The sequence below is a fragment of the Odocoileus virginianus genome, chromosome 4 (genome assembly GCF_023699985.2).
Source record: "Odocoileus virginianus isolate 20LAN1187 ecotype Illinois chromosome 4, Ovbor_1.2, whole genome shotgun sequence".
In the NCBI taxonomy this organism is placed as follows: domain Eukaryota; kingdom Metazoa; phylum Chordata; class Mammalia; order Artiodactyla; family Cervidae; genus Odocoileus; species Odocoileus virginianus.
Genome location: NC_069677.1, coordinates 52,944,106 through 53,088,284, shown reverse-complemented (window position 1 = coordinate 53,088,284; position 144,179 = coordinate 52,944,106). Strand labels below are relative to the sequence as shown.

The 144,179-nt window shown below is 38.6% G+C and overlaps 1 pseudogene; it reads left to right on the top strand.

Moving 5' to 3' along the window:
- The first annotated feature begins 61,016 nt into the window (after positions 1-61,016).
- On the top strand, positions 61,017-143,265 carry LOC110128606 (gamma-secretase subunit APH-1B pseudogene; annotated as a pseudogene).
- Positions 143,266-144,179: the final 914 nt, after the last annotated feature.

Sequence of the window (144,179 nt, the reverse complement as noted above, 5' to 3'; positions counted from 1 at the left end):
GATTACTGTGACTTTGTACTAAAGTCTGGGAGAGTTATACCTCTACCTGTGTTCTTTTTTTCTCAGAACTTCTTTGGCAACTTGGCATATTTTGTGCTTTCATATGAATTTTAGCATAGTTTGTTCTAGTTCTGTGAAAAACATCATGATTAATAGGGATTGCATTAAATCTATATACTAATTTTGGGATTATGGCCATATGAAGTGAAAAGCAAAGGAGGAAAGGAAAGATATACCCATTGGAATGCAGAGTTCCAAAGAATGGCAAGGAAAAATAAGAAAGCCTTTCTTAGTGATCAATGCAAAGAAATAGAGGAAAACAATAGCATGGGAAAGTCTATCATCCCTTCAAGGAAATTAGTGAACCCAAGGGAACATTTCTTGCAAAGATGGGCACAATAAAGGACAGAAATGGTATGGACCTAACAGAAGCAGAAGATATTATGAAGGGGTGGCAAGAATACACAGAAGAACTATACGAAAAAGATTTTCATGACCCAGATAATCATGATGGTGTGATCACTCACCTAGAGCCAGACATCCTAGAATGTGAAGTCAAGTGAATCTTAGGAAGCATCACTACTAACAAAGCTAGTGGAGGTGATGGAATTCTAGTTGAGCTAGTTCAAATCCTGAAAGATGATGCTGTGAAAGTGCTGCATTCAATATGCCAGCAGATTTGGAAAACTCAGCAGTGGCCACAGGACTGGAAAAGGTCAGTTTTCATTCCAATCCCTAAGAAAGGCAATGCTAAAGAATGTTCAAACTACCGCACAATTGCACTCATCTCACACACTAATAAAGTAATGCTCAAAATTCTCCCAGCCATGCTTGAACAGTATGTGAACTGTAAACTGCCGGATGCTCAAGCTGGATTTAGAAAGGGCAGAGGAACCAGAGATCAAATTGCCAATATCTGCTGGATCATCAAAAAAGCAAGAAAGTTCCAGAAATCATCTATTTCTGCTTTATTGACTATGCCAAAGCCTTTGACTGTGTGGATCACAACCAACTGGAAAATTCTTAAAGATGTGGGAATACCAGACCACTTTACCTACCTCCTGAGAAATCTGTATGCAGGTCAAAAAGCAAAAGTTAGAAATGGACATGCAACAACAGACTGGTTCCAAATTAGGAAAGGAGTTTGTCAAGGTTGTATATTGCCACCTTGCTTATTTAACTTCTATGCAGAGTACATCATGAGAAAAACGACTAGAGGAAGCACAAGCTGGAATAAGATTGCTGGGAGAAATATCAATAATCTCAGATATGCAGATGACACCACCTTTATGGCAGAAAGCAAAGAACTAAAGAGCATCTTGATGAAAGTGAAAGAGAAGAGTGAAAAAGTTGGCTTAAAATTCAACATTCAGAAAACCAAGATCGTGGCATCCCTTCATGGCAAATAGATGGGGAAACAATGGAAACAGTGACAGACTTTATTTTTCTGGGCTCCAAAATCACTGCAGATCATGACTGCAGCCATGAAATTAAGATACTTGCCCCTTGTAAGAAAAGCTATGACCAATGTTGACAGCATATTAAAAAGCAGAGACATTACTTTGCCAACAAAGGCCTGTCTAGTCAATGCTATGGTTTTTCCAGTAGTCATGTATGAATGTGAGAGTTGGACCATAAAGAAAGCTGAGCACCAAAGAATTGATGCTTTTGAACTGTGGTGTTGGAGAAGACTCTTGAGAATCCCTTGGACTGCAAAGAAATCCAACCAGTCCATCCTAAAGGAAATCAGTCCTGAATATTCATTTGAAGGACTGATGCTGAAGCTGAAGCTCCCAATACTTTGGCCACCTGATGCGGAGAATTGATTCATTTGAAAAGACCTTGATTCTGGGAAAGATTGAAGGCATGAGGAGAAGGGGATGACAGAAGACAAGATGGTTGGATGGCTTCACTGACTCAATGGACATGAGTTTGAGTAAGCTCTGGGAGTTGGTGATGGACAAGGAAGCCTGGCGTGCTACAGTCTATGCGGTTGCAAAGAATCGGACACGTCTGAGGGACTGAACTGAACTGAATTTTTGGGTTATGGCCATTTTAATAATATTAATTCTTCCAGTTCAAGAGCAGAGCATATCCTTCCATTTTTTGGAATCATCTTCAATTTTCTTTATCAGTGTTTTATAGTTTTCAGAATATGTGTAAGTCTTTCCCTTCACTGGTTAAGTTTATTTCTAGGTATTTTTTTTTAATGTGACTTCAAACAGGATTGCTTTTTTACTTTCATAAGGATGCCCTCTCTTTCTGCTTCTATTTTACATAGTATTGAAAGTCCTAGCCACAGCAATCAGATAAGAAGATTGAGCCCAAAAGAAAGGGAAGAGATAAAACTGTCTCTATTTGCAGATGAGCTGATGAACACTGTGTAGAAAACACTTGGACTTCCCCAGTGGTTCAGCCGGTAAAGAATCTGCCTGCAACGCAGGAGACACTGGAGATGAGGTTTCGATCCCTGGGTCTGATGAGCAACTAAGCAGACACATAGAGAACCCTAAAGTTTCTACCCAAAAACTATTGGAACTAATAAGTGAATTCAGCAAGGTTGCAAGATATAAGATTAATATACAGAAATCTGTTGCATTCCATCCCAGTTTATTTTTTGTTTTTTGTTTTCATTTATTTTTATTAGTTGGAGGCTAATTACTTTACAATATTGTAGTGGTTTTTGTCATACATTGACATGAATCAGCCATGGATTTACATGTATTCCCCATCCCGATCCCCCCTCCCACCTCCCTCTCCACCCGATCCCTCTGGGTCTTCCCAGTGCACCAGACCTGAGCACTTGTCTCATGCATCTAACCTGGGCTGGTGATCTGTTTCACCCTAGATAATATACGTGTTTCGATGCTGTTCTCTTGAAACATCCCACCCTCGCCTTCTCCCACAGAGTCCAAAATTCTGTTCTGTACATCTGTGTCTCTTTTTCTGTTTTGCATATAGGGTTATCATTAGCATCTTTCTAAATTCCATATATATGTGTTAGTATACTGTATTGGTCTTTATCTTTCTGGCTTACTTCATTCTGTATAATGGGCTCCAGTTTCATCCATCTCATTAGAACTGATTCAAATGAATTCTAACAGCTGAGTAATATTCCATGGTGTATATGTACAACAGCTTCCTTATCCATTCATCTGCTGATGGGCATCTAGGTTGCTTCCATGTCCTGGCTATTATAAACAGTGCTGCAATGAACATTGGGGTGCACGTGTCTCTTTCAGATCTGGTTTCCTCGGTGTGTATGCCCATCCCAGTTTTTATGCATTGTCTTTCTCACATTCCTTTCTAGCATTTCCTTTCCACCTCCAAGAAGGTTTTACTTGAAGAAGTAACTACAATGTTCCACTGACATTGTAGTTACTAGTCTCAGACATTTGTTTAACTCTGTTTCCTGATTTTATTTTAAAGTAAGAAAACTGGAATAAAAGGTTTTACATAAGTTAATTTAGCTTTTATTAGCCTTTCTTAGTCACATTCTGATGAATCCAGTTAAAAGTGTAGCTAAAAGCAAAGTTTTTCACATCATAGTGAACTCTTGAAACTATGTTAAGGAAGAATGTGCGTTATCTCATGTGCACCATTTCTCTAAAAGCTTCTGGAAATGGGTTTTTATTTATGTAAGGAGTTAGCCAAGAAAGACAAAAGTCATGGGATACAAATAACAGGAGGTGCAACTAAAGAAAAATAGCAAAGGAAATCCCCAGAATCATGCTGAAGGAGACACCAGAATGGCATCTGTGATCAGGTGTAGAGAGGAACCTAGGAGTCCCAGTGAGCAACTTTTCTGGAGGGGAAGAAAGAAGATTGATACAAATCTGAAGCCACTAAAATCTTGAAGTCTGGTTTGGACCAGAGGTCAGCAGACTGCAGCGTGGGGGTCAAATCTACAACGACAGTATGGAGTAGTTGTGCTAAGAGACCACAAAGTCCAAAGTGCTAGAAAACTTGGACTACCCCAATTTATGGGTCTCTAAGACCCATAAAGACCCTAAAAGATTTTAAAGACCCTAAAAGACTGATGGACGTTTATAGAGAAACTTTTTGTCAAAAAGGTTTTAGGTTGAATTAGCAATGAATTCATTAGGAAACTAAGAGAAAGAAGATAAAGAATGACAGTTGACTCCAGAGAAAACAGTTGTATAGAAGAAGAAAACAGTTTCCTACATTTGAATTGCATTTTGTACCTTTAATGATATAAATATTGAATATTCATCTAAGCAAAAATTACAGTACTTGAGAAGGGTAGCAAGGGTCTAGGGGAGAAGGGAGAGCTTAATCCTTGTCATGCATAGTGAAAATTCAATAGAAAATGGCTAAATCTGAAAAATCAAGGAGTAACAATTTTAAAAAGCATGTTGTTTAAACACATGACACCAAGAAATTCAACTAAAGAAGGTAAAAGTGGTTGCTTCTGGGGAAGAGGAAAGAAAAAGAGTCGATACTGCTTTGTAAACAAGCTAGTGCCATCCTTGGCTCTTAAATTATGTGCATGTGTCATTTCAAAAAGTTAAAATTGAAAGTAAAATAATTTGAGCCTGGCATAATATAAAAACCTCTCATAAAACAACAGTCATTTCAGAAAGGTTTTAGCCCTGGTCAATGTGCTATCCATGTGCATTCAATTCTCCCACTAATCCTAAGTAAGAACAGTTATCCAAAATGACTAATTCACATGATCTTTGCATCCTAATGACAAACTTATTATTATATAACAATAGTTAAGTCCCGCTGATTCCGTGAGATGTTCAGTATAATAGATATTCTGGGAATCATTTCCCCAAGAAGTCTCAGATAATACTGGAAGTTATTTGTTTGTATTGACATTATAAGCTAGTATTTCTGAACTTCTTTTCCCACAAAATGGAAAAATAAAGAGAGCAAAATAACACTCTAAGGTTATTATCGAGATAAAAGATAAAATTGTTTCATGCTATGTAACAAGAAATTTTAAAATACTGTATAAAAATGATACATACATTATAGACCAAGAAAGTACTTACTGCAGCTATTCTTATTCCCTTCTGACATTTAACAGGTTCATACAGTATTCTACACAACTACACTGAATGCCAAGCTATAACCAAAGCATTCTTGTTTTACTGAAAAAATAGTTTGTAAGTTAGAATACTTTTTCCTGTAATTATTGCAGCTATTTGGCTTATACTTAATACTTTTTGTTTTTACTTTGATAAGTTAATAATATGTTCGCTATTAAGGCTGCCTTCAAGGAAAAGGGAAGACATTCCTATGTATGAGCATGGATATTGCAGAAAATCAAGCTTCTCTTTTGTTTGTGCATGTATAATTCAAACTACCAGTGTGTTTCATGTTCTCCAGTCCTTCTAGCAATAATCTGGCCTTTTCATATTGCATCTAAGACTTGATTCATCAACTATGAGATCATGACTATTTGGGTGCCTGCATTCTAGAATGTTAGAGTGATAGAATACAATGAGTCTTGTGTTGAGAAACTTTTACAAGCACCAGGGAATGCATCTAATATGAAAGAAGAGATGAGCTCATGCATAAAATGTATTAGTGTGAACTGAGGTATTCAAAATTGGTATGCCTTGATGTCAAATAAAGATCTTTATCTCCCTTGACTCTGAATGTAAGGACTACAGGATTGAATGATGTGGTTACAGTCATATGAAATCTAAATTTTTCAACTTTCAATACCTTTTGTTCAAAGTGACTACCGTAATCAAAAGAAAACATAGAAGAATCAGTGAATGCTTTTTAAAGATGTATTTTGTATTGTTTTCAGTGGATTTTTTGAACTGCACCTACATAATATTAGAACATCAGGATGAAAATTGAATTCAGTCAACCAGAAATTTTTGATTACATTACCAAAAATACAGATGAAGGGTAGCGAAATTAAACCCTAAAGCTTCACAGAAAACGTCTATGTTTTATTTTTTGTCGCTACCCTGTCTGCCTCCCTAGGCTCTCATTTAATAGTACTCCGCTGAATCTTTTTAGCTTTGTACCCTCTCTTTCTGTGGGACTTCAAAGGTTTTGAGTGAGAGATTGCATTCCCTTTGTATTCCTTGAGAAAGTTGACAAAATTCTTGGTCTGCTTGTGTTTAGGCTATCTTTCTACTTCCCAAGATCAGTTTCACTTCTGAAATGTCTCCTCATATCTTTCCAGTCATAGGACACACCATTTTCTTCCTCCAACTCTAGATTTAAAAAAGGAAAACTACTTAAAATAATATAATTATTTAAACCAACCAGCACGCTTCTTTCAAACAGGGAGGTTTCATAGCTCAACATATGAGTCCCCTAACCTGCCCCTGATTTTGGAATTTCTACAATTTCAACTACTTCAACTGAATCATCTAATGTTGAACTTTATTCTCAATATCCCCTTTTCCTTGTTCCTTTCTCTTGACACCTTTATTTGTTTTTTTTTGCCCCTTACTTCATTTATTTAATCATTCATTTCTTTAATCTCTGGCTCCTGTGTGATCCTTGTTTCCTCACTAATCAAAGTCTATTTTTTTTAACTTTATTTGAAGTTACAGTGCACTTAGTTTTATATGTGTGTGTGTGTGTGTGTGTGTGTGTATATATATATAATTTTATTTATTTAGTTATTTTTGGCTGTGCTGGGTCTTTGTTGCTGCACCTGGGCCTTCTTTAGTTGCAGCACGCGGGGCCACTCTCTAGTTGCAGTGCGAGGTTTTCTCATTGTGGTTGTTTCTCTTGTTGTGGAGCACAGCTCTAGGGCATGCAGGCTTCAGTAGTTGTGGTTTACAGGCTTAGTTGCCCTGGGCCATGTGGGATCTTCCAGAACCAGCAGTGGAGCAGACATCCTCTGTATCAAAAGGCAAAGTCTTAACCACTGGACCATCAAGGAAGCCCTGATCATCAGAATCCTTTGTTCATTAAATTGAATCATGTATTCAACACATATTGATTGATTTGCTTTGTTGAGTTAGGTGCTGTGCCAAGTACAATGAGGGATTTAAAAAATATAAAATATAGCTCCAAGGATCTCACACTGTAATAAAGACAAGGCTTATATACATGAGACTAAAACACAGAGATAAATATAAGAGAGATACAGAATATGTGAGTTCTGAATTAAGAGGGATTACTGGGATAGGAGGAAGCTTAGGTCATAGATGAGAAAAAATTTTCCAAGGAAAAAATGAAGATGGATAGGACTTGAAAATCCAAGATATGTGCAAGCTGGAGGTGAGCGGGGGAGCACAGGAAAGGAGAGCATTCCAAGGAGGAGACAACATGAATTGTATCGGGCACAGAAATCTAATAGGAAATATTTGTTTGATTAGAGCTTAGTCTGAATGAAAAGAACAGTTTGTTGTTTTTTTTTAAAGAGTAGCTCCCTCCATTTTATTGAAAACCGTTTTGTTAAAGCCATTTTAAAGAGTTAGTAAGAATGTTTATCCGTGTAAGATTCAGGGACTTTTGTCATGTGAAATAAATGAATAGCAAGAACAGCTATATGACTAGCACTTGAGGACTCCTGTTTTTCTCTGCAAGGAAGGTGACAAGGTCATCTACTAAGAGTGAGGGGATAGGTGTACCATTAGGTGTTTGGGGACAAGATCATTATCACTTAATATAATTCTTATAATAATAATGACTCATTAAATGATAGCTATTACTATTGTATATACTCTTGACTGTCCATAATCAGACCATAGTTCTTAAAAAGCATGTAATTCTTGCCACAGGCTTCCCAGGTGGCATAGTGGTGGTGAAGAATCTGCCTGCCGAGCAGGAGATATGGGTTTAATCCCTGGGTCAGGAAGATCCCCTGGAGGAGAAAATGCAACCCACTCCAATATACTTGCCTGAGAAATCCCATGGACACAGGAGCCTGACAGACTACAGTCCGTGGAGTCGCAAGGAATGGGACTCAGCTGAGCACACGCAGAGTTCTTGTTACAAAGTGTGAATTTAGTTTTCTCAATAGATTTTTCAAAAAAATTTTCTTTTGCAAGTCTAGAATTAAAGAACTCTTTCAACTACCATTAAACATAATTTCCTTAACCAGATTGATCTTATGGGATTGATTATTAGATCTAAGGTTTTTGTACTCAAAATTGCACAATATAAGCAACCTTCCTTTGGAATCTTGTCTAGGCTTGTCTTTGCCCAGGTGCTCTGCCAGTTAACTCTTTCTCGTGTTTTATCTCAGTGACTCTGAGAAAAGTGCGCGCGCGTGTGTGTGTGTGTGTGTGTGTATTGTGTGATTCTTTTGTTGCTGCCCCCATCTCTGTCCTTTTAAAATTAACGTTAAGATCCTTGAAATGAAGGTGATCCTTCGCATTGTACAGAGTGGTGAAAAACTAAACAGAAGAGTAAGAAGTTTAAGGATTCTGACTTCCTAACAAGCATATTAGGATGGAAGGGGAGCCTAAGGGCAGACTTAAAAAATAATTCAGCTGAAATTTAACCCCTGCGATTTGGAGGTCATTGGAAAGATCAGAGATGCCACAAGCTGACTGATAAGTTGTCTGAGGGCTCAGCAAGCAGTAGCCAAAGAATGAAGCCTTCCCCCAGCTGTGGTATGCATCACCTACGTCGGCGCCTATTCCAGCTCACCAGCTTTAACATCCACTGGCATCTCTGACTCTCTCTTTGGATTTTAAAGGCTGAAATAATCATCTGACATATATGACTTGTCAGAAAGAGTAAAAATAAAATGAAAATTTGCTAATCTATTATGTCATCTATCATCACTTTAGAAAAGAAATCAGTGTTTAAGTTATATGCTAGAAACATTTGGGTGAAAAATAATTTTTACTTAGGGATAGATACCACTTCTACTAGTTTGAGAGAGAGCAGCAGTGCTTGGGAAAGGAAAATCTTTATATAGTTCTTAATCCGGTAACATTTTACCAGTGCATTCTGTAACCTTGTAAGCTAAGATCTTATTTTTTCACAAAATAATGGCTTAGTATTATGAAATCCCACGGACAGAGGAGCCTGGTGGGATACAGTCCTTGGGGTCGCAAGAGTCAGACACAACTCAGCAACTAAACCACCACTACCTTTATCTTCATAATTATAATTCAGAGTAAAATTTAACATTAAGGAGAAAAAATAAGCCTTGTCCTCATAGAACTGGATTATCTACAAGGTCCCCTCCAGTTACGCCTGTAGGACAAATCTGAGTGCCTAAAGTTATTTTTTCAGAAAGTTATTCTAAGTGGGAGAAAAGCCATGCTTTAATGGTTCTGGTAGCTATCTCTATGGTTTTCTACATAATTAATCTGATTTACAAATAGAACATATTCTGAAAAGTCAGCTTTCATCCCCATGGTATTGCTGCTACATTTTATAATTGTTCACAGTACCAAGTTTACAAACATTTGCTGGTGCAATGATGCAGCAGAAGCTAGGGCGTAGATTTGGTGGGAAGAAATGTCAAGTATGTAAGAGAAATCAAGAGATGAAAGAGAACTCAAAGAAAATAATCCTAACAGGTGAATGATACAAATTTATCTAGACAGCTGATGGGTCAAGCCATTTGTATTACCAAACATTTCATTTTGTTACACCTTACAGTCATTTTTCATGTAGCTACTTCTTAATATAATTCTCTCATTCAGTAAGGGTTTGTTAGGCCCTTTCCTTGTGGCTGCACAAATGGGAGACATAGTCAGATCAACATATAACTAGAAAACAATGTAGAAGCACAGTGTTCCACTTCAATGCCATTTAGCTCTGATCATTGATAGGGCATGAAGTCAAAGAACTAGCCTTGGTGTATCTCATAATCTCCTCTGGAAATGGGGATAATGACTCAAACATGGCCACTATAATTCAGTTCAAATGCATAACTCATAAGTCTTCAAGCACAATAGTAGGAGGTAGTGTATGGCTTAACACTATCTATGATATAGCTAAAACATAAATAGAGAAAAGTGGAATCAACTTGATCTGATGAACCAGTGCAGTCCAGAAGAGCAGAGGAGCTACAGCAGAGAGAATCCTGCTCAGGGTCACATGGACAAAGCTAGGAGCACTGAGATGTGTGTGGCTCGTTTGTGGGAACTTTTGATTTGCTGAACCAACTCCTTTCTCCTTCCTACCCCTTCCTCTCAACGTTTCCTGCACTTCACTCCAGAAACTCTCCTGGTCTTGTTAAGGCATAGGTGGGATAAACTTACATCAGCTGATCTGTGTTTAGGTTACTTTCAGCTGATTGTGTAACCTGTCTGATATAAGTTCTCAGGAAAAGCAGATCAGTTTGCACACAACATACGAATGAATCTATCCAGCCACTAAGGTTTGACCTCATGGAGTCTTGAGATGTACTAATTTTAACTTTACTCAATCAGTTGGTTCACACAGCTCACAACCTGCTGATACTCTAGAAGTTCAAGACAATATTTGTGGGCGTGCTTTATCATTCAGTTGTGTTCGTTTTTTTGTGACCCCATGGACTGTAGCCTGCCAGGCTCCTCTGTGGGATTCTCCAGGCAAGAATACTGGAGTGGTTTGCTATTTCCTTCTCCAGGGAATCTTCCCAACCCAGAGATCAAACCAAGGTCTCCTGCGCTGCAGGCAGACTCTTTACAATCTGAGCCACTAGCGATACTCTAGAAGTTCAAGGCAATATATCTTTCTTTAACCTTGACCGCACTGAACTTAAAATCTCTTGCCTGAAGTTCCACAGACTTTTCCTCCCTCCCTCCCACAACTTTCTTATATGTGCCTCCTCCACCCTCAGCTTCCTGCATTCCTACTGCTGCCTTCTCATCTTGACATGCCATGGGTATTTCTGCATCCCCATGTTTGTTTAAAAATGAAGCATGACTCAGAATACCTTCCAGATCCTTCCAGATCAAGGTGAAGCCCACCTCATCAGGGAAGTCTACTCTGAGGATCCCTAGACCTTGTTCTCTCTTCCATAGCTTACTGGTTAGGGAGAATGGGCTCCCTGTGGTTTCAGACCCTGTCTTGGACTCTATCTGACCTTGGGAAGGTTGCCAACCAATCTGTCTCTATTGCCTCATCTGTAAAATAGAGATGTTTTCACTTACCTTATGAGGTCATTTTAAGTACTAAAAAGATAAATCAAGTGAAGTGCCAGGAGTCATGCCCAGCATACCTAATGCATGATAACTGTTCTCTTTCATTAGCAGAAAAAGCAGTGACAACAGTCACGATTAATTAAGCACTTACTATCTGCCAGATGCTATGCCCTGCATAACCTTGTGAAGCAGATATTATGATCAGTTCACTCGTGAGAAAAATACAGACCTGAATGGTTAGGAAACACACCTAAGGCCACACACTGAGACACAGAACTGAGGCTTGAAGGCAATTCAACCTAATTCCAAAGCCGATGCCTTTTGTTTGCTTGTGTTTGATTTCAGCATATTCCCCTCAGTTGTTAAAGTAAAAGAGGAGGAAAATACATTTTTAGAATGTTTTATTGTAAGCAAGCCCTAAATTGGTCTCAATTTTTCCAATTAATTGTGTACTCCTGCCGAAAATCCAGATGGCAGCTGAGGTTGCTCTACCCTTTGAGAAATGAAAGTTTATTAAAGCCATGTATTTTATACTTGACCAGAAGGCCAGTCTTGCTCCAGGACTGTTTCTCTTCTGGAAAGTTCTGGCTTGGCGCCTCAGTGCCATGACTTGGTTTCAACTTCTGGCTCCTTCTAAAACTTCAGTCTCATTCTCTTTCTATCCTCACCTGTATGTTCTGTTTCATAGTCGCTCACACATGGGGCTCCTTGGAGTCCTCCTAAACAAGTGCAGAAGAAGACTGTACTTCAGATTTGGAGCAGTAAAGGACATTTAAATTATAGAAGCACAGACCACTCAACAATGAATGTTCAATTTCCTCCATCTCAAAACAAGACTCCCTTCCCTGTGAGGGAAGTGAGAAATCACTCACTTTCCCATTTTCTCCCCAAGGTCCATGATCTTGCCATGTGGCTGAACTCCCTTCTTCCCCTCAAAACTCTCAATATCCCCTTTTCTGTGGAATGCTCTTTAAATTTTGTTTCTTTTTTTAATCCCTGAGAGATTTCCCAGGTGGCACTAGTGGTAAAGAACCTGGCTACTAATGCAGGATACATAAGAGATGTGGGTTTGATCTCTGGGTTGGGAAGATCCTCTGCACAAAGGTATGGCAACCCACTCCCGTATTCTTGCCTGGAGAATCTCATGGACAGAGGAACCTGGTGAGCTATAGTCCATGGGGTCACAAAGAGTCAGACATGACTGAAGCAACTTAGCATGCATGCACAATTTAGAGACAGATTTATTGTCCCACTGACAAAAATTAGCCATCACATTCACTGCCACTATTATTATGATCAGTTTACATGTGAGGAAAATAAAGACTTGAATGGTTAGGAAATGTACCAAAGACCACATATTGAGTAACAGAGCGAAGACTTGAACGTAGTTCAGCCAAAGCCAATGCCTTTTGTTTGTTTCTAAATTCGGTATATTTCCCTCAGGTGTTAAAAGTAAAAGGGGAGGAAAGTACATTTACAGATGGGAGATGCTGCTCTAGTGCATTTGGATTTCATGTATTTCAGTATTTTCCCACTATTGATAGATACTTAAATGTACTGCCAGTTTACACTTTTCATATAGCACATGCTCACTTCAATCTTAAACTCTTTGGAAGAGCCTTGTCACACTCCTCTTTCTTTCCCTTACAGTATGTAAAGTTTTGCAGTTTAAGGATGACAATGATAATATTGTATTGGCTAATCTACTGGATATGACAAACATATTGTAGAACCATAGGCAAAGAAATTGCCCTCTCTCTGACACTCTTTTCAGAAATCAGCAACTTCTTCACTGAATGTCACCAGTGATGCACTATTAAGAACAGACTAGAGAAAAAGAAAATTAAAATGAGAAAGCAAGAGAAAAACAATAGAGATGATGGTGGAAAAGAGAAGGGTAAGGATGAAAGAAAAGGAATCATTTGGAGGTGGCAGTTCTAGCTTGTTAGTTTCCTATCGAACAACCAGTACACTCTTCTTCCTTGTTAATAAAGACTAAGTTTGTACAAGGATGCAGCTCGTAAAAACCTGGGGATAATTACTGATTATTTTAAACCCATCATTGTAATCTCATTGCCTTTACCAATTAAATATATTTTTTTTATTTTAGTTGCTAAGTCATGCCTAACTCTTTTGAGACCCCATGGACTGTAGCCCACCAGGCTCCTCTGACAGATTTCCCGAGCAAGGATACTGGAGTGAGTTGCCGTTTCCTTCCCCAGGAGATCTTCCCAACCCAGGGATCGAACCTACAGGTGGATTCTTTACCACTGAGCCACTTGGGAAGCCAATTAAATATTTAGGCAGCCACATTTTATGCCATTCTGACAGCAAAATGTAAGAAAAATTATGCCAGCGATAAAGCTTGGAAAGGTTTCATTCCACTTTAAAAAAAAAATAAAGAAGCACAGTGAAATGTTCAGATGTTGTTATATCTAGAAAACATAGCTGGACTGAGACAGCCATCTGTTTTGTGACCATTGGAGGATCCAACTTGAAGACAGTGAAGTGAAAGAGGAAAAATAAATAGGTTCCCAGATCCATCACAAAACAATCAAACTGATCAGCCTTGGAACTACTCTATCTCCTCTAATTTCTGATTATTTAAGATAAACCTTATTATTTTAAGCAACTATGTCAGGTTTCTATTATTTAAGTAAGAGTAGATTAACTGAAACATAGACATTTTAAGCAAGGTAAAGGTATTAAAACATCTATGTTTTAATGCAGTTACATTGGCTGAACTGTCAGAAGAGGCAAGATCCATTAAGAAATATATCCATTTAGTGAAGTAAAATCAGTGAGGGTGAACATGACAATTCAGTAGAAATGAACTGGATACAAAGTGGATACAAAGAAAGACATGACTATAACTGATACTGAAGAAGGTAAATTCATAGGACTTTGACAACTGGTTAAACATGGGAAAACAAAGAGAGAGGAGATAGAATAAGTTAGAATTTTCGAAAATAGCATGCTCCCAAATAAGGAAGTCAAAATGAGAAATTTTATTTGCAGAGTCAAAAGATTTGTTTCAGACATAGGACAGAGATACTTGCATGGCATTTTGAGTGGAGAAATACATCAGGCGGCTGGCAATACTAAAATGGAGATAGTAGAGCGATCAGAACTAACGTTGATGTGCACACAGAAGTGATAGTTGAAGACAACAGAGAGAAATGTGCTAACCATACAAAAGATAGGGAGTGGAGACCTGGAGCGGTGGATATAAAAGACGAGATAGAGGATTTGGAGGAACACTTAGGTTTAAGAGAAAACACAAGAGAAAAAACATCAGTTAAAAGTGTGGGGAAAGATGGAAACTAGGATGAAAAATGTAACCGAAAGTGAGAGAAGAGAGATATTCATGCAGGAGGGGAAGGATAAAGGGTCAAACACTCCTGGAAAGTAAAGAAGATCAGCACGTGATCTGGCAAAGGATTCTGGGATTAGGAGCTGTTGGTTCTTCAGTGCAGATGGTTAGAGTTCATCAGTGAAGAGGTGAAAAAGAGTTGAGGAACAAGAGGTATAGAAACTGAAAACAAATCCTATTTTGAATTTTAAAAGGAGAAAATTGTAAGAATCAAGGTAGATGAAAAGTTTATTTATGTATAAAGAGAATCTGAACATTTTGAAAGGCAAAGGGTGAGTAGTCAGTGGAGTGGGAGAGATGAAAGATGACACTTGCTTACACAATTCTACTAATTTATAATGCTATTTGTCTCTGACATAATTTATCTAAAAGTTATATGTGTGTGAATGTGTACATATATGTATATATATATGTCCACATATATTTATGTGTGTGAATGTGTATATAATTGCTATATATTAATATATCTTAAAGCCACAAATACTAATATGCTATATATATTAATATGTATAGACATTATAACACACATAAGCAATTTATTACAGAAGAATGGTAAGCAAAGATCATTCCAACTCTGGGAGCTACTGTACTCTCCCAGCCAACAAGTTTTAGTGTATAAAAGTCTAAGTTGTCTCAGCCACCACACCATAAAGAGTTGTGGTTTTTAAAAGTCCACCACAATCTGCATCCCTCACATTTATTTTCTTACAAAGGACACCAAAGGGCTGACCCATAGTTTTCATTAATAATGGCTGACAAAACTGTGCTGAAAAGTATGAAAAGGCAAAAAGATAGGACACTGAAAGATGAACTCCCCAGGTTGGTAGGTGCCCAATATGCTACTGGAGATCAGTGGAGAAATAACTCCAGAAAGAATGAACAGATGGAGCCAAAGCAAAAACAACATTCAGTTGTGGATGTGACTGGTGCTGGAAGTAAAGTCGATGCTAAAAAGAGGAATATCGCATAGGAACCTTGAATGTTAGGTCCATGAATCAAGGCAAATTGAAGTGGTCAAACAGGAGATGGCAAGAGTAAACATCAACATTTTAGGAATCAACCAACTAAAATGGATTGGAATGGGTGAATTTAACTCAGAAGACCATTATACCTACTACTGTGGGCAAGAGTCCCTTAGAAGAAATGGAGTAGCCATCACAGTCAACAAAGGAGTCTGAAACACAGTACTTGGGGGCAATCTCAAAAATGACAGAATGATCTCTGTTCATTTCCAAGGCAAACCATTCAGTATCACAGTAATCCAAGTCTATGGCCTGAGCAATAATGCTGAAGAAGCTGAAATTGAAGAGTTCTATGAAGACCTACAAGATCTTCTAGAACTAATACCCAAAAAAGATGTCCTTTTCATTTTAGGGGACTGGAATGCAAAAGTAGGAAGCCAACAGATACCTGGAGTAACAAGCAAATTTGGCCTTGGAGTACAAAACAAAGCTGGTCAAAGGCTAACAGAGTTCTGCCAAGAGAACGCACTGGTCATAGCAAACACCCTCTTCCAACAACAGAAGAGAAGACTCTACACTTGGACATCACCAGATGGTCAATACCAAAGTCAGACTGATTATATTCTTTGCAGCCAATGATGGAGAAGCTCTGTACAGTCAGCAAAAACAAGTCTAGGAGATGAGTGTGGCTCAGATCATGAACTCCTTATTGCCAAATTCAGACTTAAATTGAAGAAAGTAGGGAAAACCACTAGACCATTCAGGCATGACCTAAATCAAATCCCTTACATTTTCAGTGGAAGTGACAAATAGATTCAAGGGATTAGATATGATAGAGTACTTGAAGAACTATGGACAGAGGTTTGTGACATTGTACAGGAGGCAATGATCAAGACCATCCCCAAGAAAAAGAAATGCACAAAGGCAAAATGTTTGTCTGAGGAGGCCTTACAAATAGCTGAGAAAAAAAGAGATGCTAAAGGCAAAGGAGAAAAGGAAATATATACCCACTGGAATGCAAAGTTCCAAAGAATAGCACAGAGAGGTAAGAAAGCCTTCCTCAGTGATGAATGAAAAGAAATAGAAGAAAACAATAGAATGGGAAAGACTAGAGATCTCTTCAAGAAAATTCGAGATACCAAGGGAACATTTCATGCAAAGATGGGCACAATAATGGACAGAAATGGTATGGACCTAACAGAAGCAGAAGATATTAAGAATAGGTGGCAAGAATACACAGAAGAACTATACAAAAAGTTCTTCCTAACCCAGATAACCACAATGGTGTGATCACTCACCTAGAGACAGATATCCTGAAACACAAAGTCAAATAGGCCTTAGGAAGCATCACTACAAACAAAGCTAGTGGAGGTGATGGAATTCCAGTTGAGCTCTTTCAAATCCCAAACGATGATGCTGAGAAAGTGCTGCACTTGATATGCCAGCAAATTTGGAAAACTCAGCAGTGGCCACAGGACTGGAAAAGGTCAGTTTTCATTCCAATCCCAAAGAAAGGCAATGCCAAAGAATGCTCAAACTATCGCACAATTGCATTCACCTCACACGCTAACAAAGTTGCTCAAAATTCTCCAAGCCAGGCTTCAAGAGTACATGAACTGTGAACTTCCAGATGTTCAAGTGGATTTAGAAAAGGCAGAGGAACCAGAGAACAAATTGCCAACATCCGTTGGATTATCGCAAAAGCAAGAGAGTTCCACAAAAATGTCTACTTCTGCTTTATTGATCACACCGATGCCTTTGACTATGTGGATCACAGCAAACTATGGAAAATTCTGAAAGAGATGGGACTACCAGACCACCTGACCTGTTCCTGAGAAATCTGTATGCAGGTCAGGAAGCAACAGTTAGAACCGGACATGGAACAAACAGACTGGTTCCAAATTGGGAAAGGAGTACATCAAGGCTGTATGTTGTCACCCTGTTTATGAAACTTACATGCAGAGTACATCTTGAGAAATTCTGGACTGGATGAAGCACAAGCTGGAATCAAGATTGCCAGGAGAAATATCAATAACCTCAGATACGCAGATGACACCACCTTTATGGCAGAAAGTAAAGAAGAACTGAAAAGCCTGCTGATGAAAATGAAAGAGGAGAGTGAAAAAGTTGGCTTAAAACTCAACATTCGGAAAATTAAGATCATGGCATCTGGGGCCATCACTTCATTGCAAATAGATGGGGAAACAATGGAAACAGTGACAGACTTTATTATTTTGGTCTCCAAAATCACTGCAGATCGTGACTGCAGCCATGAAATTAAAAGATGCTTACTGCTTGGGAAAAAAGTTATGGCCAACCTTGACAGCATATTAAAAAGCAGAGACATTACTTTGCCAACAAAGGCCTGTCTAGTCAAAACTATGGTTTTTCCTGTAGTCAGTTATGGATGTGAGAGCTGGTCTATAAAGAAAGCTGAGCTCCAAAGAGTTGATGCTTTTGAACTGTGGTGTTGGAGAAGACTCTTGAGAGTCCCTTGTACTGCAAGGCGATCCAAGCAGTCAATCTTAAAGGAAATCAGTCCTGAATATTTATTGGAAGGACTGATGCTGATGTTGAAACTCCAGTACTTTGGCCACTGATGCAAAGAACTCATTGGAAAAGACCCCAATTCTGGGAAAGATTGAGGGCAGGAGGAGAAGGGGATGACAGAGGATGAGATGGTTGGATGGCATCACCAACTCTATGGACATGAGTTTGAGCTAGCTCCGGGAGTTGGTGATGGACAGGGAAGCCTCGTGTGCTGCAGTCCATGGGGTCACAAAGAGTCAGACACGACTGAGCGACTGAACTTAACTGAAAAGTGTGCTGGGAATAGAACCACCACAACAAAACAAAGAAAAGCCTATCAGACATTAAAAGCAACAAAAGCAACAAAAACGTTTTGCAGCAGTTTCAGGTACCATCAAGGAAATGATTCGGTTGGCAGAGGCTAACAGTCACCAGGCACATCTGCTTGGGGGCAGGCCGCTGACAATTTAGAAAAGCTTCTTAAACCTCACTGCCTCCTGAGAGCATTGACCACCAAGATATGAACTATAGCTGGAATAAATGTAGATGAAGGCCAGTTATAACTTCAAGCAATTTGAAGAAAACAAAATGTTCTTCCAAAGGACAATTCTGGAAACAACTTTTAAAGACACAGTGCCACAGATACTTCATATAGCACTGATTCAGCTGTACCTTCATTTCTAGAAATCTTTATTTCAAGCTAATAGAGGCGTGTGTATATGGCACAGAGCCGAGAGGAAGACACATGTACGTGCAAAAGAAAATCTGCAGTGGACAGGACAGATTATTTCTCCTAATCTTCCACATATGTAAAATTGACAACAGTACAGAGAAGCTTTCAGATGAGGAAGAAGTAAACTGAGATGAGACCATCTGTTAGACTTGGGCACAGGGAGAACTAGATAGAGATTTGGAAATAATGGGAAAAGTTTGGAGTATCTTTTTGAAATATACAGTAAGACTTCTGCTTAAAAATCATATATTGTACATAGGAAATCCCTAACCTCAACCCCCACTAAATGACAATAAAAGAATGAAAAAGACAGTAACCTACGCGAGTAAAGCTAAGTAGAGAGGCTAAAGAGGAGACCAAAGATTTTAGCAAAAATTTTAAAGTTAACAAGCAGATAAGTGGATAGTAACTGACTTAAAAATCTTGAGAAAATTGAAGTATAAACTTGTAATGGTAGAAATTAAAAACCATGTTAAGTCTCAGGAATATGAAACATAAGGTACTTCCATGGCTTGGGGCTTCCCCGCTAGCTCAGTTGGCAATGCAGGAGACCTGGTTGGATACCTGGGTCAGGAAGATCCACTGGAGAAGGAATAGGCTACCCACTCCAGTATTCTTGGGTTTCCCTTGTGGCTCAGCTGGTAAAGAATCTGCCTGCAATGCAGGAGACCTGGGTTTGATCCCTGGGTTGGGAAGATCCCCTCGAGAAGGGAAAGGCTACACATTCCAGTATTCTGACCTGGAGAATTCCATGGAAAGTATAATCTATGGGGTCCCAAAGAGTTGGACACAACTGAGTGACTTTCACTTTCCATGGCTTGAGATATGAGATGAAGCTGAAAAATAAATATTTGCTGAAAGATTTTTTTTTAAAGAAGTTGATCACTCAAATCACTCTGCCACAGGGAGCAACAAAGTGACCCTCCTTCCCGACCCAGAGGAGATTCCCAGCATTGGTGGCAATGAAGGAAGCTTCCTATTGCATCAGAGGCAGAGGTGCTAGGTCAGCTGAAGCAGCAATACCCTTCCCAGACTAATACTGCAGTGTCACTCTGGAAGATGTTCCTGAACTGTTTGTCCATCAAGTCTGTGAACTATCTGTTATCTCTCAACGAATTCCTTCCTGGTTAAACTAGATCAAGTCTGTTGCTGTTCAGTTGCTCAGCAGTGTCCAACTCTTTGCGACTGCATGGACTACAGCATGCCAGCCTTGCCTATCCTTTACCGTCTCCTGGAGTTTGCTCAAACTCATGTCCATTGAGTTGCTGATGCCATCAAACCATCTTGTCTTCTGTCGTCCCCTTCTCCTCCTGCCTTCAGTCTTCCCCAGAATCAGAGTCTTTTCCAATGAGTCAGCTCTTCGCATCAGATGGCCAAAATATTGATAGCTTATGGATTCCTGATCTCTGAAGAAGAAGATTTAGCTTTGGGACCATGGGCCAGGCTTGATACTTGATAGATTTTGTGTAGAAGAGTTTTATTAAAGTATAAAAAGGAACAGAGAAAGCTTCTGACACAGACATCAGGAGGGGAGCAGAAAGTGCCCCACTCACTAGTCTTAGCAAGGGAGCTATATACTTTTCCAATTGGTTATTATAGTAAATCAAAAGAATGTCTCAAGGTTGCAAAGGTCTTACCAGACCCACTTCCACAATTTATATTTTAAGATACTGGGATTAGAACTAACAATAGAAAGATCTTACCAGACCCACTCCCTACACAGGAGTGACAGGATGACAGGATGCCAGGATTATAAAGAAGGCTGAGAAGGAGACACCTGTTCTGGAGCAGGCTACATTGTTGTTATATAGTCATAGGTACAGGGTTTAAGGAAAAACATATCCTTCAGCAAGGTGAGTTATTTAGCTCTGGGCTTAAAGAAAAAAAGATGTTTTATGGGATTAAGATGAAGAAATGTAGGAAAAGAAAAAAAAAAAGCTTGTCCTTTTCTCCTTCTCAAGAGCCCCATACCCTTTTCTCCTCCTCAGGGACCCTGGACTTCTTATCAACCTACCTAAGAACAGACTCTCTCAGTATTGGAGCTTCAGCTTCAGCATCAATTCTTCAATGAGTATTCAGGGTTGCTTTCCTTTAGGATTAGCTGTTGACCTCCTTGCTGTCCAAGGGACTCTCGAGAGTCTTCACTGGCACCACAGTTGGAAAGCATAAATTCTTTGGTGCTCAGGCTTCTTTATGGTCCAGCTCTCATGTCCATAGAAGTAGACTACTGGAAAAACCATAGCTTTGATTACACAGACCTTTTTGGGCAAAGTTGATGTCTCTGCTTTTTAATACGCATGGACATCACTAGATGATCAATACCAAAATCAGATTGATCATATTCTTTGCAGTTGAAGATGGAAAAGTTCTATACAGTCAGCAAAAACAAGATTGGGAGCAGACTGTGGCTCAAGTAATCAGCTCCTTATTGTAAAATTCAGACTTCAGTTGTGAAAGTAGTGAAAACCACTAGGCTATTCAGGTATGACCTAAATCAAATCCTTTATGATTATACAGTGGAAGTGACAAATATATTCAAGGGATTAGATGTAATAGAATGCCTGAAGAACTATGGATGGATGGTCATAACATTGTATAGAAGGCAGTGACCAAAACCATCCCCAAGAAAAAGAAATGAGGAGGCCTTATAAATACATAGCTGAGAAAGGAGAAGTGAAAGGCAAAGGAGAAAGGAAAAGATATACTCATCTGAATGCAGAGTTTCAGAGAATAGCAAGGAGAGATAAGAAAGCCTTCCTAAGTGAACAATGCAAAGAAATATAGGAAAACAATAGAAGAGGAAAGACTAGAGATCCCTTCAAGAAAATTAGAGCTACCAAGGGAACATTTCATGGGCACAGTAAAGGACAGAAACATTATGGACCAAACAAGCAGAAGAGATTAAGAAGCAATGGCAAGAATACAGAGAAGGTCAAGTGTGAGTATCTGCTAAAGCTTAAACTGTGCCTATCCTTTGATTTAGCAGTTTCACTCTTAGGTATGTACACAACAGAAGGAGTGCATATATATATCTAGCAAAGGACTCTTAAAAATATTTATAGCAGCTCTATCTGTAGTAAGCCAACAACCATAATGACCATCAAAAATAGAATGAATAAATTTTAAGTATATTGTCACCCTGCTTATTTAACTTATAGGCGGAGTACATCATGTGAAATGCTGGGCTGGATGAAGCACAAGCTGGAATCAAGATTGCCAGGAGAAATATCAATAACCTCAGATATGCAGATGACACCACCCTTATGGCAGAAAGTGAAGAGGAACTAATGAGACTCTTGATGAAAGTAAAAGAGGAGAGTGAAAAAAGTTGGCTTAAAACTCAACTTTCAAAAAACCAAGATCATGGCATCTGGTCCCATCACTTCATAGCAAATAGATGGGAAACAATGGAAACAGTGACAGACTTGATTATTTTGGGCTCCAAAATCACTGCAGATGGTGACTGCAGTCATGAAATTAAAAGACACTTGCTTCTTGGAAGAGAAGCTATGACCAAACTAGACAGTATATATAAAAAGTAGAGGCATTACTTTGCCAACAAAGGTTCATCTAGTCAAAGCTATTATTTTTCCAGTAATCATGTATGGATGTGAGAGTTGGACCATAAAGAAAGCTGAGCACCAAAGAATTGATGCTTTCGAACTGTGGTGTTGGAGAAAACTCGTGTGAGTTTCTTGGACTGCAAGGAGATCCAACCAGTCCATCCTAAAGGACATCAGCCCTGAATATTCATTGGAAGAACTGATGCTGAAGCTCCAATACTTTGACCACCTGATGTGAAGAACTGACTCATTGGGAAAGACCCTGATACTGGGAAAGATTGAAGGCAGGAGGAGAAGGGGACAACAGAAGATGAGATGGTTGGAAGGCATCATTGACTCAATGGACATGAGTTTGAGCAAGATTTGGCAGTTGGTGATGGACAGGGAGGCCTGGTGTGCTGCAGTCCATGGGGTCACAAAGAGTCGGACATGACTGAGTAACTGAACTGATTCATACAGTGAAAACCACATATCAATTTTAAAAAGTAAACTACTGCGACCTGTAACAACTTGGAAGTATTTCACTGACACTTTTAAGGAAAAGAAATCAGGAAGAAAAGAGCATTTACCACATGATTCCATGTGTATGAAGTTTAGGAATAGGTAATTAAAACTAATCTCTGGTGATAAAAGTCAGAATAGTGGTTACCTCATCAGAGGTGTATGTAATGAGAAGGGGCACTGAGTTGGCTTTTGAAAACATTCTAGTCTTGATTGGGGTGCTGAATGTGGAATGTATACATATGTGAAACTTCTTCGGGCTATATGTATGCTATATGTCAGTCCAGCAAGAAAGAAAAGGAGGAAGAGAGGGAGAGGCAGGAAAGGAAGGAGGAAGGAGGGAAGGGAAGGAACACAGGAAGAGGGGAGGGCGGAAGGAAACACAGAAGACTGACGGAGCAGACTCTGTGGCTGGCAGTAAGGAACCCTGACTAAAACATGAGGAAATGAGAAATAAAATGACTTCCCTGGTGCTCCAGTGGTCAAGAATCCACTGCCAGTGTCGGGGACGTGGGTTCGATCCCTGGTCCAGGAAAACTCCCCGTGCCCGTGAGCCACAGCCCTGAGCCCACACACCCCAGAGCCGATGCTCCGCAACAAGAGAAGTCACCACGATGAGCAGCCAGCGCCCCGCAGCGAGTGAGGACCCCCCGCTTGCCGCAACTAGAGAAAGCCTGCACACAGCAGCCAAGACCCGGTGCAGCCAAAAATAAATAAATAAAATAAATAGAATGTCTTCTCATTTAAAACACATAATCATTCTGAGGAAGGTATTGCTATATTTTTTAGGGTAGATAATAGTTTCAGAAAAGCTAAATCATTTGACTGAGAGTAAAGGGCTATGTAGTAGTAGAGTAGAAATTTTATTCAAGTAAATTGAAAAATTCAAGTAAATTCAAAATTTTCAAAAATTCAAGAAAATTCAAGTAAATTACTTGGCTGAAAAGAGTAAGAAGCCTGGGCTTGGAAACTGGAAAAGCAGGTGTAATAGAAGTCAAAGGTCATAATAGTCTAAAGGCAAACTCTCCACTGGATCCAGCTTATACAGAAGTAAAAATATCATCAGGAAATAAATTGGAAAATAAAATCATGTTAAAGGACCAAAGGCAATACTTAGTAGTGTCAAAAGTCAATTTCAAATTAATTTTTTTACACTTTAATTTGCAGACCCACGTACCTATTTTATTTTAGTTCTTCCATAATGAACACCTCCCACAAATGCAGTGTTCAGGAAATGTCTGGTCATTGTCCTAGTTTGGCAAATATTGGCTGCTTCATTCTTTCTAGTTGTATAACTGTAAGTGAACATGAAGCTGAAACTCTAGAAGCTGATAAAAACTTATTCTTTTTTTGAAAAATTAACCTTATTTCTGAACTTTCCTCTCTCAATTCCTTCCTCAGGTTTCTCACTCCTTACTACTTCATTTTTATATAAATGTAAATATGAAGGAGAAAGGAAGAAGGGAGAATTAGTAATTCCTTTGCAATGAAGGTAACATGGTCAGGAAAGAGGCATGTTGACTACTCAGTACCGTTGGTGAGTCTTCATTTTAGGTTTAAGTCTGTCCTCAGAATCAGTGTTTAATACGTTCGTAAGTTGCTTTCATGTTAGGTTAGTCAAAGTGCCAATAAGCTGAGCTTTCATATATTGCCTTGGGTGCTTCCCAGCCTCTTGGAGTTAACTCTCCCTGAAAAGTGTGATGAATGATCTCCATCCTACAGGTCATGAAGAGGCCACTATTTGAGCCTACAGACATCAGGAAAACATGTTGTCTAGTGATGATTCATTACAATTGCTGGAGTAAAACTGATGTATTTGAAATAAATTCCCTTCTCTCTGTGTACTTTAGTATCTTCCATGAACAAAAAAGAGTTGCTCCATAACACACCTCTGTTTCACATACTTATGTTGAGATTTGTTTCTACAGTCATTACAGTAAGATTTTTATTTTTCTTACTCCTGGCTGCTTTTAGGAAAGAAACAGAAAATATATTGCTAAGGAATTAAGCAACTATGCTTTGTTTTTGCTCTTGTGTTCTAAGTAAACACAAGAGCAGAAACAGAGTAACACCCTTGTAAATGGAGCCTGAATACTTAGTCAGTTGGACTCTCCATGACTTCATAAGTGGAGATCTTTGAAAATGACTCACATTTCAGGCAGAGATTTCTTGCTAAAAGTCCAATATTTTGAAGGCATCTCCATCAACTAGGAACATCCCAAGATACAGAAATTACTAGAGTGCCACGTTGTGGTGAATTCAGAAAAAAATACTATAATAACCTCTGCCTCTTCCTACAAATAGCAAATAAAAAGAGACCCTTCCTCCTTTATCAGAACAACTGGTTTCTGACACTTAACATATATTTCTGGATATAAAAGTGATTACGTGTGAGTCTTTTTTGCAAATTCTCAAGAGCTTTTTAAAAACTACATAAGAATTGCATCATCGGATGACACCTAGGACCCTAATCAGTTTTCACAGATGGGCACTGATGGATATGAAGAGGAACATTTAGCTGTTTGATTTTTTGATACAACTTACCACAAAATTTCTCCAGTTAGTCATTTTAGTGATATCAAATTCCATATCAAGTTTCCCCCACCATTGAAAACTGATGAAAAGTTATCAGGTTGGCCAAAAGATTCATTCAGGCTTTTCTGTAACATTGCCCAGAAAAACGCAAATGAACCTTTTGACCAACACAATATTTGCCTTTTCTAATTCGTGTCATAGAAGGTGAAGACAGAAAAAACCCAGGGGAATAATTAAATTGACTATTTTTGAGTTGGCAGTTACATAAACTGCTGGAAGCGACGTAAGGTCATTCCTAGTACCTGGGTTAGTTCCACACTTGAACGTAGGGTTTATTTCCAGGGACTGCAGAAAGAAGAACCAGAAAGAGTGCTGGGAGTCTCCAAGGCCAACAGTACAGAGAGCAGTGTCCAGATTGCATTATCCAAGTCTCAGCTGTTAAGGCTCTATGTTGCGAAGGTGCCCCTCTAACTGCCCAAATTCACTGCTTCATATTAAACCTCAGGTTTTTCAGAAAGATACATTTGACTTGGCTAAAAGGAGATTTTGATATATTTTATTACTGGCACTTATTCAAATTCCTTCAGGGCAGAAAGTTTCTCTCTCATCATTTTGTATCTTTAGTACCCAGCAGAGAATATAGCACAAAAGAAGGTGCTTGATCATGTTTTGTTGATAGAATTGTTGAAAACTACTTAAGGCGTTTTACCAGGTTCCTAAATTTGATAGTTTGCCCAATACCGCTGTCCCATTTTTTTTCTTTTACTGTTATGTATTAACACATATATGGTTTAGCAAAAATATAATAAACTTTATTTTAGAATTGTTGGACCACTGTCACCTGGAAAAATGGCAGTTCCATGTGGTTCAACTGCATAACTTAATTTGGCTTTATAGCATTTCTATTTTTCAAGGCATGTTCTTAGCAGGAAAAAATCTCCACCACCTCTTAGAGTCTCCAGCTGAGTCTAAGAAATAAACTGACAGAAAACAGATTAGCAGGAGAAAAACACACAAATTTTATTAAATTTTTACATGTACATGGGAAACTTCACAAGAGAATAAAGCATAAAGAAGTAACCAGAGCAGGAAGATTTTCTACACCTTAGACAAAGAAATGATAAATTTATGAAGAATTTGCAAGATAGAGGGATTTGGGTTAGGGGTAGCAAATGATGACAGCTTCCCAGGTGCCTCAGCAGTAAAGAATCCACCTGCAATGCAGGAGACATGGGTTCAGTCCCTGGGTCCGGAAGACCCCCTGGAAAGGAAATGGCAACTCCCTCCAGTATCCTTACCTAGGAAATCCCACAGAGGAACCTGGCGGGCTACAGTCCATGGGGTCACAAGAGTCGGACGTGACTTAGTGACTCAACAACAGCAGCAAGTGATGAAGAAGTAGCTAGGAAGAAAAGGATGAATTTAACAAGATTTGTTTATATGGATTTTTCAGCCTCAAATTCCTCATGTCTGGTGATAAGAATGTCTTCTTTCCTCCTGGTACAGGGAGGGTACCTTTCATTTGATAGTTTTTTCTCCTGCTTTCAGGAAGAAAAAGGAAAGTCAAGAATGTCTTTCTGACCCCAGCTGGTTTTTAAGTGCCTTTATATCTAGATAATCAGTACACCGAAGCAGCATATTTTGGGTAATGTATTCTGGTTTCCTTCACCATGTATAGTGCTTAGTTTTTATTTTTACTATGAGGTGGGTTAAAGTAGGAGCATCCCATTTTACAGATGAAGCCCAGAGAGGTTAAGTGCCTTCCCAAGCTTTCCCTACATTGCAGACTGGCCCAAGGTTAAAATCAGCTCTTTTGTCTCAGCTCATTCAAACATCTTTGCAAAAAGTCTGGAAAGTTTTAAAACTTTATTTTTGCCTTCTTTTCATATATGGTGTTCCCCTAAAGAGCATCAGATTTTGGTAGTCCATCAAGTTAGAAATGATATTTTTCACTTTAAGAGCTGATAGACCAAAATGCAGTTTGAACACTGAAAATGCATATTTTAGTACAGAGCAATGGGGAATGAGGCATTATAGCCATATCATTATTCAAACCATTTAACAGGTTAAAAGTCCCAAATCCCAACAAGCCTTAAATCACCCCTACCAAAAGTTAGAGTCATTTTTAAAGAGGTTACCAAGACATGTTTTGTTGTTATCCATCTATATGCTTACTAGGTTTCAAAATATCATTAGAAAGTATTTTCTACCCCTCTCCTCTGGGAAAGTTTCTACTGCCCAATTTTATTCTTTGGCCATAGGCAAGTAGATTTAATTTACATAAAATATTCCTCCAAGCTGTAAACCATTTAAGCATTTTTTCCCAGAAGTAATCTTGCTATTACTGTTTTCTGTTAAATTTATATATATATATATATATATATATATATATATATATATGTATATATATATACATGTATGTATATATATATGCACATATTCATATGAAACAATCTCAGTTATGTCTAGGTTTTTTTTAAGAAGAAATTTAGTTCTTGAATAAGGATAAATATTATTTTCTGATTAAAAATCTGATGAAAGCTTGTCAGAGTCTGACATAGTGAATAATAAGACTTAATTTCTTAGGATCAAAAGTTCAGATAAACTTAGAACTAATGAGCATTTTTCCATATTTTACTTAAATTCTGAGCTATTCTTACCCCCTACCCCAAAGATTTAAATTAATAATTACTCAAACAAAATTTCCCCAAACCTCAATTTCAGATTTAACTTATGTCCAAATACTGTCAAATTCTCAAATGTCTTAGGTTTTGTTAAAAACTTCAGTCAATTGTAAATTGACTTGCCCTATGGATATTCAAAATCAATTTTTATATTGTATTTTTAGAAGCAAATGTGAAATAGTTCCTTAAAAAAAAACCCTAACACTCGTTATAGTTTTCTTCCCATCTTCAGTGAAGGCTGTCTCTGCTTAGTAATGCCATTTCCAGAAGATAATGCTAGAGGTAAATCTTCTGGGTCTGTGAGTGGATGAGGAAGGCAGGGGTGAAGCAAGGACAGGCTGGGCCATCTAGAGGCTTGAATCAATGGACATACATGAATACAAGATTTGGTTCTGAACAAGGGCTTAAAAGAGATGTTAGCCCTGAAGAAAGAGCAGCTGAGGGAAAAAACATGAGAGGTGAGAAAGCCAAGAGGTTGCTGTCTGGGCAAAGGGTTAGGCAGCCAAGCAACGAGGCACTTCTGTGCGTTGTGACAGGACCCGCAGGTTCAGCCGCCCTCCCAGGATCTGCCTTGTCGCTGTAAAAGTGACTGTTTCCCCAGCTGAGAAACAAACAAACCAAAAAAAATCCAGTGTTCCAAATAGCATGTGCTTCACAGTTCACTCTGCCTGTTATGCGATGAAATCTTGCTGTCTATGCACTGCCAGGAGTGGACCCATTTACATACTAATCCACATGGCATCACCAAATTCTCAGAATTACCCTAGTTGGTGCATCACACGATTAACTGTGTGCACGTGGGGAAAAAACCAACAACTTTTAACTGTGACTCAGTCTCCCAACCCCTTTGTGATGCATGGCACTGGGATTAACACCACATCCTGACTGGGAGTGCCAGGGACAACTTTATTTTCTTTTCCATTGTATTCCTATCCTCTCCAGGGTTATCCTGCCCTCAGACAAGCTAATTCACTTACCACCTGCTCTAAGTAGAAATATACTACCTCCTAGGTGTAGGGTTGGAGAAGGCATTGGCACCCCACTCCAGTACTCTTGCCTGGAGAATCCCAGGGATGGAGGAGCCTGGTGGGCTACAGTCCATGGGGTCGCTAAGAATAGGACACGACTGAGCGACTTCACTTTCACTTTTCACTTTCATGCATTGGAGAAGGAAATGGCAACCCACTCCAGTGTTCTTGCCTGGAGAATCCCAGGGACAGAGGAGCGTGGTGGGCTGCCGTCTATGGGGTCGCACAGAGTCGGACACGACTGAAGTGACTTAGCAGCAGCAGCAGCAGGTATAGGGTATCATATAGTGACTAATCTTGTGTATATGTCTTTGTGTGTGTGTGTGTATGTATGTGTTTCATTCATCAACACATACTTACTGAGTATATCATAAATACACTAGACCCGGCCCAGACAATGGAGATACAAAAATTAAAAAGAAAGCCTAGGTCCCTGTTCCTGTAGAGCTGGTATTCTAGTAGAAGATGATAGGTAATAAGCAAGGGAAAAAATAAACAAGATAGTTTCAGAGACAGTCTTCATCATGTTAGTTGTTCAGTCGTGTCTGACTCTTTGTGACCTCATGGACTGTAGCCCACCAGGCTTCCCTGTCCATGGAGTTCTCCAGGCAAGAATACTGGAGAGGGTTGCCATTCCCTTCTCCAGAGGATCTTCCCAATCCAGGGATTGAACCCGGATCTCCTGCATTGCTGGCAAATATTTTATGATATAAGCTACAGGGAAGTCCCTCAGAGACAGTAATTAAGTCTTTTAATTTACAGTAAGCTGTGATTTCTAGGCAGTCATTTTACATACTAAGAAATCTAACATGAATTGTTTTCATATGCAGTGAAAATATGAAATATGAAGGCTGAGACTGTCACTATGTTTAGACACTCACTTAAATGTATTCTTTTTTATTTTTCAGTTTCCTTTTCATATTTTGGGCCCATTAGTTGTTTTTCTAGTTCCAAACATTTTTGTAGGCTCTTAAAAATTTCTGAGAACCTTGGCACTGTGTTCGTAGACCCTGGTGAATAAGCACACTCTCCTAGGCCATGTGAAGGTTTGTATTTCATGCTGATGGTGATGGGAAGATTTGCTACATATTGGGGGAGCTCCACCTTCTTCTGCCCCAACACACAGGATGCACACTCCCATTAGTTACAAGGCTCAACCCAGAAGGTATTTCTAACTCAGGGGCTTATCAGAAACTACAGGACGTTTGAAGTTTAGTAAATCAAAAAGAGGCATACATATGGAAAGCCCCTGGTGGGATGTACTTCCACTTTGAAAATTACTGCAATATACATATATAGTACTTTTATGCTTGCATGTTAATTGGCATTGAAAGGTTAAATAGTAGCTGTTGCTTCAGGAAGGGAAGACAGTTATTACATTGCACAGGATCACCAATGGGGGAATTAATTTCAGTTGTTCCCCTAATCAGAAAGTTATTGTTGTTTGTCACTAAGTCGTATCCAACTCTTTGCAACCCGATGGACTATAGCCTGCCAGGCTCCTTTGTCCATGGGATTCTCCAGGCAAGAATACTAGAGTGGGTTGCCATTTCCTTCTCCAAATCAGAAAGTTATACTTCTCACACATGCCAGAAAAAAAGTAGTTTTAACTTATTGCTTATCAAAACTTCAATCAGAAAGTAAAGAGAGTAAAACCCAGGAAGAAACACAGAAAGCTTAAAAGGCCACAGGTTAGTTCAGGAAAATATTTCAGCTTTTCGGTCCTAGAATCAGACTTGTTAGTCATATCCTAGCCTTGAGACCCTGGACAAGTTAGTCAACATCTCTGAGCCTCAGTTTGCACATCTGTAAAATGGAATAATTATTATCCCCACTTCATGGGGTTGTGATCATTAAGTGAAGTGACCCAGGTTTGCCCCAGCGGTTCAGCAAATACTAGCTGTTAGCAGAGAGAGTGGCTGCACTGAGCAGAAAATGAAGTTTTTGGAAGACTAATCAACAACGTGGTTATCTGGTATTTGACAAAATTTATTATTTAGAAATTCCCATGTCAGAATTTCATATATGGGGAAAATTTTGACTAATAATATTGGCCTGACAATTTTTTTCAAAATTAGTAGTCAGAATTATAGAAAGAGAAAGCAAATTTCCAAGTGTGCTATCTCATTTCAGAATAGTTTTGAATAACACGTTAGAAACTCAAAAGTGGTCTAAGTTTGAGAAAAACAGGAAGAGGTAGAGTCTAGTTTTTTATACATCAAGTTCTTTGTAGAGAAGGAACTGAAATCCAGACACCATGGTGTCAGAAACCCCATGTGTATATGTTAACGCATAGAATTGTAATGTACATGTAGTTCTCATTCATTCTCAACTAATCTTTGTGATGTATTCTTAAACCTTTGATTGAAAGATTCCTTCAAGTTATTGGAACTGATAGAAACTTGGCCCAAATAAAGTCTTCCTGGTGCCCAAATGGCCATGGCATCAACCAGGCAGGTCTTTAATGGATACCCACTCTGGTATTCTTGCTGGAAATATCCCATGGACAGAGAAACTGGGCAGGCTACAGTCCCTGGGGGTCACCAGGAGTTGGACATATACTTCTACATTTATCATCTGTGTGTTCATCTGTTCATTTGACGATGAGGAAACTGACATTTAACAAAAGACCATCATTGAACATCAACTTAGCAGAACCATGGTAGAATCCTGGACTCTTGATGGCTCCCAGGGACTCAACCCACCTTCCGTGACTAACTCTAGGATGGGGAGGCAATCCTGACGGCATAGATGATGGAATTTCCTGTGGACGTTGAATCCAGGACCATGAGTCAGGCTACAGCACAGCTTCCAGCTACATGGGAATATCAGGATTCTTGGGAAACAGACTACAGAGCATTATAAACCAAACCCACCTGAAAATAGGGCTGTGTGCTTTCAGAAAGGCTCTGGGAAGCCAGCCAGACATCCATGTACATTTTTTTATGTGTCAGCTGCTGCACGGGTATTTTGAGAAGCACTTTGGGAAGTCACAGCAGGAACTTGGCTTTTGTGTTTTGAAAGTGCCAGCTTTATTGCAGCTCAAACAGAAATAAAAGGGAAACAGCATCATTACCTGGCAGGTTTTTCAGTGCAATTCCAGCAGAGATTCTCGCTTTTCTAGCTTTAACATGCTTGCCTCCCCAGCTTTATGAAAAAAGAACACTATCTGGGAGGGACCTGAACCAAATATGAAACGTGGTTTCAACAATTTCATACCATTTTTACCAGGAAGTGCTTTCACTGGAACATTTTGGTTTACTGAGAACCTCTTCTTTTGAGAGACAGAACATTCTTTCATTTGATGACCTTAAGAGCCTTTTTACCTTTAGCTGAAAAGAGGGAAGAAAAAAATGGAACTCCAGTGGAAAGGTAATTGTACATCTCTGTCATGCGCTTTCTTGCTGAGCTACATAATGGTTCATAAGCTCTTAACTGAAACTTATAAAAGTGTTCCCAATTGTTAATTCAGGATCTGTAGCCAGCTTAGAAATTGTTGAAATGTACAAAATAAATGGAAGAAGAAAAAAAAAAAAACCAGCAGGGAAAGAAATTCTAGGTCATGCTTTTAAAAGCTGCTTGACCAAGAAAAAGTTTCTTTCAGAGAATGGGAACAATTTCAGTGTTCAGTTTGCTATGTTGTTGGTTTTGTTGGGCACAATATGTGCATCTCTGGTGCAAATGACTCAGTGTTTAAAGAGTTTGATTCTAGCTCCTGTGAAATGCAGATACATTGAATGGTATGGAATCCTGCCTACCACCAGTAATCTTAAATTGTGTTAAACCTCCATTGCACTCTCTTGTTAATGGTCGTTAGAAAGAATTTTAAGTTGAGGTCAGATACAGGAGACAAAATTATTGCACAGCAAGAATATATTAAATTTTCAAGACAGTCCTAAAATTTCTGAAAGAAACCTGAGTAAAAGACTACAATACACATAGGAAATTATATGCATGAGTGAGCTGATGATGCCAAGTCAGGATATTTTCCTGTGTCAGGGCACATAGGCATCATCTGTGGGTAGAATGGGTAGAATGCAGTGTGGTTTTCCCATTCGGCAACACAGAGGCTGAAGTTTCCCAAAATAAAACATTCTTGTCGCTCTGCGTCTCTTCCTTCCCTTCCCTCTGATCACCCAACTTTGGTTAATTTCTAGTCAGCTCTCAGACCTCACTGGAACGTCATTTCCTCAGAGAAGCCTTCCCTGAATAGGTCTGCATGGATTTGAATGTCTCCATAATATGCTATCTTTCTAGCCCCATGTCGTGCATGTCATAGTTGGTTTTGCATTTGCATGAGTATGAGGTTAATGGCTGTCTCCCAAAGTTTCCTTAGAGCTCAGTCAAGGACCAGTTTGGTAGTAGGTCTTCAAGAGATGTTGGCTAATGAATGATTAAGTGTAGGGATAAACACACAAGTCAGTTGAAAGAAGGATAGAATGGAGGCCCTGGAGTAAATGTATCTCCTACTGGAAGGGAAAAGAACTCAACGGTCTTGACTATATTATTAGAACCAAAACAGACCACTCTGTCTTAACTTTCATAACTTATACATAAAATTCATCAAAATTATCTTCTGTTTATATAATGTCTGAGGCTGCCCATCTAAACATTTCATACAATGTCCAGCACCAAAACACACTCACGTTATATTAAAAAATTTAAACCATATCTGATATGGTGGAATGATATGGAATAATTTATTCTGCAGCTGAGACTGGAGGATCCCTGAGAGGGAAACTTCAGAGAAGGGAGACTGCAAAGGCCAACACAAGCCTTCCACGTTTTCTCCTGGTGTCTCTGCCATAAACAACAACTGCACAGTTCCCTGTATGCTGAACACCCTGGTGAAACACCACAGACCCTCTCCTGAACCTGCATTCGCCCAGTTTTACTGTGCACTTTAAAAATAACCTAACTATAGAAAAGTGATTCTGTATCTTTATGGTAATGAATTAAAGTAAAAGGTAAACATCTCCAAGGATTTAAAATTAGATGCTAAAAGTCATCTGTGAAAAGTAGTTCTTTCTATGCTCACTTCCCCTCTATCCCTAGAAGCAGAGGGCTTTCCACCCACTACACAGCTGCCTAGAAGAGGCTGCATTCTAGATTCAACTTCAGTGACAGTTAAGGAGAAAAGTCTAATGTGAAATCCCAGTGACACTAGTGAAAATAAACATGGCTGAGGCCATAAGTCAGGAACGATAGGTCTAGATAACATTCTAGTTCTTGAAATGGAAATACTGGTATATCACTTGTAATGGAGGTCTGATTTAGTGCTCATTTAAATAACTACCTAGTCCTTACTTCTGTTTGCTCTCTTAAAAATTTTTTGTAAAATAAAGGGCATACTATTAAGACTTTCGACATTTTCAGATATATGCAGCTATGTTTCATGAATGATCATACAATTTGTAGTATTCATTTAAATTATTACATATTAGCTTCCCTTCTGCTTCTCCCCCAACACAAACACTGCAACTGTCATATGTGTTCCAAAGCCCTGTCTAAACTGTTCATAATTATGAAAGTATAAAATGCTTTTAGAATCTTACCCATTTGAGAAAACTTGATTGATTCCCTACATTCTATAATTATCATTAGATCTAGAATTATTTTGAGTATTATCTGTAAGTGAAACTGAAAGTTACTCAGTTGTGTCCTACTCTTTGCAACACCATGCCCTATAGTGTCCGTGGAATTCTCCAGGCTAGAGTGGGTAGCCTTCACTTGTCCAGGGGATCTTTCCAACCCAGGGATCAAACCCAGGTCTCCCTCATTGCAGGTGGATTCTTTACCAGCTGAGCCACAAGGGAAGCCCAGGAATACTGGAGTCGGTAGCCTATCCCTTCTCTATCAGATCTTCCCCATCCAGTAATCAAACTGGGGTCTCCTACATTGCAGGCAGATTCTTTACCAACTGAGTTATCAGTTCAGTTCAGTCACTTGGGCAAGTCCAACTCTCTGCGACCTCATGGACTGCAGCACACCAGACTCCTGGTCCATCACCAACTCCCAGAGTTAAGTCAAACTCATGTCCATTGAGTTGGTGATGCCATTCAACCACCTCATCCTCTGTCATCCCCTTCTCCTCCTGCCTTCAATCTTTTCCAGAATCAAGGTGTTTTCAAATGAGTCATTTCTTTGCATCAGGTGGCCAAAGTATTGGAGTTTCAGCTTCAACATCAGTGCTTCCAGTGAATATTCAGGACTGATTTCCTTTAGGATGGACTGGTTAGATCTCCTTGCTGTCCAAGGGACTCTCAAAAGTCTTCTCCAGCACCACAGTTCACAGTTTGGTGCTCAGCTTTCTTTATAATCCGACTCTCACATCTGTACATGACTACTGGAAAAACCATAGCTTTGACAAGATGGACCTTTGTTGGCAAAGTAATGTCTCTGCTTTTTAATATGTTGTCAAGGTTTGTCATAACTTTTCTTTCAAGGAGTAAGCGTCTTTTAATTTCATGGCTACAGTCACCATCTGCAGTGATTTTGGTCCCATAAAAATTAAAGTCTGTCACTGTTTCCCTTGTTTCCCCCATCTGTTTGCCATGAAGTGATGGGACCAGATGCCATGATCTTTTCTGAATGTTGAGTCTTAAACCAACTTTTTCACTCTCCTCTTTCACTTTCATCAAGAGTCTTTTCAGTTCTTCTTTGCTTTCTTCCATAAGGGTGGTATCATGTGCATATCTGAAGTTATTGATATTTCTCCCAGAAGTGTTGATTCCAGCTTGTGCTTCATCCAGCCAGTGTTTTTCATGATGTACTCTGCATAGAAGTTAAATAAGCATGGTGACAATCTACAACCTTGACAAACTCCTTTCCTGATTTGGAACCAGTCTGTTGTTGCATGTCCAGTTCTAACTGTTGCTTCTTGACCTGCATACAGATTTCTCAGGAGGCAAGCCAGGTGGTCTGGTATTCCCATCTCTTAAAGAATTTTCCACAGTTTGCTGTAATCCACAAAGTCAAAGGCTTTGGCTCAGTCAAAAAAGGAGAAGTAGATGTTTTTCTGGAACTCTCTTGCTTTTACTATGATCCAACAGATGTTGGCAATTTGATCTCTGGTTCCTCTGACTTTTCTAAAACCAGCTTGAACATCTAGAAGTTCACAGTTCATATACTGTTGAAGCCTGGCTTGAAGAATTTTGAGCAAATTTGTTAGCGTGTGAGATGAGTGTAATTGTGTGGTAGCTTGAGCATTCTTTGGCATTGCCTTTCTTTGGGATTGGAAGGAAAACTGACTTTTTCTGGTCCTGTGGCCACTGCTGAGCTTTCCAAATTTGCTGGCATATTGAGTGCAGCACTTTCAAAGCATCATCGTTTAGGATTTGAAATAGCTCAGCTGGAATTCCACCACCTCCACTAGCTTTCTTCATAGTGATGCATATTAAGGCCCACTTGACTGCACATTATAGGTCGTCTGACTCTAAGTGAGTGATCACACCAGCGTGATTATCTGGGTCATGAAGATCTTTGTTGTACAGTTCTTCTGTGTATTCTTGCCACCTATTCTTAATATCTTCTTCTTCTGTTAGATCCATACCATTTCTGTCCTTTATTGTGCCAATCTGTACATGAAATATTCCCTTGGTATCTCTAATTTTCTTGAGATCTCTAGTCTTTTGCATTCTATTGTTTTCCTCTATTTGTTTTTATTCATCACTGAAGAAGGCCATCTTATCTCTCCTTGCTATTCTTTGGAACTCTGCATTCCAACAGATATATCTTTCCTTTTCCCCTTTGACTTTTGCTTCTCTTTTTCTTAGCTATTTGTAAGGCCTCCTCAGACAAACATTTTTCCCATGTGCATTTCTTTTTCTTGGGGATGGTCTTGATCCCTGCCTTCTGTACAGTGTCACAAACCTCCATCCATATTTCTTCAGGCACTCTATCAGATATAATCCCTTGAATCTATTTGTTACTTCTACTGTATAATCATAAGGGATTTGATTTAGGTCATACCTGAATGGTCTAGTGATTTTCCCTACTTTCTTCAATTTAAGTCTGAATTTGGCAATAAGGAGTTCATGATCTGAGCCACAGTCAGCTCCTGGTCTTGTTTTTGCTGACTGTATAGAGCTTCTCCATCATTGGCTGCAAAGAATATAATCAATCTGATTTCAATAGTGACCATCTAGTGAGGTCCAAGTGTGGAGCCTTCTCTTGTGTTGTTGGAAGAGGGTGTTTGCTATGACCAGTGTGTTCTCTTGGCAGAACTCTGTTAGCCTTTGACCAGCTTTGTTTTGTACTCCAAGGTCAAATTTGCCTGTTACTCCAGGTATCTCTTGACTTCCTACTTTTGCATTCCAGTCCCCTATAATGAAAAGGACATCTTTTTTGGGTGTTAGTTCTAGAAGATCTTGTAGGTCTTCATAAACCATTCAATTTCAGCTTCTTCAGCATTACTGCTCAGGGCATAGACTTGGATTACTGTGATATTGAATGGCTTGCCTTGGAAATAAACAGAGATGATTCTGTTGTTTTTTAGATTGCATCCAAGTGCTGCATTTCGAACTCTTTTGTTGACTATGAGGGCTACTCCATTTCTTCTAAGGGATTCTTGCCCACAATAGTAGATATAATGGTCTTCTGAGTTAAATTCACCCATTCCAGTCCATTTTAGTTGGCTGATTCCTAAAATGTTCATGTTCACTCTTGCCATCTCCTGTTTGGCCACTTCCAATTTGCCTTGATTCATGGACTTAACAGTCCAGGTTCCTATGCAATATTGCTATTTATAGCATCAGACTTTACTTCCATCACCAGTCACATCCACAACTGGGTGGTATTGTTGCTTTGGCTCCGTCTCTTCATTCTTTCTGGGTTTATTTCCCCACTGATCTCCAGTAGCATATTGGGCACCTGCTGACCTGGGGAGTTCATCATCTGTGTTCTATATTTTTGCCTTTCATACTGTTCATGGGGTTCTCATGGCAAGAATGCTGATGTGATTTGACATTCCCTTCTCCAGTGGACCACGTTTTGTCAGAAATCTCCACCATGACCCGTCCATCTTGGGTGGTCATAGGGCATGGCTCATAGTTTCATTGAGTTAGACAAGGCTGTGGTCCATGTGATCAAATTGTTTAGTTTTCTGTTATTGTGGTTTTCAGTCTCTGCCCTCTAATGGAGAAGTGTAAAAGGCTTATGTAAGCTTCCTGATGGGAGAGACTGGCTGAGGGGAAACTGGGTCTTCTTCTGGTGGATAGGGCCATGCTTAGTAAATCTTTAATCCAATTTTCTGTTGATGGGTAGGACTCTGTTCCCTCCCTGTTATTTCCTGAAGCCAAACTATTATCTGTATTATTGTATAATCTGTATTATCTATTATCTATAAAATTTATTTAAAACATTAACTTTCTTAGTTATTCATTTATATAGCTACTCCATGTTCAAGGTCAGGAGGGGTGGCCATGAGAAGATACCCCTCGTCCAAGGTAAGGAGCAGTGGCTGTGCTTTGCTGGAGCAGCCGTGAAGAGATACCCCAAGTCCAAGGTAAGAGAAACCCAAGTAAGAAGGTAGGTGTTGCGAGAGGGCATCAGAGGGCAGACAGACTGAAACCACAAACACAGAAAATGAGCCAATCTGATCACAGGACCACAGCCCTGTCTAACTCAATAAAACTAAGCCATGCCGTGTGGGGCCACCCAAGACAGACGGGTCATGGTGGAGAGGTCTGACAGAACGTGGTCCACTGGAGAAGGGAATGGCAAACCACTTCAGTATTCTTGCCTTGAGAACTCCATGAAGAGTATGAAAATGCAAAATGATAGGACACTGAAAGAGGAACTCCCCAGGTTGGTAGGTGCCCAATATGCTACTGGAGATCAGTAGAGAAATAACTCCAGAAAGAATGAAGGGATGGAGCCAAAGAAAAAACAATACCCAGTTGTGGATGTGACTGGTGATAGAAGCAAGGTCCGATACTGTAAAGAGCAATATTGCATAGGCACCTGGAATGTTAGGTCCATGAATCAAGGCAAATTGGAAGTGGTCAAATTGGAAGAATAGCAAGGAGAGATAAGAAAGCCTTCCTTAGTGATCAATGCAAAGAAATAGAGGAAAACAACAGAATAGGAAAGACTAGAGATCTCTTCAAGAAAATCTGAGATACCAAGGGAACATTTCATGCAAAGATGGGTTCGATAAAGGATATAAATATTATGGACCTAACAGAAGAAGATATTAAGAAGAGGTGGCAAGAATACACAGAAGAACTGTACAAAAAAGATCTTCATGACCCAGATAATCATGATCACTCACTCACCTAGAGCCAGACGTCCTAGAATGTGAAGTCAAGTGGGCCTTAGAAAGCATCACTACGAACAAAGCTAGTGGAGGTGATGGAATTCCAGTTGAGCTATTTCAAATCCTGAAAGATGATGCTGTGAAAGTGTTGCACTCAATATGCCAGCAAATTTGGAAAACTCAGCAGTGGCCACAGGACTGGAAAAGGTCAGTTTTCACTCCAATCCCAAAAAAAGGCAATGCCAAAGAATGCTCTAACTACTGCACAATTGCACTCATCTGACACGCTAGTAAAGCAATGCTCAAAATTCTCCAAGCCAGGCTTCAGCAATATGTGACCCATGAACTTCCAGATGTTCAAGCTGGTTTTAGAAAAGGCAGGGGAACAAGAGATCAAATTGCCAATATCTGCTGGATCATCAAAAAAGCAAGAGAGTTCCAGAAAAACATCTATGTCTGCTTTTATTTACATCAAAGCCTTCGACTGTGTGGATCACTATAAACTGTGGAAAATTCTGAAAGAGATGGGGATACCAGACCACCTGCCCTACCTCTTGAGAAACCTATATGCAGGTCAGGAAGCAACAGTTAGAACTGGACATGGAACAACAGACTGGATCCAAATAGGAAAAGGAGTACGTCAAGGCTGTATATTGTCACCCTGCTTATTTAACTTATATGCAGAGTACATCATGAGAAATGCTGGGCTGGAAGAAGCACAAGATGGAATCAAGATTGCAACGAGAAATATGAATAACCTCAGATATGCAGATGACACCACCCTTATGTCAGAAAGTGAAGAGGAACTAAAAAGCCTCTTGATGAAAGTGAAAGAGAATTGTGAAAAAGTTGGCTTGAAGCTCAACATTCAGAAAACTATGATCATGGCATCTGGTCCCATCACTTCATGGCAGATAGTTGGGGAAACAGTGGCAACCATGTCAGACTTATTTTGGGGGGCTCCAAAATTATTGCAGATGGTTATTGCAGCCATGAAATTAAAAGACACTTACTCCTTGGAAGGAAAGTTATGACCAACCTAGACAACATATTAAAAAGCAGAGACATTACTTTGCCAACAAAGGTCTATCTAGTCAAGGCTATGGTTTTTCCAGTAGTCATGTATGGATGTGAGAGTTGGACTATAAAGAAAGCTGAGTGCCGAAGAATTGATGCTTTTGAACTGTGGTGTTGGAGAAGACTCTTGAGAGTCCCTTGGACTGCAAGGAGATCCAACCAATCCATCCTAAAAGAGATCAGTCCTGGGTGTTCACTGGAAGGACTGATGCTGAAGCTGAAACTCCAATACTTTGGCCACCTCATGCGAAGAGTTGACTCATTGGAAAAGACCCTGATGCTGGGAGGGATTGGGGGCAGGAATAAAAGGGGACAACAGAAGATGAGATGGCTGGATGGCATCACCGACTCGATGGACATGAGTTTGAATAAACTCAGGGAGTTGGTGAGGGACAGGGAGGCCTGGCGTGCTGCGATTCATAGGGTTGCAAGGAGTCGGACACAACTGAGTGACTGTGTCGTTGTATCAGCGACACAACTGATACTAATTATTGCATATAGAAGATATAGTCACTTCTAGGAGTCAGTTGCCCCAAGTTTGAGTTCTACTCTGAATGGTGTAAAACCTTTGAAATAGAACTTAGTACCTCAGTAACTAAGATTTTTACTCTTTAGATCTAAGAGGTTAGAGCAGTGCATTGTAAAGGTCCCTTTCATTTTTGGTATTTAAAACTAAATTACAGTAATTGTTTACTTGATGAATGACATTCTGTTTAGCATCTAATATATATTCTTCCATTCAATTTTGCCAACCATTCCGTGTGATATGTGCTATTACTATTGATATTTTACGAATGAGAAAAGGAGACACAAAAGGGTAATAAAGCTTTCCTAGAATCATTCAGCAGGAATCAGTGGAGCTGGGATGAAAATCCAGGTCTGACTTAAACTATTCTGCACAATGTCTAAATCAGAGGTCAACAGAGTGGAGATAAATTTACCCAAATGTTATATTCGATCGCTTCAGAAAATGTCAGTGGTACCTCTGGTTATGAATTATTTTGATTAATATGAATTATTCAGTCACATAGAAACAAGAATATTTTATGCCTCCAATTCTCCATGGACCCTAAGCTATACTGTATCCACACATTTCCCCTTGGCATTTCCCCTCACCAGATGCTACCACATAAACATATAGGCTCACGTGTGCACATGAGTGTGTGAACATACACATAGAGTTCTAGATGAAGGATATCTATGTATCATACATCTATATTAAACCACAATGATTTTTTGTAACTCGACCCTTATATAATAAGATTAATGTGTTTGAAGTTGATGTTTCATCAAAATAATGGTACTTTTCATTTCCAAAAAATACCTACAGAGATAGCCACAAATATACAAAGCTAATGCCTGAAACTACTTGACCTACTTTCTTATTTCCAAAAACTTTTTTCTCACATTATTTTTGCTTAAGGCAGCAACAGAGGAGAATCAAAAATATATTCAATTTGATAAAATCAATTAAACAGGATCCTGAGCTAAACTTTGGGTGACCCTTATTTTTAATCTTGGTTCATCAATTTTGAAAGCAGTCTCCATAGTCTGTCGAAGTGTTGCAATACATCACATTCTAATATAAAACTGAGAAAATGTGGAGAAAAAAAGTGTATAAATTTCTAGTCATTATCTTAAGCAACTAACTTATCTATTAGAGAGCATGTTTTCATTATATTCTGGTAGTAATTCCTTGGTTAACCTTACATATTCTCATTTAATTAAGTAATTTCAGATCTAAGTAAAGGAAAATCAGTACTATTTGGGATTTTAATGGAATGATAAATTTAGTTTCCCTCAGGTGTATAATGAGCAATAAACAGAGAATTACATACCCATATATTGATTGAAAATAGAATGAAGAAATAATACATATATAGAGATTGATATAGATACATAAATTAAAACACATAAAAGCAAAATTTTTAAAAAGCTGAATATTTGTCATCGCCAAAGGAAAATGCTTCCTGAATTGAAAATCTCATAAGATAAATAGAAATGCAAAAGTCCCATAAAATAAAAATTGAGAAATTTCACTTTCAAAAGCAGTGTATTGTAATGTAATTAGCCTCCAACTAATAAAAATAAATGGAAAAAAAAAAGCAGTGTATTAGGTATTCTGGATCAGCCTCCTATTGAGAATTAGAAAAGGTGACAACAATTAAAAGCATATACTTCAAAGCATGGAAAAGCTAAAAGTAGTAAAGAATCAGTGGCCCAGGGCCTAGGGGAATAGTGAAATTGAGAGATATGAGCCTGTCATTTGAGATCACTTTTGCCTTTGCTGATGCAGCTGAAAGGCTAAGTGGCACCTTTGAAAGCTTGATGAAGTTAGGGAGCAAGAGTTGAAGTGTGATAGCTGAATATGAAAGTCCAGATAAAACACCTCCCTTTAGGTAGGAATCCAGAAGGGCTATCCTCCAATAATCAGGAAGAGCCAGAGGTGAACAACAGTCGGCAGAGACGACAGACCAGCTTTGCATCATGTTGAATTGAGAAATATCTGAAATCGCTATTGAACAGAGGCTAGAAGAATCAGAAGAAGCATTTCTCTTGTATGAAGAAAATATTACCCTGGAATTTAAATGATTTCTACAAAAAAGTTTTAAATATCATATCAAGTGTACCATCAATGAAGATGCACCAGGAATGAGGAGACACAGGAGATGAGAAAACATCATGAATGACAAATAGTAAAAACAACAGCCGGTACAAATAGACCCACAGGGGCTCCGTAAAGTAGAATTTTCAGGCACAGACTTTACAGTGACTGTATTCAAGAACTAAGAAAAGTTGCGACAAAAGATTTAAAACTATAAAAAATGACACATCCAGTATGAAAAAGAGCCAAATTGGAGTCCACAACCAAAACTTCTAAAAACAGAAATTAAGAACTCAGTGTTTGGTTCCAATAAACGACTGAAGAAACAATTCATGAACTGGAAGATAGCTCAGAGTGAGACATCCAGAATGAAGATAAAAATTGGAAAACACAGAAGAGTGCTGAGAGATAAAAGGGATATAGTGAAAGCGTGTCATATACAAAATTTGGAGTTTCAGAAGGAAAGCAAAAAAGCAAATGGATCAGGAACTGTATTTGAAGATAATGCCTAAGAATTTTTCAAAATTAGAGAAACTTTGTAATTCATAGGTTAAAGACTAAAGATCTATAAGTTGGATAAATAAAAAGAAATTCATATCTAGATATATCATAATGAGACCAGTGAAAATAAAAGACAAGAAATCTTAAAAGTTGCTGTGGTAGGCAGAATTCTGAGATGACTCCTAAGACTCCTCCCCACTGAGATACACATCCTGTATAATCTGTCCACCCCCACACTGAAAGAAATCTGTGAATATGATGGAATAGTCATCACTTGATTAGCTTATATCACATCCCAGTGGTGGTGGGATAGCCATACCAGTGATTATGATGTATTATATGACTCACTAGTAACAGAGTGTGGAGAGTGATTCTTCTGGCCTTCAGTAAGTAAGCTACTGCTGACTTGCTGACTTGCTTACTTACTTGCTTACTTACTTACTTACTTGCTTACTTGCTTACTTGTTTTGAGATGGCCACATGGCTAGAACCTGATGGCCTCTAGCAACTGAGAGCAGTCCCAGTGAAAAGAAAAATCTGGCTAAACTTTGCTTGACCCTAACCCACAAGAACTGTGAGATAAAAATGTTTCTTGTTTTAAGGTCGTAAGTTTGCAGTAATTTATCACACAGCAGTTGCAAACTAACTGATCTCCTTGGACTTCAAGGAGATCAAATGAGTCAATCCTAAAGGAGATCAACCCTGAATAATCATTGGAAGGAGTGATGCTAAAGCTGAAGCTCCAATATTTTGTCTACCTGATGCAAAGAACCAACTCATTGGGAAAGATCCTACTCATTGGAAAAGACCCTGATCTTGGGGAAAATGTTGAAGGCAAAAAAGAGAAGAGGGCAGCAGAGGATGAGGTGTTTGTATAGAATCAGTGACTCAATGGACATGAATCTGAGTAAACTCTGGGAGATAACAGAGGACAGGGAAGCCTGGGGTGCTACAGTCCATGGAGTCGCAAACAGACAAACAAGACTTAGCAACTGAACAGCAACAATTGCAACTAATACGGGAGTGTTTGGAAGATAGTGCAGGTTCAGTTCCAGGTGATCTTAATAAAGCAAAGATTTCAATAAAGGGAGTCACAGAATTTTTGGTTTCCCAGTACATTTAAAAGTTATGATTATACTCTACTATAATCTCTTAAATGTGCAATAGTACTATGTCTTTTAAAATGTACAGACCTGTGGATTCTTTAATGTCTGAGCCACCAGGGGGCCCAAATTATTGTCTGATTAAAATACTAGCTGCTATTAAAAAAAAAAAAAAAAATACCTTATTGCTAAAAAGTGCGAACCATTATCTGGGGCTTCAGCAAGTCATACTAGTAACATCGAAATTCACTGATCAAAGGTCACCAAAAAAGTATAACTATGGTGAAAAACTTTAAAATATTGTAAGAACTCCCAAAATGTGAGACAGAGACACTAAATGAGAAAATGTTATTTCAAAAATCACTTGATGCAGGGTGGCCACAAACCTTTAACTTTTAAAATATGCAATATCTGCAAAGTGCAATAAAGTGAAATACTGATACCACAAAACAAGGTATGGCTGTATAGATTATTTTCAAAGGAACAATAGATTTGATAGCCATCTTATGAGACATGATAGGAGCCAGAAGACAATAAATATACAAAAAGAAACTACAAAACTAGAACTCTTTACTCAGTAAAAATATCTTTAAAGAATGAATTTGAAATAAAAATATTTCCAGACACACAAAAATAGAAAATTTGTTACCAAAAGACACACATTAAATAAAATTCTGAAAAATGTTAGTTAAGCAGTAAACAGTTGACCCTAGATGAAAATTGAAAGCTACAAGAAGGAATAATGATCAAAAGATAAAGTATGTGTGTAAAAATAAATGACTGATAAGGGTGCATGTTAATCTTTCTAGATTTCAACTCTGAAATGGCTGCAAACTATGTTTATATACTTTTCCATATTATAGCTCACAATTTAAAAGTTTTACAATGCAAAATGAACAAAATTTAAAAGGGTAAAATTTGTTACTTTTGACTACATATACTCTTTAAAGTCCTATAGGTTAAAAGTATCCAATTTAAATATAAAAAACCTAATGTCTTCTTTTTTCAGGGAGCCCATAAAAACTGATGAATAAATCATGAATTCCTAACAGACAAAAAGAACAAAACATGTGAATAAAGAATTCTCAGAAAAAGATAAGATACTAGTGAATGAGAATATATTCAATGATACTAACAATGAAGTAATCTACTTGGGCTCTTAAATCAATAAATCAGTTCAAATTCTGATGTTTACTTTGAAGGAGATCTGATTTGTAGGGAAAAAGTGAGTTGAAAGGAATATGCCAAAATCATTGTGGTAATTGTGTTGTAGTGGTGGAATTCTTAGTAACTTTTTTCATTATTTTCTTCCTTTCCCTCAATACTTTATATTAATTTTAATATTTTAATTATATTTATATTATATTTTAATTTTCAGCATTTCTGAGTTTTGTTGGTATAAATTTGAAGTTTTCTTGAAAACTTACTTGCACCTTTTCTGAACTTGAAATATTCATTGCTATATGTAATTGGAACCATAGACTTAATACCATATTCAAGGCTCTATTTCACGTCAGATACAAAACAGCTTTGATATCCTCTCTTCAACCCAACACACCATTAAATATTTTTTATTAACTCATTAAGAGACAACACATCTCTACAAATATATAAAGCATGGTTTGTATATGTATTAGATACATGTCACTTCAGTTCAGTTCAGTTCAGTCGCTCAGTCATGTCTGACTCTTTGTGACCCCATGGCCTGCAGCACGCCAGACCTCCCTGTCCATCACCAACTCCTGGAATTTACCCAAACTCATGTCCATTGAGTCGGTAATGCCATCCAACCATCTCATCCTCTGTCGTCCCCTTCTCCTTCTGCCTTTGATCTTTCCCAGCATCAGGATCTTTTCCAATGAGTCAGCTCTTTGCATCAGGTGGCCAAAGTATTGGAGTTTCAGCTTCAGCATCAGTCCTTCCAATGAACACCCAGGACTGATCTCCTTTAGGATGGACTGGTTGGATCTCCTTGCAGTCCAAGGGACTCTCAAGAGTCTTCTCCAACACCACAGTTCAAAAGCATCAATTGTTCTGTGCTCAGCTTTCTTTATAGTCCAGCTCTCACATCCATACGTGACCACTGGGAAAACCGCAGCCTTGACTTAACGTATCACAAATAAGAAACAAAAACTAAAGCTCCCTATTGACCTAGTCTTGACTGTAATAAAGAGAGAAGAAAAGCTGGAAAATGCTTGTACCACGTGACAATGCTGAAGCTCCTACATGTGAGAAATGCTCTTAGAAAATCAGTGTTTAGTTTCATGTAATGAAAGTTATCCAGTTTTTCTCTTATGATTTCTGAATTGTGTTCTCTGTTTAGAAAGGCTCATCACTGAAAGATTTTTAAAATAATTTTATGTATTTTCTTAAGGTATTTACTTTTATGGTTTCAATTTATTTTTAGAGTTAATTTTTGACCCACATGGAATTTGGTGGAAAAAATTAGCAAAGATCCACCTTTATTTTTTTCTAATTTTCTTAACACAGTTTATTGGATAATCTATCACTTCCCCTTGCTTAAAATGTGTACTTCATTATAGACTAAATTTTCATATGTATACATGTCTGTTTCTTCACAGTTTCATTTCCTCTATTTCTATGTTTATTCTTGAGCTCATACCAAAATTTTTACTTATTGTAGCACAGTGCCTGGATTAAGAGCATAGAATCTGGAGCCAGATTACCTGGGTGTGAAGTCTGGTTCTTTCAATTTACAAGCTATGAGATCTCGAGCAAATTACCTGACTTCTCTGTGCCTGTTTTCTTATCTATAAAATGGGGAAAGTAATAACTCCCTTTTCGAAGGATTATTACATGATAATATTTAATATATATAAGGCACTTAATACATATATGGCACACAGTAAACACTATCAAATATCTATTAAATAAAATAAGCACATTTTAATGTCTTGTATAACTAGTCCTGCTTTATGTTACATTTTCTAATTTTCCTGGCTATGTTACATTTTTTTTTCCATGTGAACTTTAAGTTAGACCAAAGATCAATATGTGACATTTTTATTGGGTCCATATTAAACTTATAATTTATGCAGTATTGGTATTTTTACAATAATATCTTTCTCTCTAAGAACAAAGTATATATCATTACATATGGTCAGATTGTCTTGGACTCTCAGAAGCAATTTAGTTTTAAAAATTTTACAAATTTTGGTAAGGTTTATTTATAGATATTTTATATTGTTGGTTATTATTATAAATGTAATCCTCCCACTAAGTTTTGGGGGTCTTATATATTGTACAACTATTGCCTTTTGCATTTAATATTGTAGTCAGCTACTTTAGAAAGTTCTTACCTATTGCTTCTATTATTTGATCATTTGATTATTTGGAATTTCCCTATATATAATAGTTATGGACTGAACTGTATCCCTCTAAGATTCACATGCTGAAACCCTTACTACCAATGTGATGATATCTGGAGGTGGGCCCTTTGAGAGGTAATTAGGTTTAGATGAGGTCATGACTAATCTCCTGACGAGATTAGTGTCCTTCTAGGAAGAGATACTGCAGAGATTCCTTAGTCTCTCGGCCTTGTGAGGACACAGCAAGAAAGTGGCCATCTACCAGCCAGGCCATCCGCAAGTTCTCACCAGAACTCCACCACACTAGAACCCTGATCTCTTACTTCCAACCTCCAGAACCATCAGCAAAGTAATTTCTGTTGCTTGAAGCGCCCCATCTATGGTAGTTTGTTATGACAGCCTGAGCTGAGAAAGACAGTAGTCAAATCATCTACAAATAATTGTTATTCGCTTCTTTCCTTCTCATTTTTATATTTCATCTTCTTCCTATTTAATTGCATTTGCAAGTACTCCCAGAAAAATATTAAATAATAATGATGGTAGAATAACTAATATTTCACCATTAAGCCTTATGTTTAAGGCTGAGTTTGCAGTTTCTGTATGATGTAACTAATAGTAATAATCACAACAGCTAATACTTACTGAATGCTTAGTGTGGTCTGTGTCCTTCATAAACAGTGATTGAATTAATCCTCACACTCAGTCTCTGAGAAGGTTCTATTGGCTCCATTTTACAGATAAACTGAGACACAGGTCATGCAAAGTGTCCAAGATCACACATCCCCATCCTGTAACTAGCTTTGCATTACCAATAACATTTTAGTTATCATTTCATGTATTATTTTCCTCACTATTCTGTACCTCTGGAGAGTTGGTGCTCTTAAGACAAAGCCTGGAATACACTAAATATTCAGTAAATGCTTGCTTGGGGAAGGAATGAAAGAGCTGGTTTCTGAAAAAAAAAATAGTAAGTTCTGTTTGGGACATGACAAAAATCAGTTGCTTGCAGGAATTCTGGAGCAGTGTCCTATGAACAGTTGAGTAAATACATCTTGAGCTGGGGAAACATCTAGGCTAAAGCTAAGATTTGAAGTCACAAATTTCAGCTTAATTGTGCTTTTGCTCCTGCTTCCTAACATTAATTATACATTTCACTAATAATGATATAGAAGTGCTAGTCAATAGAGAATGTCATTGAATAGAAGCTCTGAAGTCATGAGAATGGCCGAGAGTATACGGGGGGCACATGTAAAGAAAGCAAAACCGGTGAGGAAGGGGCTGGTGGGACTTCCTTCCAGGGCCGAGGATATGGCTAGACAATGCGCTAGGAAGCAGGCAGTGTAATTTCATGCCCACACATTTTCTTAGTAGATTTTCTTAAGAAAAAGGGTATATATTTTTAAACTATACTAGTCTGAACAAGAATAAATTGTCTGGAAAGGAAGCTATTTCTCAGCTCCACAGGTACACCTTATTATCTTATTCTTCCCTTCAGTGATTCTTATTGTTTTCCCCACTGTTGGTATTACTTAAGCTACAGCAAATGTACCTACCTATTGCTTTATTTCCTACTGCATTATCTAAAATTGCCCCCAGTCTTACTGACAACAGAGAGCCAATTCCTATCTTTAAACCCCTGAGTCATCAAAATAAATTAAGACATGACAAGACCTTGGCATGCAATAGAGTTGTGTGCTCACTGCTGGGAGCAAACAATGCAAGGTGCAAGCCAGATGTCAGGGACTGGACAGTCAAGTAGAATAAAGACAAAGGTACCAGGCAGGCGGACAGAATAGGAGAGGCAGGGCTCCAGGGTCCCACCTGTATCAGTTTCCGCTTCTTCCTGACAACGCTAAATTCCAGCACAAGGGTCTCCCCAGGATTCCCAGAAAACATGTTTGCTAAGAGGTGAGTTTAAACCCAAAATGGGATTAAAAGAATTCCAGTGTGAAATCTAGGATTTTAAAAAGTGTAACAAACTGCCTTCCATGTTTATACCCGTGATGCCATTTTGCTGGTTTGGTGGGGTTCTGAGGGGACATGCTTTGGGAGGGTTTGCTAAAAATAACAGGAACCTCAATTGAGGCTACGTTAAACAATAAGAAAATTTGTTATGTTGCATAAGGCAAGTCTGGAGATCAATTCAGCAGTCTGGTGATGCTAAGAAGGGTATAGCTCTTTCCATTTTCCTGTTCTGCGGCCTTGGTTTTCCCTTCCCTTGGAGGCTGGTGTACTTCATGTTCGTGGCTGGCAGGGAGCAGGAGCTGGAGCTGAAGCACGGGGCTTCCTTAATTACATTCTCCAGGAGGTGACGAAAGCATCTCCCCCAGTTGGAAGACATAAGATACTCCTTCTGTTGAACTGAGCAAACCTGAACTGCATGTACCAATAAAAGTCGTTAGGTGTGTCCCCGAGTGCTCATCCTCATTTAGACAAATCAAGATTCAGTCCTAAGGTTTTAGATGAGAAATTTACATGAAAAAGAGGTTTTTTTTGTTTTAAGAAAAGGTAAAAGTAGCAAATTAAAGCTAAATAGAAAGCAGATCAGGTCCTCTACATCCATCAGAATATCTGAACTAATGATAATAGGCACAGACTTTGCTATGTTTTCTAATCCTGTATATTCTGTCATTTCATTCTATATAAAGTACTTTAATTGTACTTTAATATCAATTGTACTAAAATACTTTAACATTAATTGTACTAAAATATCATAGTTTTGGGGGGTATTTTTATGAAAATACTGATTTTCCTTTAATACACAATTGAGTATGATTGCACTGCACCATATTCACAGAACCATTTTGACCAGAGAAAAAAGGATTATTAATTTTCTACTAAGGCTCAAAGTGAAATTCAACAGAGTTCCAGCAAACATGAGATATACATGCACTTTTGCATTATGGAAAGAAGAAAGATAGAAAATCTTTTAAACCATCAATATTTTCTGAGTCAATCAATGGTATGTTTTGTTTATTTAAATATGTCTTATAGTGCCTATACCCTTTATTAATAGTTTTCACAATGATGTTAGCACAGGAACATTTTTTAAAATGAAAGGTTGAGTGAAATGCTGGTATATAAGACAAGGAAAAAGTGGAACTGCTCTGATTGAAGCAGAAGTTCCACTTATTTTTGTCTGTTTCTTGTTTTGTCACACCTCTCACTGTGGTAGAAATTGGTACAGTTGGAGGGGCAGTTGAAACTGGTCTATGAAGGACTTTAGAAACAATTGCCCTATATTATTGCTAATTATAAAGGAAGGACAAAAAAATAGGGGGCTCTTGGAATTAAAATGACATTGCCAATAATGCTAACTTATCTATGAAGACTCAAATTCACATCCTCCCTAATATTAATTTTACATTTATTATTAAAAATATAGATATGCTTGTAAATAGAGAATTCCATCTAGTAGAGTGCCATATTATTATCAAGAGAGTGCTGCACTAAACCAAATATAATAAGCAATATTCATATTTGTGATAAAGAAATACAAATAAACGGTGTTGAAAGGAGTGATTCTTTTGTATGCATCATTATACACTCTTTTATATTTAAGATTATTTTCTTATTACTTTATCTTATCAATTATTTACTACAAATCAATTTCCTTCCAGTTTAATTATGATTTTGCTCATGCACTTGTTATTACCAAATCCATACAGCAGAACATAATGCATTATAAGCAAACATGCTATTGTGTGATTAGTACTATAGGAAATTTCAAATAAGTCATTTGTTGGAATCACCATAACTCTTCTTTAATATGACTAAAAGAGATGAAACAAATACAGCTGACACAAAAGCTGTGTAATCAATACAAGTGTACACAGGACCGTTGACGCTACTTATTTGTACATTTTGAAATTTTCACAACAAATTTTTAAAGACAGAAAAATCATTTTCCAAGTTTCATGAGGTTCTTCTTTACTATTCTGGGAAATAATGAGAATATTAAGAGACTTTAGTTTATAATATGTGTGAAAACATGAATACAGAATGGATTTAATTATAAATATAGCACACATCTCTGAATTTATTCATAATTAAATAACAAGTATGTGGCAATTTAGAACTTTCATTATGTGAAAAGAAAGGAATGCTCATTATTCCTCCCCTGATGTATATGTTGACTATTCAGTGACATTGTATAAACATAGAGCAAGTGATGGAAGAATATATTTGCTTTAATAAAACCCCATTATTCTGTTTGTAAAGAAGGGATTGTATATCAGACTTTTAGCCCCAAGATAAAACTGTCCAGCATCATTAAAATTCTAGCACAGTCTTCTTTTTAACTGAACTCCCATTAAAATATGCAGAGGAAAATTGTACTTTCATAATCCATTTATTTCATGTCAATTTCTAAGAGTTAATCTATATATTTGTATTGATCTCTACAAGTCTGTAGACTGAGATTAATATATGAATCTTTGATTTTGATCTCTGAATTCAAAGTGTATTTGAATACTTTGAATTTTTAGATAGGATGTCATATTATTGACTAGAAACATTGCTGATCAACTTTGGGGAGAGAAAGTGGATGATGGAGAATGCTGAGTGTCATTGGATTCACATATTTGGGCAGAAGGAATGTATCAGACTCCTGGCATTATAAGCCTTTAGGTAGAATGGGCTGTTTCATGACTAAAGGGTTCACCATAATGGAGATTATTTAGAATCTTGATATTCTCCTTTACAAATCAATGGAGTACAGGCAAGCCTTACCACTGTTCTTTTTTTCTGCCAACATTTTAATGCAGTTTATATTCTTGAAAAAATGGTAGCTGTCATTGAAAGCTACACCTTTTCTCCAGCTCTGGATTTTTGTGATTCTGTCTTCATAGTATCACTTGTGACGGATTCATGGTCAATAATAAATGCAGTTTTATGAAATAATCCTTAATTGTTTTAGGGTTACAGACCCTTTTGAGTATCTGTATCAGTTGGGGTCTAGTTACAAGTAACAAAAGTCTATTCTGCCAAGTTTAAGTGTTTTTAAGTGAAATATTGATTCAGTAAGCGGATGTTGGGTGGCTCACAGAATTTCTGGGTTTAACTTTGGGGTTAGGCAAACAGAAACTCCATCCGAAATCTCTCTGCAGTATCCATGTCAGTAGGGACAGCCCTGGGCCCTCTCTGACGTCCTCCGTGATGTCAGGACTCACTCTTGCTACGACTCCACCACCATTAGAGCGTTCCCCATGTACCCTGCCCCCAAGTTTTCATCTCCAATCCAGTGATAAAGGGACTAGTGTTCACAACTCCAGCTCTGCATTTGTCCGGTATTTTTAGGTTCAGCAATGAGAGGTGAACAATGCTGTCATTTCCCAGGAAGATGAAGAAAATTTAAAAGGATAAATATCTAATACAAAATCTTTAATGAATATAGATTCTTCACCCCCAAAACACACACCCAATTTTATGCATTTATGAAGGTTCATGAGCTTTCAAGGCTCGTTCGTTGGAATCCTAGAGATAAAATGGGTCCTGGAGGTGAGGGCAGTTCTCATCATCATTTGAGAAAACAAATCCTGCTACATAATAGGAAGTCCATAGATAATTAGCTCTAATTTTCTAAATCAACTATTTAGACTTATTTATATAACAGTTTGAGTTCTAGATGAGAAGTATGGGCATGGCTGTGTATTTAAAATAAAAAGAGTTTATGTAAATAACCTCTTTCCTAATGAGCTTTTCATCTATAAAAATCCTCAGTTATGTTAATGAGAGGAAATTTTTATTACTACCCATATGTAGCCATAATATTGGTCAGGGCTCCATGTGTCCTGTCCTCCGCTGTGAGTCATAGCTATATATCTATATCTCTATATCTATATTTATATGTAATCTGGCTCTCAGAAGTACTTACAAATGAATTTCAATTTTTTGGTTACATCTCTCAAGAAATATTAAGGATCTGATTCACAATTCATGACAATACTTGCTAAAACCTGCTCTCCTTACCTTTCTTTCCTCAGTCTCTCATATCCCCTAGAGTTCCTGGCACTGTGCTGTCCAATAAAGTACCCACTAGCCATATATGGCTATTTAAATTTAAATTAATTAAGTGAGATATAGAAGTTCCTCAGTCACACGATCCACATTCGTGTACTCAACAGTCATGTGTTACTATTGGTGAAGTTGTTTGACATTTCAAATAGAGAACAATTCCATAACTGCAGAAAGTTCTACTGGACAACACTGTACTAGGGCCTCACCTCAACAAACCACCAAACTTTCTGACACACCCGAGTTGCCATCTGCACCTCCAACATTCTCAGCAATGTGAAATAAAACGGCAACTCTCTATTTCTGCCCTTTATCCTTACATCTCAGATCACTCCCTTCTCTAGTATATTTTTTTATTTGACATCACCAGTATTTCCAGAGACTGAGCTGCCAAAGACTGAAACCTCTCTAAGGGAGATACAAGCCTGGAGTCAGGCAGGAAATACATGTTAAGATGCCTTTTCACAATCACATCAGTATAATAATACTATTGCATAGTAAACGTCTTCTGATGCACTCGTCAATTTTAATGCTTAGAATAACCCTTCAGAATAAAAATTAATTTCATTTATAAAACAAAAACCTGAGGCTTGGAGAGCTTGAATCATTTACCTACAATGGTACAGCTAGTAGGGAGTTAAGGCCAGAGTGGAAAACATTGTTTCCTAAATGTAAGGCCCACTTTCTCTCTGCTCTACCACACTGAAAAACATTCTCTCTCTGAAGATATAAAAATGGACATTCCCATGGCAACACAAGAAAACAATGGTAAAATTCCCAAAGAGCTCCCTTAGATATGCTAAATGAGAAGCCTCTGCCACATACATTTTTAAATAAAGTTCTCGAGGAAGGAAAAACCTACTTGATCATATGTCCCAGCACAGTCTGGTCATGGCATTTTAAAGATTCAGGATTCACCATGAAAATGACCAGGAAAGGTTTTCCCTCGTGGACTTCAATAACACCTTCCAACTCCTCTAGTTTGGTCTTTAAAAATAAGTACAAAATGTATAATCAAATAAGCAGATGGAAAAATGCCAGTTTTACCCTCATTACTGATAGTCTATGCAAAACCATCTGATTTTAACCTCCCCACTTGATTTACCTCATGTTTCAAAAATTTGTCCAGCCAGTAAGGAATAAACACAAAATAAGTATAGCATTATGTTCTAGGGTTTGCCAGAAATTCAAATGTGGGCATTACCAATTTGCTATAAAAATCGAGGTGGGAAGTATTTTAATTCCACAAGCAGAAACACAAAATGCACCTATTTTTCCCTCAAAAATCACACTTAAGAAAAAAATGTTTTTCTCTTCTGGAATTTAGGGAGAGCTTGGTTTAGAAAAATAAAATGATACATTTAGAAGAGAAAGGGGGAAGATGGACCTTACTAATCTCTCCCTTTTCCTTTTCCTAGTTCTTCAGCACATTTCCATTTTGTCAACAGCAAAATTGTTTTTTTGGAGTGAAATTGGACCAAATTCTAGCCGAGAGTATTGGTATTTGTCTCTTCCTGGCTTAGGAAGCATTTGTATCTCCAGACAGAATTTCACAGACATTATTTAATCAAACTATACAACAGTTTTGCATGTAAAGTGAATTTGGGGAATTACATTCAGTAGTGTCTGAGAGCTCTTTACAAGCACCATGTGTGGTTTCAAATATTAACAACAATTGTTGAATGAGAGAGAATATGATTTTTCAAATACTCTATTCAGTGAAGAAAGTAAAGATTAGATTTTACTGAATCTTGATAAGCTAAAGAATGAATTTATTCTCTTAGATGTGGATTATCATAGAAGCAAGATAAGAAACAGAGACTTAAACACAATGAGAAGAGACCACTACAGTGACTTTCAGAGTAGAAATAAACCTCATTCAATTGTATTACAATAGTTACATCTGTAACCCTGTCTTTTCCATTTTTTAACCTAACCAGTCCTGAAATATTTTCCAACTCTACTGCCCTGGATTTACACTTAACAAAGCATTGAATTCTCAAGGTTTGTGAACAACTTTCTAATTAGTTCACAAACTACAGAAATGGCTCTGATAGTGGTCTAGAATTAGAAATAATAGGGTGTCCCCAAACTGAAAATCCTCAGTTACTTACCGTCACCCCTTTTCTAGGTCCCACTCAAATATCACCTTCTCTTTTCCCTGACACATATATGCAAACTGGCAACTCCTTTCCCTTCAAGCTGCCATTACCCTATACACCAAGTCTAGTGAACCCATGAGGAAAAGGAGTTTAATCCCAGCTAACCCATGTGAGTTGACAAGAAGGCTGGAGATTCACGGCTCAGCAGAGATCAGCAATTGTCAGCCAAAGAGGATAACAATTTTAGCAACAATTTCAATCCTTGAGTCACTTTAGAAGACAGGCTGGTGGGCATGACTTGGTTCACAAGATCACATCTGGACTAGAGAAATGCAGAGCTCCTGTAGTTACAGAGCCCCAAGACTGCAAGGGAAAGATGAATCCTAGACCAGAATCAGGCGGTGTCCTAAAAGAAGGGGGAAAGCAAAATGAACAAACATCCCCTGCACCATTCATTTGGTAATTTGTCAGGCTCTGCCTACCAATGCCCTCCAGTGTTCATCTTCAACTGTTATTTGATTTGCATTTTATTATGCAACATTTGATTAATTTACTTACATGCCATTTTTCCTACTAAATTGATGGTACCTCAAAGGCAAAAAAATAACATGTCTTTAAATTACCTACAGTACTTCATACAAAAGGATGTGTTGAATAAAATTTTTAAGACTAAAAGTTACAGATGCTCAAAGGATTGTTTTACATCCCTGTAAAATCACTTTCTAGGTTCTTCAACCATTTATTTTGGAAAGCCCCTTAAAAAGCCAGGTTTTTTGATATTTGCAGCTGTTTTCTTTCTTTCAACAATATCTGGTATTTCCTTGGCAAGAGAAGCTGCTGGAATAGTTGCTGAGTATGGGAAGAATCTGTCAACAAATGAGGAGCTTAGCATTCACATAGGGCTTATTTAAATCTTAAATATTTACTTCACACTCTAAAGACATCAGTTATTGCCAAGTAATGAGACTGTGCACAATAAGCTAAAAGATCTGAGCTCCAGGAGTCAAATTATGTCAGACTGCTTTCAGTTCTCTGAAAATGCTGCAAATTAGACCAGGTTCTAACCATCTACCGTGAACAAAATCCTGTACAGTGGTTATCAACCAGAGGCCCACAGCCTCGTCTCCCAAGGTTGTCCTTCACAGGCACATGTTGGCTGCAAGGCAAGCCATGGAAACGTGATGCCTGCCTTTTCCACTAACTGGTGTTTTCACCCTGATTATTTACCCACTTTAAGAATCTGCCTGCAATGTGGGAGACCTAGGTTCAATCCCAGGGTTGGGAAGATCCCCTGGAGAAGGGAAAGGGTACCCACTCCAGTTCTTGCCTGGAGAATCCCATGGACTGTAAGTCCATGGGGTCTCAAAGAGTGGGACACGACTGAGCGACACTCACTTCACTTCACTTCACTTCACTTCACTTTGGTCTTCAGCTTCCTCTCCCTTAAAATAAAGATGCTGGATCAGAACATCTCTGTGGTCCGTCTGGACTCTACTGTTCTTTGAATCTAGCTTTCTATGCTTCTCATCTTCAAATGAACACCACAGCACACTTTATACCTAGTAAAGTAATAACTATGTCTAACATTTACTGAGTCCACATTATGAACTAGGCTGACAGTTTTATGTAACTGTTACTTTGTTTACCATAATCATTTCAGGTGGCTACAAAAGATGACCATTGTCTATGTAAAAAAAAATTGAAGCTAATATCTATATATGAAAAATTAAGGCTGCAACTAAGTTGTTGTTCAGTTGTTCAGTTGTGTCAGTCTCTTTGCAATCTCACAGACTCACAGACAGCAGCATATCAGCTTCTAGAATTTGCTCAAACTCATGTGCCTTGAGTCAATGATCCCGTCCCAGAATGTCATCCTCTGTTCTCCCCTTCTCCTCCTGCCTTCAGTCTTTCTCAGCATGAGGGTCCAGTAAATTGGCTCTTCCCATCTAAGTAGCAACTTAAGTAGGATCACAAAACTAAAAGGTTTTTAGGGTAAGGATTTATATCCAATTCCATCTCATTCCAGACCTTGAATTAATTGATATAGTCTATGGCAAGAAAATTAGAGATATCAAGGGAACATTTCATGCAAAGATGGGTTTGATAAGGACAGAAATAGTATGAACCTGACAGAAGCAGAAGATATTAAGAAGAGGTGGCAAGAATACACAGAAGAACTGTACAAAAAAGATCTTCATGACCCAGATAATCACAATGGTGTGGTCACTCACCTAGAGCCAGACATTCTAGAATGTGAAGTCAAGTGGGCCTTAGAAAGCATCACTACGAACAAAGCTAGTGGAGGTGATGGAATTCCAGTTGAGCTATTTCAAATCCTGAAAGATGATGCTGTGAAAGTGCCACACTCAATATGCCAGCAAATTTGGAAAACTCAGCAGTGGCCACAGGACTAGAAAAGGTCTGTTTTCATTCCAATCCCTAAGAAAGGCAATCGCAAAGAATGCTCAAACTACCACACAATAGCACTCATCTGACACGCTAGTAAAGCAATGCTCAAAATTCTCCAAGCCAGGCTTCAGCAATACGTGAACCGAGAACTTCCAGATGTTCAAGCTGGTTTTAGAAAAGGCAGAGGAACCAGAGATCAAATTGCCAATATCTGCTGGATCAGCGAAAAAACAAGAGAGTTCCAGAAAAACATCTATTTCTGCTTTATTGACTATGCCAAAGCCTTTGACTGTGTGGATCACAATAAACTGTGGAAAATTCTGAAAGAGATGGGAATACCAGACCACCTGACCTCCCTCTTCAGAAACCTGTATGCAGGTCTGGAAGCAACAGTTAGAACTGGACATGGAACAACAGACTGGTTCCAAATAGGAAAAGGAGTACGTCAAGGCTGTATATTGTCACCCTACTTATTTAACTTATATGCAGAGTTCATCATGAGAAACGCTGGGCTAGAAGAAGCACAAGCTGGAATCAAGATTGCCAGGAGAAATATGAATAACCTCAGATATGCAGATGACACCACCCTTATGGCAGAAAGTGAAGAGGAACTAAAAAGCCTCTTGATGAAAGTCAAAGAGGAGAGTGAAAAAGTTGGCTTAAAGCTTAACATTCAGAAAACTAAGATCATGAAATCTGGTCCCATCATCTCATGGGAAATAAATGGGGAGACAGTGGAAACAGTGTCGGACTTTATTTTGGGGGGCTACAAAATCACTGCAGATGGTGACTGCAGCCATGAAATTAAAAGATGCTTACTCCTTGGAAGGAAAGTTATGACCAACCTAGACAGCATATTAAAAAGCAGAGACATTACTTTGCCAACAAAGGTCCATCTGGTCAAGGCTATGGTTTTTCCAGTGGTCATGTACAGATGTGAGAATTGGACTGTGAAGAAAGCTGAGGGCCGAAGAATTGATGCTTTTGGACTGTGGTGTTGGAGAAGACTCTTGAGAGTCCCTTGGACTGTAAAGAGATCCGACCAGTCCATCCTAAAGGAGATCAGTCCTGTGTGTTCATTGGAAGGACTGATGCTAAAGCTGAAACTCCAGTCCTTTGGCCACCTCATGCAAAGAGTTGACTCATTGGAAAAGACCCTGATGCTGGGAGGGATTGTGGGCAGGAGGAGAAGGGGACGACAGAGGATGAGATGGCTGGATGGCATCACCGACTTGATGGGCATGAGTTTGAGTAAACTCTGGGAGTTGGTGATGGACAGGGAGGCCTGGTGTGCTGTGATTCACGGGGTCACAAAGAGTCGGACACGACTGAGCGACTGAACTGAACTGAACTGAACTGATAGCCATGCAAAATGTCCAATCACCATACATTCAGCCATGTTAAATCAGTAGATAAGAGGATATCAACCTAGGCTACAGACTAAAGGCAATGTTTCAGGGCATTGAGCATAGATTAATCAAATATCCACAACTACTTTAATACCAGAACAGGATACTGTTTTGCCATAGTACAACATTATCATTTCCTTCTTGTAATTCCTTCACTCATCACCAGCATGTTCAAACACATGGATTAGGAAAGAAGAGTAGGTGAGGAAACCACTATTCAGTCCATCGTCCATGGAATGTCTATTTCCATGGGCTGTAACTGTCTAGATTATGACAGGAGACATCAATCTCAATTATCCATAGACTCAGATATAGAAAACAAACTAGTGGCTACCATTGGTGAGAGGGAAGGGAAGAGAGGCAAGATAGGCATAGAGATTAAGAGGTACAGACTATTACGTATCAAATAATGTAAATAAGCTATGATGCTAAATTGTACAACACAGGGAGCATAGTCAATATTTTAGAAAAACTATAAGTGGAGTAATACCTTTCAAAATTGTGAATCACTATGGTGTATACCTATGCTGCTGCTGCTGCTAATTCACTTCAGTCGTGTCCGACTCTGTGAGACCCCATAGACAGCTGCCCACCAGGCTCCCCCGCCCCTGGGATTCTCCAGGCAAGAACACTGGAGTGGGTTGCCATTTCCTTCTCCAATGTGTGAAAGTGAAAGTAAAAGAGAAGTCGCTCAGTCGTGTCCGACTCTCAGCGACCCCGTGGACTGCAGCCTACCAGGCTCCTCTATCCATGGGATTTTCCAGGCGAAAGCACTGGAGTGGGGTGCCATTGCATCCTCCAGGTGTATACTTATAACTTACCTAATATTGTACATCAACTATACCTCAATTTAAAACATCAAAAAGAAAAAACAGTGCTTGATTTTTACAAGTGATTCTCTGGAAGGGGAGATCAAATCTGTGTTTGACTAAGTATTCTGTTGGCTGAAGCAAGAACTTTACCTCAAGCAAAATTGTACAAAGGTAAGTTTATTTTTGTTACCCTCATTTTCTCAACACTGCCCATACTTCCTTCCATCTTTCAATTGTCAGGCTTTATAACTGCATCTTCTCTCCTTTTTGGAACCTGTCCTTGGAAACTACTGGGACACATAAACGTCCCAAAGTATTTAAGAGTGAGAGCAATTAAAAGGTACGAGTGCTGAGACCATCTGTGTTAACATGACTTAATTAAGAATACAGATCAGCTGAGACACCCGTCACCCCCCTCCCCCAACCCACAGGCTTCTGCGGTTGCCATGACGGCGGCCTTGTTCTGGGAGCCTTTGCAGGTCAAGTTCTACCTCTTCACCACGGCCACCACCATTGCGCATCAACAGCCTCTTTGCAGAGTTCTGGTTGGCGTCTCTGCTGCTTTCCTCCCTTGTTTGGTTCATGACAGCAGCCATTACTGACGTCAAAGATGGACCAGTGCGGAAATGTCTACTGATCTTTGGAGTGATAGTCTGTCCTTATGCAAGAAATGTGCAGGTTTGCATGTTATAAACTTTTTTTTTTTTTAGCCAGTGAGGGCTTGATGAGGGTAAACCCAGGTGAGCGCACCCTCTATGCACTGCGGTCTTATGTTTCTGGCTTGGGTTTTGAAATCACGAGTGGAGCATTTTCCTCTGTAAATACTCTGTCTGACTCTCTGGGGCCAGGCACAGTAGGCATTCTTTGAGACCCTCCGCAGTGCTTCAGAAATTCAACTTTCATGACACTGGTGAACATATCGCTGCCCATGTTCTAGAGCATCGTGTTTTTGGAAGTGCCTGTGAGAAGAAAAAGTGGCACACCCTTCTTGTCATCCTTCTCGCCCATCTACTGGTGTCAGCCCCAAGCTTCGTGAAGACTCACTGTGGAATAAATCTGGCGTCACTGTGCATCATACTGGTACTCACAGGCATCTGGCCATTCTCCATTTCTGCCAAAGCCTGAAACGCTGCCTGCTCTGCCAAGACTCAGACTTGCTCCTCTTCAACCAGTCCTCCAGACAACCTCCAAGGACCAGCACTTTTGAATCGGTAAGTTGCATCTTTAGTGGAAGCACAAGTGTGTCTTTTTCTATAAATCCCTTTTCCTGACGAATTTGGAAAAAACAAAGTTGTCTAGATATGATATAGCCTTCATGCCACAACTTTCTGAAAGGGATATATCAGTGGTATGTAATCTGGCTGCAAGTTAAAATCACCTGGTAAAACACAGAGTACTGATTTCTGGGCTGCACCTCCATGTTTAATTGATCTGGTACTTGATAATTTTTTAAAGCTTCTCAGATAATGCTGATGTGCATCCAGGTGGAAAAGCACTGATGTCCGAGTAGGAACTTTCTGAGAATTCTGTAAGTAAATAAAAATGAGATGTTTAGCTGTCTCCTGACTGAGTTTGTCTCCAGTCTCCATTGAGCAAGTAACTATTTGAGCGTCAAATCCTGGTTACCCTTCATCTTTCTGAGTTCTGAAGTCACAAAAGGTTAAAGGGCTATCACCTCCGTGAACTGTTTCACTTCACAGTACTCTGATTTCTGAGAATGTGAAAGGATGTGCTTCTAACTACAAAATTGCACTGATTTACTATGCCAATTTAACCAAAGTAAGCTATTGATTGTTAAACTGTATTTTTCTGTAGTTTTTCCCTTATAGATTTTGCTTTTTTGAGGCATTACATTGTTTTGAGCATAGATTCATTTTCTTTAACTAAAAAACCAATTATTCCTGACTTCCTGGGAAGGTATTATAAAACCAGGAATTTATGTGCATATGAAGAAAATAGGGAAAACCACTAGACCATTCAGGTATGACCTAAATCAAATCCCTTATGATTATACAGTGGAAGTGAGAAAGGATTCAAGGGATTAGATCTGATAGAGTGCCTGATGAGCTATGGACAGAGGTTCGTGACATTGTACAGGAGACAGGGATCAAGACCTTCCCCAAGAAAAAGAAATGCAAAAAAGTAAAATGGCTGTCTGAGGAGGCCTTACAAACAGCTGTGAAAAGAAAAGAAGCTAAAGGTAAAGGAGAAAAGGAAAGATATACCCATTTGAATGCAGAGTTCCAAAGAATAGCAAGGAGAGATAAGAAAGCCTTCCTCAGCGATCAATGCAAAGAAATAGAGGAAAACAATAGAATGGGAAAGACTAGAGATCTCTTCAAGAAAACTCAAGATACCAAGGGAACAATTTCATGCAAAGATGGGCTCAATAAAGGACAGAAATGGTAGGGACCTAACAGAAGCAGAAGATATTAAGAAGAGGTGGCAAGAATACACAGAAGAACTGTGTAAAAGATCTGCATGACCCAGATAATCACAATGGTGTGATCACTCACCTAGAGCCAGATGTCTTGGAATGTAAAGTCAAGTGGGCCTTAGGAAGCATCACTATGAACAAAGCTAGTGGAGATGATGGAATTCCAGTTGAGCTATTTCAAGTCCTAAAAGATAATGCTGTGAAAGCACTGCACTCAATATGCCAGCAAATATGGAAAACTCAGCAGTGGCCACAGGACTGGAAAAGATCAGTTTTCATTCCAATCCCTAAGAAAGGCAATCCCAAAGAATGCTCAAACTATTGCACAATTAATGTTCAAACTATCACACACTAGCAAAGTAATACTCAAAATTCTCCAAGCCAGGCTTCAACAGTACGTGAACTATGAACTTCCAAATGTTCAAGCTAGATTTAGAAAAGTCAGAGGAACCAGAGATCAAATTTCCAACATCCGCTGGATCATCAAAAAAGCAAGAGAGTTCCAGAAAAACATCTATTTCTGCTTTATTGACTATGTCAAAGCCTTTGACTGTGTAGATCACCACAAACTGTGGAAAATTCTTCAAGAGATGGGAAGACCAGACCACCTGACCTGCTTCCTGAGAAACCTGTATGCAGGTCAGGTAGCAACAGTTAGAACTGGATATGGAACAACAGACTGGTTCCAAATCGGGAAAGGAGTACGTCAAGGCTGTATATTGTCACCCTGCTTATTTAACTTCTATGCAGGGTACATCATGAGAAATGCTGGGCTGGAAGAAGCACAAGCTGGAATCAAGATTGCTGAGAGAAATAGCAATAACCTCAGATATGCAGATAACACTACCCTTATGGCAGAAAGCAAAGAAGAACTGAAGAGACTCTTGATGAAAGTGAAAAGGAGAGTGAAAAAGTTGGCTTAAAGCTCAATATTCAGAAAACTAATATCATGGCATCTGGTCCCATCACTTCATGGCAAATAGATGAGGAAACAGTGGAAACAGTGTCAGAGTTTATTTTGCGGGGCTACAAAATCACTGCAGATGGTGACTGCAGTCATGAAATTAAAAGAAACTTACTCCTTGGAAGAAAAGTTATGACCAACCTCGACAGCATATTAAAAAGCAGAGACATTACTTTGCCAAAAAGGTCCATCTGGTCAAGGCCATGGTTTTTCCAGTGGTCATGTGTGGATGTGAGAGTTGGACTGTGAAGAAAGCTGAGGGCCGAAGAATTGATGCTTTTGAACTGTGGTGTTGGAGAAGACTCTTGAGAGCCTCTTGGACTGCAAGGAGATCCAACCAGACCATACTGAAGGAAATCAGTCCTGAATATTCATTGGAAGGACTGATGTTGAAGCTGAAACTACAATACTTTGGCCACCTGATTCATAGAACTGACTCATTGGAAAAGACCCTGATGCTGGGAAAGATTGAAGGCAGGAGGAGAAGAGGACGACAGAGGATGAGATGGTTGGATGGCATCACTGACTCAATGGACATGAGCTTGAGTAAACTCTGGGAGTTGGTGATGGACAAGGAGGCCTGGTGTGCTGCAGTCCATGGGGTCACAAAGAGTTAGACACAACTGAGCGACTGAACTGAACTGCCATTAAGTCTTTTCTGGGTGTGTCTCCAAACAGCATTTACCTGCTAAGTGCTGGCTGTTGGATTTGTTGAGGTGAAGCCCAATGTTCTGTCTCTGAGCAGCTCCGCAGGTTTGCTCAGTGATAACCCTGGGACAGGATTCACTGGAAGCTAGTGGAAGTTTGGACAGAAAACAAGCCAGTAGCGTGGTGTTCACAGTAGGGTGGTGTCCTGTATTACTAACACTTCCATCCAAGTGGTATAGTGGAAAATTGAAAATATGTCCTCAAATACGATATTCATGCTTTTACATAATCCATATATTCTTTAAATACGGTAAATGCCCTTAAGTTTTGGAACCACATACAGCATTCACATTTTAGGAATACCTAAGATGTTTTTGGGCTTCCCAGGTGGCCTTAGTGATAAAGAACCTGCCTGCCAATGCAGGAGATATAAGAGAAGCATATTCCATCCCTGGGGCGGGCATGGCAACCCTCTCCAGTGTCCTTGCCTAGAGAATCCCGTGGACAGAGGAGCCTGAGGCTACAGTCCACAGGGTCATTAATAGTTGGACACACCTGAAGTGACTTAGCACACAAGATGTTTGTTCAACTTCCAAACATCACTCTTGGTTTCCTTTATAAAGGAGAATTGTGCCTTTAGTAATTAGAAATTGCTCGAAGTTGATGGTTTCTAGGGAGCTGATGTGTTCTGTGAGAAGTGGAAATTCCCTGCATATTCAAGCAGGAACACGGTGAAGCGTGTGTGTGCAGTGGAACAGCCAAAAGAAATACAAGCAGCAATGAGAGGACTTGACAGTGATGGGAGGGATGGAAGGATTTGGTGATATTATGATGGGGGGAGAGTAATGGACATGTTTAAAATGGAAACATGGCCAGTAATTTGGGCTAGCTGCACATCTGTCCAGGGACCAAAACCTTACACATAATCTAGACCTTTATTGATGAAATCCCCTTTTATGTTTAAATAATTCAAATTTTTTGATCTAGGGTTTCAAGAGGAGTAAGGTTTCTAGCAAGGCTGTAAACAGTCCCATAAGCAATTACAATTATTCCCCTAAAGTCTACTTGAGCACTAATACCAATGCTTCTGCTGGGGTTTGCTGTTTTCCACTTTTGTACAAGATTTTCTTTAGGTGAGTCATACAAGGGTCAAAGACATAGAGACTAAACAGTGATATTTACTGTGCAGAGTTGAAAGGAATAAGATACCTGTTGAACTAGGCTTCATTCCTATTGGAGCACGGTGTTCTTTAATAAACAGGGTAAGAAAAATGTAGAGTTGGTTTATCACTGTTGACTTACAATTCTCTTAAATGGATACTCCGATAAAACATTTGTGGATCTTTGAAGGCTAGAAAAATCTGAAAATATTAGTATCACTCATACTTGAGCTCTGAGGATGTCCTCTGTGCATTAGTAGTTTAATCTTAAGTAAGCAATCTGGACCACTATGAAATGTCATTTAAAAAACATCTTGGACAAGACAATTTTCTTTGATGGTGAGACTATTTTCTTAGTTTAGGAAATTGTTGGCTAATCCTTGCTTGACTGAGTGCCAAGGAAACCCAGAAGGAGAGTAGTCTTCCTTTGTTGCTGTGTATATATTAAGATGTGTTTTATTTATTTTTATTTTTTTGCATTTGTTACTTGTGATGAGTTTTCTGAGCCCTGACAGTGTTTGGAGAGGAGGTGACGGTGTTAATCTTGTGTTCTTCTCCACACAGAGCTTTCTCAGTTTGGAGGGAAATGTGGCTATGTTCCAAGTTGACCTTGGAAAATGAGTATTGTTGCAGCATTTGTCTATGTTTCCATGTACATCAGAGTTTGACTCTCTAATAAGTTTGTATTTTTTTAAACTCATTTGAATCCGGAGTTGTAGCTGGAGATTATGTTACCTTTGATCCTGGCCTGCCTGCCTGGCAATACAGTAGGAGCAGCCTCTTTTAAGAGCATCTTTGTGAACTCATAGCTGAAAGGAATACATGGTGTCTGTAGACTGTATAGAAAATAGAAAATGGCTTTTGTTCCCAATATTGCATTTTTGTTGTCAACCACTTTTGAGCGTTTGCTGAGAGTGACAGATACGCATCAAAAATGCTAGGTGTTCTTATCTGTTGAGTTGGTGCAATACAAGGGGTCGTGACAGATGCGTCCTCCTACGTAATCTTCTTCCCACTTGCCTCAAACTAGCCCCAGGCCTGGGACTAGTGGTCAGAGTGGGCCTGAGGGCTCCAGGGAAGCCAGGGCGCCAGCCTGTCTCAGACACCAGCAGCGTGCTTCCTGGGAAGAGCTCCTGAGAGTGCTGGCTTTTTGTTGGCTAAGTTTTCACTGGGCCCCACCATTCCTAAGTCAAGAGAGACAAAGTAGATGCCACAACTAAAGAATTTTAAAGTTCTTTGCTTAGAACGCTTTATTTATAACTGCAGTTTTTACAATTCTCATTTAATAAGAGACTTCATTCCATTAAATGTAGTGTTCAGAGGAGTGGGCACTGTCTTTATGTACAATATTTATCATTTCATTTAAGTTATACTCTTATGTCATGTATAGCTTGCACTAATCAGACCTTGCATTCAAAAGTATTTTCCAGCAAACAATAAAACGACTGTTTGTCACCGCCCCCCCAAAAAAAAGAATATAGATCAGCTCTGTCAACATGAATTAGTTGTTTGTTCCAGGAAACTTTGCCTGGGAAAGATAAAGCTATAAACCAATTTTTTAAAAATTCACTGTTTGCTTCAGGAAACTTCCCACAGATAATTAATGGAAACAAGAGTCTTCTCACCTAGGCAAATACTTGCTTATCATACAAAGTTTCCTCGTGAAGGCTTTTTTCAAGACCCATGTGTCATAGGGTCTACTACTTCCAAACTAGTACATTACGAGTGTTGCCCAGTCCAGATCAGGTCTTCAAAGATCTTCCTCAAAACTACTTTGAGCTCAGACCCCAAAGCCCTAAAATTAGACCACTGGCTTCCACATTCTGAGACCCTGCTGGGGTTGGTAAGGTGGTGGTCTCCCTTGCAGCTGCTGAGTCGCTTCTGTCGTGTCCGACTCTGTGCGACCCCATAGACGGCAGCCCACCAGTCTCCCCCGTCCCTGGGATTCTCCAGGCAAGAACACTGGAGTAGGTTGCCATTTCCTTCTCCAATATGTAAAAGTGAAAAGTGAAAGTGAAGTCGCTCAGTCGTATCCGACTCTTCGCGACCCCATGGACTGCAGCCCACCAGGCTCCTCCCTCCATGGGATTTTCCAGGCAAGAGTACTGGAGTGGGGTGCCATTGCCTTCTCCAGTCTCCCTTGCTACAGCAAGTTTTAATACATTTAGCTTTCCTTTTTTCATAGGTTGATGATTTACTGGGGAGTTCAACAGTACTACCTATAAGATAGTAACCTATGTTTCTCTAGGTCACAGCAGGCTGAGAATAAAACTTTCGAGTAATATTTCTCTGACAAGTTAATGGCAAAGACAGAAAACATGCGTGCCCATCTAGTAATAACTAAGGAATCTCAAGTTCTCCAAAGCTGCCCACCTATTGCTAGAAGATCTAAGGGTCTTCTAGATGTACTCATGAACAAATCTCAGTATCCACTCATTGCTGAGGCTTCTGCTGAATTCAGACTTAAAAAGGAAATGGCACTATAGTTGGAACCCATTATCGAGCTTCTTCTTTGTGTGTGTGGAAACTATCAGCCTCCCCTAAAGTCACTGTTTCTGCTGCCCACCAGTTAGGCCATCGCTGTTTGAGTCTTCTGAAGTTGATCATGTGTCCAAAGGTGGCCAGAATCAGTGCTGCTCATATCAGTCTCCAGGGCTGAAGTCAGGAAGGATTCCTGGTGAAGAATGCTTGCAAAACCACCAGGTTACACTGTATAAGCCATTACCTGCTCCATATGTGTATGTGACTGGTGGGATCCCACATAACATATTACTGAGGTGCATCTGGACAATGGGGGAAATAAGCAGAACGCAAAGGATCGAGAAAAATCTTTCATTCATTGATTCCTTCTTTCATATGTACAGCAAATATTTGAGTGTCCCCTGGCTGTAACAAAAAGGAGTTTATTAATGGCCTTAAAATGTTCTCATCCAACAGGAAGTTTTGGCATCCATTCTCCATTCACCCCTGATTTTCTATGTGTCACAAACAGTGCACTGGAGATCAAATGAGCAAGACAGACAGTCCTCACCAAGCCAAAGGGCAGAATGGGGAAAGAGATAATGAAACAATGGGAATATAGAATGGCCAGTTCAGTGGAAGGAAAGCAGGTGGTGATATAAGGGCAAAAAACCAAGGTAAACCAATCCACATGTTAAAATCAGGGCAGTCTCTGTGTAATAACCATCTGTGAAGTTTCAGAAACAGGAGAACATAATGTTCTCAAGGAACGAAGTTTATATGGGCAGAGTGTATCCTATGAAGGAAACAAGAGGATACATGAAGCTAGAGATTGGGAAACAGACCATGGAAAGTCATGTTGAGTTTAGAATTTACTTACAGGAGAAAAAAAAAGACTATTGAGAGCTTTAACAACGGGTGTAAATCAATGAAATTTTCAGAGTGGTTACTCTGGATACATTGTGGAGAATGAATTTGAGGGAAGAAAACAGAGGCAGGAAATCTACTAAGAAGCTATTGAGATGACTCAAGTAGGAAATTAAGGCTTCCTGGACTAGTGTGCTGACAGTGATGATGGGGGAATAAAAGATAGGACAGATTTGAGAAATAGAGAGGAAATAGACTTGATTGTCAGTGGCAATTGGCTGGGGCAGTGAAAGAGATGGGAATTCATCCCTCTCAGCAGATGAGTCAGGTCACATCACTCCTCAGCTCAGAACCCTGAAGTGGCTTCCATCTCATGCAGAATGAAAGCTAAAATCTTCACAGTGAGCCACAAGGATGAAAAAGTCTGTACAACACAGCCCTACCCTAGCCCTGTTGCTTCAGTGGGTTCACCCCTCCTGCCATCCTGCCAGCTCACTGTATCTCACCCACTCCAATATCCTGCTCTTCTCAGACATTCCAAGCATGAGCTTACCTTCCAGTCTTTGTGTTTGCTCTGCCAAGATACCAGTAGGGTTCATACCCGTGCCTCTTCAAGTCTTTTTTTAAATATCACCTTTTCAGTGAGGCTTCTCATCATCATCCACTAAACATTCCAACTTCTGTGACAGTATCCCAAGTTTTCTTCTTATTACCCATCACTTTTTGACTTATGGTATAGAGTAATTTACTTTTTTGTTATTAGAAATAATATTTTGGTTATTACTTAGAATATAAGTTCCTTGAAGGAAGGAATTTTTGTCTTGTTTTGTTCATTATTGTATCCCCATTTCCTAGAATACCCAGGATGTAGTAAGCACTCAATTTTTATTGAATGAATTAATGGGCAGCACCATGTCTGTAGCCTGACCAACCGGTCAGATAGTGGTTCTAATCACTAATCTGGAAGTATGAGAGATGGGGAAGGTTTGCATAGAAAAGCTTATGAATTCAGTTTGGGATCATTTGCTCAGTACCACAACTATAATATTAAGGGCATGATACTATTATATAAGTCAAAACTGTTAGCAACATTTCAACTTGCTTAGAAAAACAGGAGCCAAACTCTTCTGTGAGAGAACAACCTACAGAATTCCAAAGCCGCTGTCACTGATGAGGCGTGTGCACTGGTTCCCTGCAAGTCAGCCAATAAGACAGTCAATCAATATACATCAAGAAGAGGTCAGCAACCCTGGACTGTTCAAAGTGGCATAAGTCATACAGTGGTGTGGATACTCAGAATAATTACATTTAGGGATTCTTTTTGAGGTCTTGTATATCTTGTATATCTAGACAAAGGATTGACAAATAATCATTAGATAATGTTGAGGCAATATACTCAATTTTTCACCTAGCAAAGGTTAACATTTACTCCTCAAATTATAAATCAGATATCAAATAAGAAGTAGACTAATGGAGAATAAGATGAGCTAACTTGCAGAGAAAATGCTAGTAAAGTGCATTCAAGTTCTTGGTACCTAAATTTGTTTTCTTTTTGTTTCCTTAACAATTTAGAAACCCTGATCAACTCTAAATAGTGTTTTGCAGCCCCAGATGAGAACACATTTTTACAAGTGTGTATGTTTCAAACTTTAGCATGTATCAGAATCCCCTAGAAGACTTTTTATTCCTGGGCCCCCAAGTCTGGAAGTTCTGATTCAGTAGATCTTGAATGGGCCCCCAAATTTGCATCTCTAATGAGTTTCCAAATGGTGTAAGTGCTTCTGGTCCAGGGACCACAGTTTAAGAGTCACTGTATATTATCTAGGGTGAAACAGACCACCAGCCCAGGCTGGATGCATGAGACAAGTGCTTGGGCCTGGTGCACTGGGAAGACCCAGAGGGATGGGGTGGAGAGGGAGGTGGGAGGGGGGACCGGGATGGGGAATACATGTAAATCCATGGCTAATTCATTTTAATGTATGACAAAAACCACTGCAATGTTGTAAAGTAATTAGCCTCCAACTAATGAAAATAAATGGAAGAAAAAAAAAAGAGTCACTGTAATCCTGGGCCTATTTGAGACCTTTTTGCCCATTTCAACTGGGCTCTTTACTGACTTCCAACTGAAGTTGGTTGAGTTCAATATCTGAATATGGAACCACAGAATGGTATAAAATTAATGCAAATTATTTTTTAAAACTCTTTTTATTTAACTTCATTTAATTCTAACTTTTTTCATCATATAGTCTGTCAGTTTCTTCTTTCTTCTCTTTTTTTGGTAATTTGTGGTTAAAATGGAAGTGAGCATTTACATGTGTATGATGGAACAAATATTGTTCATTCCTGAGCTAACCACAATACCACATGCATTATGTTTTCTCTCTTATATTAACTTCCTGTTTTCTCCTAAAGTTAGTAATACCCTCATTTTTAATTTGCTTAGTTTTCTATGATCTATCACTAATGTGATAGATCTTTCCAATGATTCTTGATATTTTCCAGATGATCAAATAATACAATTTTTTTTCCTTAGAAACCCCACTCCAACTTCCTGTCCTAATCTGACAGGTTATTTTCCAGGCTGGCTGCATAGTTGTCATCCTAGAAAATCCTTAGTCATTTTCCTGTTGGATCCACTATTTCCTCATCCCACACTTTCCTATTTCTTGATTTATTTGCTTACTTTTTTGGAGCATTTAGTTCAGCTGCATCATAAGAAAGAAAACAGTGTGAGATTAATTTTGTCATCTGTCACATGCCTGAAAATTTGCACATTCTTAACTAGATGGGTACAGTATTTTGACTAAAATTTATTTTCATTTCAACTTTTGAAGATTTTGCTCTATTTAGTTTTCTAACTCCAATGTTGCTTGTGCAAATTCCGATGCTATTCTGATTTTCTCTCTTCTTTTACTTTTGACTTTTCTCTTAGATCTTCTTTTTCACCAGGTGTTATGAACTTTCACATTAATGTGTCTTATTGTGGGTTTTTCTTACTGGCTGGGCACCGAGTGGGCTATTTCAATTGAGGAGCTCACACAGTTCAACTCTGAGAAATTTTCCATATGTGTCTGCAGAATGCCTATAAAGTAGATTCTGACGGCCTTTTATTATCCTTTAAATTCTTTATCTACTCTTTCCAATTTTTCATCACTTGTTTTTTAAAGCTTTATAGATACTTTTTGCAACTTTATCTTCAAAGCCTTCTATTGAATTTTTATTTTAATTAAACTTTATTTTATTTTGTATAATCTATTTTAGTAAATTTAATTATTTGTATTAAATATTTATCATGCATTTAATTTCTAGAAACTATCTTTTGAAGCATCCTCTTATATCTTGAGATCATTTATTACAGCTTCTTGGGTGTTTTTTTTTGCTGCTTTATATATTATTTCTTTTTCACCAAACTTATTTTTTAATAATTGGATTTTTCTCTTTCATTTGAAAGCTATTTCTCTACAGCAACAAATGTCAAACATTAACTTATATCAGAATCACTTGAAAGTCTTATTAAAACACAGACTACAGTGTCTCTTCCCTAGAATGTTTGATTCAGTCAGGCTGAGATGGGGCTAGAGAATCTGCATTTCTAACAAATGCTACTTGTGCCAGAGATCACGTTTGAGAACTTTTGTTTGGGGTCACATGGGGTTGCATACTTCACAAAGTAAGAAGTACTGACGTGTATACAGATTAAGTGGAGTAGGGAATGGCAGTCCGCTTCAGTGTTCTTGCCTGGAGAATTCCACGGACAGAGAAGCCTGGCGGGCTACAGTCCATGGGGTGGCAAAGAGTCGGACAAGATTGAGCAACGAACACACACACACACTTGGTTAAGGGCCTGCTCCTGGGTTCTCTGTTTAAGGCCGCCTCAGCAGAACCCCTTGACACTGATTCTAGCCAAGCCCCAGGATTCAGTGCTTTGTGGATTGGGCTCAGTGCTTTGTGAATGGCAGTGATTTTCAATTCTTCAGTGTATTTTATGCAAGTAAAATCTATAATAGATACAATAATATGAACCATTATAATTCCAAAGTGTATGCTTATAAAATAATCAACAGTTTTCATAGAAAAGAGCAGAGAATAAATTACCAAGAAGTTTCCAGAAAAAGTTCAGGACTTAGGATGTCACTGTGACTTTAGCCACTGTGTTATAAAAGAAGGAACAAATTGCATAATACATGCTGATTATTCTTTATTAGCTATTGAAATGTTCCTGGTGACGAGCGGAAGTTTGGAAACTGAGTTGCGGCCTATTTATAGATTTCTCTTTTCATTGGCTCTACTTCACTCTAAACTCTTTAGTGTTCAAAATTAAGACAAACAGCTCTGTCTAGCGGCCAATTTGATCATTGCAGTCAAAGTCAAAACCAGTATTCAAGTCAGACCTTTTTAAATAATCTGTCTAAAACTTGGCAAACAACTTTGACAGGAGGTGGCTCTTTTGTCCCAACTCAGGAGATGCAACGGATAAAAGCCATCAGTCATGTCCTCTCCATTTGGGACTTTTTCAGCAGTTAAGAGAGACAGGTGCAAAACCCAGCTCAGTCATTTAGCTTGAAAGGATTTTTGAAATCCTTCACAATTTGTGAAATTGTGTTTGGTAGATAACTTTGTTCAAACCATAAGTATACACTGTAGCCTGTTTTTAGCTTCATTCTTCTTTGTTTTCCCTCCATTCCCCCCTCTCCTGCCTTTAAGAAAAATCTGGAATTGAACTGTACGTCAGAATCTTGTCATTCTTCATATGGCAGATGAACTGCCCCTGGCAGCTGGGGTGTCCTGCGTTTGACAGTTGTTTCCACAGCACTGCAGAATATGAACAGGACAGCATGTGGAAAAAATGAAGAGCAGCAGCTCTTGGCTCCTAACTCGCCATAAAGCATTCAGAACAACAGTGGCCTTTTTCTTGCAAGAACTGGTATATTGAGGCAAAATCTTGCTATTTCCACTTCCCAAAATAATGTGAAATATGTTAGAATAAATTTAAAAGGATAAGTAAAATCAAGTATAAAAAAAAAGATGAGGAATCCAATGGTGGAATGGTGGACTAAATCTGGGCCCATAATATGTCTGGGCATGGAATAGAGATAAAATTTACTGAATTGAATTAAAATGTATTGGACATAGATGATGAGAATTTCGTTGCTTTTTAATACATAACTTACAAGATATTAAGCATATGGTTGTACCCCCAAAGTAAAATGATCTAAGGGTTAAAATATCACATGTGTTTGCTAAAGATAATCTTCAAGTACATAATTAATACTAAACAAATCAATTAGGAAATTACAGTTTAACATATACCCAAGAAACATTTCAGTGTTAAACGAATGTTTACTTTCTGAAGATAAATTTTACAACATACTTGTTGTTAAAAATTATAGTACCCAAAAATATTAATATAAAGATAGTAAAAGATAACCATAATATGAGATTTAAAGATAAGCACTGTTAATATTTAGTATAAATCTTTTAAAGTATCATTTCTATGACAAAAGTAGTTATTTACATTCTGAGGAGAAAAATTATTATTTTGTATGTATTAATATTATGCATATTTGGGTAAAGACTTATGGTGAACTTAGAAAAACCTGATCCAATGGGAAAAGTAAGTGAGCCTTGTTTTTTTAAAGTGTGATTTAAAAGATTATTTTTGAAATATTTCAAAAGGATGAATATGTGGAGTCAGTGAACATTGTGAGGGCAAAAAGGTAGATTTGGAAACCCCCAAAATGGCAATGATGGACATGCTGTCAATTTTGACATTACATTGAGTCTAGAAGAAGAAATATGTTCCATCAAAGTTTCCCTCAGTGGTAACATTCTAAATTTTTAAGATATGAAATGATGACAATATTGTGAAAGCAACAGACCATGAAGTCTAAGAATCCTGGGCATGATTTAGTGTTATAATCAAATAAAAGCCACCACAAGGCTAATATGACACATATTTAATGATATGCATAATCACTGTAGTATTACACAGCAATTTGGCATAAATGGCAAATGATTGCATAAATGACTAAAATTAGCATGACTTTCACATAGTCAAATTAAGCCTTTCTGGGGTCAGCTGGGGAGAGAGAGAACAGGACAGACTACAAAGCTGCTTCAAGAACCTGCCAAGGAAAACCAGGCAGCTGGGTCTCCCTTATTCTCTGATGACAGCATAGCGTTGAAGAGGGAAAAAAAGAAAAAATGTAGGGAGTCCAACAAAGGAACCAAGAAAGCACTGTTTTGGCTCCCTGCTACTTTCTCTTGTTTGGTCTCATCTGGGACTTTCTTGAGAATTCAAGATAATTTGATCTTCCCTGCCAGACAAATGGTAAGACCCTCCAACCTCCAGTCTTTCGGACTCACACAGAAATCTTCAGAGCTGATACGTACGCTTACTGCCACTCCCACCATCACCAGCAAGTAGAGTCCCTTGTACACGGCCTGAAGTATCAGCCATTTTTCCAGTAACAAAAACAGCCCTGGAATGGACAAGTGCGCAAGTAGATGTTCATGCTTGGATGCAGCAAGCGGACTGGGTATCTGGGTTTCTGGGAAGGAGGTTACGAGGAGAAAGGAAAAGGCAGCACAGGACGACGAAATTTGGGCTCCTTCAAAAAATGTCCCAGAGCTAACTCTGCCTATTAGCGACTAAAGAATAACAATAACGCTGCCTATTATGAATAGGCAGAAAATTAAGGAGTCAAAAATAACACCAAGACTATAAAATCTGAGGTAATACTTTAGAAAGTTCAAGTCTCAATTGCACAGTATCTGTGTGAGCTTGGATAAATTACTTACCCTCTCTGAGTTTTCATTTCTTTATGTTAAAAAATGAATAAATAAGAGGAATATGAGTGTGCACTCAGTTGCATCCAACACTTCATGGCCCCATGGACTGTAGCCCGCCAGGCTTCTCTGTCCATGACATTTTCCAGGCAAGACTACTGGAGTGGGTTGCCATTTCCAACTCCAGGGGATCTTCCTGACCCATTGGCAGGTATGTTCTTTACCACTAGCACCCCCTGAGAAGCCCACATAAGAGGAATATATTAATACCTATCTAATTGTCAGAAATGTTCAGAGGATTAAATTGATTAGCATTCATCATGCTTTTCATGTGCTTCCTCCAATGCAATTGTCTTAACTTGGGCTGCTACAACAGAATACCATAAACAAGGTGGTTACAAAAATAATATGTGTTATGGTTCTGGAGTCTGGGCCTTCCAAGATCAGGGCGCCAACTGATTCAGTGCCTGGTGAGAATCCTCCTCTTGGTTTACAAATGGCTGTTTTCTCTCTCTGACCTCACGTGGAAGAAAACAGAGAAAGGGAGAAGGCAAATAACTCTTCTTTGAAGATCACTAATCCCATTTATGAGGACTTCACCCCAGTGACCTAACGTGAAAGTAAAAGTGAAGTCGCTCAGTCGTGTCCAACTCTTTGTGACCCCATGGACTGTAGCCTACCAGGCTCCTCCAGCCATGGGATTTTCCAGGCAAGAGTACTGGAGTGGATTACCATTTCCTTCTCCAGAGGATCTTTCCAACCCAGGGATCGAACCCAGGTCTCCTGCATTGTAAGCAGACGCTTGACCGTCTGAGCCACCAGTGACCTAATTACCTCCCCAAAGTTTCATCTCCAAACACCATCCCATTGAGAATGAGGCTTTAGCATATGAATTTTGAAGGGAAATCAACATTCAGTCCATAGAATCAAATAGCAGTTGAGAGCACATTCATGTCTGTAGAGATCTATACACACTTTATGTTCTACATTTTTTGCTTGTTTAATATAAAATTAAATGTTTTAAATATTTACATTAAGTAAAACTGATACTCTAATGCTTACCTTCTGGTGTAGTGTAGCCCTGGTTCACACTCTCATTTGAGACGTCCACATGTACTAACATGTAAAAGCACAAAGAGAGTGCATCTACGGTGACACTAGTGGTAAAGAATCCGCCTGCCAATGCCGCAGACATGAGACATGTGGGCTTGATCCCTGGGTCAGGAGTCCCCCAGGAGGAGGGCATGGCAACCCACTCCAGTAACCTTGCCTGGAGAATCCCACGGACAGAGGACCCTGGGGGCTACCGTCCATGGGGTCCCACAGAGTTGGACATGACTGAAGTGAGTTAGCACGCACGTAATACTCAGCAAATGCACAGTGCATACCCTTTTGCCTTTCTCCTCCCCATCCTTATTGTCTCAGAAGCCAAGAGTAACTGTCTTCCCACCTTTTACATAAAGGCTTTTCTCTCCCTCTTCCTGTCTAAAATGCACAGATGAGGGTAGAAAATGAACCAGCTACTAGGTCCTTCTCAATCAAGAGTAATTTTGACCTCCAGGGAACATTTGGCAGAGTCTGGAGGTATTTTTGGTTGTCATAAATGGACACAAGGAATGTGAGAGAATGGTGTCTAATGATAGAGGCCAGGGATGCTGCTGAACACCCTGAAGTGCACAGAACAGCTCCCACAAAGAAGAATTATTCGGCTTAAAATATCCATTGTGCTGAGGTCAAGAAATGCTGAGCTCCAGGTAAGCGGCCCCACTGTGAGCTCCACCAGCAGAGGCGCAGGCTAACTGCCTTATACAGGGATGTGGATGCTTTGCCAGGCTAATGTCACTCCCGTGGGGCTTCCCAGGTGGTGGCAGTGATAAAGAATCTGCCTGCCAATGCAGGAGACACAAGAGACAGCAAGATCCCCTGGAGAAGGAAATGGCAACCCACTCCAGCATTTTTGCCTGGAAAATTCCATGGACGGAGGAGCCTGACAGGCTACAGTCCTTGGGGTCAGAAAGAGTTGGACATGACTGAGCACACACATATCACTCCCATACTTCAGGGGACCTCAATTTATTTTTTTTTTTTTCATAAACTATTTTTTGTTGCTGTTGTTGAAGGCTAATTACTTTACATCATTACAGTAGTTTTGGTCATACATTGAAATGAATTAGCCATGGATTTACATGTATTCCCCATCCCAATCCTCCCTCCCACCTCCCTCTCCACCCGATCCCTCTGGGTCTTCCCAGTGCACCAGGCCCGAGCACTTGTCTCATGCATCCAACCTGGGCTGGTGATCTGTTTCACCCTAGATAATATACATGTTTCGATGCTGTTCTCTTGAAAGATCCCACCCTCGCCTTCTCCCAGAATCCACAAGTCTGTTCTATACATCTGAGTCTCTTTTTCTGTTTTGCATATAGGGTTATCGTTACCATCTTTCTAAAGTCCATATATATGTGTTAGTATACTGTAATGGTCTTTATCTTTCTGGCTTACTTCGCTCTGTATAATGGGCTCCAGTTTCATCCATCTCATTAGAACTGATTCAAATGAATTCTTTTTAATGGCTGAGTAATATTCCATGGTGTATATGTACCACAGCTTCCTCATCCATTCGTCTGCTGATGGGCATCTGGGTTGCTTCCATGTCCTGGCTATTATAAACAGTGCTGCGATGAACATTGGGGTGCATGTGTCTCTTTCAGATCTGGTTTCCTTGGTGTGTATGCCCAGAAGTGGGATTGCTGAAAAGCTGGAAATAGAACTGCCATATGACCCAGCAATCCCACTTCTGGGCAGGGGACCTCAATTTAAAATTGAGCTGTTGAAAACTGGTTCCAGGTCTTTACTAGATTCAAATTTTGTTCAGAATCTCATGTATCCAAAAAATTTTTTAAAAAACTCTGCCAAATAGTAAGAGGTGTAATTTTCTTCATTCTATTAAGTCCTATTCCCTTACAGAGTACTGTAAGCTAATCCATTTATGTACTAAGGGTGCTTGGTATTCTAATCTTTTAAGGTTTCTGCAAAAAGTGTGAAAGACAGAAAGAGTCTGAGGCCAGTTCTTGACTCAGGAAGACACACATGCCCATAGCTTGTCAGAGAATTTAAATAATGCTCTTTACTCTCAGACATAAAGTGGAATGTGACATTTCACAACATGGGCGCTGAAGAATAAACACGTGAGTGTGTCTGCCCTCCCCACGCCCCTGTTTTGTCAGCTTGGCATTCACAATCAGTACACTGACATAATTCCCATGCTATGCAGTGTTCGGAAGCCCCAGTATCAACCAGGCCTGAGCTGAGAAGCCCTCAGACGATATCCTCAGGGAGGGAAGAGAGGTGAGAACTGATCAGAGCCACAAAGCCTTAATGGAAATTAATCAGTATTTGCCTGATGAAAATAACAAAATATTCAGTTATATAACTTACATCTTTGTACTGTACTAATATGCGCCGCAACTGAAGCTCATATGCAGCTGAGTGCAGCCAATTTCCTTTTTCAAAAGACTGGTCGACTTGTCAGCGCTTGATTCCATCTCATCACTGCAGATGACAAACATTTGACTGATGGTCAGCAGATGGAAACCAAGAAAGCCTTTGGAACCCAATGGAAGCTAAAGATGGCCAGAAAACTTGGATCAACAAATGAAATATCAAATAAGAGATAGACCAATGGAGAATAAGATGGGTTAAATTGCAGAGAAAATACTAGCAAGGTACGGTTAAATTCTTGGTACCTAAATTTGTTTTCCCTTGTTTCCCTAGCAATTTTTAAAACTCTGAAAAAAAAACTTGAAGTAGTGTTTTGCAGTCCCAGCTGAGAACAAGTTTTCATAAATCTGTTTCTCCAACTTCAGCATGCATCAGAATCACATGGAAGACTTGTTATTGCTGAATACCAAACACAAAGTTTCTGATTAGTTTGGTCTTGGATGGGCCCCAGGAATTTGCCTCTCTAACACGTTTCCAGGCATTGTAAATTCTGCTGGTTCACAGAGGAGCTTTGCTCTAATAGGAAGTGTTTTCCCCATCTCAGGGATAAGAACTCTTGGCTTAATTTTACAAGGGACCTTGGCAAGGGGGCACCTCTTCTGATGCTCACATTCTGGAGATGTCAAGAACCTGTCTCTGGCCCTCCCCGCTCTAACTGATAAGAGAGGCAACAGGGCCAGGACTGCCCACCTGCCCTCAGGCCACGCTCCAGATAGTCAGTACCTGGAATTGCTTGCCAAGCAGCCCAAATACACTTCTAAGGATGATGTTATCCTTTCCACAAGTCTATTTTCTTCCCCAGAAACACCTAGGCCTCAGGAATGAGCAAAATGTAGTTATTTTACATGATGCTTTGAGATGATGATGGGGGTTGGGGTTTGGAGATGCAACCAAGGATTTCCACACTTAGCCAGCCAGGCCTTCATGGTACAGAACAAAACAAGGGATGGGAGAGAAGGATGGATGGCTGGGTGAGAAAGATAGAGATCAAGGCCCTGGGCCTTTGATCTGCTCTCCAAATACTGCCATCTTCTGGCTAACTCTAGGAAGTCCAAGAATCCTAAATGTGAACCTAGCCTTTCTGTATCTTTATGAAGGTATTTTGTCAAGGTAAGCAGATAGAACATTTTCACTAACAGTTTAATAATTTGATTTGCAACTTTTAAAATACTTATGCGTGTGGTACATGGGCTTCCATCTGATCTCTGAGCCCCGTTCCCACATGTAAAACAAGGGGAAGTGACTTCGCTGACCGCTCGCCCATCCCACCTGCCATCATGTGCGTGCACTAACTGACTTCAGTTGTGGCCAGCTCCATGCGACCCCACGGACTGCAGCCCGCCAGCCTGCTCTGTCCACGGGATTCTCTAGGCACAAATACTAGAGTGGGTTGCCATGCCCTCCTCCCGGGGATCTTAGCCCTCCAGGGATTTAACCCGCATCTCCTGTGTCTCTTGCATTGTCTGGCAGGTTCTTTACCACTAGCGCCACTTGGGAAGCCTTTACCGTTATATAGGCTTTGCCTAATCTGGTTCAGTGCAGGGGGCATTGCTCTCAACCCCTTCATACCTAACTACGTCTCCTCTGCCTTGCAGAATTTAGATGATAACATGTATTCCAGTGTACTGCGCATTCCCGGTCTGTTCTCAGAAAAGTCTGCAAAGCAGATCTTCGTCTCTAGGCAGCTTCTCCAAGGAGGTTTGATCTTTGAAGCTGCTGCGTTTTGACCCCAGCCTTGCTCTTCTCACCCTCCTCTGTCCTGGGCGCCCACACGCACGCTTCCGTGCTCCTTCGCTGAGACCTTTTACAGAGTCTGACTCATTTCAGTCCCTGTGTGTTCCTTTCTGGCTCCGTCTCTCTCTTGACTCCCTGCCAGTTTCTCGATCTTTGTCTGCTCCTCCGCTCGGCATCTTTTCTGGCGGCTTCTCCGTTCTGCCTTTGGCGATTTTAATCACTTTCCCCATGAGCATATATTCCCCCTCCCTTTGCTTCTTGTATCTCTATAGGTAATGGGGAATTATGGTTTTATTTCCAGTTTGGTTCTTCTCCCAACTTCTATGTCCCAGATACTGAGTCTCCACCCATTGGAGGGGGAAATTATAATAATAATAAACTTGCTTTCACGCCAAACTGACCAGATTGCAACTGGCTTTTGAAACTGGGGTATTGCCATATTCACCAATGATTTTCCAATCACTGTTCAACTTTCATTTCCTCTCAACTTCATATTTTTCCCTTTAGTAAAAGTTGCCAAACAGCTTTATAAAGTAACTGGAAACATACTAAAGTTAAGATCATTTTTTTTGGCCTCAGGCTACTTTACAAAGCTAAATATGAGTTACTTAGATGATGGAGAGGCTTCCCTGTTCTTTGGGCTTATGTGTTTTATTTCACAGGTAGGATTGGTGTTTATTTAGGTTGATGAAATGACTTGAGACCTTTTCAGAATTAATCATGGAATTTTAAGACTGTGCTGGAAAGAAGCTTAGAGATTTTCCAGGTCCAATTTTTTATTTATAAGTAAGGAGATTCAGAGTAGAGAATTTAAGTGGTTTGACAAATAATAAATACTAGCTATTTTTCATAGCTTATGAACTGATGAAGTCACTTGATACTGAAAACAAATCTGTCCTCCAGTAAATATTTAATTTTTTGTGAAACTTTAGAAACGTTCTAGTCAAAGAAAGGAATAAGACAATAACGTTTGTTATCACTGCCATTCTTTTTCATCATTCTAGAGGGCCTAGAGGCCCTCTTAGGAACACTTAGACAAGAAAAATGGTTTTTTATATAGAAAAGTATACTGAGAAAATAGTTTTTAAGATCCATAAAGTGAAAGACTAACAGATTTGAACCATGTGAAAAAACAAAAACTTTTAGATTAAATAAAAACAACAAAAAGTTAGGAAACAAGCGGGGATGGGGGAAATATTTGGAGCCTATGTAGAGAGAAAAGATACATATCCATAATATACAGATCAATGAAAAAGAATTAATACCGAAGAGAAAACTGAGCAAAGAGTATAAATAGCTAATGTACAAGGACTGCTCTGGTGATCTAGTGGCTAAGAATCTGCCCTCTCAATGCAGGAGGTCTAGGTTCTGTTTCTGGTCAGGGAACTAGATCCTGCATGCTGCAACCAAGAGTTCACATTCCACAATTAAAGATTTCACTTGCCACAGCCAAAAAAAAAGCCTAATGTACAAAAGAAGAAATTCAAATGATCAATAAATGTGAAGACTTGCTCAACTTTAGTTCTTTTTGATATCTCACCAATATTTATTTTCTCGCATGTGAGGTGGATTCTTCAGTTTCTGTCTGTTGGATTCTGACTTAGTGGCTGCCACCGTGAAGTTTCTGGCTAATATGGGAAGACCATACTCTTTCCTTTTTAAATGTTTTTTCTTTCTCCACTGGTTTATTATAGGGTACTGAGTATAGTTCCCTGTGCTACACAGTAAGGGCCAGTTGTTTCTCTGTCCTATATGTAGTAGTTGGTATCTGCCAATCCCAAACCCTCAATCCATCCCTCACGCACCACCTCCTTCCCTTTGGCAACCTCAGGTCTGTTCTCTATGTCTGTGAGTCTGTTTTTGTTTCATAGACAAGTTCATTTGTGGTCGTATTTATGATATAACCAATATCATATGATATTTGTCTTTCTTTGTCTGACTTACTTCACTCGGTAAAACTCTAGGCCCTTCCATGTTGCTGCAAATGGCATTATTTTATTCCTTTTTGTGGTTGAGTAATATTCCATTGTGTGTGTGTGTGTATATATCTATATATATATGTACATAAATACCACAACATCTTTATCCGCTTCTCTGTTGATGGACATCTAGGTTGCTCCCATGTTCTGGCTATTGTAAATAGTGCTGCAGTGAACGTTGGTAGGCCTATATCTTTTCAAATTATGATTATCCAGATATATGCCCAAGAGTCAGATTGTCGGATCATACAGTAACTCTGTTTTTAGATTTTTTAAGGAACCTCTATCCTGTTTTCCATAGTGACTGCACCAATTTACATTCCCACCACATGTAGAAGGATTCTCTTTTCTCCACACACTCTCCAGCATTTTTTATTTGTAGACTTTTTAAGATGGCCATTCTGATTGTGAGATTGGTGTGTGAGGTGGGACCTCATTGTAGTTTTAATTTGCATTTCCCCAGTTGTTAGAGATGTTAAGCATCTTTTCATGTCTGTATTGGCCATCTCTGTCTTCTTTGGAGAAATGTCTGTTTAGATCTTCTGCCTATTTTTTGACTAGGTCTTTTTTGTTATTGAGTTGTATTAACTATTTGTATATTTTGGAAATTAAGCTCTTTTTGATCACATCATGTGCAAATATTTTCTCCCAGTCCATTGGCTGTCTTTGCTTTGTTTATGGGTTTCTTTGATATGCAAAATTTATGTTTGATTAGGTCCCTTTTGTTTATTTTTGCTTTTATTTCTTTTGTCTTGATGTACTGACCTAAGAAAACATTGACGCTGCTTATATTAGAGAATGCTTTGTCTATGTTCTTTTCTGGGAGTTTTAGGGTGTCATGCCTTGCATTTAAGTGGGAAAATCATACACTTAACCTTACCTTTCCCTTAAAGCTATTTAGTTACTTGAGAGATTTTTAAAGCTTTTGTTTCTGAATGCCTTGTTAAAGTCTCTCTTGCAGTTAGGATCTCAAAGCAGTTGACTTTTCCAATAACGCAAGGCCATAGATCCTGTTTGCTAGAATGCTTTACTGAGCTCATCTGTCTTTTTTTATAATAATACCTTGCTAGATGGAACCAATGGCACACACAATTAACATTGTGTTTCCCAACTATTTCCTTATGCTTGCTAGTCTTCAGTATTACGAAAGATGACAGTCACATTTTGACACTGTATACATAGATCTTCATCTTCTCACCCTCTAATAAAAATTTCCTCGTCACCTACTACATAAGAGTGCGGTCAGTGGTACGTGTGTGAGGTTTAGAAGGCAGCATCCTCCTTACAGTACCAAATTTTATATGGTCACAGTAACAGCAAGTTATACTGTCTTAACAGGTTAGCCTTGGGAACCTGAGGAGGAACTTCTCATTCTCACCATTGGAGTCTCACATCTCTCAAGAGCAGCTGTCTCAGAGCTATAGCTCTTTGTATTCTATCAGCTAAACACTGATGAAACCAGTGCCCTGCTGGTTGTTGCAACAGATAAAGAGGTGGAGCTGGAAGGTCACACACACGGCTCATCTATGGCTCATCTCAGAAGTGACACTAGCCGTTTCTGCTCACAGTCCATGTTGGAGCTGACCCCACCTAGCTGTGTAGGGGGGAAAATATGGGGAAGCATGTGGCTATGTGTGAGTGCTCTGACTCTGCCAAACCCCTCTTACAACAGATGTTTTCTAATACCCGTTAAATAACCTGAAGGAGGTAACCATAGACAACCCCACCTGTCTACATACTTAATATTTGTATTAGTTTATGAGAGCTAGCATACACAACACCACAGCCTGAGAGGCACCGTCAATAGAAACGTATTTTCTCATAGTTCTGGAGGCTGGAAGTCTGAGATCATGGTGTCAGCAGGTTTGGTTCCTCCTGAGGCCTCTCTCCTTGGCTTACGGGTAGTCTTCAACTTGCTGTGTCCTCACATAACCTTTTCTCCATGTGTGCGCATGCCTTCTGTCTCTTCCTCATCTTGTAAAGATACCAGTCCTACTAGATTAGAGCCCTACCTTTCCGACCTCACTTCAGTTCTGTTGCTCAGTCGTGTCCGACTCTGCAACCCCATGAACCACAGCACACCAGGCCTCCCTGTTCATCACCAGCTCCCAGAGTCCACCCAAACCCTTATCCATTGAGGCGGTGATGCCACCCAACCATCTCATCCTCTGTCGTCCCCTTCTCCTCCTGCCCTCAATCTTTCCCAGCATCAGGGTCTTTTCAAATGAGTCAGCTCTTCGCATCAGGTGGCCAAAGTATTGCAGTTTCAGCTTCAACATCAGACTTCCAATGAACACCCAGGACTAATCTACTTTAGGATGGACTGGTTGGATCTCCTTGCAGTCCAAGGGACTCTCTGGAGTCTTCTTCAACACCACAGTTCAAAAGCATCAATTCTTTGGCACTCAGCTTTCTTTATAGTCCAACTCTCACATCTATACATGACCACTGGAAAAACCATAGCTTTGACTAGACAGATGTTTGTTGACAAAGAAATGTCTCTGTTTTTTAATATGCTGTCTATGTTGGTCATAACTTTCCTTCCACGGAGTAAGCGTCTTTTAATTTCACGGCTGCAATCACCATCTGCAGTGATTTTGGAGCCCAGAAAAATAAAGTCAGCCACTGTTTCCCCATCTATTTGCCATGAAGTGATGGGACCAGATGCCATGATCTTAGTTTTCTCAATGTTGAGCTTTAAGCCAACTTTTTCACCCTTCTCTTTCGCTTTCATCAAGAGGCTCTTTAGTTCTTCTTCACTTTCTGCCATAAGGGTGGTGTCATCTGCATATCTGAGGTTATTGATATTTCTCCCAGAAATCTGGATTCCAGCTTGTGTTTCCTCCAGCCCAGTATTTCTCATGATGTACTCTGCATAAAAGTTAAATAAGCAGGGTGACAATATACATCCTTGATGTACTCCTTTTCCAGTTGGAACCAGTCTGTTGTTCCATGTCCAGTTCTAACTGTTGCTTCCTGATCTGCATACAGGTTTCTCAAGAGGCAGGTCAGGTGGTCTGGTATGCTGATCTCTTACAGAATTTTCCACAGTTTGTGGTGATCCACACAGTCAAAGGCTTTGGCATAGTCAATAAAGCAGAAATAGATGTTTTTCTGGAACTCTCTTGCTTTTTCGATGATCCAGCAGATGTTGGCAATTTAATCTCTGGTTCCTCTGCCTTTTCTAAAAACAGCTTGAACATCTGGAATACGGTTCACGTATTGCTGAAGCCTGGCTTGGAGAATTTTAAGCATTACTTTACTAGCGTGTGAGATGAGTGCAATTGTGCAGTAGTTTGAGCATTCTTTGGCACTGCCTTTCTTTGGGATTGGAATGAAAACTGACCTTTTCCAGTCCTGTGGCCACTGCTGAGTTTTCCAAATTTGCTGGCATATTGAGTGCAGCACTTTCACAGCATCATCTTTCAGGATTTGAAATAGCTCAACTGGAATTCCATCACCTCCACTAGCTTTGTTCATAGTGATGCTTCCTAAGGCCCACTTGACTTAGCATTCCAGGATGTCTGGCTCTAGGTGAGTGATCACACCATCGTGATTATCTGGGTCATGAAGATTGTTTTGTACAGTTCTTCTGTGTATTCTTGCCACCTCTTCTTAATATCTTCTGCTTCTGTTAGGTCCATACCATTTCGGTCCTTTATTGAGCCCATCTTTGCATGAAATGTTCCCTTGGTATCTCTAATTTTCTTGAAGAGATCTCTAGTCTTTCCCATTCTAATGTTTTCCTCTATTTCTTTGCATTGATCGCTGAGGAAGGCTTTCTTATCTCTCCTTGCCATTCTTTGGAACCCTGCATTCAAATGGGAATATCTTTCCTTTTCTCCTTTGCTTTTCACTTCTCTTCTTTTCTCAGCTATTTGTAAGGCCTCCTCAGACAGCCGTTTTACTTTTTTGCATTTCTTTTTCTTGGGGAAGATCTTGATTCCTGTATCCTGTACAGTGCCTTGAACCTCTGTCCATAGTTCATCAGGCTCTCTGTCTATCAGATCTAGTCCCTTAAATCTGTTTCTCACTTCCACTGTATAATCGTAAGGGATTTGATTTAGGTCATACCTGAATGGTCTAGTGGTTTTCTCCACTTTCTTCAATTTCAGTCTGAATTTGGCAATAATGAGTTCATGATTCCGATCTCATTTTACCTTAATTACCATTTTAAGGACCTCGTCTCCAAATATAGTCACATTGGGGCTTGTATTGTGGGTTAGGACTTCATCATATGAATTTTAAGGGAACACAATTCAGTACATACTAATATTAAGTGGTATAATATCATACCTATAATATGAAGGTAATTAAAAGGAACTAGATTATGGTGAAATCATGTGTATATATATATATATTTCAATATATAAATTCTTGAGCATTGCTACAATAGATGATATATTGAAGTAGTCAGATGTTTGCATCTACATATAATAAGAACACTGAGATTTAAGAAAAGTAAGATGATGAAGAACTCTACAGAGTAATTAGAGGAGGAAAAAAAAGTAGCAGCATGAATAGCAAGAGAATAAAACCTGTTGAGATAAGGAACAATAGACCGGAATTGTTTGTATAAGAATAGGGAAAGAAGAGAGTAACACTGGATGAAGGAGGGATAAATGCCAAGATTAATTACACACTGTCAAAAAGGAAAGAATGAGTAAAATAGTCTCACAAGTGAGCTAGACCATATTTATAAACACAGCATTAAAATGATCCTTTTGTTATGACATGGGATAGAGTAGTATTAAAACATCTCTCTTGAAATCTTTCTCCAAGTGTATGTTGAAGCATACATTTAATCTCAGAATTTGCAAAGACTCTAGAAAGCATAGATTTTGTTGGATGATGGAAAATAAGGTATGATTTCCAAAAAGGAACTGAATGCAAAAGCCTCAAAGGAACTGTGAGCTTCCGGGGTGAGGATAGTGGTAAATGACCCGCCTGCCCATACAGGAGATGCAAGAGATGATGATTCAATCCCTGGGTTGGAAAGATTCCCTGGAGGAGGTCACAGCAACCCACCCCAGTCTTCTTGCCTGGAGAATCTCATAGACAGAGGAGCCTGGTGGGCTACAGTCCATGGGGCTGCCAAGAGATGAATATGACTGAAGCAATTTAGCACAAGGAAACTAGTATGTTAGACCTCTGGAGACAGGATCAGAGTAATGTTGAAAAGCAAAAGCCCCAAACAATAACCAATTCCATTATGTAATTTTCGAAATACCTATTTATCACATTGTGCCACACGTAAAGAAATAAAAATATATCAATGATATAATATGAAATGTTATATAATTATATATATTCAATAAATAATGATATAATATGAAACTCTTTCAACATCTTATTAACAAAATTCAGTTAGATACTCATATTTGTATAATCTCATTAGTTACATGAGATTTGATTCTAAGTCTCTTCAAAATGATCTCTTATTTTCTCTATTGCCTATGAAAGTCACAGATGAAAAAAATATTTCAGATCACCAGTTTTGGAGATTGATATACCATGAGCACTGCTGATGTCAGCAAATTGATTTCTGTAATGATGAATAATTTTGGTTAGGTTTCAAACAAAACAAAGTCTTCACTGAATTAACATGGTAGTTGTACTGTTGAAAAATTCAGTGTGAAATAAAATTCTGTAGAATAATATGTAAATTATCTAATTTTAATTAGGTGTTTCACCCATGTAAATGTCTGGGATATTTGAAAGTCATGTAAGACATTAGATAGTCCTTCAAAGTATAAGGGCATTCTGCACATGCTAGGACATTAATCATGGCTGGCTCCCACCTATTAAATATCAGAAAAATGTTAGTCTTTTAGTTGTGTCTGACCCTATGTGATCCCATGGACTGTGTAGCTCACCAGGCTCCTCTGTTCATAGGATTCTCCAGGCAAGAATACTGGAGTGGGTAGCCATTCTCTTCTCCAGGACATCTTCCCAACTTGGGGAATCTTCCCAACCCAGGGGTTGAAACCAACTCTCCTGCATTGCAGGCAGATTATTTACCATTTGAGCCACCAGGGAAGTCCCAAGTATCAGAAACTCTCCCCCATAACTATGACTACCAAAAATACTGCCACCAATTTCCAAAGCACCCTCTAGGGAGTAGTATAACCCTGTTGAGAACCAGGGCTTTAATGTAAATCCAGCTTTACTTGAATAACATTTCCAACTCTCTGTAATTTACCTCTCTTCTTTCTATTCTTGTCACAAACTATCCTTTATCTCTTTTCCTGGAATTTTTTGGAACAAAACTCGTGTCTCAAACCTCAGTGCCTTCTAATTCACTACATAGTCATTCCAGATTTGTATTTCTAAAACACAAATCTGGACTTCTAGTCAACATGGTGTGGGGTTTCTTGGAAGACCACTCTTCCACCTCCCACTTCCATCCCAAAATAGCAAAGATATAATACAAGAAAATATGAAAACTCATAGTCATTCTCATAAGTGGTTCCACTGGGAGGAAAAAAAAAAAATAGAACAAAAGTAGAAGATTATAAGCAGTGGCTCTGACATCTGAAACAAGCAGAGAATTGTCACCTCCACTGTGGTAGCTGGGCTGGAAGTCCCCCGTCATTGTGGGGAAAGAAAACAGACAGACCTCCTGCGTCAAGCCTGATTGTCCTGCCGTGGGGACTTGCCCATTCATTAACCAGACTCAGTGCTATTGCTTCTGTAGAGGCGTAAAAGAAGTCATTGCTTAGAGTGACCAGAAAGAAGTAGCAAGCTCTCAGCCAAATGATTACTGCCCAGAAATTGATCTGTGATATCTCTTCAAACAAAAGTCCTGATCCACCAATATAGGTAATTTTTTTTTTTAATGGTGGGCCCTGCAGAGACTGGTGGAAGCAATTATAAAGCTACCAAAGACACCAATTATGTGAGAAAATGATAAGAAGTGGAGGGAAAGACATAAGAAATTTCTTCACAAGATGAACTTGCAAACTAAAGTTCAGGAGTACATAAAGATAATATGATTAAAAAAAGATAACAAAATGAAAATAACCAAAACAATTTAAAACCACTTGGCAAAGGAGAAGACCCAATTCCAACTAAATACAAAAATAAAGATGTCTCCTAGAAAAAATTTTAAAATGTCCTTAAAATACTCAAAAAAATTTAAGAAGGAATAACTTCTTCCCAAAAGCTAAATTAAAGACTATATAACAAAGTAAGTAGCTATGCATTAGGGGCAGTAGAGATTTTGAAAAATCAGTAAGGGAGGAAGAAAAGGAGGAGAGAACATGAATGAGAGGAGAAACAGTACTTAGAAATCTTAGAAATTAAATTTTAATCATTCTTATTGGAATATTAAGAGATAATATCAATCCTAGCTAAAGAGAGTATTAATAAATTGAAAGAGAGTACAGAAAAGGCAGAGCCTGAACAAAGATATAAAGACATTTTTTAAGTTATGAAAATGATTTAAGAGTCTTGGGGGGATAGACTTAAATGTTCCAACCTTAGCCTAGTCAGAGCTCTAGACAAGAAGAATAGTGATAATGAATAAGAAGCGACAACTGAAAATACAATACTGATAATTCCCCTGACTTGCAGAGAAATGTGAGCCTCACCTATAATATGCACGCTGACTGTTGTTAAGTATGGCGGTTTAGTCACTCAGCTGTGTCTGACTCTTGCAACCCCATGGACTGTAGCCTGCCAGACTCCTCTGTCCATGGCATTTCCCAGGCCAGGATACTGGAGTGGGTTGCCATTTCCTTCTCCAGTGGATCTTCCAGACCCAGGGATCAGATCTGCCTCTCCTGCATTGCAGGCAGATTCTTTAATGCTGAGCCTGCAGGGAAGCCCATTGAGTAGCACAGACAAAAGTAATCCACCCCTGAACTCAGCTGTTATAGAGACAGAGGAGTAGGGCTTCCCTGGCGTCTCAGTGGTAAAGAATCCGCCTGCCAAGGTAGGAGACCATGGATTCGGTCCCTGGTCTGGGGGGATCCCACATGCTGTGGAGCATCTAAGCCCCTGCACCGCGGCATTGAGCCTGTGCTCCAGAACCCAGGAGCCACAGAGAAGCCACTGCCTGAGCAGCTAGAGAAGAGACTGCACAGCTCCCAAACCGAGAATGGCCCAAGCAAATAAATAAATGCACTTTTTAAGAAGACAGAGAAATAGAGCCGTGAAATTCAGAGGGTCCCCAAACAGTTCCATTCTTACATGGCACTTGACATGTGCCTCAGTTCAGTTCAGTTCAGTCACTAAGTCATGTCCGACTCTGCAACCCCGTGGTCTGCAGCACGCCAGGCCTCCCTGTCCATCACCAACTCCCGGAGTTTACTCAAACTCATGTCCACTGAGTCGGTGATGCCATCCAACCATCTCATCCTCTGTCGTCCCCTTCTCTGCCTGCCTTCAATCTTTCCCAGCATCAGGGTTCTTTTCCAGTGAGTCAGTTCTTTGTATCAGGTGGCCAAAGTATTGGAGTTTCAGCTTCAACATCAGACTTTCCAATGAATATTCAGGACTGATTTGCTTAAGGATGGACTGGTTGGATCTCCTTGCAGTCCAAGGGACCCTCAAGAGTCTTCTCCAACACCGCAGTTCAAAAGCATCAATTCTTTGGCACTCAGCTTTCTTTATAGTCCAACTCTTACATCCATACATGACTACTGGAAAAGCCATAGCCTTGACTAGACAGACCTTTGTTGACAAAGTAATGTCTCTGCTTTTTAATATGCTGTCTAGATTGGTCATAACTTTTCTTCCAAGGAGTAAGCGTCTTTTAATTTCATGGCTGCAATCACCATCTGCAGTAATTTTGGAGCACCCAAAAATAAAGTCTGCCACTGTTTTCACTGTTTCCCCATCTATTTGCCATGAAGTAATGGGACCAGATGCCATGATCTTAGTTTTCTGAATGTTGAGCTTTAAGCCAACTTTTTCACTCTCCTCTTTCACTTTCATCAAAAGGCTCTTTAGTTCTTCACTTTCTGCCATAAGGGTGGTGTCATCTGCATATCTGAGGTTATTGATATTTCTCCCGGCAATCTTGATTCCAGTTTGTGCTTCACCCAGCCCAGTGTTTCTCATGATGTATTTTGCATAGAAGTTAAATAAGCAAGGTGACAATATACAGCCTTGATGTACTTCTTTCCCTATTTGGAACCAGTCTGTTGTTCCATGCCCAGTTTTAACAGTTGCTTCCTGACCTACATACAGATTTCTCAGGAGGCAGATCAGGCAGTCTGGTCTTCTCATCTCTTGAAGAATTTTCCACATTTTGTGATGATCCACACAGTCAAAGGCTGTGGCATAGTCAATAAAGCAGAAATAGATATTTTTCTGGAAATCTCTTGGTTTTTCGATGATCCAACAGATATGTGCCTAAAAGGAGTTATACAAATCAGCAATTATTTTCAGTTTTGATAGTTTAGCAACAATTCAGTGAAGAGAGGAGTTCACACCTCTTATTTTAATACATGTGTGTTCAGAGATTTGAAGAGATTAGAATAAGTGGAAGTAAATTGTGCACTTTCCTCCAGCCTCCTTGTAGTACTCACTATTAGAGTCTTTTAAATACTTAATGAAATAACCATTCTAAAATTTTTCACATCAACAAAATTCTCTGGAACATTTGAGGAAATATTTCCCACTTTTCTAAGTGGTGATAAAATAAAAGTCATATTATCTGGACACAATTGAGAGACTGGCAGAAGAATATTTTAATTCTATGTAAAAATAATAAAGTTCACTCATTAAAATTTCTGAAAAAGAGAAGAAGACAATCTACATGAGAAAATTTAGGCCCCAATTAAAATAATTATAGCATCAAGCCATTCAACACTTATTTGTTGTTCAGTGAAAGAAATTTCAGCCAAACTCCTTCTTAGGAGAACAGAGAAAAGTAATTTACATACCCTGGGATGGGCACCTGGTTTAGATACTGGAAGAAAAAGTAGCAGCCTTTCTATAGATAGAGACATTTTACAGTGTAGAGGCAAAATAGTCAATTTTATGGAAACAGGGTGGGCCAGAAAGACAGGTTGAAAATTGGAAGAGATGCAATTCCAAAAAAATTTGTTTTTCATTAGCCCCCAAATTCACCTTCTTTCACTCAGTTAGAGGAAGAGCAGAGGAGAAGGAAGTGGCAGCCCACTCCAGTGTTCTTGCCTGGAGAATCCCAGGGACGTGGGAGCCTGATGGGCTGCCGTCTATGGGGTCGCACAGAGTCGGACACGACTGAAGCGACTCAGCAGCAGCAGCAGAAGAAGAATCTAGAACTGTAGTCCTGCATGATTTCACAGTGATTGGATTCCTAGAACATAATCTGAGTGAATCTTAAGCAAAAAATATCAAAACTGCAGCTCAGTCCCTTCCGAACTCAAACACAGACAAGATTAAAAAAATAAAAGAAAAGGCAGCTGTCCTAGATATGGAAGGTTAGGTTAATCACAAGTAAACTCAATTTAATTAAGTAGCTGTAGCCCAATTAATTAATTAATTAAGAATTAATTAATTGTAGCTTAATTAATTAAGCAAGCTGTAGCCCAGTTTAGAACAACTTAACTTTAGCAGCAATCTGCATGATCAGATTCTCACTTTCTATAAAAGACCCAAAAAAAAAAGCTTCTACTGTTTGTTTGTTTTGTACACAATGTCTGGAATACAATCAAAAATTCTGAGACACACGTGGAAATTGGTCTCCATAATCAAAAGAAAACATTCAGTGGAAGACGAACTATGGTGACCCAGTTAATTAAAAATCAGATAGGACTTTAAAACAAATATTGTAAATACATTTTAGAATAACAAATTAGGTGAGAACCTAGCATATTTTAGGAAAGAAAACCAAGAGAGTTCTACAACCAAGTGAAAGATACTGTATTTTAGTTTCAAAATTCACTGGATGAGATTAATAACAAATTGGACACTGCAGATGAAAAGCTTAGTGAATTTGAAGATAGATGAACAGAAATTATCTAGACTGAAATAGAAAATGAAAATAGTTTGAAAAAATAAAACATCTGTAGTTTGTGAGAGATTTAAGTGGTGTTGCACATGTATAATTGAAGTTACAAAAGAGTAAAGAATAGAGCAGAAAATATTGGAAATTACAGCCAAACATTTTTGCAAATTTGGTGGTAAAGCATCAAGTACAGGTGCAGGAAACTCAACAAATTCCAAGCACAGTAAGTATTGAAAAAAAAACACATCTTTAAAATCACAGTTGAAAGGAAACTAAATGTCATTGTCAACTTGCTAAAAGATCAAGTTTTAAAAGTAGCTAGAGAAAGAAAGTCTTAGTGCATAGAGAGGAACAATGATAAGCATAATAGCAGACTTTTGAAAGACAGCCAGAAGAAAATGAAATGACATCTTTAAAGTACTGAAAAAAAAAACTGTCTGCCTAAAATTTCATACTCATAAAAAGTCTCTGTTAAAAATTAAAGTGAAATAGAGGCATTATGAAGGCGGAGAAAATTTTTTCCAATAGCTCCATTCCATAAGAAGCACTTAATAAAGTCTTCAACTTGAAGAGAAATTATACTGCATGGAAGCTTGGATTTACAGGGGGGAAAGTGGAAATGGTAAATATGTAGGCAAATTTAAAATACTGTTCTTTTAAAATCTTTCCAAATAATTATTTAAAGTGAAAAGACTGCATTGTGGGGTTTATAACATATGTGGAAACATAATATGTGACAAAACAAAGGAGAGGAAGGGTGAAAGTAGTTTCTTACATCATGTGTGAAGTGATATAACATTAATTAAAGGTAGACTGGGTGAAAACACATATTGTAATTTTTAAAGAAAATGTTTAATTAGGAAAGAGTATAGTTAAAAAGCTAATAAAAGAAATAAAATAGAAATTTTTTAATTACTTGATTAAAATGATACCAATTTACTGCTTTAGATATATCTTTTAATTGGTATTGAGCTACAATTTTCCATCATTGCTGTAACAAATTACCACAAACATAATGGCCTAAAACAATGGAAATTTATTATCTTACAGTTTTCATGGAGCTTAAACCAAGATGTCAGCATGCGTTTCTGGAAGCTGTAAAGACTCTGTTTCCTTATTTTTCAGCTCCTACACACTGTTCATCCATCATTCCTTAACTCTTGATCTCCCTCCTTTATCTTCAAAGCCAGCAATTCTCTGACCCTTCGCCCAGTCATCATACTTCTCTCTCACTGACTGCAGATGGGAAAGCTTCTCTGATTTTAAAGGTTTATGTGATTATGATTATACTGGGTCCACATGAACAACCTCCCCAAACCAAGGTCCTTAACCTTTATCACATCTGCAGTTTCTTTTACTATACAGTATAAGGTAGCATAGTCACAGGTTCTGAGGATTAGGATCTAGACATTGTTAGGGGCCACTTTTCTGTCTGATACAGTTGGCATATCAGTAAGACACAAACATAGGCTCAAGTTTAGAAACTAAACCAACTTAGTAATAGGTTTGGTGATAGGATCTGTAAAATCAGCAAAATTGCATCAGTGCAGAGGCATCAACATACATTAGAATATGTAGAATATCTAGTTCTCAGTGTGGATATGCAGCCTACCTGAACACAACAGCAATATTCTCATCAGAGAAGACTAATCTAGAAGAAGAAAGAAGGGACAAGAAAAACTACCATTCAAAATGAGACTGGAAACCTAAATATTACGACAAAGTCTAATGCTCAGAAAGACAACCAGCAAAATATACAATCAGAATGTTAATTTACATTTTGTTGAACAAACTGACAATTTTTAATCATATATTATGGTATTGGAATTGATAAAGGAATCATACCCATGGAAAAAATTAATTTAAAAGTTTAGGGGAAAAGGGATAAGCATGAAGTGGAAAATTTGACATCAAAAACAAAATGTGGGGAAGGGAGTAAAAAATGTGTTTCTTTTAGAATATGTTTGAACTTAAATTACTACCAGTTCAAATCTAGTGAATATAATTATGGGTCAACATGTGTGACCTCCACGGTAACCACAAATCAAAAACCCAAAATATATACACAAAACCAGAAAGAAATCCTTTCTTACATAAGCATACTACAAAGGAAAATTATACCACAATTTGAAAAGCTAAAAGAAGAAATGAACAGAGAAGAACTTCAAAAACAATTGGAAAATGCTTAGTGAAATAAATCAGACAAACCCGAATGCTAAATGATATCACTTATATTTGGGACCTAAAAAGTAATAGAAATGAATGTTTATGTAAACTGTTTACAGTTTGTTTGTAAACTGAAAACTGTTACCGAATGTTTACATAAATATTCATTTACATAGATATGTAAATGACCATATCTGAGTCTAGCTTAGATATGGAAAATGATCTTTTGGTTACTAAAGGGGAGGGGATAGGAGGAAATGAACAAATTAAGGGTTTTAACAGATTAACAGATACAAACTATGTATAAAATAGATAAACAGCAAAGGTATATGGAATAGCACAGGGAATTATGCTCATTATCCTGTAATAACCTATACTGGAGTATAAATGGCAAAAAATATTGCATCACTAGCTGTATTCCTGAAACTAGTATAATATTGTAAATCAATTCTACTTCAGTTTTAAAAAGAGTGAGAAAATATAAAATTTTTAAAAATAAAGACTTTAGAATAACAAACTTGCAAAAATTAAATAAAAACATGTTATACATAAACAGTGAAGTTTTAAAAAAGTATAGAGGTGAGAGTGTGTCCAGTGTAAATCTCAAAGGAATATAAGAAAAGGATGGATGAAACAATGTGAAAATAAGAAGTAATTTTTTAAGAGATAAATATCCCAAAATATAAAACCATGGTAAAACTGTAATCATCAAAGGTGAAGAATTAATTCTAAAAGCAAAAACAAATAGCAAACTATTTTTTTTTCTGTTTGTTTTAAATAGAACAAAAATGGGACAGAAATTAAGCTGTGAATATAGAAATTGCACCACTACACTAAGAGAAATGTTAAAACAGAAAATTATAGACCAATTATGCTTGTGAATATAGATGCAAATAGCCTTTTGAAATATAGCAAAGAATTCAGCATACTGTTTTTAAACAACAGTATAATGAACAAATACGGTTTATTCAAGGAGTGCAAAGATGGTTTGTATTCAGGAAGTCTATTAAATTTAATATACCATATTAGCAGAATAAAATAGAAATAACACATAAAGCTCTCCAAAGTTGCTCACACATAGCAACTCAACACTAAACATATTTGGTAAAAGATAATATTAAACTTTTTTATTAAAACAAAGAATAACAAATAAAACCATAAGCAAGCTAAGAATGGATTAGAACTTTTCCAATCTAATGTTTTAGTTGGGATCCAGTTAGGAATATAGGGCCCATGCCAAAAGTCCCATAAAGGAAATTACCTTAGGGAACAAGTTCACGACACATGTTGCAACAGCTGGAAGCCAGAGGGGTGACAGACTTTAGTGAAGCTCAAGAAGCTCTAACATCCTTAGTGAAGAGACTGGAGGAAGCAGGGTAAGTCGAGGTCAAGACCTGAACCCTCCAGGCAGCTAGAGCTACAGGGAGGCTTAGAAGCTTTGACCGCAAAGGAAGGGACTGTCTAGCAGGAAGGTGGCGTCATGGAAAAGATGGAGCTCTGCTGAGTCAAGAGAAGGGGAGGAACTCTCTGGCTTCTCCCTTCCTGCCACTCTAGTCTCCTAGCCGTGCCTTCTATTAGCCAAGAATAGCCAAAATCCAGCTGAGAGTGTCTGGGAGATGTAGATGACAGGAAAAGGGCAGAGATTTGAGAGCAAATACGCAAATGACCAGCATGCTGGATATCTATCAGCCGCCCAAAAAACATTAAAGGCTTTCCCCTCAATGTCAAAAACAAGAACACACTCATCACCACTTTTATCCAGCATCCTATTGAAATACCTAGAAAAGCAATGAAAAGATGATGGGGCCCGTTCCCAGTTCCCCGTCTCCCTCTCAGCACAGCCTTCCCGCGGTCCCTCATTGCTGTCCCTGCTCTCTCCTCCCTTTTCTGCAACAGTGAGCATGCTGGGTTACTTTAGGATCACCAGACCTGACACTGCAGAGAACCTGTGAAAGGAAAGAGGAGCCGGGTGCATAGGAAGCCAAAGCCCGGAACCCAGAGGATGCTCATTTCCTCGGTGATCTAAGCACCCCGTCAGACAAAGCAGAGTCTTTGTTACTCTTTGTGCTCACACGCCATGCTCTGGGATAATCCATGGGAGAGTTTTTGCATCCCTTGAAGAAAGATGAGATTATATGCCCATTTTAGGAGTGAGGAAGATGAGGTTCAAGTTGTTGTTAAGGAATTTTGCAAAGCTGTATGGCTAAAGGTAAAATTTAAGCTCACACCTCTCTAATTCTAAAAGTGGGTTTCACCCTCCATAGGGGCCTCCTGCCCAAATTGGGGAAATCTTTGCAAGTATGAGACTTGATATTATAAGTGAGCAAAGCTGAAAAATAAACTCTTTCCCTCAAGAGACAACCTGGGTTCAAATTCTGGCTCAGCCGCTTACTAGTTGTATAACCTTGTGAAATCATTTTACCTCTCTGTGCCTCAGTTTTCTTATCTGTGGGTAGGAATGTTCATACATAGTTCACAAGATAAAGATAAAACAAATTAATTTTTGTCAAGTTTTAGAAGAATGTATACTGCAGAAGCCTATGGTCTCATCCTAACTCCGCCACTAAGTTATCATCGTTTGAAAAATAAATTTTTTTTTTGAAGATTTGGCACAATATTTTCAAAAGGAATACATTTACAAAAAGACATTTCCAGCCGTGTAATTTATGGTTCTAGTTTTCCTGACTCTCTCTTTAGTCCAGAGGCATGAAAACAAAATTCTCAAAGCCACATTGCTTCCCTTCATCATTAGGGAGAAGCTAGGCCATAAAAAGAAGATAATAATAGGAAAGGAATATACAAAACAGTCCTCTGCTGACAACATGACTGTCTGCATGGAAAATCTAGAAGAGTTTTCAGACCTATCATTCAGATTAATGAGCGTTCAGAAGGGTTGCTGAATATAAATCAGAAAATTAAAATAGCCTTTCATTGCCATTAATAGGTAGTTTAAAAGGTAATAGGAAAAAATACCATTCTCTACAGCAATAACATTTTAAAATGTTTTTAAAATCCAAAAATAAAAACTAACAAAAACTGTGCAAAGTCTTCACGGAGAAATTTGGAAGACATTATTGAAGATCTAAAGAAAAGAATAGCAGTACTGTATTTATGAATGACAAGGCTTAAAACCAGTTAAATGTAACAAGTCCCCAAATTAATACATAAACTTAATTTAATTCCAATCTAGAACTCAACAGAGTTTTTCATCCTAAAATCATATGAAAAATCAATGGGAAAGAATAATAAGCAAAAAATATAAAGAACAAAAACTAAACAGATATTAAGATATTTAATTTTTAAGTTTTACCATTTAAGCTAGGAGAGCATTGACACAGGGAAATACTAACAGGCCAGGAACAGAATAGAATTCAGAAGTAGAGAAATATATGGACTTCATCTATAACAGAAGTGGCATTGCAAATAATTCAATAAACACGTCTAGGACAACTGGTTTTTCAAAATGAAAAAGTCACTCATATTTCTACCCTACACCATATATCAAATAAATTTAAAAGAATTAAAAGCTAAAATGTTAAAAACAAAATTTTAAAACTTTTGAAAGAGAATATAGAATTTTTATGGCATGGCATAAGAAAAAATTTCCCTAAACAAGACATAAACTGCACAAATCATAAAGGAAGTAAAAATAATTGACATGCACAAAAGCTTTAGATCAAAAGCTAAGGGTAGGAGAAGATATATGCAGCACATAACTGTAAAAGCACTGGTACCCAGAATAAAACACATTAATTCCTAAAATTAATAAAAATAATACTCATGGGACTTCCCTGGTGGTCCAGTGGCTGAGACTCTGTGCAGCCAATGCAGGAGACCTGGGTTCAATCCCTGGTCAGAGAACCTAGATCCCAAGTGCTGCAACTAATACCAGGTACAGTCAAGCAAAAAAGTATTAAAGAAAATGTATAAGAGTTAGGGTCATCCCCCCACCCCCGCCCGCCCCTGAGGAGGGCTATAGGGCACTTCTCCCATAATTTTTGTAGGTCTTGTGAGATAAACAAGACCAACAAAAAAAAAAGAAAAAGAAAATGTATAAAAAATAATTTTCATAATCAAGTTTTTAAATAGGTAAAGAATTAGAACAGATATTAGTTACAGAATAGGAAATCTAAATGACCAAAAAAGAAAACATGGGAAAAGGTAATTACACTGACCCACAATCAGAAGAATGCAATTCAAAGAAATGAGATACCAAATCCCACTCATCAAATTAACACAAATGTAACAATATACAACTATCAAGTTTTGGCAAATATGCTGAGAAGCTGTCATAGGACTACAAAAGGTACAAACAGCTGGAAAAGCAATTTTTCGATATTTAGTAAAATTGGTAAACATACCCTGTGTATCAGTTAGCTATTGCCATAGTACAGCTGCATAACAAACTACTCAACAGCCAGTGGTGTAAAGCTATAATTATCCTCATGCCCATAGCTCAATGGGAGAATGGATGACATTTTACTATATTCATATAATGGCATACTACACATCAGTTTAAATGAACTAAAGCCAAATGTATCAGAATAAATAAATGTCTAACACATAATGTGAAGAAAAATAAGTTACAAAAGAATAATGTTTAGCAGCTAACCATTTATATTTAATGAAATTTTAAATTCAAACCAAATATCGCAAAAGCATTTTCCTGGCCCTGTGCATTTATTACAGTGGCCTGTCAGACACGTGGATTAGCTGACACAGAAACATCACTTCCAGAACAGTTATTTTGAGAAAGCCCAAAGACATTTTGATGGTTTCAAATTCCACACGTAGTCCCTCTAGACAGTTAATCTGCTGCATATTTTCTGTCACTCCTCTAGGCATCTGTACCAGAACCTGTAGGCAGCCAACCATCTGTTTGTTTTTATAAAGACCTAAGTGATAGTTTCGGGTCATGCTGGGAAAACGCAGGGCCAATAAACTGCAGCCCCACTGTCCTTAGGTCACAGCCTCCAGATGATGGTGCTGGCCTGAGTTGCCCATTATGGTCCAACTGTACAGCAGACACGTGAAGAAATACCGCAGACCTAAAAATACCCCTACTGATATATGTTTTCTTATGGCACAACCACCACACTTGGAAGAGTTAACCAGATTTCAGGGGAGATGGCTTAGATTAAAACAAGTATTGGGTGTGCCCAGTGGGGCCAGGAAGCTACCAGATGGGAAGCCATTCTTGGCTCAGAAAAATTTTTTCAGGAGTTAGCAGAGTCCCAGCCATAGACTGAGCTTCAGGGGCAGAGCTCAAAGGCCCCACAGTGAAGGAGATGCAAAAAAAAAAAAAAAGGCAGGACATAGGAAGGAGGAGAAATTGCGTCCCACCCCGTTTATAAGACAGGACCTGGGGCACAAGGATCAAGGCATTCAGGCATCCATCAGTCATTCTCGCGTCCCTTACTGAGACCCAACCATGGGCCAGGCTGGGCACTAGGACCTGATCTCTTCTTCCATCCAAGCCTAGGAATTTCTCTATTTGTACATGCAGGTAAAATTACTGAAAGTCTACAGGTTTCCAGTAAGAGAGATTATTGTGCTGTGTTTAGTCACTCAGTAATGTCCGGCTCTTTGCCACCCCATGGGCTGTAGCCCGCCAGGCTTCTCTGTCCATGAGGATTCTCCAGGCAAGAATATTACAGTGGGTTTCCAGGCCCTCCTCCAGACGATCTACCAAACCCAGGGATCGAACCCAGGCCTCCTGCATTGCAAGTGGATTCTTTGCTATCTGAGCCACAAGAGAAGCCCAAGAATACTGGAGTGGGCAGCCTATTCCTTCTCCAGGGGTTCTTCCCGACCCAGGAATCAAAACTGGGCTTACCTGCACTGCAGGCAGATTCTTTACCAGCTGAGCTACCAGGGAAGCCCAGAGAGATTATTACTGGGGAATGAAAAGTAAGAATTGGGGATCTGATAAAGGAATCGAGTATTTTACTTTTGCCATTTTAATACTATTTGACCTTTTTACTGTGAGCTTCTGTTATTTTAATATTAGTTTATAAGCATATCTTTTCTTAAAAATAAAGTAATAGAATGTTCCACAATCAGCTTTACAGATGCATAAGCTGAGGCTCAGGGATATTAATTAACTTACACAAATTGAGGGGTCAAATTAGTACCAGAGCCAATGGTAGAATTTAGGTCTTCCATGATCTAATTCATGCTTTTTTCTTTTATGCTCTACCTTCTGATCGAGATACATACTGTAAACACAAACATACTCAATTTATATGTGGCATAGATTCCAAGAAACTTTATCTTAAATTTGAGAGTTTGTAGAAAAAAAGGACTTGATCTATAAGTTTGATAAATTGCCTATAAGGCATGTTTTCATAACGTTCTGTTTGAGAGCCAAAAATCTGCCTTGTTTTTAATAATGACACTTATATTTGAGGTCTATAAATACTCCAAAGTGATGGAAAGAGTATGGAGCCAATATTACTAAAAGGTATTATTTAAGATTTGATGGGCAGCTTGGATTTTAGAAGAAAAACACAAACAACAACATCAAAGCCTAGTTTACTAAAAAAAATTTCCAAATTGCTTCAAAAATGCTCTATAAAGCATCAGAAACAAACCTAACTTTCCAATTCTTGATATGCACTGGGGACTTGACATCAGTTTTTCCTGTCTCATCCTTCCTGGGCCACCTCAACCCCGCATATTCTCCCATGTGCTTTCCAGTCCAATTCCTCTGCTGACTTCGGTCAGTAACTATTGCTTCAAGGGACGCTGCCCACAGTAGGCTCTCATAATGCCTGTTAATTTTTTTCTTGTTTCTGTTTTAGTTTTCTTGTTTCTGGTTTAGTTTTACATCTTCCGTCTTAATTCATTTGCTCTTTTTAAAAATTAACTTTATTGGAGATTAGTTGCTTTACAATGTCGTGTTAGTTTCTGCTGTTCGGCAAAATGAATCAGCCGTGGAGTTGCTCAGTTGCTCAGTCATGTCCAGCTGTTTGTGACCCCATGAACCGCAGCACGCCAGGCCTCCCTGTCCTTCACCGTCTCCCAGAGTTTGCTCAAAGCCATGTCCATCGAGTCAGTGATGCCATCCAACCATCTCATCCTCTGTCGTCCCCTTCCTTCCTACCATCAGCTCAGTTCAGTCGCTCAGCTGTGTCCAACTCTTGGCAACCCCATGAATCACAGCACGCCAGGCCTCCCTGTCCATCACCAACTCCTGGAGTTTACTCAAACTCATGTCCATCGAGTTGGTGATGCCATGCAGTCATCCCATCCTCTGTCATCCCCTTCTCCTCCTGCCCCCAATCCCTCCCAGCATCAGGGTCTTTTCCAATGAATCAACTCTTCACATGAGGTGGCCAAAGAATTGGAGTTTCAGCTTCAGCATCAGTCCTTCCAATGAACACCCAGGACTGATATCCTTTAGAATGGACTGGTTGGATCTCCTTGCAGTCCAAGGGACTCTCAAGAGTCTTCTCCAACACCACAGTTCAAAAGCATCAATTCTTCAGTGCTCAGCTTTCTTCACAGTCCAACTCTCACATCCATACATGACCACTGGAAAAACCATAGCCTTGACTAGACGGACTTTTGTGGGCAAAGTAATGTTTCTGCTTTTTAATATGCTGTCTAGGTTGGTCATAACTTTCCCTTCAAGGAGTAAGCATCTTTTAATTTCATGGCTGCAATCACCATCTGCAGTGATTTTGGAGCCCCCCAAAAATAAAGTCTGACACTGTTTCCACTGTTTCCCCATCTATTTGCCCTGAAGTGATGGGATCGGATGCCATGATCTTAGTTTTCTGAATGTTGAGCTTTAAGCAAACCTTTTCACTCTCCTCTTTCACTTTCATCAAGAGGCTTTTTAGTTCCTCTTCACTTTCTGCCTCATTAGTGACCTCTTTTATAGATAGTATCAATGGTGTATATATGTCAATTACAATCTCCCAATTCTTCCTAACACCTCCCTCCACCTTGGTTTCCAAACGTTAGTTCTCTACATCTGTGTCTCTTTTTCTGCTTTGCAAATAAGATCATCTATACCATTTTTCTAGATTCCACATATGTACATTAATATATGATTATTTGTTTTTCTTTCTGACTTCACTATGATTTACTCTTTAACCTTATTATTACATTTAGTACATGAGATGTAATCTTGACACTCTATTTATAAACATCCACAAAAATACCATTACTTTTTCTTTTACTTAATATCAGTTAAAATTAAATGAGGATGCTGGCAATTACTAGAACATACAATGGTAATCAGGGGAATACCCAGCAGAACAAGAGATAGTATCAGGAGAGGGTGGCAGGAGGCAACAAGTACCTGCCCCCTTTGCCTTCCTACTTTCTAGATCTGGCTTGCCCTGGGCTACTGACCAAGTTACTCGGACTCCCAGAAACTATCCTCATTCTTCAGCCTGTCAGATGATTTCCTAGTATCCCCTCCAAATATGGGCTTCCCCAGTGGCTCATGGTAAAGCATTCACCTGCAATGAAGGAGACACAGGAAATGCAGGTCCAGTCCCTGGGTTGGGAAGATCCCCTGGAGAAGGACATGGCGACTCACTCCAGTATTCTTGTCTGGGAAATCCCATGGACGGAGGAGCCTGGTGGGCTACAGTCCACAGGGTCGCAAAGAGTTGGACACGACTGAAGCAACTGAGCGCCCACCTCCAAACATAAGTAATGTTCCCCTAAAATGTAGAATTGATCTCCATGTCCTTTTGTTGTTCTTCAGACTTAGTGTTTAGGATTTCAGCAACACAAAAAGAAAATTTGAGTACTCCCTATATGTTAGCATTTGAGTCTCTCATCAATTAAAACAGCAGTGGGGAAAAATCTTGGCCAAGTTCAGCTGAATTCTTACTGCCTTGGGATATTGGGGCTTTTCAGGATAGTAACATGATGAATATATGATAAGTCTGGTGAATATGGAACTGAATTTCATTTCTATACAGCTTAGTGAATATATCAATTAGATTTCCTTGGCTGCAGGCAAAGGAATGTAACTCTTGCTAACTTGAGGGGAGGAGGAAAGGAAATATACTGAAAGTCTATAGACATGGTTCAAAGAATTGAGAGAAAAGGTGAAGGCTTTAGGAAGGACAAAAATCTGAAAAACTCCAGGCATCTAGTAGCAGTAAATAGGCTGTTTCTTGAGAGTATCAGTACCAGAAATGTATCAGTCTCAACTGTTTTCAGTCCAGGAAGAAAACATCTGATAGCTAGGGGAAATCTAAGGCACAGTGTATAAAGGAATTTCCTAAAGGAAGTATAGTGGCTGTTATGAAAGGAATAGCCCGTGAATGTTGAGTGAAGTCAAGAAATGCTCACCATAATGATAAAATTACAAAATCCCAGGCTCAATTTAAGCATCACTTTACTAGCCTGTGAGATGAGTGCAATTGTGCAGTAGTTTGAGCATTCTGTGGCATTGCCTTTCTTTGGGATTGGAATGAAAACTGACCTTTTCCAGTCCTATGGCCACTGCCGAGTTTTCCAAATTTGCTGGCATATTGAGTGCAGCAATATGCACTTTCACAGCATCATCTTTCAGGATTTGAAATAGCTCAACTGGAATTCCATCACCTCCACTAGCTTTGTTCATAGTGATGCTTCCTAAGGCCCACTTGACTTCACATTCCAGGATGTCTGGCTCTAGGTGAGTGATCACACCATCATGACTATCTGGGTCGTGAAGATCTTTTTTGTATAGTTCTGTGTATTCTTGCCACCTCTTCTTAATATCTTCTGCTTCTGTTAGGTCCCTACCATTTCTGTCCTTTATTGAGCCCATCTTTGCATGAAATGTTCCCTTAGTATCTCGAGTTTTCTTGAAGAGATCTCTAGTCTTTCCCATTCTAATGTTTTCCTCTATTTCTTTGCATTGATCGCTGAGGAAGGCTTTCTTATCTCTCCTGGCTATTCTTTGGAACCCTGCATTCAAATGGGTATATGTTTCCTTTTCTCCTTTGCTTTTCACTTCTCTTCTTTTCACAGCTATTTGTAAGGCCTCCTTAGACAACCATTTTGCTTTTTTGTATTTCTTTTTCTTGGAGATGGTCTTGATTCCTGTCTCCTATACAATGTCATGAACCTCTGTTCATAGTTCATAAGGCACTCTGTCTATCAGATGTAGTCCCTTAAATCTATTTCTCACTTCCACTGTATAATCAGAAGGGATTTTATTTAGGTCATACCTGAATGGTCTAGTGGTTTTCTCCACTTTTCTTCAATTTCAGTCTGAATTTGGCAATAAGTCTGAATTTTGCAAATTTGGCAATTTGGCAAAAATTCAGTCTGAATTTGGCAATCATTTGCCAAAATAATTTGGCAATAATTCAGTCTGAGCCACAGTCAGCTCCTGGTCTTGTTTTTGCTGACTGTATAGAGCTTCTTCATCTTTGACTGCAAAGAATATAATCAATCTGATTTTGGTGTCAACCATCTGATGATGTCCATGTGTAGAGTCTTCTCTTCTGCTGTTGGAAAAGGGTGTTTGCTATGACTACTGAGTTCTCTCGGCAGAACTCTATTAACCTTTCCCCTGCTTCATTCTTTACTCCAAGGCCAAATTTGCCTGTTACTCCAGGTGTTTCTTGACTTCCTACTTTTACATTCCAGTCCCTATAATGAAAAGGACATGTTTTTTCAGTGTTAGTTCTAGAAGGTCTTGTAGGTCTTGTAGGTCTTCAAGCTGTCCAACTTCAGCTTCTTCAGCGTTACTGGTCAGGGCATAAACTTGGATTACTGCAATATTGAACATTTTGCCTCAGAAATGAACAGTGATCAAATTGCCAACATTTGCTGGATCATCAAAAAAGCAAGGTTCCAGGAAAACATCTATTTCTGCTTTATTGACTATGCCAAAGCCTTTGACTGTGTGGATCGCTATAAACTGTGGAAAATTCTGAAAGAGATGGGCATACCAGACCATCTGACCTGCCTCTTGAGAAACCTATATGCAGGTCAGGAAGCAACAGTTAGAACTGGACATGGAACAACAGACTGGTTCCAAATAGGAAAAGGAGTATGTCAAGGCTGTATATTGTCACCCTGCTTGTTTAACTTATATGCAGAGTACATCATGAGAAATGCTGAGCTGGAAGAAGCCCAAGCTGGAATCAAGATTGCCAGGAGAAATATCAATAACCTCAGATATGCAGATGACACCACCCTTATGGCAGAAAGTGAAGAACTAAAGAGCCTCTTGATGAAAGTGAAAGTGGAGAGTGAAAAAGTTGGCTTAAAGCTCAACATTGAGAAAACTAAGATCATGGCATCCGGTCCCATCACTACATGGCAAATAGATGGGAAGACGGTGGAAACAGTGGCTAACTTAATTTTTCTGGGCTCCAAAATCACTGCAGATGGTGATTGCAGCCATGAAATTAAAAGATGCTTACTCCTTGGAAGGAAAGTTCTGACCAACCTAGACAGCATATTAAAAAGCAGAGACATTACTTTGCCAACAAAGGTTCATCTAGCCAAGGCTATGGCTTTTCCAGTGGTCATGTATGGATGTGAGAGTTCGACTATAAAGAAAGCTGAGCGCAGAAGAATTGATGCTTCTCCAACAACTGTGGTGTTGGAGAAGACTCTTGAGAGTCCCTTGGATTGCAAGGAGATCCAACCAGTCCATCCTAAAGCAGATCAGTCCCTGATGCCGGGAAAGATTGAGAGCAGGAGGAGAAGGGAATGACAGAGGATGAGATGGTTGGATGGCATCACCAACTCAATGGACATGGGTTTGGGTGGACTCTGGGAGTTGGTGATGGACAGGGAGGCCTGGTGTGCTGCGGTTCATGGGGTCACAAAGAGTTGGACACGACTGAGCGACTGAACTGAACTGCACTGGGGCTCAATTTCCCTGGGGAGGACAGCGTACCAATCTCATTGGGAGTTAAGTTTTGCAAAGAGATTCTGAGTCAAAACAGAGCTTGCATTCTATTCAATAGACTCATCTACATTATTCTTCCTAATGTAAAAATAGGAACTAAAATAGATAATAAGAGAATTTCCACTTTATAAATTAGCATGAATCATCTCTAGATGGCAAAAAAGCTAAAAGTTGTTTCTGCAGTTGTTTTTCCTTGAAAATAAAATACTGTTTTTTAAAGCATTTGTCCTTTGAACACAAATGGTCCTATAACTTTCACATTGGAAATGGTCAGTATTATGGTCATGTCTTTATTATGAGACTCTCTACATTTAATTTTCATAAGCATAAACTAAAATGCAAAGTGGGTTCCTTTTATAAAGGCAAAATTATATTTCATTTCATTAAAATAACAGGACAGAATTAATTGCAGGGATTAGCACAATCAGAATCAACTAACGATTGTTTAATATTCTTCTGGGTTCAAATCAGTATTTCCATATAATAACAGTAGAATGCAAGTACAATCATGTATTAAATGCCACATCAATTAATCATGCTAAAGTGCTGATTTAAATGCCAAAAGAATTAACATGACCTTTCATTTATCAGAAACTGTTGGCATTTTGAAAGGATTTAGGAAATAGTTTTCTGTGCTTACTTCAAGACTCTCAGAAGTTATATTTGAGCATGTTTTTTTCAGTGATAGTGTTCTCCTCAAAAGTAACATTATAAAAGGAACTAAACACTTTTGTGGAGGAAAATTTAAGCATTCCCCCAAATGAGAGACTCATATTAACAGTCAAAATTTCTTTTGAATATGTACTTATCCTTTGAATATATGAAGTGTGCATGTTTCAACTACAGCATAATTTGAAATTCTCATACAAACTTTCAAGCCAGGGGTGGGGAACCATCAGAAGCCTATTTTTCAGAAGGTTTTTGGAAGCTAAGTCATCCTTAAAGGATGAAGAGGGAAGTAAAAATGAGCAGGTCTGCAGTAGGCGTGACTCTAAAATCACTCCTGAATACTTTCTGCCCTAATCCTCTGATTTATTAATATAGTGAACTAGCACATCTGTGATTTGTCATCTTACATGGGAAAGGGATTTCCAGAAGGATTTAAAGTTACTAATTTGTTGATTTTGAAATAACCAAGTTCAGTTCGGTTCAGTTGCTCAGTCATGTCCGACTCTTTCCGACCCTGTGGACTGCAGCACGCCAGGCCTCCCTGTCCATCACCAACTCCCAGAGTTTACTCAAACTCATGTCCATTGAGTGATACCATCCAACCATCTCATCATCTGTTGTCCCCTTCTCCTCCCACCTTCAGTCTTTCCCAGCATCAGGGTCTTTTCAAATGAGTCAGTTCTTTGCATGAGGTGGCCAAAGTATTGGAGTTTCAGCTTCAGCCTCAGTCCTTCCAATGGACATTCAGGACTGATCTCCTTTAGGATGGACTGGTTGGATCTCCTTGTAGTACAAGGGACTCTCAAGAGTCTTTTCCAACACCACAGTTCAAAAGCATCAGTTTTTCGGTGCCCAGCTTAAGCCAAGTTTATTTCCATGCACCTGATCTAATCACACAAGCCCTTCAAAGACAGAGAAGTTTGTCTGGTTGGTGGTAGAAGAAGTCAGAGGACTCAGAGCACAGGGACCTGAAGCTCCACTGTGAAGCTGGAGAAGATGGAGAAGAAGCTGTGAAGATGGAGAGGACCTGCGTACATTGTCCGGAGAGAGACCTCTAGGAGTGAGAGTAACTCCTAGCAGCCACTGAGGAAATGTGGATCTCAGTCCCACAGTCACAAGGAACTACACTTTGCCAGTAACCTGAATTTTCTTAGAGACAGATTCTTTCCGGGACACTTCCTGTGAGTTTCCTTAGATCTTCCAGATAAGCACCCATGCTGGCTGACACTTCGTTTCAGCCTTGTGAGGCTTAGGTGGAGGACCTGAAGACTGCCTGAACTTCTGATCTCCCGAACTGTGAGATAATAAATGAATGCTGTTTTTAATTTACTTAATTTGAGATTATTTGTTGTCCAGCATAGACATTTAAATGTGGACCCAAGATGAAATTGTTTTTTGTTAGAGAGGATCCTAACCCAACTGCCTCTGGACTCATTTTTGAGTCCTGAGGAAAATATTTTGGGTAAGATAATTTAGGATCCCATTACATGGCCCAAATAGATATATTTAGACAAAAAGATGACTTGCATACAATTTGTATAAAATAATCCAGAAAAAAATGTTGGGTTAGAGTCTGAAACAAGGCTACCACAGTTGAACATGTGTTTAAATTTTCTATATGACAATGAATGATTTATTTCCTTATGAGAGCATATTATGTATTTCTATATGATAGCATATGTTTCCATAAGATAACAGATATATTTGAATACTTATTATATGTTCAACTTGCATATGTGCTAAATTGCTTCAGTTGTGTTCAACTCTTTGCAACCCTGGGACTGTAGCCCACTAGGCTCCTCTGTCCATGGGATTCTCCAGGCAAGAATCCTGGAGTGGGATTCCATGCCATCCTACAGGGGATCTTCCCAACCCGGGGATCTTCCCAACCCAGGCATCAAACCCATGTCTCTTATGTCTCCTGCACTGGCAGGTGGGTTCTTCACCATTAGTGCCACCTGGAAAGCCTTTGTTAAACTTATCATGTGCTTTAAAATTTCCAAAGGAAAAACAGTGAGGGGATTTCCTGGCAGTCCAGTGGTTAGAACTATGCTCTTTCACTGCTGAAGACCTGGGTTCAATCCCCGGTCTGGGAACTAACATCTCTCAAGTCATACAACGTGGCCACACACACACACACACACACACACACACACACACACACACAAGAAATAGAACAAAGCAAAAAACAAAACAAGAAGTGAGAACACTGGATGACCAGAAGTTATATGTTTCTGAAAGACAGAACAGGTAGATATGATTGAACTGAAAGACAAAATCATAACCTTAAAGACTAGAGGGCCCTGTTGCCAACAAAGTAGGAAAGTGTAAGAACTGGGCCAAATTTCTCACCTGTGAGCTAGCTCTAGGACAGTGATCAGGGCAATCGATTGGAGACTGTGGAGGTGGCAGCTGGCCAGTTTGCTCCAAACTGCTCAGACCCTCATGCCTCATCCTTGGTGTGCCAATCATGGGGCAGTGGCTACAGAACACAGGTGGTAACAGTGCCTGGAGGTGCTCATGGCAGAATGGGAGAGAGCAAGGTGGATCCCAAGACCCAGGAGGAAGAAGGAAATCTTTCTAGCTCCTGGCATATTGTACCCTGCCTCTATCCCATAACTACTCAAGATAGGCTGAAGTAAGTGGTACTTACTTAAGTACTGAAGTAAGCAGAAAAACATCTATTTCTGCTTTATTGACTATGCCAAAGCCTTTGACTTTATGGATCATCACAAACTGTGGAAAATTCTGAAAGAGATGGGGATACCAAGACCACCTGACCTGCCTCTTGAGAAACCTGTATGCAGGTCAGGAAGCAACAGTTAGAACTGGATATGGAGCAGCAGACTGGTTCCACATAGGGAAAGGAGTACGTCAAGGCTGTATATTGTCACCCTGCTTGTTTAACTTATATGCAGAGTACATCATGAGAAATGCTGGGCTAGAGGAAGAACAAGCTGGAATCAAGGTTGCCGGGAGAAATATGAATAACCTCAGATATGCAGATGACACCACCCTTATGGCAGAAAGTTGAAGAACTAAAGAGCCTCTTGATGAAAGTGAAAGAGGAGAGTGAAAAAGTTGGCTTAAAGCTCAACATTGAGAAAACTAAGATCATGGCATCTGGTCCCATCACTTCATGGCAAATAGATGGGGAAACAATGGGTGACTTTATTTTGGGGGGCTCCAAAATCACTGCAGATGGTGATTGCAGCCATGAAATTAAAAGACGCTTACTCCTTGGAAGGAAAGTTATGACCAACCTAGACAGCATATTAAAAAGCAGAGACATTCCTTTGCCAACAAAGATCCATCTAGTCAAGGCTATGGTTTTTCCAGTGGTCATGTATGGATGTGAGAGTTGGACTATAAAGAAAGCTGAGCACAGAAGAATTGATGCTTTTGAACTGTGGTGTTGGAGAAGACTCTTGAAAGTCCATTGGACTGCAAGGAGATCCAACCAGTCCATCTTAAAGGAAATCAGTCCTTGGTGTTCATTGGAAGGACTAATTTTGAAGCTGAAACTCAAATATTTTGACCACCTGATGCAAAGAGCTGACTCATTTGAAAAGACCCTGATGTTGTAACAGATTGAAGGCAGGAGGAGAAAGGGACCACAGAGGATGAGATGGTTGGATGGACAAGGAGTTGGTGATGGACAAGGAGGCCTGGTGTGCTGCAGTTCATGGGGTCACAAAGAGTCAGACACGACTAAGCGACTGAACTGAACTGAAGCCGTACTACATATACACTAACCAACATAAAAGGAATCTGAAATTCAAGGATAAGCAATTTTTCAAAAAAACCAAACTGTTAAAGTGAGGCATCAAAAAAGGTAGAATAAATAGAGTTTGATACAGTAAAGTCAACAGAACAAAGGAAAGAAAACTATAAATGAAGTATAACATTCTGAGATAAATACAAAGTATTACCATACCATGAAAAAAATGACAAAATTGACTATAAAATGTAATTATTCCATAATAACAATAAAACATGCTTAATTGAATAAAATTCTATTTTAGAATGATTAAATGTATAATAGGAAAAATGAATAAAAATTATGCTGTCAGTAACAAGATTCTAATGAAATAGAAAATCAAAGAAATTAAAAACTCTGTAATATTCTTTTTAAAATTCCAGTAAAAATCTCTTTGAGTTGAAGATATCAATAGATAACACATTTCTTAGCTCTGTCTGCTTAAAGGGCATAGGACAGTGAAAACCCATTAGCAATGGGTATGCCTAATACCAGATTATGATCTCCAAATATCTTTTCTCACCGAAAAAGACCAAGATTCCTCAAAGAATGCTCAGTCGGAGCCTGGCAGAAAACGTACTGGATAAGTCTGAAACATCTTACTGTGCTAAAAAGCAAGGAAGCTATCAAAGACTATTAGTATCATTTCAAAAAAGATACAAAGCCAATTTTGACTCCCACTGGCTAAAGAATAGAGATTCGAACATTAGAGATTAATCATAACTATAATGGATATAAACACATAATATATATAAAAATCCATTAGTTCATAACAAAACTCCAAAATCTCTGTGCCTAACGATCTTGAGAGATTGTTAGAGCCATCAAAATCTCATTCTGAAAACTATAAAATAAAGTGAAATGATCAGCATTTATCTTATCTTTTTGGTACAAACTATTGCAGGGTAACTAAGAAGTTGATAAGGGAAACTTCTCCTTTGTAGAATAATTATTTTTATTACTAGAAAAATCAACATTTTCTGGGGCTAATAATGGTTAGTACAAGGTTATTAATGGTTGCAAAAATTACTAGATAAAAGGTTGATAAGTATCTTTCTAATGGCTGGATCAAGTAGACAATACCTGAATCCAGTGAATGATTTAGCATCACTAAGAAAGAGTTATTTTTGTATTACACACCTAGTATCATCTATATAACCTAATACATAGGTGTCAAAAACTGAATCTGAATCTCATCAAGTAATTGAATCAAAATGTTAGTTTACAGAAAAGTCAGATGACAGAAAACAGTGTTACATGATACCACAAAATATAATCAACAAAATCCAAAATATGAGAAGTTCTATAGAACAAATAACTTATTTAATTAACAAGTGGCATTTTTTTAAATGAGTGGGGACTATTATAGATTAAATGGACTTAAGAGACAAATTAACCAAATGTGATATGTAAACTTACTCTTATTTGAACAATCCAACTGATATATGTACTTGGAGAAAAGTGTTTACTAGATGGGTTTTAAATTATATTAAGGAATTAGATTGTAATTCCCTTAAGAATGATAATGGTACTGTAGTTAAATTGAAAACTCTTTCTCTATTAGAAATATTTAAGAACTTATAAATAGAGTGCTATATCTTGTGGGCGCTGTTGTTTAGTCACAAAGTCTTGTCCAAGTTTCTGACCCCCATGGACTGTAGCCCACCAGGCTCTTCCATCCATGGGATTTCCCAGGCAAAAATACTGGACCGGGTTGCCCTTTCCTTCTCCAGGGGAGCTTCCTGACCCAGGGATTGAACTCACATCTCCTGTGTCTCCTGCACTGGCAGGTGGATTTTTTACCACTGCGCCACCTGGGAAACCTGTGTCAAATACCCTTAGTTATACTTTAATTTTTTTAAATGAGAGTGATTAATAACACCCTAAGTCACATTAGCTGAATTCAAGTTTAATCCCTAAAGAATACTTATTTATAAAATAAATAAATTCAACCTAAATTACTTGATTATTACTTTCTTTTGTTACTTATTTAAAACTATAAATTTCATGTACAAGTTTGCAATACAAGATATGTCTTTATTTGCTTTTAAAATACTTCAGCAAATAATTATGTGTGTAATATATTATATATATATATTTTATTTATACATATGTACCGTATGTGTGCATATGTATGTATATATATGGTACATGTGTAGAAATAGATTCAAACAAAGTGGAAAATGTTGATAGTTTTGAGATTGATGGATGTGTGGGGTTTTATTATATATAGGCAGAAAACACACACATAACATAGCCTTAATATTTCACTGAAAGGACAGCATAAAAGGGCCAGTGAAGTAGATCTAAAGCTTTCAGAAATTTCACTGAAAATGCAAATGGAGAGACCAAAGCAAATGGAAAGGGGAAATAGTTACAATTTTTGTTTTAATTTCAGAATTTTTAAAAGGCAGGAAATTTTAAAATGCTCAGTGAGACAGTACATGAAAAAGAACCATTTCCTGGACACATCATGGTGAAATTTCAGGACACCAAAAAAAAAAAATCTGAAAATCCTTCAGAGAGGAGAAAAGAATTGAAATGACATATAATGTCTCTGGTAAAAATGAATACATAGCAGCATAAAAAATATCTCCAGTGGTTTAAGAGAGAAATAGGTTTTTTCCAGCCTTATGGAGTTATAACTGACAAAATTATAAGTTATTTAAAGTATACAACATGATGACTTTGTTATGCTATATATTGTGAATGTATCCCCTCTACCTAATTAACACATCTATCATCTCATTTATTTATTCCTTTTGTGTGTGTGAGAACTTTTATAGTCTACTTTTTATCAAGTTTCAATTATGTAATACAGTGTTATCTACTATAGTCACTGTGTCATACATTTAGATCTTCAACCTTATTCATCTTATAACTAAAAGTTTGTGCCCTTTTACAAAACTCTCCACTGACAAATAATTTTGCAGCCAGAATTTCATATCATTTACATGAAAAGGCAAAGACATTCTCAATTAATATAATACTCATAAACTCTCCCTGAAAAATTAAGAAATTTACTTAAGAAAAAATCAGATATAAAACAAAAAGAAGTAATGTTAAATATTGTTTATAAGTAATAATAATAATAAAAATATGTAAGTAAAATCCCAGATGATCACAATATGGACAGAAAGAGGAAGTAAGAAAAAAAACTTAGGCTTTTTGGATAGGATTGTTGTTGTTCAATCACCAAATCATGTCCAACTCTGGAATCCCATGAACTACAGCACGCCAGATTTCCCTGTCCTTCACCAGATCCTAGAGTTTGCCCAAGTTCACGTCCATTAAACTGGTAACGCCGTCCAACCTTCTCATCCCTGTCGCCCTCTTCTCCTTCTGCCTCCCATCTTTCCCAGCATCGGAGTCTTCACCCATGAGGCGGCCGTTCACATCTGCTTCTACTGCTTTCCACAGTAGTAGATACAATGGTCATCTGAATTAAATTCTCCCATTCGCATCCATATTAGTTCACTGATTCCTAAGATGTCAGTGTTTATTCTTGCTGTCTCCTGGTGGACCATGTCCAGTTCACTTTGATTCATGGACCTAACATTCCAGGTTCCTATGCAATACTGTTCTTTACAGGATTGAGTTTTACTTTCATGACCAGATGGATCCACAGCTGAGTGTCATTTCATCTCGGGCCCACCCACCTCATTCTTTCTGGAGCTATTAGTAGTTGTCCTCCACTCTCACCCAAAACGTATTGGACACTTTCTGACCTGGGGCCCCATCTTTTGGTGTCATATCCTTTTGCCTTTTTATACAGTTCATGGGGTTCTCACAGCAAGTATACTGGGGTAGTTTGCAATTCTTTCCTCCAGGGGATCACATTTTGTCAGCACTCTCCACTATGACCCATCTCTCTTGCATAACCCTGCATGGCATGGCTCATAGCTTCACTGAGTTACCCTAGCCCCTTCAACATGACAAGGCACTGATCCATGAAGAGGATGGATAGTATTAACCCAGTGTTACTTATAAAAGTATATTTAAATATGTGATAAAATTTTAAAATATAAAATACATATGCTAAAATAAAAACGACATGCAATATCAAGTGTTGACAAGAATACGGAGCAAACAGAACTTCCCTACACTGTGGTGAAAGCTCAGATTGGTGCAATCACTTTAGGAAACTGGTCCTGTCTATAAAAGCTAAACTTACACAAGCTGTATCACTCTGTAATTTTGTTTGTAGAAATATAACATCAGAAATGGTACCAATGTACATCAGAAGACTTGTACTATACTATTCGTGGCTGCATTAGATGTAACTGCCCAACACTGGAAATGATCCAAATGTCCATTAACAGTAGAACGGATTTTGGCATAGTGATATTACGGTACTGTGCAATAATAGAGTGAGCACACTAAAACTACATGTAACAAAATCTCACAAACATAAAGTTAACAACAACAACAGCGTGACTCCATTTGTATAAAGTTCAAAAGTCTATGTGGTAGAAGTCAGAAGAGTGGTTATTCTTGGGAAGACGATTAGACCTGAAGGGGGCTCAGGGTGAAGGACAGGGAAGCCTGGCGTGGTGCAGTCCATGGGGTGGCAAAGAGCCAGACATGACTTAGCACCTGAGCAACAACAGGGAACCTCAGGACTCCCCTGGTGGCTAAGACAGGAAAGAATCTGCCTGCAGTGTGGGAGACCTGGGTTTGAGTCCTGGATCGGGAAGATCCCCTGGAGAAGGGAAAAGGTACCCACTCCAGTATTCTTGCCTGGTTAATCCCATGGACAGAGGAGACTGGCAGGCTACAATTCATAGGGTCAGAAAGAGCTGGACATGGCTGAAGCGACTTAGCATGCATGCATGTACGGGAAACCTCTGGATGCTACTGAAGATCTCTGGGCTTCATCTGGGTGTGAAAAATCATGAAGTTAAAGAACTCTTAAAATTCAACAATACGAAAACAAACAATATAATTTAAAAATGAGCCAAAGACCTTAATAGACACCTTACCAAAGAAGATAAACAGATGACAAATAAGCATGTGGTCATCGAATGTCATCAGGATTTATTACAAATTAAAAAACAACAACAACAACTACTGCACAATACCACTGTATACCTATTAGAGTGGCCAAAACTTTGCACCACAGCTATGTTGGAAGACAGTTTGGAGGTTTCTTACAAAACTAAACACATTCTTACCATATGATTCAGCTGTTACACTTCTTCCTATTTATCCAAAGGAGTTGGAAATCTATGTCCACACAAAGCCCTGCACATGCGTGTTTATAGCGACTTTATTTGTAATTGCCAAAGCTCGGAAGCAGTCAAGCTGTACTTCAGTAGGTGAATGGATAAATAAACTGTGGTGCATCCAGATAATGTAACATTCAGTGCTAGAAAGAAATGAGCTATCAAGCCAAGAAAAGAAATAGAGGAATCTTAAATGCATATTACTAAGCAAAAGAAGCCAATCTGAAAAGGCTACATACTGCATGATTCCAACGATATGACATTCTGCAAAAGGCAGAACTATGGAAACAAAAAGCTCTGTGGTTGGGTTGCTAGGGAAAAGAGGGTGATGGGGAAGTGAACAGGCCAAGCACAGAAGAGTTTAGGGCAGTGAAAATACTTTTTATGATAATGATGGATATATGTCATTATACTTTTGTCCAAAGTTGTAGAAGGTACGTCAACAGTGAAACTTACAGTTGTATGGACTTTAGATAATTATGAGGTGTCAATGTAGGTTAATCCTTGGCAATAAATGTACCATTCTGATGAGTACCTATGTGAGAGTAGTGGACATAAGGAAAAGCTCTGTACCTTCCTCTCATTTTTTCTAAACCCGAAGCTTCTCTTAAAGATACATTCTTTTTAAAAAATCAAATTGTATGTTTGTGATTTCGTGCCTTTAAGTCAGCAAATTTTCAAAAGTTTAGAGAACCCTTAAAAATAGACTGTATTTAAATTTAGAACTTTCAAACTATGAATGCAAATAAAAACAGAATGATTGACCAACCCAAAAATGAATAGAAAAGGGAACGCCAAAAAATAAAAACCTTGGTAAGTGGAGTACAAAGTATGACATGGCAAAAATAAGTCCAAACTTATCAGTGATTTTTTTTTTAAATGCGAGTGGCTTAAATTTACTTCTTAAAAGACAGAAATTCTGAGATATAGTTCAGTTCTAAATCTAGTTTGTAGGATTTCTAAAAGGCCCATTTAAGCAGAATGATACAAAAGATTTAAGATAGTTGAAAAAAATCTATAACAGGTGAATATTAACAAAGAAAAATCTTCTATATTATTAGCGTTTAATATTTTTAAAGTAGATTTTCAGATACTTAAGAAGGAGACAGTTATTTCAAATTTATCAAGGAAATAGTTTTACCAAGAAGGAAAAACAGCCAGCTATGTCTTCAAAGTATAGAAATCAATTGAGAAACTGGCAAGACCTTATTATGTGAAGAAACTTTCATGAGTCCTCTCACACAGAATATATACATTCTGTCCAAAAACAAATGGGATATTTACAAAATGTAATTACATGCTACATAATTTTATTTCAAATTATGTAAAAATAAAATTTTTAAACCCTTTACTGAAGATAAGAAGCTAAATGGTGCCTGTCAATAATGAGTGAACAATTGATTTCCACAATAATTACATGATTTTTTTTGTCATAACTGCAATCTGGTTTATTAAAGATAAAATTATACAAGACTGTAATAAAGCTCTCATTATTGCTTAGGACCTGTTGTTGTGAAAAAAAAGAAAAAATGTGAATGAATAGAAATGTGAACTAAAGTCTCAGAAGTTTTCTTAAAAGCAGCCTAGAGAGGATCTTGGATTTCACTGGTCTGCGAATCAATCTCACAAGCCTCTAAAGTCAATAACTGTTAACATGTGAACTCTGGGGCAGAAGAGTGCAATTTCATTGTTACATTTGGAAGGCTATTTAGGCACAATAGATGCTAATGTCAGCTAATTCACACATTACCCAGTCTTGCTGCACATAACTGCCTGGGAAGCAAATGTGTGCAATTTATAAGACCACCACCAGTATTGACTCTTTCCTTTCCCTATGTGTGTATTCCATTAGTTACAATGAAGGCCCTTGTAACTGGGAACAATATAAGCAATAGTCCTGGAGACAGTGTGACTTGAGGCTAATTCCGTGTTGGCAGAATAGCTTTATAATTCTCTTGCTTTGCCAAGAAACATTGTCTCAGATTAAATGGGAAGTGAGTCGAAGTTTGGGCTCCTTTTTGAGGACAGAAGAATCTTATAAGAAGTTTCCCCTAAAAAAGATAGTGGCTTAGTTGTAAATAGAGCCCTTGTTTCTTAAGCTGATAAACCAGTTATTCATTTTCACTGGACATGTTTTCAGTTGAAGACAAAATCTAGAACTGTATGTTCTAAAACCAATTTATAAATTTTCTGTAAGACATTCATCTTTTGTCCAGCCTTTATCTTTCAAGAATATTTGATTCATAATTTTACAGAGAAATAGACAATTGGATATGAGTCATTGGTTTTTTTTTTTAACCCCAAACCATACAAACTTCACTCTGTGTGTGTATGTGTGTGTGTGTGTGTGTGTGTGTGTGTGTGTGTGTACATAGGTATGCTGGTTAATGTTTAAGAACTGGCTTCTCTGGAAAAGAAAAGTGCTGATTTATAATATTTGCTGGTTTTCATACTCCCCTCACAACAGATATCAAGCTGCCTACATGAGTCCTGAAAATTTCACAATCTGCTCTCAAAAGCCAGTGCAAACCAGTTCCAGCACACCAGTTGTGTGTGTGTTGGGGGGATAGTGGGGAATACTCTTGTACCGTCAAAATTGAATTGACAGTCCTATCTGTATCTTGCTAATCCAAATATGTAGTTCAGGGTGTGATTTATGGTAAATGTAACCTTTTATAATCTATTCATTATGTTTTTACTTAGGTAAAAGTTTTTTAGCACAAGTATCATCTTTTTATACCATCAGACCTCATCTGGAGATGGTTGAATATAATAGCACAAGAGAAAAATCAACACTATAGTCATAGGTAACTCTAAAGAATAAAAGCAGATTTTAAAGAAATATTTTATTGGGCTCCTTAAAGCAGAGCCTAAAGACAATAAGCAGATCTTTGAGTCAGTGGGTTTTTTTAATATGAAGTAGATAATAATCATTACCTTCACTGTTCTGTTCAGCCCTGAGAAGAGCTTCAAGCTGTATTTCAGAAATGCAACTTTTAAGTCATGCTGAGAGCTTTTCCTTTTAAAGCAGACAACAGCTTTTATAGATGTGAAGGGATGTCATTCAGCTGTACTCCCAGTCTGTGTGACTGAAAAGTTTTGTATGATTTTCAAATAGGAGGAATGATCTTACCAGCATCTTCTCCCAGCCTAGAAATGGGCTCCTTTTAATTGGGAAACTAGAGAGCATGAAACCTGGTTTTTCCTTAAGTTATTCTATCATCTAATTGCTATTCAAATTTTTGAAACAAGACATCATTTTCTAAACATTGGTAAATTTGTTCTGTTCAATTTTATTAATTATGCCAGTTCTTAAATAAAGAATTTTCAAAAAGAAAGAAATTTAGATGATATGTCAAACATTAATCAATACTGCCAGTTTAACTAGCACAGCCAGGAAATTTGGTAAGTAGGATGGCATTCCACCTATGAAAAGAAAAAGGCAAGTTAGTGGATGATAACCACAGTAATGATAACTAACACTTACACCTATTAATCCACTTAAGGATTTTTAGATTATATTTTATGAAATTAATAAAGATTACATTTCACGAGTAAGATTACTCCACAGTACTGGTATATTAATTATCTAAGGGAAATGAAATAGCTTACAGGTAATAAGTGTCAATCTTTTGCTATCTGTTGGCCCTTTGTATTTTTTTTTTAATTTAAAAAACCTTATTTGTTGTTGACTGTGTTGGGTCTTTGCTGTTGCATGGGCTTTTCTCTAGCTGTGGCGAGTAGGGGCTACTCTCTAGTTGTGGTGTGCGGGCTTCTCAAGGCACAGGCTCAAGGGCGTGCAAGCTTCAGTACTTGCAACACATGGACGCAATAGTTGCAGCTCCCAGGCCCTAGAGCACAGACTCAGTAGCTGTGGTGCAAGGGCATAGTTGTTCCGCAGTGTGTGGGATCTTCCTGGACCAGGGATCGAACCCGTGTCTCCTCCACTGAGCCACCAGGGAAGCCCCTGTTGTCGCTTTTTAAAAGAGTTTATTATCATGTTCTAACATCTTTCACATCACTCCGTAAAAGGAGTTAGTATCCTGAAAGTGATTTCTTACTTTCAGATACAGCCATAATTTTGAGCACTTGATACTGAAGAATCTGACTTCTGTACTTTCATTTAATCATCAAATGTTTATGAGGCCCCTACTTTATGTTAAGTCTGGGAGAAACCAGGGGCAATTGCCTCAAAAATTCTCGGGTTAGATGTCATAAAATGTTGTTTATATCACTTTTCCTGATGAATGACTTGAAAGAGAGTTTTAGGTATATTGTAGTAAACAATAATTCCAAAGCATAACTTAGATGTGTGCTCTTAGTAGTAAAATAAATGATGAACAACAATTACTCAGTTGAGTTTGATATATTTAACTAGAAATGTGTAAAAATTTATTATTAAGTACAAATGTACCAAAAGGAATTTGGTCAAAGTACTCTAGTTTTGAAATACATTTGACTGACTATCAATAACATCATTAATATTTCTAAAATATCGTTACTTCCAAATAAATTATCATCATTGGATTTTTTCTTATTTCTAAGCTTAGTCATTCTAAGTATGTTTTATTTCTACCACAGCCAAAATGCTGGTCACAAATATATAATAGAAGACATATTTTAGAATGACACTTAGGTAGCAAGTAGAATGATACTTAAGTAACAAGAATGATACTTAGGTAGGTAGCAAGATGGTTGATATCAGCTGTTTTCCAACTAGGATATAGTAATCTTGAGGGTACCATAGATTTTCCATGGAGTATTGGGAGAAAGTTTTACAAAATAAATCTACTTAAAGTAGTTCTCTTTCATGATTGTCCTTCTGCTTCACAGCAGAAAGGGCATTGCTTTAGAGATATAAAAGCCTCTGGAGCCCCATAGACACTAATCTGATATATTGGTGTAGTTGTTGAGAAAGTTAACCGCTGGGTAAGAAATCTTTTTCTTTTTTTTAATCAGGGAGTATTCAGTTCCTTGTCTTAAAAAATTTAAAAAGGACCTAAATCAGATGTCATATGATAGATCTTTAAACATATTTTTAAGATTGTCAGGGTTCTCCAGAGAAACAGAACCAGTAGGAGATACATATTTTATATTATAGCATTTAGGCAGATGCCAGGAAAAAAATGGTCTTTCCATGTATTTTCATAAACTGGCTACACTGTCACCTTAAGCTTAAGAAGTCAAAAATAATTATGGAGATGGATATGTCTTTTTCTTAAGGAAAGAGTTACAGAGTATCTTGACTAGATTTATGCTTCTTGGGCAGCATGGTATCTAACTTTAGCAACTGAGCCTAAAATCTGCAGGGTAGACCAGCATGCTGAAAATTCAGGCAGAATTTCTATGCTTCAAGCAGTCCTTGAAGCAGAACTGCTTCTTCAGAAAACTTCAGTCTTTGCTCTTAAAGCCTTCAGCTGATTGGATGAGACCCATTATGTTAAAGTCAGATGGTTATAAATGTTAATCATTTTCACAAGTGCCTTCACAGCAACATCTACATAGGATTATTTGTCTATGTCTACATAGGATTATTTGTTTAAAAAATGTCCATGTATCTCCCTAAAAGGGCTTCCCCAGGGGCTCAGCGGTAAAGAATCTGCCTGCCAATGCAGGAGGCAGAGGAAACGTGGGTTTGACCCCTGGGTCAGGAAGATCTCCTGAAGGAGATGGCAACTCGCTCCAGTCTTCTTGCCTGGAAAATTCCATGGACAGAGGAGCCTGGCAGGTTACAGTCCTTGGGGTCACAAAGAGTCAGACAAGACTAAATGACTGAGCATGCACCCATGAACTTCCTAAGAAATGCATTTCCTTAATAATTATGTATCAACTTTTGTAACATGTATTTCTGCTGCTTGGTTCAATTGTGTACTAATAACTGTAACAACGGCTTTCCTGGTGGCTCAGCAGGATACAATCCGCCTGAAATATAGGAGCCAAAGGAGATGCGGGTTCAATCCCTGGGTCAGGAAGATCCCCTGGAGGACGGCGTGGCAACCCACTCCAGGATTCTTTCCTGGGGAATCTCATGGACAGAGGAGCCCGGCGGGCTACAGTCCATGGGGACTCAAAGAGCTGGACATGACTGAAGTGACTTAGCATGCACGCACAACTGTAACAAAAACTCACTTCAGAGAATCAAGCTAGACCCTCATGGACACAAATCTTTTAAAATGTATTTCCAAATCGGTATACTTGACTTTATTACAGGATAATCTGATGATTAATAAAAGATTTTTAGGCAATATATTATATTATATAATACAATATATTACATTTGGATGAAATTCTGTGGGAGGAGTGGAATGGAAACATAAGCACAAAGAAACTAAAAGTGGAATTTCTAGTTTGAAAGGTTTTATTCAGTGATTTTTTTTTTTAATGGATTATGGTTAGCAGCACACTGGTATGGTTTTAAGTTATACTGAGTGCTTTTTAAATAGCTTTATTTTAAAAAGGCAATATTTACATTATACTGGAAATTGTATCCTTTGTTTATAATTATGTTGAGAAATTTTAAATGTACATTTAGATGGGCAAGAGAATGTATATTTTTTCAAAATTCCTTTAACAGATATTTAAGGGGAAAATGTTAGAAGACTAGTCTCATATGTCTCCAGAACACAAAAGACATTTCTGTCTAAAACTAATCCTGTACTAAACCGAAGAAACTCTTCAAGTTCTCAACTCTACAGCATATATTGCTGAGATAGGACAGAACCTTAGAGATCATCTAACTCTTAGAAAATGTGGGAATTGTTACAACACGTGGAAATTGGGCCCCTCCAAAGGGTGAAACAAGTGTCTCTGCGCCTACTGCAGTATCTCTGACTACATCGTGATACAGCAACATCCTGGCAAGATGATTTGGCATATCATCTTGCTATCCGGACAAGAACGTAATAGGCAAATATACAGTCTCGTAATGTTAGGTATATGAAAATATGGGCATTATAATGATGTCTCATTAAGAAATTTTATTTTCTTGGCATTATCAGGATTATCATTTTTTTCTAAGGATAAATGTAGACTTTGTCCCAGGACTTTCAGAATTTAACAGACCTTAACATGAACCTATTGAGCAACCTGATTCTGACGTATAAACTCCTGACATGTATAAAATACTGGGCTTCGCAGGTGGTGCTAGTGGTAAGAACCTGCCTGCCAATGCAGGAGACATAAGGGACTTGGGTTCAATCCCTGAGTTGGGAAGCTCCTCTGGAGGAGGACATAGCAACCCATTCCAGTATTCTTGCCTGGAGAATCCCCATGGACAGAGGAGCCTGGCAGGCTACAGTCCATAGGGTCCCACAGAGTTGGACGTGACTGAAGTGACTTAGCACAGCATAGCACACATGTATAAAATAGCTATTAACAATCATCCTCCTTAGATCCCAAATGCCTGAGACTCATTGAGTTACTCTGTAAGGTGAACCTGAATGCTTTATCTAAGGTAAAGTGTTTAATATAATAATTAATAGGATTTTATTAAGCAAAAAATAAGAATAGACAAAATAGTATCATATTCATTTGTGGCAGTTTACATCATGATAACACTACTGTAGGTGGTATTTTTCTTTTTTCCCCCAAATTTTCTATAAATTGATTATATTACTTTTATAATGAAAGATTGTTTTCAGGAATGTTCAGAGAACATACACTACTCTGGATTCACGTTTTTGAGTTTTAGATAAAAGCTCAGTATTGGTGGAGGGGAAGGAAAAATTTCGGAGCTTTAGAGGTGTACTAAGGGATATAAGGTATAAAAATTAGTATTAAATGCATTTGTCTTCACTTTTTTATTTCATGTATTCGGTTGAAGAAGAAATAGAATCTAAGCCTTTCTGGTTGTAACCCATGAGCTTTAGCCCCAGTGTAGTATCTAACAAAGATACACGTCCAGACTTGCAGATTCCATTCTTAGTTAAATCTCTGTAAAGACAGCAAAGGGTCTCCATTTCTGAGGGCTTGGCCAACTTTGCTGTTGACATGTCTCACTTCTTTCCTCCTTTCCAGTCCTCTCAAATTCCATACCCATTAGAGCCTTTCATTTGCCAAAACAAAGGGAAGGGAAAAACAAAACAAAAGGAAAAGACAAAAAAACAAAAAATTATTTTTTCTGTAAGCCCTGGTCCAGAACTGTTTCTTTCTTTTTCCCTTCTCTTCTATGCGGGAATTCAAACCCTCTCTTTGGGTCCTCTGGCCTCTTGCCCTTTTTGGCTGTATTGATGAATATAGGTACAGTGGGAGAACACTAGTGGATTAGGAGTTGATTCTTTTTTTTTTTTTTCCATTTATTTTTATTAGTTGGAGGCTAATTACTTTACAACATTGCAGTGGTTTTTGTCATACATTGAAATGAATTAGCCATGGATTTACATGTATTCCCCATCCCGGTCCCCCCTCCCACCTCCCTCTCCACCCCATCCCTCTGGGTCTTCCCAGTGCACCAGGCCCGAGCACTTGTCTCATGCATCCAACCTGGGCTGGTGATCTGTTTCACCCTAGATAATATACATGTTTCAATGCTGTTCTCTTGAAACATCCCACCCTCGCCTTCTCCCACAGAGTCTACAAGTCTGTTCTATACATCTGAGTCTCTTTTTCTGTTTTGCATATAGGGTTATCATTACCATCTTTCTAAATTCCATATATATGTGTTAGTATGCTGTAATGGTCTTTATCTTTCTGGCTTACTTTGAGTTGATTCTTGAATAGTTTTGCTTCACTTGAAATTATCCCAGGTTCACCTCTAGAAAAACAAAACAAAACTAAGTGGTTACTCACAAAACCTTAGCAAGTGCATTTTACTTATTTTTGCAACAAAAATCAGAATTCAGAGTGAATATTTACCTCCTAAAAAAAGTGGCACTGACCAAAAAAATCTCACAATCACTGAAGCTGTATGTAATGTGTACTTTAGGGGAAGTTTGTGTTGATGTGCATATGCGATGTGTCAGAATCACTAACTACATGTATATAGATGCAGCGCACACATAAGACTGTGGAAAAAATGACGCAGCAGTACTTGGAAAGACCCAGCTATATGATCTTCCTCATCTTTGCTTAGCAAATTTTTCCTTTGGCTTCTCTAACTTGGATACCTCCTGCTCAGTGATAAATCATCTTTATTTCATAAAATGGCCTCTGAGAGTATCTTTTGTCTCCCTGTGATAATCTACTGATCACACCCATGTCTGGCAACAACAGCACCCATGCTGTGGTTCAGCACCCACTGCCTGCTGCCCCAGGCTCTCGGCCTCCTGGATCACACCATTACCTGGTACTAATGCACTGATGCCTAAGAGCAAATAGAACATTCTTCTTGCATGGATTTTAAAAAATGAAAATGATGAATAAATCTGAAAATACTTGAAAAATTCATTCTATTGCCCAGATGTTTGCCTTCCAGATAAATGACCTATGTAGACAAGTTCCATAATTTACTATTTTAAAGGAAAGAAGAAAAGATATGAAAGGGAAGGTAGCTCTGGAGAGAGAGATGTAGGCAGGACACTAGGTAGGTTAGCCCCTTGACCAAAATATAGTCCCTCACACTGCCTGGACTGGGTGATTTAATTAGACAAGCTGTGTAAAACACCACTACTAGGAACATTTTTGGGTTAACATATATGTTCCTTGAGCTGACTCATTGGAAAAGACCCTGATGCTGGGAAAGATTGGGGGCAGGAGGAGAAAGGGACGACAGAGGATGAGATGGTTGGATGGCATCACCAACTCGAGGGACATGGCTTTGGGTGGACTCCAGGAGTTGGTGATGGACAGGGAGGCCTGGCGTGCTGCAGTTCATGTAGTCACAAAGAGTCGGACACGACTGAGTGACTGAACTGAACTGAAAGTACAAACAATCTTGGAGTCTTATATTTAAATCAAATTAGTTTCTAATCCTAAAATTTGTATGAACCATAAAAAAAAACAAAAATTGCTAAAAACAATCTTGGGGGAAAAGAATAACACAAGAAACATAACCCTCCCAGACTTCAGAAAATACTGTTAAGGTACAGTAATCAAAACAGCTTGAAATTGGCACAAAACAGTCATGGATCAATGGAACAAAATAGAGAGCCCAGAAATAAACCCACACACCTACCATCAAGCTTCGATAAAGGAGACAAGAATATACAATGGAAAAGAGACAGTCTCTTCAGCAAATGGTGTTGAGAAGGTTGGACAGTCACATGAAAATAAATGAAGTCAGAGCTCACCCTCACACCATACACAAAATTAAACTCGAAATGGTTTAGAGTTAAATATAAAACGTGGCACCATAAAACTCCTAGAAGAGAACATAGGCAAGATATTCTCTAATGTAAATTGTAACAGCATTTTCTTAGATTAGTCTGCCAAGGCAATAGAAACAAAAGCAAAAATAAACAAATGGAAGCTAACCGAACTTACAAGGTTTGCACAGCAAAGGAAACCAGAAGCAAAATGAAAAGACAAGTCTGGGAGAAAATATTTGCAAATGATACAACTGACAATAGCTTAATTTCCAAAATTAAGCTCATAGAGCTCAATAACAAAAACCAAGACCCAGTCAAATAATGGGCAGAAGATGTAAATAGAAATTTCTCCAAAAACATATAGATGGCCAACAGGTACATCAAAAAGCTCAACATTGCTAATTATTAGAAAAATACAAAGCAAAAATACAATGAAGTACCAGCTCACACCAGTCATAGTGTCAATGTAAATTAATATTAGAAAGTCTATAAATAACAGTGCTGGAAAGTGTGTGGAGAAAAGAGAGCTCTCTTTCACTACTGGTGGGAGTATAATTGATGCAGCCACCATGGAGAAGAGTATGAAATTTCCAAAAAAATAAAACAGTTCAGTATGATCCAGCAATCCCACTTCTAGGCATACATATGGATAATAGTCAGATTCAAAAAGGATATAGGCACCCCTGTGTTTGCAGCAGCACTATTCACAATAGCCAAGACATGGAAACAACGTAAATGTCCTTAGATGAATGGATAAAGAAGTGAAAGTGGAAGTTGCTCAGTCGTGTCTGACTTTTTGTGACCCCGTGGACTATATAGTCCATGCGATTCTCCAGTCCAGAATACTGGAGTGGGTAGCCTTTCCCTTCTCCAGGGGATCTTCCCAACCCAAAGATCGAACCCAGGTCTCCCACATTGCAGGCAGATTCTTTACCAGCTGAGCCACAGGATGAACTCAAATGGCTTATAGACAAATATATGGATGTGAAAATCGCTCAGTTGTGTCTGAGTCTTTGGGACCCCATAGACTGTAGCCCCCCAGGCTCCTCCGTCCATGGCAAAAAACTGGAGTGAGTTGCCATTTCCTTCTCCAGGGGGATAAAGAAGATGTGGTACATATACACAGTGGAATATTACTCAATCATCAAAAGGATGAAATAATGTCATTTGTAACTACATGGATGTACCTAGAGATTATCATACTAAGTAAAGTAAGTCGAAAAGAGAAAGACAAATACCATATGACATCACTTATATGTGGAATCTAAAATACGACACAAATGAACTTATCTGTAAACAGAGACTCACAGACATAGAGAACAACCTTGTGGTTACCAAGGGGCAGAGAAGGAAAGGATTGGGGGTTTGGGATTAGCAGATGCAAACCTATATAAAGAATAGATAAGCAACAAAGTCCTATCACAGAACATAGGAAACTATATTCAGTATCCTGAGATAAAACATAATGGAAAAGGGGGAAAGAAACTCGATTGAAAATAAATAAATAAATCAGATTATTTTCATACTAAAACGTGATTAAAAGGGGTTTCAGGAGCTACCCTGGCGGCTCAGTGGTGAAGAATCCACTTGCCAATGCAGGAGACGTGGGTTCGACCCCTGGTCCGGTAGGATCCCACAGGTCACAGAACAGCTGGGCTCCTGCACCACAACTATTGAGCCTGTGCTCTAGAACCCGAGAGCCTCAACTACTGAAGCCTGAGCACCCAGAACCTGTGCTCACAACAAGAGAAACCACCTCAACAACGAGAAGCCCGTGCACTTCAACGAGAGAGTAGCTCCCACTCACTGCAACCGGAGAAAACCCCATGCAGCAATGAAGACCCAGCACAGTCAAAAAGTAAATAAATAAAATTACTTTTAAAAAGTTTCAGAAAAGAGATGATTTTAACAGATGTAGGCATGAAGGGATTTACATAAAGACAGTTCAATGGTGACACACACACACAAAAATTTTTATTTAAAAAGTTTTTTAAAAAGAGAGATGATTTTGTTTGAGAGGTATGAAGAATCTAGAGGCTTCCCCAGTGGCTCAAATGGTAAAGAATCTGCCTGCTATGCAGGAGACCTGGGTTTGGTCCCTGGGTCAGGAAGATTCCCTGGAGCAGGAAATGGCCACACACTCCAGTATTCTTGCCTGGAGGGTTCCATAGATACAGGAGTTACTGTCCATGGGATCACAAAGAGTTGGATATGACTGAGTGACTAACACTTCGAGAAGAAATAGGCAATACTAGAGCAAGGAGGCCTTCTGTGAGCAAGGCTGTAGTGATGGATGCAGGATGGTAATGGAAAGTCTTGAAGTCATGCCTAGCTTCTATTCAGTTTTTCATTTATGCAACACTTACTAATAGTTCTGTTTATACTTTACAAGAAGCATTAAGTGGATTTTGGGGGAACTGATGATCAGCTCACCATCATTAATAGCTTCACTTTGTGGGGAAATAAGCACTAAGTACCCCCAAATGCAAACTCAGCTTGTTCTGAGAAATGCACATGAGAGGAAAACTTAGAATTTTTATAGAGAACATGTGGAAAAAGAACAAAGTATCATAAATAGCTAAATAGAATGCATAGATTTGATTATCCTATTTATAGAGTAATGCACATTAGTTAAGTCTGATTGTTTTCCCTTAATTCTCAGCTTATACTATTGCCAGGAAAGGGGGTGGTTCTTTGAAGTTTTTAGAACTAGAAGAATAGTGTTTTGCAGCATGGATTACTTTGTGGGGTCTTATAGGCCTTGATACAGAGATACATTTTTTTAAAAAATCTTGGAGCAATACTAAACTTAAAGGTCCAGTATGAACTCAAACATGTGTTTGGACAAATAAGCTATGTATGGTTAACTCCAGAGTTAAATGTTAAGTAGTGAAGTGGTCCCGTCATTTTTATTTCTTAGGGATTATTCTATAGAAGAATGGAAAAGGATATTTAAGCAAAGGGAGCATTGCTAGTGAGTTTGAAAAAGAGTTCCATAGAGTGGTGCGGAAAAGGGCAGATTTAACATGTCTTACCTGGTACATTGGGCTTCCCAGGTGGTGCAGTGCTAAAGAATCCACCTGCCAATGCAGGAAACTCAGGAGTCATGGGTTCGATCCCTGGGTCGGGAAGATATCCTGAAGAAGGAAATGGCAACTCACTCCAGTGTTGTTGCCTGGAAAATCCATGGACAGAGGAGCCTAGCAAGCTACAGTCCGTGGGTCACAAGAATGGCACACGACGGAGGAGCTGGGCATGCACACACCCGGCATGTTCACGCAGGCAGGGCCAAAGGAGCAGACAGGTGAGAGGGGCTTTATGGGACTATGGTTCTAAAGTAATTCAGTACTGGTGTTAAGGCCTTAAAGGATCTTGTTCTTAAAGGGAATGAGAAACTGAGTCATAAAATGACTTAAAGTCCATTTCACACCCTGAACTATGCCTTCTGTTCTAGACAAGCTGCGTATCCCTCAGTTTGTCTCCATTTGTAGACAGAACACTCAGAATTAGTGTTAACAAGACATCCAGTGCAGTGCCTCTGTTATGTAAAATGATAAACATTCTTTCTGGGCAAAGTAACCCCATCCTTGGACGTTTTAGTTGTTGAATATTGTGTCAGATTAGATTGCAAAAATTACATAATCTCTCCAAGGGCTGCTGTCCTTTCATCCTCTCAGCTGGCATAAAAACAGCTAATCGCTGTCAAACAGCACTGGAACAAATGCGCGGGTATGTTCTATCACTTCATTTATACCACAAATCCAATCCTTGGCTTTTGAAAAATGAACTTGATTTATCCTTCCTCCAAGTAATGTTCCATTGTGATCCAAGACTGGGGGAAGTAGATTCTGATTTCGAGAGTTTTGAATCCCTTGAAAGAAGAATTCTTTTACAGGATCAGAAATCTAGAGTTCAATGGGTCTTAGAGTTTTTCTAGTGTGAGTCCCTCATTTAATAGATGAAGCCTCTGCTGCTGGTAAGTCGCTCCAGTCGTGTCCAACTCTGTGCGACCTCGTAGATGGCAGCCCACCAGGCCCTCATCCCTGGGATTCTCCAGGCAAGAACACTGGAGTGGGTTGCTATTTCCTTCTCCAAGATGAAGCCACTAAACCCCAGAAAATTATTTGTTCAAGATCACCTAAGTAGTTAATGGAAGAAGAGGGGCCAGGTCCTAACCTTTTGAGTCTCAGATTTACATACTTATGTACTGTAGTTAAAATAGTTAAACTCAACCAGAGATGTTATATTTCTCAAATCTGGCTGTACAATAGAATCAGCAGAGGAATTACTGTTTTAAAGTGAAATTCCCAGAGTTCACCCTAGATAATTCAATCAAAAATCTCTGGGTAGGGAGATCTGGCTTATTTTTATTGCTTTTATTTTCCTAGGCAAATATGACACAAAGCCAGTTTGAAAACTACTATTTGGGGCTAGAATGACCATATACCCCCTGTTTCCCCAGCATGTTCTTGGTGTGAATGTATTGTCCCACGTCTAATTTTTTAACAGAGGCCCCTTTCATTAAAAGTGTCCCAGCATGTATGATAAACTACACCCTGTCTTTAATCCATCTGATTTGTAAGCACTGAAATAACATCTTCAATGGCAAAGGTAAAATTCTCCTTAAAGTGTTAAAAAGGTGGAGCCAGGAATCATGATCCCCCAAAGAGAACAAACCTGTTCAGCTACTCTGGAATTCTCCCCTCAGGAAAGAGACTCTTTTATCTCCATTATTTCTGGCTTCCTAAGCTTAAGGTAACAGTGTAGCCAGATTATGAAAGACTTTGCAAAGACTATTTTTCTGAGATCTACCTAAACTTAATATTGTAAAAGTTTCCTGTTTCCCTCACTGAAATAGAAAATTATTAATGTTGGATACAATGAGGAGTAAAGGAATTCTGACACAAAACTAAGGTACAGATGAAAATGGCAAGGTCTATGATGTATCCAAAAAATTCATTTATACAATTCAAGAGATTATTAAGTACTTTCATTTTTTAAAAAAATTTCCATTTCTGTTTATTGTTTTTGTTGTCATTGCTTAGTCTGGACATTTTCATTTATAAGTAACAAAACCCCAATTGAGCTAGCTTAAGGTTAAAAAAAAAAAAAGAAAAGGAAATTATTGACTGGGAAGTGAAAGCCTGGCAGGAGCATCAAGCATAAACATATTCAGAACCATGTCATGAGAATCCTTTCATTTGGGTATTGGCTCTTCCATCTGAGGCTGGGCCTCGTTTTCTCTGCTGTTGGCAGATTCCATCCACATGATGAGGAGGGTAGTTGCTAGCAATCGTAGATTTATATTCTTCTAGCAAAGGGATCACAAAATGGGAAAGAACTTTCTACCTTTGTCCCAATAGAAATATCCCAAAGAATTTGGTTGGCTGATGTCATTTAACTCAACTCTGAACATATTTATATGGCCAGGGGAGTAGGTTCGCCTAATTGATAAGTCTGTGTCTCATTCCTATTCATGAATATTGGGGTGGATAAAGAAAGGACACATTTTATGAAGTTGGGAGGAGCACATAAGAAAACGTACTGTATGTCTAAAAGCAATAACTATCACATATTTATGCCACTATCCTCATAGACCCTCAAAGAATAGATGTTTCAATTCAACAGATTAGTAGAGGAACTCTCAGCAGTTTTGGGACAAGGGGAAGCCTCACTTGTTTTAAAATTGAAAGCAAGAGGGCAGGCAGGGTGGAAAGCAGAAAGCTTCTTCTCCTACATGTATCTTAAATTCAAGATGTTGTAAGAATGGTCTTTCTTGACACGAGCACCTGCACCTCTGTTGGAAAATTGTTATTAGAAATGCAGCTACAAACCAATGAAAGAAAGTGACTGAAATCTCTCTTTTATTCTATTAGAACACTTAGTGCAATCTTATGGAAGGGCATAATATCACACAGGAAGTCTAGAAAAAAATAAAATCCAGTCCCAGGATGTTGTAACCCTTCCCTGACCCCTAAAAAAAAAACTTTGCAATCAGCACTTTAATACTTGGTATTCGGGTATCAGATTTGTGGATTACTGAAGTGGAGCCTGAAGAAAATAGGTCAGTGGAGAAAGAGGTATGAGGTTAGGTAGTTAATTCTCTTTCTGATCAAATTTAGAATATATTTCTTAGCTCTTTGTCTCCAAGTTGGGAATTACATTCAAATGTGAAAGAAATAAATATTGATTGAACACAGATGGTAAGCATTTTAATATTACTAGTCCAAAAGAATGAAGTACTGCCCCCATGAACTTCTCCACAATGTAATCTCTATTTATTATCCGATATTTTAATGTATTCAGTTCCACTCCAGGAATGTACTTTCACCACTTTGTAAATATCAGATAGTAGGTGTGAGTCCATAATTAATTCACAGAGTAGAAAACTAGAAAGTAAAGAAGTTGGCCTTTTCCTGGGAATTCCAGCAAATTATTGTGAAGATTAGAAACTGGACGCTGGAAGAGGATATGCACTGGTCATGTAATCACAATAGTCAGAGAAAGAAATGTTTTACCAAACTTAGCTACTAATGACTCATCTCCATGCTTCAAGGAACAAACTGTGATTCTTCATACCAAAGTTTCCTAAGTTTGAGATGTTAGTGTAAAATGCACATGGCTGGGCATTTCTCCCTCCTAGCTGACTTAGAATCTCTGCTAAAGGAACTTTCCAGGAACCTTTATTTTATTAAGAATCCTTAGTTTTTTTTTTTAAACAAGCTAAACTTTAATAACTCTTTCTTTACTGTTTATTAATTACTAGTATAATAGTCACCGGCTCCCATAGATCATTGTTTTTTAATTTTACATTTTAATCGTAATAAAAATAATACTTGACCAGTATTAAGTTTCTTAAGGAACTTAGAGAAACTTCTCTTAAATAGACTCCAACTCATGGTTAGCCCACCTTAGGGACAGACAAAGCTTCTCCTATCATTCCTTCAACAAATGTTTACCAAGTACTTATCATATGGCATCCTGTACTTTCTTGGGGGTAAAGCAATGAACAAAATAGGAAAAAATTCTGCTTCTATAGACCACATTTTAGGTGAAAGAGAGGCCTCCAATAAGATTTATAAAAAAATGAAAACATACAGTAGGTTAGATAGTAATATTTGCTAAGGAAAGAGATAAAACAATATAGCAATAGGCAGTATATCAGGTAAGAGGGAAACAGTATTTGAAATTTAAGCTAACATCTGACTCCACAAGAGAAACAATTAAAGCTTAAAGAGTAAAATATCTTTCATATACTGAGAGAAAAATAACTGACAATGTAAAATTTTATACACAGCAATATTACTCTTCAAATATAGAGTGGAAAAGTACATTTTTAGGTTATAAAAAACTGAGACTATTCAAAGTTAATTCAAGATTAACTTCTAGTAATGGCAGAGGAAAGAGAGGAAAGAGTGGTCTCATGGACTTGCAACAGATAACATTATAAAACATGGGGAAAATGTTTAAATAAAATTATTTAAATTCACTAATAAATATCTAAAAACATAAATAAACTCAAGAAAACTACAGGCACTAGATGGACTAAGTGTTTAGAACTCACAGCATGAAAACAACAGACCCAAATTTAGAAACTAAACTTCCCAGATGCCTGACTCAAAGCTAAACTATTCATGTGTTGCGGGGAAACCACAGAAAAGCAGATAGAAAGCAGAGAGAAATCTATTCTTGTAAATAGAGTGATGCTGAGCTGGATATGTGAATTTAATCCCCTTCTTAAAGGGATGCATTCCAAATTTTGGGACGATCAAGTAGCAGAAATCTCAAGGTCAGAATGTAGATTCCAAAGCAAACAAATTACTTGTATCCTCGGCATCTTCCCTTGCTTTTTTGCCCTGTTCTTGTTTCTTTGCCCTCCTTTTTAACCTAGTCCTCTGTGGATTTCTCCTACGTCTCCATTGGCCGTGATCCAAGTATTTAGGCATTTATGGAGGCTTCACCACAGACATTTATATGACATTTATATCATGTCTATAAATATGTTCAAAGAACTAAAGGAAAATACAGTATCAATGATTAAGAAGATAGGCTATCTCAATAAACTTTTAAATAACATTTAAATGGTAATTATCAAGCTGAAAGGTACAAATATTAAAGTTATAAAACCTCTGGATGGGCACTACAGCAGCCTGGAGATGGCAGGAAACAAGGAGAACTCAAGGACTGCAACTGTGGTTAGAAAAATAGAAAAAGAATGAGACTAAAGAAGAGGAAATGGAACCATAGGGTCAAACAGGACAGTAAAAATTAGTGTGACGCATGAGTAGCTGGAATCACAGGAAAAGAGAGAGAAAAAAGGGCAGAAAAAATATTTGAAGAAACAATGGCTGAAAACTTTGAACAAAATTGATGAAAAATTTTACATATCTAAGAAACTCAATAACTCAAGCAAGAAAACCACAAAGACATCCCCTCCTAGACATGTTGTAGCCAGATTGCCGAAAGTCAAAGACAAAGAGAAAAATCTCAAAGTCAACCATTGAAAAATTACACCTATATAGAATAATAATAAGATTAAGAGCTGACTTCTCAGAAACTGTGAAAGCCAGAAGACACTGGAACAACATTAAAAGGGCTGCAGCAAAGAAAAATGCTATCAGCCAACAATTTTAAGTTCAGTGAAGCTTATCTTTAAAACCACAGTTTAAAAATCATACAAAAATTGCAATCATTATAAAAATAAATATATAACTAATGAAATTCTAAATGTAATCCTATTTTTTTTAAAAAAACTCTGTACTAAGTAAGAATAGAGATGATGACTTTAATTTCAAACAGAAAACATTTGTACACTGTGATAAAATAATGTAAGTTTTCCTTTTCCTATAGCATTTTTAGGTTCATTGCAAAATTGAAAGTTTCTGTTCCTTTCCTCCTGCTAGAAACATGAGGGGAAATTTCTCTGATATTTACTGTGAAAATCTGTTTGAGCACCTGGAGGTAAAACTGCAAAAGAATGGGGCTCCTCTATTAGTGGGACCTCCTGGAGTTTTTAATTCTCAACTTTGTCCACACTGAGCTTCCAGCAATTCATTAATTGTAGTTCAGGTTTTCCTACCACAGCACTGCTTCCAACAGAAATTTCTGTTCCAATATACTGTGATTCTCTGTATCCTCCTATCTGTCTTTTCAGCTTGGGAGGCAATCACTTTCCTTGTGACTTCACTTTTCTTACTTGTCTAAGAAGAGTTGCTGATTTTTCAATTTGTTTGGTTTTTTACTTATTAGGACAGAGTGATGACTTCTGGACTCCTTACTACAGAATTGAAAGTGTACTTTCCTTTTGAGATTGATACCAGACAAAGATACCTGCTGTCCCTGCTTCTATTCAATATTATATTGGTTGACCAAGCTAGTTAAATAATGAAAAGGGAATAAATAAAAAGGATAAAAGTGATAAATTGGACTACATTAAAATGAAGAACTTCTGTTAATCCAAAATACGATTAAAGAGTGAAAATGCAAGTTATTGAATGACAGAAAATACATAATTCTAACCAAGAGCTCATATCCTGAATATGCTAAATATTTCTGCAAACCAGTAAGAAAGAGAGATGACTATAGAAAAACTGGACAAGAAACTTGAACAAGAAATTTTTAAAAATAAGACTTTCAAATGACTAACAAACAGAAAAAAACAGGTTCAACCTCAGTAATAATCAAGGAACTGCAAATTAAAGTCACAGTGAGTTCTCACTGTGTACTTATCAAATGACTAAAATGAAAACGATGAAAATTCTTACACTCCGCTGCTGAGAATATAAATTGGTCAACAAATTGGGAAATAATTCAGCATTAACTACAAGGTTGAACACACACATATCCTGTTACTCAGCAATTCCACTCCTAGGTATGTCCCCTCATGTGCTTTAGGAGACATGTGCCAAATGTTCATAATAACAGTCATACAGCCAAGTACTAAAAACAACTCACGTCCATAAAAAGTAAACGGCTAAAGAAGTTGTCATATATTCATTCAGTTGCATACCAAAAAGCAATGACAAGGAAGAACTGTAGGAATAATTAGGATTGTGTTGTTTTCTCACTAAGTCATGTCAGACTCTCTTGCTTCCAAGACACCCTTTTTCCTTGACTTGCCTTCTTATTAGGGACATTTTCAAACATACACGACACGAAAGCGGAGAGATGAGGGCAAATCAAAATGTGGTCACCGTATCACTGTTTCTGTCTTTTCATTTTGACTTTTCTTAAAATTTTACATCGGTTTACTTTTTTAACTGGAGAATGACTGCTTTGTGCTATCGTTAGTTTCCGACTTACAGCAACGTGAATCAGCCATAAGTGTACACACGTCCCCTCGCTCTTGCACCTCGCTCTCACCGTTCATCCCGTCCCACTTCTCCGCACTGTCACAGAGGCCCGGGTCTGAGCTGCCTTCATCACCCAGCAAATCCTCACTGGTTGTCTTTTGCAAATGGTAATGTGTGTGTGCCGGTGTTAACTCTCTCAATTCGTCCCTCCCTCTCCTTCCCCCACTGTGTCCACAAGTCTGTTCCCTATGTTTGTGTCTCCACTGCTGCCCTGCAGATAGTTTCATCAGACCAACTTTCTAGATTTCATATATGTGCATTAATATAGAGTATTGGTTTATCTCTTTCTGACTTACTTCATTCTGTGTAATAGGCCCTAGGTTCATCCACCTCATTAGAACTGACAAATGCATTCCTTTTCATGGATGAGTAATATTCCATTGTATATATGTACCACAGTTTCTTTATCCATTCATCTGATGATGGACATGTAGGTTGCTTTTGTGTGTATGTCTGTTTTTCTTTTTAGATACTTCTTGGTGACAGCATATCTTAAACCCTGTTTTCTTTTAATTTAACTTAACAACATCTGTCTTCTAGTTGCGAGTTTAGCCTCTTTTCTCCCTTTCTTCTTTTGTAAGTTTAATTTTTTCTTTATATAGTTTCAAAAGTTGAATATACTATTTATACTCAATCGTTAGCCTTAAGATTACAACATGCAAACTTAGTTTAACATCTAAAATCTCTCACTATTTCAAACCTCCTCCCAAGCACAAATATTTTACCTTTAATTCCTACTATCTCTCCTTCTTTATACATGGTAATTTTGCTCCATATTTATGTTCTATCTTGATTTAATGATCCAACTCAAATATTAGTATTTTTACAACCAAATCATTTTTTCCAGATTTACCTCTAAATTTCCCAATTTCCTTGCTCATCAGTCCTTCTTGCCTCTCATAAATCTTGGAAATTTTACTTTCTTCTTCAAGAGCACCATGTGTATCAGCTTTAATGCCATATAATTCACATACTGTATTAATTTCCTGGGGTTGCCATAACAAATTACCACTTAAATCAATATAAATTTATCCTCTCAATACAGAGGCTAGCAGTCTGAAATCAAGGTGTTGACAGGTCTTTGCTTCCTCCAGAGGCTTTAGGGCAAAAACCAATTTTTTCCTCTTCCAACTTCTGATAGCTTCCAGTATTCCTTGGCTTTTGGAAGCATAATTCATTCTCTGACTCCATTCATCTTGAGAACTTTATCTAATTGCATCTGCAAATACCCTACTTCCAAATAAGGTCACATTATCAGGTTCCAGGTAGACATGAATTTGGGATAGGAGACAAGAAATGGGACCGCATTCAACCCTCTACACGTATCATGCAATTCAGCCATTTGTACACAATTAAGTGAACCTGGACTTCTCAGGGGGTACTAGTGGTAAAGAGCCCACCAGCCAATGCAGGAGACATAAACAGACAGGGGTTCAATCCCTGGGTTGGGAAGATTCCCTGGAGGAGGGCAAAGCAACCCACTCCAGTATTCTTGCCTGGAGAATCCCTTGGACGGAGGAGCCTGGTGGGCTACAGTCCATGGGGACGCAGAGTCAGACACAACTGAAGCAACGTAGCTTGCACACAAATGTACAATACAATGGGTTTTTTTTTGGATATTCAGAGTTTTGCAGCCACCACCACAATCAGTTTTAGAACATTTTTCTCACTCCTTAAAAGAAACACTATCCTCAAGCACGTTTCCTAAGTTTTCCTTTGCTGTTGTGGTATGCTTAGTCACTCAGTCGTGTCCGACTCTTTGTGACCCCATGGGTCGGACTGTAGCCCACCAGGCTCCTCTGTCCATGGGATTCTCCAGGCAAGAGTACTAGAGTGGGTTGCCATGCCTTCCTCCAGGGCTTCTTCCCAGCCCAGGGATTGAACCTGGGTCTGCTGCATTGCAGGCAGATTCTTTACTGTCTTAACCACCAAGGAAGCCCAAGTTTTCCTTTAGTGAACACCAAGTGGTTGCAATTTTTTTTTATTCTTTATGTCTGAAAATGTCTTTATTTTTGTTCTTAAAAATTTAGCATAGGTTATAGTTCTAGATTAATGTTTATTTTGCCTCAACAGTTTAAATAAATATCCCCACCACATTCTGGATCTGTTATTGTTGCTAAGAAGTTTGCTGTTAGTCTAATTGTCTTTTTTTTTTAATTGCATCTGATCTCTTTATTTTTAAAATCTTCTCTTTACTTTTAGACTTCTGTCATTCTACCAAGGCTTATACAAGTATGATTAGAATTTGTTGTGGTTATCAAAATCTCTAAATTTGTGTATTTCATCACATTTAAGAAATCTTTTCACACATTGCCTGTTTCCATTCTTTCTACTCTGGCCTTAGTGGGGGTAGATGAGAATTAACTTCCATTAGCCCAGCAGATTGCTGTGTTCTGGTCCCTCTTATAGTGGAGGGGCTTTCTGGGACATCACTCTGATGGACAGTCAGCCAACTACAGATATGTGAAATTAGTTGCAGGGGAAACTGGAGAAACATGAATTCTTCAATATAAGTCCATTCCATGCCACTAAGGGAAAACTCAAAATCTACCCCTTACTGAGAATGGTGGGTACAGTAAGCCATAATTTCCTATGAAAGACTGTGTTGCTGTATAATAAATGAAGAGAATTATGTTACTTATAAGAGGAATTAGAAATAATTGCTTAGCCTGTATATAAATATTAGAGTTTGGCAACTGATCTCTATTGATTATTTTCCTAAATGTTCCGAGTAAAGGTGCTTCAGAAATCTCATCAATCAAAGTGATGTTTTCAAAGAAAGCATGATATTAATTGAGCAATTATTGTAGCCAATATCCCAGTATATAATTCTAGTTAATTACTTGCCAGTTAATTATGGTTTTGACAATATTTCTCTTTCAATGAGCAACACTCAGGCTCAAAATAAAACATTATCTTATTCATTATGCAAGAAATGAATTCCTAAAATAGACAATTAAAATAAACTGCTACAAATCCAACTGTCTAAATGGAAGTTATGTGTTTGTCATAAACCTTACTCAGTATATTTGGAAGCTATAATTTGAAAAACAGAAATCAAACGTGTCCGAGGGCAGCAATCCATTTATCTGAACATTTTTACATACACACTTTAATTTTCTCCCCCTACATAATAGAAGATATTTACATATGTCTGGCAGAAGTTATTGGTGGATTAATGTGTTTTTTCCTTCTGTGTTTTCCCTTCTTTCTTTCCAAGAAGGTAGACAGGCTCTCTCCAATATCCTTCCCTCAATGTGGTGGCTGCTGCCAGGGCTGTCCACAGACCTCCCTAAGCAGAATTAAATGGGAAACTCAGATAAGGAGAGTCTATGTGCTGGCAGAACAACCATTCCAAGGCCTGGAACCCACATTTCTGAACTGGTTTGCCAGAGAGGCTGAAGAATTGCCTTTGATGGTAACTTCTTGTTTCTGGGTGCTGATGTGGCTGGAAACGTAGAAGGCAGGGACCCTCCAAGCTGGTGGATACTTCCATTTTCAGGGCCTGCTGAGATCCCAGAGGTTGGATATGTGTCTGTCAGATAGGAGTTAGGCAGTGGAGAGCTGCACCTTCACATCTGTGTCATTGCCCACGCATGCATGCTCTGCTTTTACTCTGCTTCAGAAGTAAACAGGGTCCAGATTATAGTTCTTACCTCTCCTCAAACCCAAACCTGACTCCACAGGGACATTTGTAGGGTGGCTGGAGGGCAGTCTTTTGTGAAAGTCTACACCCAGCGGATATACCACACTAGTTCTCCTGGAGTCCCTTTGAGGGCGTGTGTGTATGTGTTCATCTGTGTTTGCATTGGAGGTGTGACATGGATTTTGGTGGGGGAAGCAGTTTGGGGAAGGAGGGAGAGTTCTGGAAAATCTACGTCCTGCTCCCTGGCAAAGGTCCAGGGCACATAGCAAGGCCAGACAGGAGGTTTGTTCAACAAATGGCACCAAAGAGTAAAATTGCTGCATGCAAGCGTTCATGGGTGCTTGGGTCATAAGGATATCAGTAGCAACCACAATAGACTAGAGATCTGAGACCCAGCTTTTGTTTGCTAAGTACTGCAGAAACCTCTGAATCTCTGCCTTGTTCTAGAGAAAGGAGAGAGTCAAGAGCAGGACTGACACCTCATTTCTCAGCCAGGTCTCAGAAAGGAGAAACCAGGGTATGGTTTAAGTTGATCTGAAGGAAGTAAAGTAATGCACTAGTCTTGCAGATTTGGCCATGTGGCTTAAGATGAACACTTACTTATGGTATATATTTATAACTTATCTTTCAAACTGTCAAAATTCTAAAAATATTCTCTATCACTTATAAAACACCACAAACACTCAAAGACATCCACACAGTCACACATGTCCTTCTGTCTCTTTCCCAGGCGTGTGTATGTGAGTTGCATACTTGCATGCTCAGTCATGTCCGACTCTTTGCAACCTCATGCACTATAGCACACCAGGCTCCTCTGTCCATGGAATTTTCCAGGCAAGAATACTGGAGTGGGTTGCTATTTCTTCTCCAGGGGATCGTTCCTACCCAGGGATCAAATTCACGTCTCCTGCATCTCCTGCATTGGCAGGCGGATCTTTCACCACGGAGCCACCTAGGAGTATGTGTGTTACTTTCTATGCATTTCTCATTTTCCATGGAATTAGGTTTAGTGTGGTCTTCATCCTCGGGATTATGACTCTCCTGTCTACCTTGTTCTCTTTCTTCAGAATAGACTGCAGATGGAGTGTATCTACTCTGACAAAATCCTTCTTCTCACCTCCTTCACCCACCAAGAATCGTTGGGACCTGGCTCCACTGTCTTCGTCTTTGGCTGAGATGTAGTAGGGTGGAAGAGTAGACTGCAGTTCTTCTTCTGCATGACTTTTTATCTTTGGAAATGGTACACTTTTTCTTTCCCATTTAAAAACTAAATATTTCACCAGTGGATTGAAAAGATATAGGCTTTCTTTTACAAGAAGCTATTAGTGAAATGAAATAAATAAAAATGTATAGTTCATGGTTATAGAAAATAAAGGCATTTCAGCCCAGGAGAGACAGGAAAATGCTTCTCCCCAGAAAGAAGGAAGGTGTTGCCTACGTGGGGAAAAAATGGATAATTAAAGAGCTCCCACAGCAGATCAGAGGGAGTGGCACCAAGATACCTTGAAAAAGAAGGGACATTTTAAAGTTATAAAAAAAGAAAAGAAGATTACTAGATACACTGACAATTTGATGTAAACTTGACGAAAGTTGGTGGAATTCATATCACTTGCCTCACCCTTCTCAATAGAATAGGCATTACTGTTACTGGCTGAAAATAAGATTAGAGTTAAAAAAAAAAAAAGATTAGAGTTTAATAAGAAGAAACCATTGGAAATGGTTTCAAACTCCTCTAGGTTTGAAATGGTTTCCTGAAATGGTTTCCTAACTCCTCTAGGAAATTACAAAGAAATAACAACAATAGCAGTAACCACAATGATAAAGACAACCAGAGTGGCGCTGTCATACAATAATTGCAGTCTTCTCTTTAGCACTCCCGTTCACCTCAGCTGTCAGATTCTTCCACTTCCTCCGATTGTTCCTACTTCGTGTTCCTACTCCGAGGGTTTTGCTCTGCCTGCCTTGGGTCTCCTGGCATCATTTGTCTTAGTCTTTCCATCTGGAGCTCTTCTATACTTCTTCCCCGTCTTCCTGGTCTCTTCTATTCACAAAGCCACGTTCCACTGTTTCCCTTTGACTACAAGAGCTCGCTTCTGATTTTCTTCCTACATTACGCCCAATTCTACATTCACGTTTCCCCATATACTTTCCAAAATCCACAACTTGTTTGAATTAATTC